The sequence below is a fragment of the Oncorhynchus masou genome, chromosome 3 (assembly GCF_036934945.1).
Source record: "Oncorhynchus masou masou isolate Uvic2021 chromosome 3, UVic_Omas_1.1, whole genome shotgun sequence".
Lineage (NCBI taxonomy): Eukaryota > Metazoa > Chordata > Actinopteri > Salmoniformes > Salmonidae > Oncorhynchus > Oncorhynchus masou.
Window position 1 is genome coordinate 35,788,619 of NC_088214.1, and position 142,570 is coordinate 35,931,188.

At 42.5% G+C, this 142,570-nt stretch overlaps 8 protein-coding genes, 4 non-coding genes and 1 pseudogene across 17 annotated transcripts; 10 read left to right on the forward strand and 3 right to left on the reverse strand.

Annotated features, from left to right (window-relative positions):
* Positions 1-7,015: 7,015 nt before the first annotated feature.
* Positions 7,016-9,015, forward strand: LOC135507167 (protein FAM151A-like; annotated as a pseudogene).
* A 91-nt stretch (positions 9,016-9,106) lies between these two features.
* LOC135515391 (acyl-coenzyme A thioesterase 11-like) lies at positions 9,107-24,064 on the reverse strand. Of its 4 annotated transcripts, none has more exons than XM_064939073.1 (18): positions 23,907-24,064; positions 20,877-21,062; positions 18,849-19,690; positions 17,095-17,267; positions 16,051-16,120; positions 15,869-15,929; positions 15,641-15,742; positions 15,368-15,503; positions 15,067-15,220; positions 14,645-14,764; positions 11,908-12,046; positions 11,704-11,759; positions 11,533-11,599; positions 10,982-11,065; positions 10,620-10,753; positions 10,316-10,480; positions 10,092-10,218; positions 9,107-9,884 (listed from the first exon to the last, which is right to left on the reverse strand). In XM_064939073.1, the coding sequence occupies exons 3-18, from the start codon at positions 18,887-18,889 to the stop codon at positions 9,696-9,698; spliced, it is 1,818 nt and encodes a 605-aa protein (XP_064795145.1). In that variant the 5' UTR covers positions 18,890-19,690; positions 20,877-21,062; positions 23,907-24,064; the 3' UTR covers positions 9,107-9,695. The 4 variants fall into 4 exon arrangements, with proteins under 4 accessions (XP_064795145.1, XP_064795139.1, XP_064795160.1 ...); XM_064939067.1 differs by lacking the exon at positions 23,907-24,064 and adding an exon at positions 23,550-23,814; XM_064939088.1 differs by lacking the exons at positions 18,849-19,690; positions 20,877-21,062; positions 23,907-24,064 and adding an exon at positions 17,847-18,832.
* Positions 24,065-24,996: 932 nt separating this feature from the next.
* LOC135515419 (trichohyalin-like) lies at positions 24,997-27,269 on the forward strand. Its single transcript, XM_064939095.1, has 2 exons — positions 24,997-26,912; positions 27,061-27,269. The coding sequence occupies exons 1-2, from the start codon at positions 25,261-25,263 to the stop codon at positions 27,080-27,082; spliced, it is 1,674 nt and encodes a 557-aa protein (XP_064795167.1). The 5' UTR covers positions 24,997-25,260; the 3' UTR covers positions 27,083-27,269.
* A 4,938-nt stretch (positions 27,270-32,207) lies between these two features.
* On the forward strand, positions 32,208-32,287 carry LOC135519047 (small nucleolar RNA SNORD74). The gene has a single exon (XR_010452255.1). It is a non-coding gene; the product is annotated as a small nucleolar RNA SNORD74 (small nucleolar RNA).
* A 410-nt stretch (positions 32,288-32,697) lies between these two features.
* LOC135519029 (small nucleolar RNA SNORD79) lies at positions 32,698-32,774 on the forward strand. Its single transcript, XR_010452249.1, has one exon. It is a non-coding gene; the product is annotated as a small nucleolar RNA SNORD79 (small nucleolar RNA).
* A 172-nt stretch (positions 32,775-32,946) lies between these two features.
* On the forward strand, positions 32,947-33,030 carry LOC135519054 (small nucleolar RNA snR60/Z15/Z230/Z193/J17). Its single transcript, XR_010452256.1, has one exon. It is a non-coding gene; the product is annotated as a small nucleolar RNA snR60/Z15/Z230/Z193/J17 (small nucleolar RNA).
* Positions 33,031-33,571: 541 nt separating this feature from the next.
* On the forward strand, positions 33,572-33,644 carry LOC135519043 (small nucleolar RNA SNORD47). Its single transcript, XR_010452254.1, has one exon. It is a non-coding gene; the product is annotated as a small nucleolar RNA SNORD47 (small nucleolar RNA).
* A 14,458-nt stretch (positions 33,645-48,102) lies between these two features.
* On the forward strand, positions 48,103-52,008 carry LOC135515449 (calreticulin-like). Its single transcript, XM_064939111.1, has 9 exons — positions 48,103-48,305; positions 48,677-48,778; positions 49,003-49,206; positions 49,336-49,430; positions 49,522-49,731; positions 49,973-50,086; positions 50,270-50,413; positions 50,632-50,724; positions 50,968-52,008. The coding sequence occupies exons 1-9, from the start codon at positions 48,227-48,229 to the stop codon at positions 51,181-51,183; spliced, it is 1,257 nt and encodes a 418-aa protein (XP_064795183.1). The 5' UTR covers positions 48,103-48,226; the 3' UTR covers positions 51,184-52,008.
* Positions 52,009-52,332: 324 nt separating this feature from the next.
* Positions 52,333-61,893, forward strand: LOC135507177 (epidermal growth factor receptor substrate 15-like). Its single transcript, XM_064926767.1, has 5 exons — positions 52,333-52,793; positions 54,358-54,415; positions 56,433-56,594; positions 58,818-59,015; positions 61,681-61,893. Exons 1-5 carry the CDS (start codon positions 52,732-52,734, stop codon positions 61,891-61,893), a joined length of 693 nt encoding a protein of 230 aa, XP_064782839.1. The 5' UTR covers positions 52,333-52,731.
* A 92-nt stretch (positions 61,894-61,985) lies between these two features.
* Positions 61,986-65,452, forward strand: LOC135515494 (uncharacterized). The gene is made up of 5 exons (XM_064939128.1): positions 61,986-62,070; positions 62,190-62,325; positions 62,436-62,483; positions 62,591-64,226; positions 64,455-65,452. Exons 2-4 carry the CDS (start codon positions 62,193-62,195, stop codon positions 63,490-63,492), a joined length of 1,083 nt encoding a protein of 360 aa, XP_064795200.1. The 5' UTR covers positions 61,986-62,070; positions 62,190-62,192; the 3' UTR covers positions 63,493-64,226; positions 64,455-65,452.
* Positions 65,453-65,475: 23 nt separating this feature from the next.
* On the reverse strand, positions 65,476-85,104 carry LOC135515460 (histone deacetylase complex subunit SAP130-like). Its single transcript, XM_064939116.1, has 20 exons — positions 85,037-85,104; positions 84,514-84,587; positions 80,443-80,570; positions 79,253-79,527; positions 78,989-79,156; positions 78,723-78,852; positions 78,285-78,528; positions 77,894-78,132; positions 76,830-76,934; positions 76,391-76,532; positions 76,010-76,128; positions 75,441-75,719; positions 75,012-75,186; positions 72,342-72,434; positions 71,825-72,174; positions 71,376-71,600; positions 71,109-71,234; positions 68,904-69,007; positions 68,436-68,549; positions 65,476-68,020 (listed from the first exon to the last, which is right to left on the reverse strand). Exons 3-20 carry the CDS (start codon positions 80,549-80,551, stop codon positions 67,862-67,864), a joined length of 3,156 nt encoding a protein of 1,051 aa, XP_064795188.1. The 5' UTR covers positions 80,552-80,570; positions 84,514-84,587; positions 85,037-85,104; the 3' UTR covers positions 65,476-67,861.
* On the forward strand, positions 85,043-106,643 carry LOC135515470 (ATP-binding cassette sub-family D member 3-like). 3 transcript variants are annotated; one of them, XM_064939120.1, is made up of 23 exons: positions 85,043-85,194; positions 85,570-85,606; positions 88,697-88,792; positions 88,943-89,031; positions 89,898-89,967; positions 92,029-92,126; positions 92,487-92,610; positions 92,821-92,877; positions 93,414-93,556; positions 93,683-93,752; positions 93,877-93,946; positions 94,072-94,169; positions 94,250-94,341; positions 94,884-94,978; positions 95,112-95,184; positions 95,291-95,354; positions 95,499-95,576; positions 95,671-95,826; positions 96,092-96,211; positions 96,416-96,520; positions 96,785-96,800; positions 100,548-100,604; positions 100,779-100,866. In XM_064939120.1, exons 1-22 carry the CDS (start codon positions 85,085-85,087, stop codon positions 100,601-100,603), a joined length of 1,917 nt encoding a protein of 638 aa, XP_064795192.1. In that variant the 5' UTR covers positions 85,043-85,084; the 3' UTR covers position 100,604; positions 100,779-100,866. The 3 variants fall into 3 exon arrangements, with proteins under 3 accessions (XP_064795192.1, XP_064795189.1, XP_064795190.1); XM_064939117.1 differs by lacking the exon at positions 96,785-96,800 and having other exon boundaries at positions 96,416-96,535; positions 100,779-106,643; XM_064939118.1 differs by lacking the exon at positions 96,785-96,800 and having other exon boundaries at positions 100,779-106,643.
* On the reverse strand, positions 102,262-106,043 carry LOC135515505 (tissue factor-like). Its single transcript, XM_064939131.1, has 6 exons — positions 105,962-106,043; positions 105,628-105,742; positions 104,127-104,320; positions 103,706-103,887; positions 103,169-103,337; positions 102,262-102,928 (listed from the first exon to the last, which is right to left on the reverse strand). Exons 1-6 carry the CDS (start codon positions 106,032-106,034, stop codon positions 102,777-102,779), a joined length of 885 nt encoding a protein of 294 aa, XP_064795203.1. The 5' UTR covers positions 106,035-106,043; the 3' UTR covers positions 102,262-102,776.
* Positions 106,644-142,570: the final 35,927 nt, after the last annotated feature.

Here is a 142,570-nt window from a genome sequence, read left to right on the forward strand (position 1 = left end):
CAGCAGTAGCAATGTTCTTCTCAAACCAGCACCAGTTCGGGGTCCCGATATTTCCATTTGTGAATAAAAGCCCTTTGTTGCGAATCCATGGCTATTGTTTGCTTCAACCACTTGAGCTATCTTTGTTGTGAGAAGTACCGCATAGCAAAAACATCTCTGCAGGCTAGCCCCTTTCTGTCATTGTCTGCTTCAACCATGGGAACATCTGGGTCATCTTCAATGTGAGGATCTGGACAGCCATGCTGTTTGAGGTAATTGTGAAGCAATGAGGGGAGAGGAAGGACACAAAAAAATAGAACTATTGTAAAATGTGGATTGTGTCTGTAAAACGTATATAGTGTGTATAAGCTGGAAGTAGAAGCCTAACTGTTGTTGTTCATTAGTTTACTCCAATTAGTGGAGGGGTGGTAGGGTTAGTGGAAAATAATATAGAGAAATATTTTTAAGATAGCTGTATATCAAATCAATTTTTTTTATATAGCCCTTCTTACATCAGCTGATATCTCAAAGTGCTGTACAGAAACCCAGCCTAAAACCCCAAACAGCAAACAATGCAGGTGTAGAAGCACGGTGGCTAGGAAAAACTCCCTAGAAAGGCCAAAACCTAGGAAGAAACCTAGAGAGGAACCAGGCTATGAGGGGTGGCCAGTCCTCTTCTGGCTGTGCCGGGTGGAGATTATAACAGAACATGGACAAGATGTTCAAATGTTCATAAATGACCAGCATGGTCAAATAATAATAATCACAGTAGTTGTCTAGGGTGCAGCAAATCAGCACCTCAGGAGAAAATGTCAGTTGGCTTTTCATAGCCGATCATTAAGAGTATCTCTACCGCTCCTGCTGTCTCTAGAAAGTTGAAAACAGCAGATCTGGGACAGGTAGCACGTCCGGTGAACAGGTCAGGGTTCCATAGCCGCAGGCAGAACAGTTGAAACTGGAGCAGCAGCACGGCCAGGTGGACTGGGGACAGCAAGGAGTCATCATGCCAGGTAGTCCTGAGGCATGGTCCCAGGGCTCAGGTCCTCCGAGAGAGAGAAAGAAAGAGAGAGAGAGAGAGTATTAGAGAGAGCATTCACACAGGACACCGGATAAGACAGGAGAAGTACTCCAGATATAAAAAACTGACCCTAGCCCCCCGACACATAAACTACTGCAGCATAAATACTGGAGGTTGAGACAGGAGGGGTCAGGAGACACTGTGGCGCCATCCGATGGTACCCCCGGACAGGGCCAAACAGGAAGGATATAACCCAACCCACTTTGCCAAAGCACAGCCCCCACACCACTAGAGGGATATCTTCAACCACCAACTTACCATCCTGAGACAAGGCCGAGTATAGCCCACAAAGATCTCCGCCATGGCACAACACAAGGGAGGGCGCCAACCCAGACAGGATGATCACGTCAGTAACTCAACCCACTCAAGTGACGCACCCCTCTTAGGGACGGCATGGAAGAACACCAGTAAGCCAGTGACTCAGCCCCTGTAATAGGGTTAGAGGCAGAGAATCCCAGTGGAGAGAGGGGAACAGGCCAGGCAGAGACAGCAAGGGCGTTTCGTTGCTCCAGAGCCTTTCCATTCACCTTCACACTCCTGGGCCAAACTACACTCAATCATATGACCCACTGAAGAGATGAGTCTTCAGTAAAGACTTAAAGGTTGAGACCGAGTCTGCGTCTCTCACATGGGTAGGCAGACCATTCCATAAAAATGGAGATCTATAGGAGAAAGCCCTGCCTCCAGCTGTTTTCTTAGAAATTCTAGGGACAATCAGGAGGCCTGCTTCTTGTGACCGTAGCGTACGTGTAGGTATGTACGGCAGGACCAAATCAGAAAGATAGGTAGGAGCAAGCCCATGTAATGCTTTGTAGGTTAGCAGTAAAACCTTGAAATCAGCCCTTGACTTAACAGGAAGCCAGTGTAGGGAGGCTAGCACTGGGGTAATATGATCAAAATGTTTGGTTCTAGTCAGGATTCTAGCAGCAGTATTTAGCACTAACTGAAGTTTATTTAGTACTTTATCCGGGTAGCTGGAAAGTAAAGCATTGCAGTAGTCTAACCTAGAAGTAACAAAAGCATGGATGAATTTTTTTTGCATCATTTTTGAAAGTTTCTGATATTTGCAATGTTACGTAGATGGGGAAAAAAACTGTCCTTGAAACATTCTTGATATGTTCGTCAAAAGAGAGATCAGGGTCCTTCACAGTTTTATTTGAGACGACTGTACATCAAGATTAATTCTCAGATTCAACAGAAGATCTCTTTGTTTCTTGGGACCTAAAACAAGCATCTCTGTTTTGTCCGAGTTTAAAAGTAGAACGTTTGCAGCCATCCACTTCTTTATGTCTGAGAAACAGGCTTCTAGCGAGGGCAATTTTGAGGCTTCACCATGTTTCATTGAAATGTACAGCTGTGTGTCATCCGCATAGCAGTGAAAGTTAACATTATGTTTTCGAATGACATCCCCAAGAGGTAAAATAAAACGGAACCTTGAGGAACACCGACATTTACAGTTGATTTGTCAGAGGACAAACCATTCACAGAGACAAACTGATATCTTTCCGACAGATAAGATCTAAACCAGGCCAGAACTTGTCCGTGTAGACCAATTAATTACTAAATGTTCTACCCCCTAAAAAAATATAAAATAATATTTCTGAAGCACTGCTGTTACAATTATGACAGTGCAGCATCTTCTTGGTTGAAAGCACTATGTGTTTGAGACACTGGAAGTGACTCTTCCATACACCAAACATGCTCTCCACTACACCTCTGCTGCGGATATGAGCTTGGTTGTACCGTTGTTGCTCAGGTCCTATTGCATGAAGATGGAAGTGAACAAGAAGTTGGTCTGTGCATATACCCACTGTCACCAAGTATGATTCCACTATGGTGTCCTCTTTCGAGCGGAGCATACAAAGAGGAGTTTTGGAAAATCCTTGAGTCAGGAGTTGCACCTTTCCATCATGCAACAATGTCGAAGAACTGCAAATTGGGAGTGCACAATTTGTACATTTATTGAGAACCAGGTTTAACAATTCCAGCACTCTTCAGCATCTGCTGTAGAGGGACACTTAATGGGAAAATAACATCCCTCTATACAGCCAATGACTCCAGGGAAGTTCCCATATCTATAAAACTCTACCTTGTAGTTGGCGTGGGCAGCAGAATCAGGGAACTTGATGTAATTCTCTTTCAGTTCACATATAACATTGCAGACTGTGTGGACTATTCTGCATACAGTCTGTTCACTTACACCACGGAAATCTCCTGTTTCTTGATGGAAGTTTCCAGATGCCAAAAACCTCAAGGTGATCAGTACTTGTAGGGAAGGAGGAATGAGCCTTCCTCTAAGAGAGTCAGATGCAAGCCTTGGCTCAAGCAAACAAATGTCAGTTGCATTTTCTTTGTACGTATGGAAACGGTCACAGAAATAGATTTCAACAAAATCATTCAGTGGATTGCTGTCTGTCTATAACCACCCTTCTGTCTGGCCTTGGTGGTGCTCTTTGATCATCATTGATATAATCCAGGTAATCAATTGCCAAGGTCAACCTGGGGGCCAACATCCTGGGGGCCAACATCCGTTAATCTGATGTTAAACCTTCCCTTAGATCAAGATTAACTCTAATCGTCCTTCTGGAAATCAGACTTTTAACATCTAGACTAGGGCATGTCTGAGACTATTTTAAACCATCTCTGAGAAATGCCATTTCAGTTAGTCCCATTAAAAAAGAAAAAGATTAGGCTTAATCTGTGTCTGCGAAACCACCCCTGCATGAGTGGAACAGTGCGATGAAGTTCACTGAAGACCTTGTCTGAATGGTAACCTTGTAATCTCTTAGCCTTGGTTGTGTGTATTATATATATATATTTTTGTCAGTTAAGAACAAATTCTTATTTTACAATAATGGTCTACCCCGGCCAAACCCTGCCCTTACCCGGACAACGCTGGGCCAATTGTGCGCCGCCCTATGGGACTCGCGATCACGGCTGGTTGTGATACAGCCCGGGATCGAACCAGGGTCAGTAGTGACGCCTCTAGCCCTGAGATACAGGGCCTTAGACCGCTGCGCCACTATATAATCCACTATATAATGAATAAGGCAGTCTACCATTGTTACCAGCTTGCACCTGAGCCTAAAACTAATGACAAGAGTCACTTATTCCATTGTTTACTTGGCCCACTAACTTTTTTATTCACATTTACTCATCTCATGTGATCCCCTCATAGGGCTCTGAGGTTTCCAAATACTATGTTAGGCTTTAGCAAGGGCTCAAAGTTTGCATGTTTACCATGGTCAATATCCATAGTCATGAGAGTAAATTGTGCGGTATTGGGACTGTCTGTCCTTCACAGGGTTCAGTAGTGAATCACTGGGTCATGTTCATCAGGTACTAAATGGAAGAAAACATACTGAAACAGTCCACTAAGAAACACACATTTTTGTTTTCCGTTGCAAAATATTTTTTACATTTTCTGTTGTCTGGAGAAAAACAATGTTCAGATTAGCTGATAATGTGACATTAAAATACAAGGTGCTATAAAATAATAGCTCCCCATCACACCTGCAGTTGTTATTGCTATATCTTTAGATAAAAGGGTATAAATAATTAACCCATCATCTATTGGATACATGCATTTGTTCTAAATCATCACTTTCACCTTCTAAGTTTATCCTTGACCCGTGAAAAACCAATAGTTCTCCCTGAAGGGTTGAGTCATTAGAGTGAGATGAGTGGTGATAGGTAGAATACAAAACACTATCTGCTCTGTGAAATCAATGTGATCTCTGGTCCACAGATAACACTGTTTGGCCTGGACTTTTACACAGTAAAACACTCAAACTTTCTCTCACTCCACAACAGTCCTTGTCTGCACCCAATCGTACTGCACTTGCTTTGAAATCTCATAGAACAGAGAAAGAATGTCTGAAGAAGTGAACGATGCATGGTGGAAGAAACCATTTGAAGAAGGAAAGAAGAGGACCAGAGGAGATATATCTGATACTTTACTAAAGAATAGTAGATCATGCTGTGTCAGTGTAGGTCTCCTTGTACTGCTTCTGACCACCACCATCACCTCTGCCGTTGTGACTCAAAATGCAGGTAACTCAAACTTCTTCTTTTGTTTCCCTTTTTCAAGACAGAACAAAAAAGACAAATTCACCAGCATACAGTAATCATATTTACTTGGAATGTATCATCTACAGTATTGATCTTATCTTAATGTCATACAATAATGTTAAAATGACCTTTTGTATTTACTGTAGCCTACTGTATATGACTTCCTTATTTCACTTTATAACTAGAGTTTACATGGTAATGATAGATAACCGGCTGTGACTAGGAGATAACTGTGCCTGTGGATACTGCTCGGGACCTCTGAGACGATCCTACCGTTTGCTACTGATGGACACATGCTAGACTTCCTTGTCCAAACTGGATACATCAGGGAGAGAGACACACTGCATGCCACCTGGTATCACCGTGCCAACAAGTCAGAGATGAACAAAGCAGTGTTTTGGTAAAATATGAATTGTTCTCTGAATTCTATGTAACTTTAGCAGTATAGTACAGAAAGTGTCAACATCAAGTATACATTTGACAGTATACAGAGGGGATTTGCAGTAGTAAAAGCCTGGGTATGTTTTCATTAGGACACACCTTAGCAAAGCGTTTAGCAAAGGGAGGGACTACCTGAATGTGTTTCTTATAGGACACATTCAGGTAGTCCCTCCATGTTTCAGTCTGTTGTTGGCGCCTAATGAATACAACCCTGTTCTATCAACCCCTCTAGGTTCTATCATGGTTCTGGAGAGAGTCAACGTGACCACCAGCCCCATCAACACTCTGGGCCAGTGGCTGGATGCAGTGCTCCAGTCAAAGAAAGGTATCAAATCTATCAATACAACTTTAAATATCAGTTAGGGCCTTAGCTTCTTCTGGTCCTTTAGTAAAATCAATAATGTTGATCAATTACCTAAAAGGATCAGCTGCACAACATAATATAGCACATTTAATCAACTGTTATATGTTACGAAACCAGCTAGCTAGACTAATGATATTGATACACTCGCTAAGGCTAGAGGTTCTAAGCCTAGCTGCAATTGGCCCAGCGTCGTCCGGGTTAGGGGAGGGTTTGGCCGGCCAGGATGTCCTTATCCCATCCCGCTCTAGCGACTCCTTGTGGCGGGCCGGGCTCATGCATGCTGACTTTGCCTCTCCCAAGTCTGTACGGGGGTTGCAGCAATGAGACAAGACTGTAACTACCAATTGGATGTCACGATATTGGGGAGAAAAAGGGGTACAAAAAAAGATGCACTATGCAGAAATCGCTTTGCCATTTTCTGGTTGCTAAAGTTCTAATAATTTGCCTAATTTCAGTTTGTGTCAAAACAAGCAGTCATTGTGTAGAGAATCAGTGCACCATCTAAACCGCTGTGAAATATATTTTCAGCTTTTTAAAGCTGGTGTACTCAATCGAAAGTAAAAGATACAAAAATTAAACTTAAGAACGGGAAGCATAGAAATAGCGCACATAGAATAGATCTACCGCTTCTTAGACTTGCTTTCAATGAAAATGACAGATCTATAACCTAAAATCCTTTGTGAATTTGGTCATTATATTGTTGCTTTAAATTACATGTAGCTTTAACAAGACTCCCTGGCAAAGCACAGCACCTGACTGGGTGCTGCTGCCACCTGGGGATGGAGTGTGGAAGTGGTAGTGTAGTGTCTAAATATGCTCCTAAGAACTAACCTACCTAACGCATACAACAGGTATATGATACTATTGTATTTGGACTCCTTCGGGCATAAAGCTGAACTTCAAAAGCATTCAGGCAGCGACTCCCTCCCTAGACTTCCTGAGCATGACAAACCAGACTAAAGGGATGAATGGACCAGTGTGGCTGAATACTGACATCCTCCCTGGGTTTAATGTCGCAGCCTTCTGACCTGTCATTAACGGATGTGAGTGAGTAGCCAGGAAAGAGCAATCCTATTAGCCAGATGTACGCCATCATCGGCATGTACGCCATCATCGAAAATGCCCCACAGAAAGTCACCTTTCCCGTCCACTCTGTAATGGCCAGAAATAGACGGCCTCACAACAGCTGGCTGCTCAGTCACTCGCCAAGGTAACTGGAACTGCTCCTATATACAGTAATTGATCTAGTTAGGATTTTCAAATCGTTCAATCACACTGGGAGGAGGTTACGAAAATATCTCAGGTTTGACTTGTTCACACTCACTAGTTATCACATTGGACAGCAACAAAGGATCTCCACTTCTGGTTAGACTGTTCTGAACTCGGAGCTTAAAACGTTTCTCGCAAAAAACAATAGTGTGAACGACCTGCTGTTCGTCAGGGACAACACCAACCTTGAACTGGTCTACTACCTGTCCCAGTTCAAAGAAGCTGCCAGTGGACCTCCCAAATCCTTTGTATGAGGTAATCTACAGTAACTAACGTATGTCGTCATACAAATCATCATTAGCCTATTTGTTATTATTACCATTCCCCTTTCCGGTCTTGAAAATGTAATTACTTCACAATAAGGTATTTTCAACAACTAGTAAAACCAAATGGTATTTCCAACCAGTCCATCCTGATGTTAGGACTAAGTTGTATGTGTTTGTGTGATTGCAGAGCAGAGATCAGCCCGAAAAGGTTCTACCCTGGAGGAGACCTGATTTGACTGTTTTCAGCCAAAATATTGAGATTGTCACTACATCCAGTGGAACAGTCACAGACCGAGCCTCACTGCTTTCCCTGCTGTCAGGTAGACCTGGAGGGATTATGATGGGTTGAAACCTAAATGCCACCCATTGACAATTGCAAGATGTGTTATATACAGATGGGGGGGGGGGTTCATCACAATTTGAGTCCGTCCAGTGACATTCATACTTTCTCAAATTGACAATTGAATAGAGGTCAAATCTCCTGATTGCTTCATAACCTTACACAGTGCCAGTGGGATGCTCATCATTCCAGTGGGATCTGGTTCCACCCAGCCTGGAGTCCCAGTGGCGGACAGCCCCCGTCCAGAGTTCCCTCTCCAGGACTGCCTGGACCTGGTTTTGGCCTCCCGAAGCCCTGGGTACCTACCTGAAGATCCAGTCCCAGAGCTAGCTGGAGCCCTCTCTCCACTTCCTCAGCTCAGCCTACCACTGGGACCTCCTGTATGGCCCCGTCTCGGTCAACATGGCCCTGTTCCATGGTGCCTCCCAGACCCAGGGCTACATCTCCGGGAGGGGAGTTCCTCCACAGTCAACCAGGTCTTCTATATCACACTGGCCCCTTGAAGCCCTGGGGGAGGGGTATACCAGGGCCATGGTAGAAGACATGGAGGAGGTACTGAGGGGGCCCTGGCAAGAAGTGTCACTGCAGGTAAGGACCAAGCCACTAGGTAGGTCTGTGAAGGGGCAGAGGAGGCTTCAGGAGGGGCTGCCACGATACTCACTGACAGTGGAGCACGTCATAGAAAGTGGGATCAGTGAGGAGGCTGGACTACAGGCGATCATGGCCAACCTCTGAGAGTGAAGACAGAAGCTTGTTTTGTATATCTCTGAGAACTACCCCACTGGGTAAAAACTGGTTGAATCAACATTGTTTCCACATTATTTCAACCCCCAAAAAAATCAATGTGATGACTGAAAACGGATAGGATTTGCAAAAAGTAATCAACACAAAGTGCATTCTTTTTTTCACCCAACTTTTTACCTAGATCCAATGACATGACCATTTTTGTTGATTTCACATTGAATTCATGTTAGTTGACAACTCAACCAAATGTAAATCAAAACTAGACGTTGAATTGACTTCTGTGCCCAGTGGGACAGGTCTAAGATGTGAAGACATGATCACCTTAAACGGCAGTTTGCTACATTTATTTGTTTTGTTGGATTTGAAGTTGTAAAAAATAAAATCATGTCTTAAATTTCATCGTAAAATATTGATTGTACATTTATTAGCAATTTCTATTCAATATATCCCCCTTTTTTTAATTGCTTTAGTTTAAGATACAATATTGTATGTGTAAAGTGAAACATTTAATAGCCTTGTCATAAAAAACAAATGAATAAATCATATCCGACATATCAAATGCAATTCTGACCCTTTATTGTCAAATAAAGTGCCCTTCTCAGAATAAAAAAGACATCTGGTTAGTATTCTTTCCCTGGAAAAGTTCAAACCCTTTTAAAATGGTTTCAAACATCATATTTTTCACAAGTTATGATTGGGAACATTGCTCAAAAAGAAAAACATATAGTTTTCCACACTAATAATCCTTGCTGTCAACATGGATCAGCTTAGTGTGTGAAAAGGCCAGAGTGCTCTGGGCAGGCTTGAGCCAGGTCACAGGGGGTTGGGTGTCAATCTAATGAACACAGGTGGGGAGTATAGGGAGACTAAGTGCTTTAAGGGACAATCGTAATTACTCACAGCCACAAAAAAACGTTCCTGGTACCAGATCTGTTTTGCTAACTCCTACATTCATGGTCAATGTCAATGACCATAGGAGTTGGCAAGACTGCACAAACAAATCTGGGAATTAGGCTCCTTTCATAAACCATTCTAATAAAATAAACAGTTGAAGATAATCAGATCCTCTAATGGCAGTGTGCTCAATCGATCAGTACAATAGTCATCATGGGTGAGGGGGTCAGGGTGGTGAAGGATAAAGGTTTAGAGTTGTGTACGTTTTAGTGTAGAGGAGGGTGGTTGGGACTGGGGGGTGGAGGCATGGTCAACCCTGTTCTCCTGGAGGAAGGTGTTACAGGTGCAGAAGATGCCGTAGAAGCTGGAGGAGAGCCCGGCAATGTCTGTGGAGATGTAGGGCAGGACCTCGGGAGACGCCTGGTTGAAGTAGGAGATCTAGGAGAGCCAGCACAGGGATAGGAGTTAACATCATCAATAACGGTGCAATCTGTCATGTTCATTTTCCCAGTGGAAATTCAAGGTACTTCAAAGCAAAAGGCAAACAATTACTTCTGCCAAGACCCACTGCTTTGGTTTAAAAACAAGTGCAGGGGGAGAAGTTATGAGCAGACCTACAAAATGACAGTTTACACACTTTGTTACCTTGGAGATATCTTTGGAGACCTCCAGGATGCTGAAGCCGGCACACAGCACCTCTCCCCTGTTGTAGCCCTCTGTAGGAGGGTGTGTGGGTAGAGTGACTGAACGCAGAGCAATAACATAAGGGTCCCTTGGAAGGCGCAGAAAAACATTGTCACTCAATCGCTTTCACTCGCATGGTCCTCTCTTTTTTTCTGCCTGTCTGTGTCTGTCAGTCTGCCACTCACCCACTGTCACACGGTGGTCTCCTGGAGGCCAGGAGGATGAAGTCCTGGACCTTCCCTCCCTGATCGGCTGAAGGGCAGTTACTGGCCCCATCCTGGCCTATGGAAGGAGTCACCACGCGGTACAGAAAGTCATCATCGTTCACCCTAAGAATCAGCTCACACCTCCTGCACAGGGAACGTCATGAAATCAGGAGAAGCCAGTGGGACACATTACACTGTAAATGTGGGGGATGCCGCTGTGTACACTCGAGGCCTTATACGCCACCTGAGAGAGTCCAGAGTGTGCGTGCATACAGATACCTACTCGTAGTTTGGGTCCCACTCCACTCTCTTGCTTAAGTCAGAGAGCAACATAAAGGCCCTCTCAGCTGGGATGTCTATCAACGTCTCGACCTTAAAACTCAACACCTGCTTCTGCTCCAGGGTGTACAGGCTCACCTGGTGGACAGAGGGAGATTACATAAACCAGGATTAGAGCCCTTAGTTTAATATGGGCCCCGAGTTTTTCCTAGTTCGGTCATGTGATCAGGAAAAACTCAGGGCCCCCTTGGCCCTAGACATGACCTTTAAATATGCGATTGAGAAAAATTCAGGGCCCCCTTGGCCATAACCTGTGGTCCACTCTGCCTTGTGGTTAACCTAAAAGAGAGTCTCAAGAAAGCTCACCTTGTTTTTCTCAGAGTTTAACAACCAGTTGTTTCTGGCAGCCAGCATCTTCAGAGCAGACACGTTGTTGTAGCTGAGGTACACCTGCAGCCGTTCACGATAAGGCCAAAGTCAGTTGTTACTACTATCACAGACTACTATCATATTACTACTGTATGTGAATAGGAATTGTTCCACTATTCATATTTTACACTAATTTAGCGTCAAACACAGTAAGTGCAATGTTTTCAGTGGGACAGTTAGACATGACATAGCACTTTTGCAATCACGTTATCACCCCGGCGATATGGGTTATATCTGATTTCACGGCTAACGTAATTGGACAGTCCATAAAACCCGGCACACATATGAACTTTGGTTTTTACTCGTGACTGAGACATGCTTATTATTCTTCATCTTTCTTGACCAGCATTTCAACTCCTGTCGGTACTGTTTACCTCTCACGTCTAAGTTGTATCAACTGTTATGTTAAGAGAGAACCCAAGTGAGAACCAAAGCTTGTAGTCAGTGAGTACATTGAGACATTTGGGGCCCCCCTTCTCCTCCTTTACCTGGTTGCTGAGGTCCCACGGTACAGATAAGGGCACCTCTGTCTGCTTGCAGGATATTATGTACTTCCTGAATAAACACCCAAAAATATATTGGCATCTCCGTTTTGTGCCCTAATTCCAATTATGATCTAGATTTTGCAGTAATGTTAACAAATGGGCTCATCTGTTCACCTGTCAAGTCTGATCTTGTTTCTAGCGATGGCCTCCTGGTAACGTCTCATTCCCTCCTGTCAGTGAGATTCAGATCAGACAACAAGACAATATTGTGAAAATTGTTTAAAATAGGGCCCTTAGTTACTGTTTCTAACATTTTTAGTTAAAATGTGAACATTTATCTAATCTTGATCAGTTGTGAATGAGCATCAGGTGACTGACCAGCGGTTCGGGTCGTATCCTTGGCAACGTGCATGGCTTGCCTTCCTGGTCGCGGATTTCGAAGGTCATGAAGGCGCTGTTGATGTGTCTCAGAGGCTCCTCCCCCTGATAAGCCTCTGCACACACGCCCACCTCCATGCTGCAACATCACGGGGACACTCACGTTACCATCTCAGGTCAGCAGGTCAGATCCAATGAAAGTTAATGAGTGAAACTTGAACTTATTAGAGATTGATCAATCCATTACCGGTAACACTTTAGAATAAGGTTACATTTGTAAAGGGTTTATAAAGGGTTTGTAATTACACTTTTTTTTTTTAATTCCAGGAATTAAGGCCTCATCTGAAGATCTTAAGTCATATTTTTGGTGTGGTTCGGAGAAATCCCTGACTTTGTGAGATCTGCCCATCTGTGAAGTGCGATTGAAATAAAGACGACCTGGAACGTGCACAGAATTCTGTGTTGACACTGACATCATGTGATAGTGCGTCAATTTCTATTCTGACTTGTAATGTTAAAAGGGGATCCCTCAGGAGAATGGCCAGAAGGTTTCCATTTTCTTTTAAGCTATAAATATTGGTATGCCTAACTCAATGCATGATCCGTAGGTTTTCACTTTCCTTAGAAAGGTATCTTTTCAGCAGTTATAAATGTTGGTAATTCATTTGTTAATGGGCAGTGGATTGTCACTTTAAAATAAGGTATACATTTTGCAGTTCTACATGTGGTTAAAACATCTATAGATTATTTGAGAGTTCACTCAGAGCTTAGACATACACGACATGACCAAAAGTATGTGAACACCTGCTCGCCGAACATCTCATTCCAAAATCATGGGCATTAACATGGAGGTCTCCCCTATGTTGCTATAACAGCCTCCACTCTTCTGGGAAGGCGTTCCACTAGATGTTAGAATATTGCGGCGGGGACTTGATTCCATTTAGCCACAAGAGCATTAGTGAGGTCGGGCACTGATGTTGAGTGATTAGGTCTGGCTCACAGTTGGTGTTCCAATTAATCCCAAAGGTGTTTGATAGGGTTGAGGTCAGGACTCTGTGCAGGCCAGTCAAGTTCTTCCACACCAATCTCGACATACCATTTCTATACGTACCTCGTTGGTGCACGGGGGCATTGTCATACTGAAACAGGAAAGGGCCTTCCCCAAACAGGTTGCCACAAAGTTGGAAGCACAGAATCATCTAGAATGTCATTGTATGCTGTAGCGTTAAGAGTTCCCTTCACTGGAACTAAGGGGCCTAGCCTGAACCATGAAAAACAGCCCCAGACCATTATTTCTCCTCCACCAAACTTCACAGTTGGCACTAAGCATTCGGGTAGGTAGCGTTCTCCTGGCATCCACCAAACCCAGATTCGTCTGTCAGACTGCCAGATGGTGAAGCGTGATTCATCACTCCAGGGAACGTATTTCCACTGCTCCAGAGTCCATTGGCAGTGAACATGAGTCACAACTCCAGCCGACGCTTGGCATTCCGCATGGTGATCTTAGGCTCGTGTGTGTCTGCTCGGCCATAAAGCTCCCGACGAACAGTTCTTGTGCTGACACTGCTTTCAGAGGCAGTTTGGAACTCAGTAGTGAGTGTTACAACCGAGGACAGACAATTTTTATGCGCTGTACGCTTCAGCAATCAGCAGTCCCATTCTGTGAGCTTATGTGGCCTACACCTTCGCGGCTGAGCCATTATTTCTCCTAGACGTTTCCACTTCACAATAAAATGACTTAGAGTTGACCGGGGCAGATATAGCAGGGCAGAAATTTGACTAACTGACTTGTTGGAAAGGTGGCATCCTATGACGGTACCACTGAGCTCTGCAGTAAGGCCATTCTCCTGCCATGGAGGGTGCATGGCTGTCTATGGAGATGGCATAGCTGTGTGCTCTATTTTATACACCTTCCCGCAACCGGTGTGGCTGAAATAGCCAAATCCACTCATTTGAAGGGGTGTCCACATACTTTTGTATATATTGTGTACTTATGGGCAGTATTGGGTACTCATCACTACATACATGAGAAGATTCAACACTTTGTTAAACATGTCCAGTCAATGAATGCTGGGTATGAAGACCAAAACTTTCCACTGTTTCACCAACCGACGGTAATACGGTTACCATTTCACACCAGAGCCTTCACCATACTGTCAAAGAGAAGTGGTAAGTGTGTTGACATCATCTGGAAAGGGGTAACATGTTAGGAATGATGATTGAATAATGTCCTGGAAGTAAATTTGGCCAGGGCATCAAGGTTTCAAAGGTGGGTCCAGACACCATGAAAAACAACCTCTTCTGTTTCTGGGACAAAGCACCAATGCATCAATCCCAAAAGTAAGAAAATAAACTATTGTTCAACTGTGCAACTATTGAAAATAAGGTTGCATGATGATACATAAGGGTCTCTTTATAAATGGTTAATAACTGGAGGTAAATACTGGCTCAGTATTTTGCCAACACTGACCTGTTATTGCACTATTTTGACCAATGCGATACAACAATTTATTAATGGTTTATAATGCATTCACAAATTATCAAATAAATTGTTAATAACTTTATTATAACCCCTTTACAAATAGAGCCTTATCGTAAAATGTTCCCCCGATGACTCACCCAATAACATGAGCACAAGTACTCCCCCATTGATTTGAAAGACTCAAATACAACAACAACAATCACTGTCAAACCAATTTATGATTTTGCTTTATACAGTAAATGATCTAAAGCTCACCTGTTCTTGAATGCATTGTTGACTATGGCTTTGAGGACCAGCCGGTCGCCCACGTGTGAGGGACCCCTGAAATGGAACATGTCTATGCTCTGCAGGGTGGGGTGAGCGTTGCACAGACGACTGGAGAGGAGGAGGAGGATGACACAGAGGAGTCAAAAACAAGTCATTTAAATGTCATACGTTTTGTTTTATCTGGAATCAATGTGTAATAACATTACTACACTCAGGCTAGTGTCAAAATACGACCATCGCACTCTCCCAAAAGTTTGGTTGGAGCGTAAAACCCCCCCCCAATTAATCTAGCTATGCAAAAATGTGATAGGTGCCAGTCCAAAAAAGGGTTTATGAGCGCAATCCTATCACATATTTATCACGTATTTAAGAGAATTACAGATGGTGTGCATCTGGTGTGGGTGTTATACCTTGCAGCGATGGTAGCCACGTTCTCCATCCAGGCCATGATCTGTCCTCCGAACGTGTTGACCTGGTGGTTGGCATGAGTGGGAAGAACCAACTCAACACTCTCCACCTGTGTCCTCTCTGCTGGCACTGCCTTCTCAGCCTCCTGGACCTCCACTAAAACACACACACACACACACAGGTTATTACAGAACGTGTCAGCATACACAAATTCAATATTACTCAGCATGACGAGTCATACCCCATTACAGTTCCTGTAGTGGTGTTAGTCCTCCCGCAAAGGTCAATGCCACAGCGACTGACCTTGTTGGAAGGCCCTGTTGGCGAGCAGGTCCTTCATGATATCAGCGTGGACGAGCCTCATCCTCCTCCTCTCAGCTGCTAGACTGTGCTCCACCTGCTCCGCCTGTGTACAGGGGACCAACGGACGCAGCTGCACCTGTAGAGTGGACACCCGCAAAGTCAAGTTAATTGCCGATTACAGCAGAGAGCAGACACACACTCAAAATTACTCAGCAGCAACACTTAAACGTCAACCCAGCATCTTTATAAAGGCACTCTCTCATCCAGTACCACCTTCCCTCCCGTGGTGCGCTGGCTGACAAACGTGGCAACCGCCCGACACACACTCCAGTGGGTATCGCTGAACAGGTCTTCACAGCTCACCACGATGCCAACCTTTAGACACACACAAAGCATCACAGTAGATATCAAAATCACCAGAATTTAACTATTGCGCAGTTGGAAATAAATCTGTTTGGATTTGGACTGGGTATATGTCATAGGGTTTGAATGTGGCCTGACCTCCATGCTGGTGTTGAAAGCTCGATTGACTTTGGCCTTGATGTTGACCACCTGTCCAACCCTGAAGAAACACACACACACACACATCCTTAAGTAAGCCATACTTTATCAGCAGTAGTTGTCAGTAAGAGAGAATTAGTGCACACAACAAAAGAAGGCGACCTAACAACCCAGACACCTACCCAATAGTGTGTTCAAAGTGGATGTCGTCGACCGAGACAGTGACACAGGGACACCCAGCATGCCTTTCAGCTGTGGTGAGTAAATAAATAATGAGGTTGTACTTCCTGTCTAGAGAGTGCAGATTACAGTTAAGAACGGACTACTGTTCAATATACTATACATAGTGTGCCAAGCTTAGGGTTCTCGTGAGTGCAAGAGTCACTTTTGTTTTGTCACAGCAGCACATCAGTAGGAAAAGTGTGACTCTTCAGTCCCGGGGTACTGTCCATTAGCCTAACCTGACTATGTTTTCTCCCCCTAAACAAAAGTTACAAATTGTTATGCCAGAGTCAAAGAGTCTACAAAGTATATTTCATCTGTTGTTATAAGCATAGCCTATTACTCCAGATGGTCAGTAACCGTGGAGGACTCAGACGACAAGTAACAGAGGAGTACTCAGACGACAAGTAACAGTGGAGTACTCAGACGACAAGTAACAGTGGAGTACTCAGACGACAAGTAACAGTGGAGTACTCAGACGACAAGTAACTGTGGAGTACTCAGACGACAAGTAACTGTGGAGTACTCAAGACGACAAGTAACTGTGGAGTACTCAGACGTCCTAGATGTCCTCACCGCTGGTTTTACTTGTGAAGATAACGCTGGTCAGTGTTACAATGTGTTGACATTTCATAGTGAGAAACTATGCCATCATTATATACGCAAAGGGCTTCCTGAGCATGATGTGGACGTGTACTCGATATTATGACTCAACCATGTCTTAGTAAAAGTTTCTCTTAGGTTTCATAGCTATGCAACCTAATCACTAAGGAACTTCAGTCCCATTGCCCTTTAGTGTTCTTAGTTTAAGCTTGTGTTGCTGTTCTTCTCCATTTGTGTTCTGTCTTTTGTCAAGTTCTGAGTTTTGTCTGGACCCCAGGAAGAATAGCATCTGCTTCTCCAACAGCTAATGGTGATCCGAATAAAAATCCTTAAAATTATCATCCAAAAATGGACCAATAAGCCTATTCCCACAAGCCCACTGTGAGCAAGAGAACACACACCTGACAGACAGGCTGTAGAGTCCATCCATTTGAGCAGCTCTCCCACACTGAGCTCCTGGCGGTGGTTGGCATGGCAGGGCATCACTATCTGGCTCTTCTTCACCTCTGTTGGGTTCCTGTACTCCTCCCCATTTTGGTGTCTGCCCATTTTAGGGGTCCCGGAGATGCTTTCTCTAGAAAAATACATATGTTAGTTAATGCGTTTCATTTGGATGACCTCCAACATGTTACCCATAAAAATAGCCAGCAATAGCCAGCAAATACAGAAATACCTACCATCTAAAATGAAATATAGAATATGCTTTATAATTCCTGGGTTTTATAATCCCTGGGTCTTCAAAGGGTTAAATACAAAGATCAGTAGCAAAGTTAACTGTGGCAGTAGAGCTCGCCTGCTCCATGACTCACCTGAACTCAAATATACACAGTAGGTGTGACAGATTCTTGCGCAGTGCCAGTGATTGCAAAATCTTGTTCTGCTATAGGAGCTTCCCTTAACCTAGACAGCTAAGTAGCAGCAATGCTAGTTCATTCTATTCGACAGCTGCAAATACCGTCGTAAAAAAACGTAGCAGCACATTAGCTAAATTAAATCTGAGCTACCAGCATGAATGGACACTGCACTAGTGAGCGCAAGGGTAGCTAACTGCAGAGAAAAGTTCACTCCAAAGTACAAACATGAAATCAAAATGCCCAAGCAGCAGTGGAATCAGGATACGACGACGATAATTTGATTTTGTTTATTCATTTACCTCAAAAGTTATAACACGCACGGAATATTTCGAGATTGGGTTTTTCCAGATCGCGTACACTGCCCAAGTAGTGTCGACAACCTCCGACGCGCTTTAGGTGGTTATGGCATTGTGGTAGGACCGTTTTAGTGACTGTGGGTAGGACGTGACGATAACACCCTCCACATTTTAAGGTGGAATGGATCATTTCACCGGCATATTTCATTGTATCTTGAGTACGACATACAGTCCATTTTAATTGTGTGACATCTATAACCACTCAATAAGTTATGGAAACCCCCCCCAAAAATTTAAATAATGTGTTTATCATAATGACATAGAAATATAGACGCAACATGTGAAGTGTTGGTCCCATGTTTCATGAGCTGAAATAAAAGATCCAAGAAATGTTCTATTTGCACAAAAAGTTTCTCTTAAATTTTGTGCACAAATTTGTTTACTTCCCTTTTAGTGAGTATTTCTCCTTTGCCAAGATTATCCATTTAAAATGACAGGTCTGGCATATCAAGAAGTTGATTAAACAGCAGGATCAGTACACAGGTGCACCTTGTGCTGGGGGACAATAAAAAGCCACTAAAATGTGCAGTTTTGTCACACAACACAATGCCACAGACGTTTCATGTTTTGTGGGAGAATAAAATTGGCATGCTGGTCTGCAGGAATGACCACCAGAGCTGTTGCCAGATCATTTAATGTTAATTTATCTACCATAAGCCACCCCTAACGTCCTTTTAGAGAATGTGGCATTACGTCCAACCGGCCTCACAACCGCAGGCCACGTGTCACCACGCCAGCCCAGAACCTCCACATCCGACTTCTTCACCTACGGAATTGTCTGAGACCAGCCACCCGGACAGCTGATGAAAATGTGGGTTTGCACAACTGAATAATTCCTGCACAAACTATCAGAACCCATCTAATCTGCATGCTCGTTGTCTTCACCGGGGTCTTCACCTGATTTCAGTTTGGCGTCGTAACCGACTTCAGTGGGCAAATGCTCACCTTCGATGGCCACCTGCATGCTGGAGAAGTGTGCTCTTCATGGATGAATCCCTGTTTCAACTGTACAGCGTTGTGTGGGCAAGCAGTTTGCTGATTCCAAAGTTGTGAACAGAGTGCCCCATGGTGGTGGTCTGGTTATGGTATGGGCAGGCATAAGCTACAGACAACAAACACAATTGCATTTTATCAATGGCAATTTAAATGCAAAGATACTGTGACAAGATCACCAGACATGTCACCCATTTAGCATATTTGGGATGTTCTGGATCGACAGCGTGTTCCAGTTCCCACCAATATCCAGCAACTTCGCACTGCCATTGAAGAGGTGTGGGACAACATTCCACAGACCACAATCAACAGCCTGATCAACGCTATGTGAAGGAGACGGGTCACACTACATGAGGCAGATGGTCACACCAGATACTGTTTTCTTTTTTTTAAGGTACAGTATCTGTGACTAACAAATGCGTATCTGTGTTCCCAGTCATGTGAAATCCTTAGATTAGGGCATAATTCATGTATTTCAATTGACTGATTTCCTTATATGAACTGTAATTTAGTAAAAATCTTTGAAATTGTTGGATGTTGCGTTTATTTTTGTTGAGTGTAATTCAAAACCACAACAGTCAGAGGGTAGAGAAACACAATCAAACGTTTGACTATGATGAGATAGATTATCTAGGGTATTTTCAGATATGACAGTATTGACAGTAGAAATGGGAAGGTTATTGTTGTTGTTCAGGCGCTGATTTTTGCAGCTCACACAGCTCCGTTCATATAAAGGGACAGGAACCTCTGAAACGTTTTCGACTTGTACCCCACCCCGACAGACCTGAAGGAATCTGAAGAGGCAAAGCAGAGAGAAGAAGAAAAACCTGGTCATAAGTTTTCAAAGAGCTTTTGTATAAAAATCTAAGTTACTAAGTAAAAATGGATTCACTGTTACTATCCATTTCTGCTTCTAACAAATGTGTGACAATTGTTGGACCAGTAAAACTACACAGCTGTACAGTGTATTTTGTAACTGTTAGATTATGTCCAAAAGGAAATCTAGAATCGGCTTCCTATTTCGCAAACAAAGCATCCTTCACGTGTTGCCAAACATACCGTCGTAAAACTGACTATCCTACCGATCCTTGACTTTGGCGATGTCACATTTACAAAATAGCAACCAACACTCTACTCTGCAAATTGGATGCAGTCTATCACAGTTTTGTCACCAAAGCCCCATATACTACCCACCACTGCGACCTGTATGTGCTCGTTGGCTGGCCCTCGCTTAATATTCGTCGCCAAATCCACTGGCTCCAGGTCATCTACAAGTCTTTGCTAGGTAAAGCCCTCCCTCAGCTCACTGGTCACCATAGCAACACCCACCCGTAGCACACGCTCCAGCAGGTATAGCTCACTGGTCACCCCCAAAGCCAATTCCTCATTTGGCTGCCTTTCCTTCCAGTTCTCTGCTGCCAATGACTGGAACGAACTGCAAAAATCACTGAAGCTGGAGACTCATATCTCCCTCACTAACTTTAAACACCAGCTGTCAGAGCAGCTCACAGATCACTGCACCTGTACATAGCCCATCTGTAAATATTCCATCCAACTACCTCATCCCCCATACTGTTATTTATTTGATTTATTTTGCTCATTTGTACCGCAGTATCTCCACTTGCACTCATCTTCTGCACACCTATCACTCCAGTGTTTAATTGCTATATTGTAATTATTTCACCACTATGGCCTATTTATTGCCTTTACCTCCCTTATCCTACCTCATTTGCACAACCTATATATAGACCTTTTCTATTGTATTATTGACTGCATGTTTGTTTATTCCGTGTGTAACTGTTGCTGTTTGTGTTGTACTGCTTTGCTTTATCTTGGCCAGGTCTCAGTTGTAAATGAGAACTTGTTCTCAACTAGCCTACCTGGTTAAATAAAGGTGAAATAAATCAAAAACGTCAGTCAAATCCTATGTATCTGTAGGTGTATTGACTGGTTTTGCTGAGAGATAAACAGTAGTATTACCTTTATGGTTCTGCTCCTGGTAGACCTGGACACTCTGCAGGTTGATGGTGGGAGAGATGGGATAGAACGTCTCAAGGACGTGGTCGGCTGTGCTTTTGACCTCCTCCTTATCAGCAAGCATTGGGAGAGGGGCCATGCTCTTGAGCAGTAGCCCGTTCTGTTCTCACACCTGGAACAAGTCTTCACCTGGGAGGGAACAGGGGATCAATAACAGGTGCAATATAACGGCTAAGCTATTGATCAATGTCTGTAGTAATTTATGGCTGGCAGTTTACAGACCTTTTTATTTTTATTTTGTGTAAGCATTTACCTACCTTTTGCAGGAAAATGCATTCAAAGTAAAGGGAATGTTTCTTTACTAACAGCGAACGGCGATCAGCGTTTACCCAACTATTTTTTTACCACTACATCACTGATGGCTGGGATTCAATGCAAGTCGCGTTATAGTGCAGCGCACTAAACAGCAAACAACGCGCCTTTAAAAGGGCATTTTCCCCCTGACGTTCGCGGACACTGCATTAATGGTTAGCGCTACACATGTCGGCTGAAGCGTAATTTACTATTAGAAGTTTGTTATATTGTGCTATAACACCTTGTATTGAATCCGGGCCTATACCCCCCTACATATTTATCTGGACAGTTAAGCTAAACTTTAAATTTGTCTTTATACTAAATGTCGCTCTAACTTTAAATACCGGCTCTATACTTATTTGCGGGTATTTTCATACATGTCTTTTTTAACGTTTAGAAAATACTTGATGTCAATGTCAAGTGTTCACATGTGTGTATAAGCACATGTTTATGTGAGAAATGTCATAAGGTGTAACTAAAATAAGCATTCGGAGTCACCAGAAATTCCGGTTACACCATATGCCGGGGGCGGCAGGTAGCCTCACGGTTAGAGCGTTGCTAGATCGAATTCCCGAGCTGACAAGGTAAAAATCTGTTGTTCTGCCCCTGAACAAGGCTGTTAACCCACTGTTCCTATGCCGTCATTGTAAATAACAATTTGTTCTTAACTGATTTGCCTAGATAAATACCCATCGCTCCACAAAAGCCACAGCCCTCGCAGAGCAAGTGAAACCACTACTTCAAGGTCTCAGAGCGAGCGAGCGCGCACCACCACTAACTAGCTAGCCATTTCACATCGGTTACATAGATAGCAGTCTACGATCGGAGGGGAGCCAGTCCTACGCCACCATATCTGACTCGCTTAGACATGATGAGAGAACAGTATGGGCTCACTTGGAGTCTGTCCTAAGAGATGTCAAGAACAAGAATCCACAAATCATGACACTCCACATGATGAGCTACGGTCCCATCACCCAATACAGAAACAAGAAGGACATGTATCTACTTCGCACTCTGCCACATAGTTACGGATTCAAACAAAACACCTGGAACCTTTCTGAAAAAGGCCCACGGGAAGGGGGCATCAGATGGCATGGGTTCACCATACCTTCCCCCTCGGATACTTTGTTGGATCGAACAACAGAAATGGAAGTGAATGAGGACATACAACTCACACTTTCTACCAATCTTCTTTAACAAACCATCTCCCTTTCCCCCCAACATTTTTAAGTCATTCGAAATGAGGGGTCATCCAATGAAAAAAAAGAAGATATTTATTATACTGTAACTTATAATTTCCTTAATGTTGAATATAAGACCACACATTTATTAATGTTTTTAAATTGAAATAATGGTCCGAAAACCTTAATGATTTGTCTATTTCAGGCACACCCGTTGCTGACAGGTGTATAAAATCGAGCACACAGCCATGCAATCTCCAAAGACAAACATTGGCAGTAGAATGGCCTCACTGAAGAGCTCAGTGACTTCCCATGTGGCACCGTCATAGGATGCCACCGTTCCAAAAAGTCAGTTCGTTAAATTTCTGCCCTGGTCAACTGTAAGTGGTTATTGTGAAGTGGAAACATACATCTAAAAGCAACAACGGCTCAACCGCGAATTGGTACAAGCTCACAGAACGGGACTGCCGAGTGCTGAAGCGCGTAAAAAATGGTCTGTCCTGGGTTGCAACACTCACTACCGAGTTCCAAACTGCCTCTGGAAGCAGGCAGAAAGAAGCAAACGCTGCCTTCTCCGATGGGCCCAGAGTGCAAATCAAATGCACTATAGGCCTACTGCTCAGATGACTGTCTGCAGCACAATCTGCAGTTTACACCTTCAGACACATGAAATGGTTCAAAATAGCAAAGAGATGCTGTTTTTATGAGTGAATTCATGTTTCAGTCCCTACTCAGCACTGTCAACACTTTGTATTCGACACTTTTATAAGCCATAAAATGTGAGTTCTTCCTACTTCCACTCAGCGCCTCAACTTGCACAGCAACAGTAATGAATGAGTAGGAAAGTGTTGTATTCGCGAACGTGACAAATAAACTGATTTGATGCGCTCGTTTTGAGATCAGAGCGAGAGCTGCATGTAGCCACGTGTGCACATTTTGTTCATGGACAAACTTTTACTATTTTATCTGTGGATTAATTGTCGGAGTAGAGGACCTTGTATATTTAAGGTAAAATAACCCAATGTTTATATCCCTGGACAAATTAGTTAGCAACAGCAAGCTAGCTAAATTGCCATAAATGTGTAATGATTTCCGACCTGTCCGCAAATCAATATAGTACAATATAAACATCCTCACTCACATCTGCCACGTTTACTGCTTGCGGGGTCTCCACCCGGATCATAAACGCGTTGAAAGTGAGGGGTTTGGCCCACCCGGATCATAAACACGGTGAAATTAACGAAAGGGAGGGGTTTGGCCGAGAGCGACTTCACTTCCTTTACTTCTTCTTCGATGAGGTTTAACGGCGGTTGGCATCCAAACACTTTTGCATTACCGCCACATACTAGACTGGAGTATAAATCAACAAAACTACCTTACACTCAAACGCACCACCCTACTCCACTAGTCCTACCTCAGGCCAACAGCTTGAAAGGACAGGACACCACCACTCAACACATCCTGTAACTCTTCTGACAAGTCTTGTACACCCAAATACCTCTCTGCAGCTGCCACCACAACCTCATTTTTCAGAGACTTGTGTTCCATCCCTCCAGTACACTTGATAACCATTTCTATAAACACTAAAAATCTAATCTTACTCAAGCATATATCACTTGTTGACCTATCTCTCTGTACTCGTACAGATATACTACTCACACCACACCTTTCAGGATCCCTCCCACCCCAACCCATCTTCCTCTACTTTCTTCACTGCCTCAGCATATGACAACTTCTGCACTACTCTAACCCCGGAAACCTCAGCCTGCCTCTCTCGCAACTGACATTTCTGATCCCCAGCCCTATGGGCACCCTTCCAATTAACACATACCATTACTTTCCCCAATGCTACTCATTCCTTTGTCTCATGCCCTTCTGCACACTTCTCACACCTAAGAACCTCCTTCGTACACACTGCTGCCACATGCCCATAAGCTTGACACCTGTGACAACATAATGTATTAGTATCAGAGAACTTCACCACACCTACCCCCTCCGATACTTCGCCCTCGTTCACTTCCATTTCTCTTGTCTTCGATCCGACGTACAGCTCACTCTGCTTACACTTTCTACCAATCTTCTTTAACAAACCATCTCTATTTTCCTGCCATTTTTAAACGATTCAAGCTCACCCTCTTCCTACCCCTCTCTTTCTCTTCAACCTCCTCTGCCTCTCTTTTTCCCTCATTCCTCCTTCATATTTCAAGTATGTCTCCTTATGATAATACTGCACTTCTCCTGACATACATCTTATTCTTGCCCTCTCAAGGGATGCCATTTTCCTTATCTCCAGCGTGTCCAGTCCAGACACAACAACGCGTCCCTCTGCACAATGAATGGACCAAAATGTAATAATTTGTTTCACACTTCGGCAGCAGCAGGCATCAGTAAACCACTAATAATACTACTATTTAAAAACCATATCTGCTAGTAATCAAAAGAGGCCAGTTCTGTAAATCAATGGGCTTCACGTGAGGAAATTCTAATTTCCTTAACACAACAGAAATCACAATTTCACAACACATTCCCCCCAGTGAAATAGGAAGTGACAACTTTGAGAATTTTACTTCTGGGTAAACAAGATAAGTAGTACGCTATTTCATATTGATGAGCCTAGTTTTATACCCTTCACATAGATACAATATCAGTTAATCAGGGAAAGAAATGCTGCTTCAGAATCATCTTTTCAAGACACGATTTAACACTGTCATCACAAAAAGGGTTTGGATTATGACAATGGTATGAATGATAGAATGGAATGACATCATAAATAAGGAGTACCCAAGAAGAGACACAGCTGTGTTGTCTTCTTCAGATCACCTCCATATATCCCTGTTTTGTGCCAACAAGACATGCAGGAGGCAGAGATGGCAAGGAGGCAACAGGAGAAGGAAACAAATGAGAGACAGAAAGAGATAGAGAATTTCAGGGTACAAGAGGATAAGTCAAAGGCAGAAAAATATGAAAGAAAAACAGGACAGAAGACATGGGGGAACACAGATATGGAGAGTGTGCAACAGGACAAAGAGAGGGTCCAGAGAAAGTTGGAGCCTGCTGTCCCTGTGCTAAAAGCAAGGGTCATTGAGTGCAAGCCCAGGCCGAAACCAGACCTGATACCTGAGTATGGACTCGAGCCCAAGGCTGACCCAGCACCCAGGCCCAAGGGTGAGAAGGCAGACATGGAGCTGCTGGACATTGAGGATGAGGAGTGTGAGGATGAAGAGTTGGCTCTCATGGGCAACAAAAATATTATGCGTTCCTCAGATCTGGAGGAAACCCAGCATGAGCTTCAAAAGGAGGCGAAGGAGGCCAGGCGTAGAGGCCAGGCCGAAGCCATCAAGAAATGTTACAGACACAACGGCTCTAGTAATATTAGTAAAGAAGACAGCGCACCACCTATGAATGTTGCCAATAGTAAGACTAATGGAGGAACCTGTTCCTCAAACAGTAATGAGGCAGACGAGAGAACTACCAAAGTGGACAGCGTGACTGGGAAAGTGATTGGCTGGGTGAACAGAAAAGTCAAAGAGAGAAGCGAGAGAAAGATTGCAAGAACATACTGGAGGGAGGAGACTCAAAGTGATCAGTTGTACATAAACGGTGTAGTGGTTTGCAGCCGTGCCCAGCGGGAGAGAGAAAAGAGGGCAAAACTCCTCAAAGGTGAGCAAACCAGACGGAGGCTGGAAAGACGCTGGCAAGAGTGGGAGAAGAGGTACAGAAGAATGAACACGCTGAAGAGGGTACAGAGAAATGGGCTCTGGTACAGGGAGTTGGAGGACAAGAACAGCAGCCAGGGTAGTCATGAGGACAACTCACTGCCTGATGGAGCAGATGAGGCTGACGGTGATGAAGAGGTGGAATACCTTTTAATGTATGGGCCCTGCGACTGTGAACTCTGCAGGGACGGATACACATGTCTCTGGTACAGTTATGACAAGGAGGAGACAGACCCCAAGGAGGCTAGGAGCAAGCGGAGGAGGATAATCAATTGGATCAATACAAGAGTCAAAGAAGATTATCGCAAGAGAATCAACACAACCTTTAACATCCAGAGTTTAGTATGCAATGATTATGCCATTTACGGAAACGCCATCCTTCGCCAATGTGACCTACAGAAGATCATACGGCGGGAACTCGTAAAAAAGGAGGAAAGAAGACAAAGGCTGGAGAAGCGCTGGAAGGAGTGGGAGGAAGCGAGGGCTCAGAAGATAAAAACAATTCTTCAGGAGAAGAAGGCAAAGGAACAGGTCAGGCTCAATAGGCTGATAGACCTGAATCTAGAGGCAGACCAGAAGATCAAGGAGTTCATTGCTGCCAATCCAGGAATCCAGTCCCAGTACCCTGGAGGTCATACCAGTATGGAGATGATGGGACGTTGGGACATGGGCTACCAGAGGGAGGAGACTCAGGGCCAGGAGGGCAGAGTAGGGCCTGCTACTGTACAAAAGTCCACTGCACCTCTGCGGACCAAGAAAATAACCAAATGGCAGAAGTTGCAAAAATGGTAAAGAATAGAGCTAGAGGGGAGCTGAATATGAGCTGTACTACTGGTGACAACAGTAATTTATGTGAATTCCTCAATAGCAAAAAATGTAATGGTGGAATAATGTTCACATTACCAAGAATGCTAATTTATCTCATCATTTTTGCAGGTTTTACACGATCCAACTGTGAAAAGTCCAGCCCCAGAATGATCATATGAAAGTTATTTCCTAATAAATATTTTGGAAGTAAAATGAAAATCCAAACGGAATCAATTATATACGGATCCTATCAGATACTATTCCCTCATAATATGGTACATTGTTATTTCAAAACCAGACACTTAAAAATAAAGACGTAGTTCATTTTGTTGCATCTATTTCAAAATGTAATTTAATGAAACAAAATGAAAAGAATGTTATAGATTTTTTGTGAATTAATACTGGTAACCAAAGCAGGCAAGCTGAGAAGTGCCCAAAATGGCCATCCCAAGGCATATCGGTGAACAATATTTTCAGAATTATGAGAAAAAAGTTAATTTTAAAAGAATTGCAAAATGATTCCGTCAAGGGCAATAGAGTATTCGTCCTAACAAAGATGTCTACATATGTTTCAGGATGTTGTGTATTCCTGGAAATGGTCTTCATGTAAACATTACAGTTTTGAAAACATAGTTTCTTTCTCCCCAAAAAGTAGTATCTTGGCACCAGTTACCATGGGTATTTCTGTACTGACTGAAATATTACCACTACCCTTTTAAAACCATGTCTATCTTTATTTCCCAAACACAATTCAACAATCACTTTGTATTTGAATTATTTTAGGCATATTTTAAACATAGGCTTATTACCTAACAAACACTTAGTACTTAAAAAAAAAAACTTTTAACATAGGCCAGGTCCTGTTGTTACCTCATATCCCAGCAATAATGCCTTGCATTACTACGCCTGGGATGAAAACACTTACATTTGCTCAACTGATCATCCCTACTGCCTCTGATCTGGTGGACTCACTAAACACAAATGCTTTGTTTGTAAATTATGTCTGAGTGCTGGAGTGTGCCCCTGGCTATCCATAAATAAATAAAAATAACAAGAACATTTTGCCATCTGGTCTGCTGAAAATAAGGAAGTTGAAATGATTTATACTTTTACTTTTGATACTTAAATACAATTTAGCAATTCCGTTTACTTTTGATACTTAAGTATGTTTAAAACCAAATACTTTTAGACTTTTACTCAAGTAGTATTTTACTGGTTGACTTTTACTTTTACTTGAGTCATTTTCTATTAAGGTATCTTTACTTTTACTCTAGTATGACAATTTAGAACTTTTTCCACCACTGGTATAATGCAGAGTGCCACCTTGCTGGACTCACACTGCCAAATCGTATTTTTCATGAACAAAAGATAGACCCTCCTGCCCGCACTAACTTTATCCCTTGTCTCAACAGTGATGGGATCATTAGTGAGCACAGGACAGAACCCTTTTCTGCCTCCTCTTCTTCTTCACCCTGCTTTCCCACTCACTGTTTACTCTGTTGTTCATCCTGCTCCTCCCCCCTCTCCTCTTGAATATCCCCTTTCAGTGCAATGTCAGAACATGGTGACTGGTCATATGTCCATCTACTTGGAGAACAGCTCCCCGTCACAAAGCCAGCGGATGGTTCCTCTCTTTGCTCTGGGAGGCATGCTGTTCTCTTGGATGCCAGAGAGGCCCTCACGGTTTTCACATGCTCCCAGTTTCTTCTTGTACAGGTCACTGACGAGAGTTGCGCCGGTGAAATAGTTATCAAAGGTAAATGTGGTACCCCGTGCTCAAGTAAGGGACATTCAACAGGATCATGAAAGCATCATAGCACTCCCCTTTTCCTGAAGCAGATGGGTTCTTGCCCACAAATACATTGAAGTCGCACGTGTAACCATTTCGTGAATCAGCTAAAACACTAGACCTTGAATCCATGCCTGTAGGGCTTGGATTTCATGTATTGTTTGAGGCATTGGTGGGCCTTGGAGCGCACCAAGCGCTCGTCAATGGAAAGGTTCTGGAATTGGGAGACGTCTCTGCATGCATCCAATATCTGGTCTTTGAGAGGTTTGATTCTCATGAGCCGATTGTACCCCGCAGTACCCTTCTTCTTGTCGTTTTCCTCACCCTCTGCTGGGTCTCTCAAGTGCAGTGAATAGGTGATTGGCCCAAAATCTTGTCATGGTCATGACTGTACAGCAAAAAGGATTACCATACAACCTGTTCGGGACCCAGTAGTCTGATACAGTGTGCACATTCAGCAGACCCATATAGATTACAATGCTGAGGTATTTGTACATTTCCTCCATGGATACAGATCTCCATGGTTCTTTAAATCCCTGTTTCTGTCTTCTCTTGGCATTCTTGTTTGTATTTGAGCAGAGAGTATCAACAACGTCATTACTGAAGAACAGCTGGAAGAGCTCAAGTGGGGTGTAGTACTTTGAAATGTTTAGCTGGTGTCCTGGAGTCCTGGCAGGCTTGAGGGGGAACAGTTTAGGCTCTTGGTCTGGTTCATCCTCACTCCTCGTTGCCCCTCTGTTAAGAGATGTGGCTAGATTAGCGTTTTTTTCTGGATTTGGCAGGGCTGGGTGTCCAGGGGGGAGAGGATGGAGAGAGGCATGGCCTTCTTTTGCCACGTTTCTGTGCTGCTTTAGGGCCAGAGATGTTTTTTGTTTCTCTTTTTTGAATCTCTGGTCTCTATGGCTTTTGTCGCAGAGGAAAGTGCATCTTTATCCTCCTCACTTGACTTTAAAACATCAGTGGAGGGAGGGGAGGCACCTCTTACGCTGAGCTGTGATGCATCTGTTCCATTGAACAGGGAGTCATTCATGTCTTCAGTCTCTGACGGTTCTGTCTTCATCTTCCTCTCTAAAATGTATCAAAAAGTGAAATTGGGTTAAGGTGAGCAATATCAGTTCATTGTGACAGCTCTAGTGTATGCAAATACAGTTAAAGTTGGAAGTTTACATACACTTTAGCCAAATACATTTAAAATCAGTTTTTCACAATTCCTGACATTTAATCCTAGTCAAAAGTCCATGTCTTAGGTCAGTTAGGATCACCACTTTATTTTAAGAATGTGAAATGCCAGAATATTGGTAGACAATTATTTATTTCAGCTTTTATTTCTTTCATCACATTCCAAGTGGGTGAGAAGTTTACATACACTCAATTAGTATTTGGCAGCATTGCCTTTAAATTGTTCAACTTGGGTCAAACATTTTGGGTAGCCTTCCACAAGCTTCCCACAATAAGTTGGGTGAATTTTGTCCCATTCCTCCTGACAGAGCTGGTGTAACTGAGTCAGGTTTGTAGGCCTCCTTGCTCGCACATGCTTTTTCAGGTCTGCGCACAAATTTTCTATAGGATTGAGGTCAGGGCTTTGTGATGGCCACTCCAATACCTTGACTTTGTTGTTCTTAAGCCATTTTGCCACAACTTTGGAAGTATGCTTGGGGTCATTGTCCATTTGGAAGACCCATTTGTGACCAAGCTTTAACTTCCTGACTGATGTCTTGAGATGTTGCTTCAATATATCCACATCATTTTCCTTCGTCATGATGCCATCTATTTTGTGAAGTGCACCAGTCCCTCCTGCAGCAAAGCACCCCCACAACATGATGCTGCCACCCCGTGCTTCACGGTTGGGATGGTGTTCTTTAGCTTGCAAGCCCCCCCTCAGACACACACACACGAGGGAAAAACAAAGTAGAATAATTTTATTACACAGTTAATAGTTTTTCTATGTCCGAGTTCATAAATACAGATAGACTTGAAATTGAAATTAAAATAGACTACACACTCATTATATTGGAGTTTAGGAACCAGAAATGCAAGCCCATATTGTTTATCAGAGCTGGCCTGGTAAACTTTAGTATAGTGTCTACTGTCTTGCTTAGTCAGACTATGGCTATCTTGCTTGATCAGGCTAGCTGTTTTACCAGTATGGAAAGAAAAGGCTAAACTATGCCCTCCATGTCTCAGTCAGTGGGAGCCATTCAATAATCCAGTTTTCTATTTGGTTAGCTACTATAGTTGGCTAGCTAGCTAAACACATTCACTGCTTTCTTATCGTACATGTACAAGGTTGAACTATTAAAAGTAAAACCATAATGTTTTCTTTTAGAACAAAACCAATGTTGAACGAAACTGGCGCACAAGTGAGTGTGCGGCTTCGGCAAAACGTGTTATCACGTACTGTACTGTCTTTGACGTTATGGCTATGTATGACATCATGTAATGTGATTCCGATTTTTCCCATAAGGCAGCAGGGTGATAGTATAAATACCAACGTCACCCCTTCATAAAATCCTCTTCCGCGCTTAACTCAACAGTGTATGGTGTACAGGTCATACTGTGCTGGCCACAAAATGGTAACTATTAAATTTTTTATTTGCTTTGGAAGATAATGTAACGTTAAAAAAACTGGACTCTTATGCGTACTACTCAAAATGTGTATTTTGTGTGTCTTACGTAGCTATTTGGCTTTTTGTATTGCATGGTGGTGTATTTTCATGTGTGGCCTCGAACCAGTAACGTTTTCAGTGCGTTGCGGTTTCAAACTCCAGCTCTGCTAATATTTAATGTAAAATTACTTACGTTGAACAGAGTTCCGTTGAGAAATTTTTATTTACATCCGGTATGTACTTCTCGCCGCGAATGTATTGAGCTGTTGATTGCCGAATGCTATTTTCTGTCGCTTGTAAATTAATTTAGAATGTTTTTTGGGGGGAGTGCATACCGGCCGTAACGGGAGTAAATGAAGCGAGTTGCTCAACGCAACTGCATATTTGATCTACGAACATATTTTGACATTTATTTTATTGCAACAATATAATACTACAACAAGAGGGGCACAACGCGTAAATATCAGTTTATTTTGAATTTCCTGGACATTGGAGGTCTAACACACTGGTTCAGTTTGGCCTGAACCGCCACGTGCTAATTGTTAGCACCAGCGCAAATATGCTAACGAGACTAAAGTTGCATTTTTGGATTCATTAGACATTTACATAACCAGTGTTAATTCGAACACGTCTGTCTTTTAGTTTATGACAATTCATTGATGAAACGCCGACTTTACTGACCAGACATGGATTTGCGCTATTCATATTCCACTTAACTTTGCCAGGTATCTTATCATACTCTTCTAACCTTTCAGATTATGGAGTACAACCTAACGTTACTTGATCCTGATGAATGACTCAGCGAAAATGGTTTACGATCAGGTATGGCACGCATTCCCATCAAACATTGATTTTGGGTAGTTTTCTGGTAGAATTTCACCTATGTCTGATATGATGAGAAACATGTTGGTAGGGACATCTGAAATAAATGAAGAAACGCCAACTTTACTGACCAGACATGGATTTGCGCTTTTAACTGGTCGGTTCACTTAAACCGTTGCCCATTATTTTATCACGCTCTTCTAACCTTTCAGATTATGAGGATCAATCTGCTCGATCCTGGATGACAATGGTGTACGATCAGGTATGGCATGGCTTCACATCCAACTCTTTGTACTTAATATCAAACCTACGTGATGAATATTTGAATAAGAGTAGTGGACAGAATTGATTTCTGACACATTTTCAAACTGATGGACATCCATTTGGCAGCATTATATAAGTGTTTTGACTGGGAAAATTGACAGCAACTGTTTCCTTAGGTTAAAACCACCTTTAAGCTGACCTTGTTAAGGAAACCAGACCATCCAGGAGCGTGGGTAAGTGCTTTGCATGGAATCCTTCGTTTTGGACCGTATGCATTGTTGACTATGCCGTTGATGATGTTTAAAGTATCATTGGGAATCTCTCTGAGACTATGTGAAAGAATTTAGATAACTGAAACGGTCTGCAGTATAATTTTAAAAGGACCCTACCTGTCTACGTACAGCTGAAATTAACTAGCTTTATTTGTTCCTCAGTTGTGCCCCAAGTTGTTGTCGGATGGTTGGAACCTCTAGTCGGACTCATCAATACAGTTGCCTGTAAGTTGTTTACTGCAGCTGGAACACTTGACCATTGCCGATACAATGATGACAGCATAGTTCAGCAGATTAACCATGAAGAACACTCAGCATTGTCTTTCGCTCCTATCTGATGTTTCGGCTATTACACGGAAATATAAATTCAACATGTAACAATTTCAATGTTTTTACTGAGTTCATAATTCAAATCAATTGAAATAAACCCATTATGCCCAAATCTATGGATTTCACACAGCTGGGCAGTGGTGCCAGGCCTAGCCAACCAGAATGAGCCCCACCTCCCCCCGAAAGGGCTTTAATTGATAGAAATCCCCCAGTTTAATCAGCTGTCTGTGTGGCATGTCACAATTTTTACCTGGCAACAGCTCTTGTGGGCGGTCCTATAGTCAGCATGCTAATTGTACTCATTGAATGTCTGGCTTTGTGGAAACGGCACTGTTTATACACAGTGTGTATAACAGTTTACATGTTGCATTTATATTTTTGTTCAGTGTGTATATGTGGGACTTTGAAGATGGCTTCCCTCTGCTCTTCTTGACACCATTTTTTTTTTTATCTTTCAGACATGGAAAATTGGCTGATCTTGCTGTTTTAGGGTTACATCGTAAAATGAGCCACAGGCCAAGGTAAGTGTTTGGGCTACGTTGACTTTGCATTTCAGCAGCCTGTGATGAAAAGATTCTGCCATATGAGTACACTGATTATACTCCTACCGTTCCATTTATTTCTGAGGCTAAAGTGAAGCTCATTGACTCATCAGTTCATGCTATGTGCTGCACTAACTTCTTTTCCTTTCCACTTTAGGTTCCTGGAGGCTGTCAGACCAGTTGCGTTTGTAATTAATGTCCTTGACACCTCAATATAAACTGCGCAGGTATGTGTCATGTATTCAGAGGAAGTGGTTTAAGTTTGTCACTGCCATTGTTTCAGTGACCTGGTCCATGTTTTTATATGTGGGGGTGAGCAAATGATGATTCAATTCTTGAACTCTCTCCCTGAGATCTTGACTACAAGAATACTGATCTTGCCCCATTGACATCCTAATGGTTGACTAACTTCATTTGGCTAACTTGTCTTCCTCTTCCCACAGGGTTTGGTCATGAAAGTGCAAGGACAATTACCACTGACCTGCGATGTTCACTATTTTATTGTGCTGTCAAAATATACTTAATTAAACTGTAAATCTAGTGTGTACTATAGATTGGTCAATAAAGAATACTCAAAAGCATTGGTTTCACTTGCTGTTGCTGTCCATAACAATAATGCTATATGTAAAGTGTTGGTCCCAGAGAATGTAATGAAGGAGGTGGAATTAGGGACCTGTGACTACAGGGTTGATGTATTTTGAGGGGTTAGTGGAAAGAGGGATTGGGGGCAAATTGATTTCAGGGAAAGAAATAGGCTGTGTTCTGATACCCAGCATCCAGAAGTGTTCACACTTTCATTTCACCGCATGCATTTAAAAACATTGGATTGGTGCAACCATAATGGAGAGACATTCCACTACAGCACAAGACCACTGAACGACCCCAGGCCAAGTGTTGTCTTTCCCTAACCCTCTGTATTATTAGAATATTTTGAATTAAAGAATAAACAACCCACCACTAAAACACTGCGGATTAGGCAGGATCAGGCAACAGTGTAAAATCATGTTTAATTACAGTACTGTAAACAGTATTTTATCAAGACAGAAGTTATACAGTGTTATGCTTGAATGTTTTTAGTTGAGTTACATTTAACGACAATGCTTTCCTTTCAAATTACAGAACCGGATTGGTAACTATGGGCGTTCACTTAATACCTCCTGCAAGACCCAGTGCCACAAAGCTGCTGGTTATAAGAGCAGTGTGTCTGCCTATAACTTGTTTTGTTCAGAGGTGCTGAAGGGGAAATGTATGTATTCTCAGATGAATGTTTATTCCAACATAAAAAATATTGTCCTGCATTCTGATGTCAAATGTTGAGAGTCACTTTCACCTCTCCATGGTGTGCCCACCAGCTGCATTAAGTACTGCAGTGCATCTCCTTCCCATGAACTGCACCAGATTTGCCAGTTCTTGCTGTGAGATGTTACCCCACTCTTCCACCAAGGCACCTGCAAGTTCCCAGACATTTCTGGGGAGGAATATCCCTATCCCTCACTCTCCGATCCAACAGGCCCCAGACGTGCTCAATGGGATTGAGATACGGGCTCTTCGCTGGCCATGGCGAGGGCCAGTCGGGCCCCAGTCAACCTCCAGCCCCTCCAAGAAGTGGCGAGGGCCAGCCGGGAACCAGTGGACCTCCAGTGCTCCTCAGACGTGGTGAGGAACAGTTTGGCCTCAGCTGACCTCTGGGGCCCCCCAGACCCCATGTTGCATCCTCACCTGATCAGCCGGTGGGTCTACATTCTCCCCAATCATTTTTATGGGCATTTTCAAAAGTCTGCCAAAATATGCTTCTGCAACCACATTGCAACTAGCGAAGACCCTAATGCAACAACAAAAACAGGGTTGTTGAAACCAAAATGTTCAGTTGAGACCAATCATATTTTAGCTACATTAAAGGGGCTGAGCTACAAAGTAGTATCGCCTACCTGTTTGTGAATTCAGGGGAAAGGCTATGGGCCATATAACTGTGATGATGTATAATTAGCAATTTCACTTTATTTGTTTCAGACCTTTGTGGTTTCTTCTGGGTATCCTGCCTTGGAGACATTTCTGGTGGGTCCACTTCTCTTCACTGCAAGGATATATATTTCCTCATCCTTTCTGATTTAGCTATGTTGTCCTTTACGACATCTTTCAGCAGTTTATATTTATTTTACCAGGCAAGTTGACTGGGAACACAAACTGCATTACAACAACAAACTGGGGATAATTTGCATGCATGGGAAGGTGAGGGGTAGAATGGGCCAAAATGAAGTGTACAAAAATCAAGATGTATTCTCTTGTGTTTTATTGTGGGGTAAGGTCTGCCTGTCTTGCCTGGACCCCCCGGGTCCCTAGGTCCTGCGGTTGCTGTGTCAGTGCGACCCATAACAGACACTCTTGCCCACGTCATGCTGGTGTCAGATGTGAGTAATAAGAATGTGGTTGTTTGCTTTGTTTTCAATGGTTGGAATTGAGTCACAAAAATATGTTGAAATTAAGTGTCCAGTATATTGAAATGAAATGCGTCCATCTTATCTGCCTGCTGTTTTTGTGAGACAGAATGAAAGTCAAATGAATAGTTCTGTTTGTGTTATGCGTGAGATAGTATTTTAACTGCATGGCAGTACATTTGTGTTACAGATAATCCCAGACACCCTGGTGATGTTGGACATCTCCCAACTTCAGGAACATTTCAAATAGAACAAATCTTCCTATTTGTATTTTGTTATTTTGGTGGTTAATATAGGGCAGACAGACATGTTCTCTACTTTCTCCCCTTTTCACTTGCCTCCTTTTTTTTGCAGTAATGCTGCATTCACTTGGTTGCGTGTATGTATACATCCTATTGAGAATATTGTTCATATTTTTTTACATTTTCATTACTTGAAGGGCTGTGAAAACAATGAAAATGTCACAATATATTTAGGGATGCAAAACCCAGATTCGAATCATGTGTTGATCTATTGCCATGGACGTAGCATCTTCCTTTCCCAATCCATTGGCAAATGACTTTAAACTGCATGTTTCTCATTTGATGATTTAGGACAGGGTTCCTCAACTGACTGTGGTTTTATTTTGCACCTGTTAAGCCTCATAGTCTACTTGAGCCAGTTAAGTTGTTTTATATAGGCCTAGGCGCAGGAGAAATAGACTCCAATTAAGCCCTCATGTTATTTGTAAAGTCACATTAAAATGAAGATTATTGTTGAAAATAATTACTCGACTGGTGTAGGTTTTCTCCATCTGTTGCTGTGCAACACTTGCATAGCAAGTTAGCTATATGTTCGGCACTATGCAATGGTCACCTCCTATTGATTGCGCTGCGGTTGCAGCTTTACCTTTCAGCACCAAAAAATGGTCCGCTGCCTGCTTTAATAGTCTCCTGCATTCTCTCTCATGAATGAAGTAAAACGTCATTTTTGCATTATTAAGGTAGGGTAACATTGTAGGTACGCTACACCACAATTTTGAATACAGTAGGTATTCTTTCCATTTGTCCTGTTGAAACACACAAACTACAGTATTTAGCCTAAAGCAGCATATGATTTTACAGTAGATTATAGATGTAGGCTACTGTATAGTCACATGGCACGGTGTTAAAATTGTAGAGCAGCATATTGGTCTGAACAACTTATAGCCTCTTAGTGAATGTCTCTTAATGAGAAACAATCATCAAAATGGATGAGAATATTGCATTTTGAAATGCAAATACGATCGAATCTGTAGGCAAATTGAAATAATGATTCCAACATCAGCGGACCTGCGTGAGGGGTGCGTTAGGTGAATTAGGGCGTTTTGAGGGGCTAAATGTGGCACCATCTAGGCCTAGGCTAAAGCTGGGAGCCTCCCGTGGGCCTACTCTCTCCTGTTGAATTTGCATGGGTATGACGGACAGACAGGAAGTCTGAGAAATATACAGTAAGTAAGCAAGCAACGTCAAAACATCCAAAACATGCAGCTTGCTGTCCACCTGCACTGCATCCTCATACACCAGGGCCTGTGGGAGCTGTAAGGACAAACCTTGTATCCTCAGGTTGTAGTCCTTCACATTTTATTTAATGCTACTACCGACCGTGGCAAGCCTTTTGGACAGGCAGTTGGCAATACCTTGACCATTTATTGGTAACAGGTTTTTTTAAAATTGTTCAATGTAATCCAATCTAAACAAATAAACATAAAAAAATGATAATCTGCTATACAATTACTCATACCATCCAACAATAGATCATTAGCAACAGAAACCAAGTTCAGAAAGAGCTAAAAAAGAATTTTTTGCCCACCAAGAAATGTCATCAACAGATATGAATTGACTTGTTCCTATTGTTGAATATACACTGCTCAAAAAAATAAAGGGAACACTAAAATAATACATCCTAGATCTGAATGAATGAAATATTCTTATTAAATACTTTTTTCTTTACATAGTTGAATGTGCTGACAAATAAATCACACAAAAATTATCAATGGAAATCAAATGTATCAACCCATGGAGGTCTGGATTTGGAGTCACACTCAAAATTAAAGTGGAAAACCACACTACAGGCTGATCCAACTTTGATGTAATGTCCTTAAAACAAGTCAAAATGAGGCTCAATAGTGTGTGTGGCCTCCACGTGCCTGTATGACCTCCTTACAAAGCCTGGGCATGCTCCTGATGAGGTGGCGGATGGTCTCCTGAGGGATCTCCTCCCAGACCTGGACTAAAGCATCCGCCAACTCCTGGACAGTCTGTGGTGCAACATTGGTGGATGGAGCGAGACATGATGTCCCAGATGTGCTCAATTGGATTCAGGTCTGGGGAACGGGCGGGCCAGTCCATAGTATCAATGCCTTCCTCTTGCAGGAACTGCTGACACACTCCAGCCACATGAGGTCTAGCATTGTCTTGCATGAGGAGGAATCCAGGGCCAACCGCACCAGCATATGGTCTCACAAGGGGTCTGAGGATCTCACCTCGGTACCTACTGGCAGTCAGGCTACCTCTGGCGAGCACATGGAGGGCTGTGCGGCCCCCCAAAGAAATGCCACCCCACACCATGACTGACCCACCGCCATACCGGTCATGCTGGAGGATATTGCAGGCAGCAGAACGTTCTCCACGGCGTCTCCAGACTCTGTCACGTCTGTCACGTGTGCTGAGTGTGAACCTGCTTTCATCTGTGAAGAACACAGGGCGCCAGTGGTGAATTTGCCAATCTTGGTGTTCTCTGGGAAATGCCAAACGTCCTGCACGGTGTTGGGCTGTAAGCACAACCCCCACCTGTGGACGTCGGGCCCTCATACACCCTCATGGTGTCTGTTTCTGACCGTTTGAGCAGACACATTTGTGGCCTGCTGGAGGTCATTTTGCAAGGCTCTGGCAGTGCTCCTCCTGCTCCTCCTTGCACAAAGGCGGAGGTAGCTGTCCTGCTGCTGGGTTGTTGCCCTCCTACGGCCTCCTCCACGTCTCCTGATGTACTGGCCTGTCTCCTGTTAGCACCTCCATGTTCTGGACACTACGCTGACTGACATAGCAAACCTTCTTGCCACAGCTCACATTGATGTGCCATCCTGGATGAGCTGCACTACCTGAGCCACTTGTGTGGGTTGTAGACTCCGTCTCATGTTACCACTAGAGTGAAAGCACCACCAGCATTCAAAAGTGACCAAAACATCAGACAAGAAGCATAGGAACTGAGAAGTGGTCTGTGGTCACCACCTGCAGAACCACTCCTTTATTGGAGGTGTCTTGCTAATTGCTTATAATTTCCACCTGTTGTCTATTCCATTTGCACAACAGCATGTGACATTTATTGTCATTCAGTGTTGCTTCCTAAGTGGACAGTTTGATTTCACAGAAGTGTGATTGACTTGGAGTTACATTGTGTTGTTTAAGTGTTCCTTTTATTTTTTTGAGCAGTGTATATATCCTGCATATTTTGTCATCAGGCCACAGAGGAACCTCTGTTCTAGCTGCAGACTGAAGGTTTCCTCCAGATTGGTCCTCAATCTGTTTCTCTGCAGTCTGGAGTGCAGTCTGGAAGCGACTGCTGGTGGGAGACCATCAATCTGTTTCTCTGCAGTCTGTGGAGTGCAGTCTGGAAGCGACTGCTGGTGGGGGACCATCAATCTGTTACTCTGCAGTCTGTGGAGTGCAGTCTGGAATCGACTGCTGGTGGGGGACCATCAATCTTTTTCTCTGCAGTCTGTGGAGTGCAGTCTGGAAGCGACTGCTGGTGGGGGACCATCAATTTGTTACTCTGCAGTCTGTGGAGTGCAGTCTGGAAGCGACTGCTGGTGGGGGACCATCAATTTGTTACTCTGCAGTCTGTGGAGTGCAGTCTGGAAGCGACTGCTGGTGGGGGACCATCAATCTGTTACTCTGCAGTCTGGAAGTGACTGTTGGTGGGGGACCATCAATCTGTTACTCTGCTGTCTGGAAGTGACTGTTGGTGGGGGACCATCAATCTGTTACTCTGTAGTCTGTGGATGCAGTCTGGAAGAGACTGCTGGTGGGGGACCATCAATCTGTTACTCTGCAGTCTGGAAGTGACTGTTGGTGGGGGACCATCAATCTGTTACTCTGTAGTCTGTGGAGTGCAGTCTGGAAGAGACTGCTGGTGGGGGACCATCAATTTGTTACTCTGCAGTCTGTGGAGTGCAGTCTGGAAGCGACTGCTGGTGGGGGACCATCAATCTGTTACTCTGCAGTCTGGAAGTGACTGTTGGTGGGGGACCATCAATCAGTTACTCTGTAGTCTGTGGAGTGCAGTCTGGAAGAGACTGCTGGTGGGGGACCATCAATCTGTTACTCTGATGTCTGGAGTGCAGTCTGGAAGCGACTGCTGGTGGGGGACCATCAATCTGTTACTCTGTAGTCTGTGGAGTGCAGTCTGGAAGAGACTGCTGGTGGGGGACCATCAATTTGTTACTCTGCAGTCTGTGGAGTGCAGTCTGGAAGCGACTGCTGGTGGGGGACCATCAATCTGTTACTCTGCAGTCTGGAAGTGACTGTTGGTGGGGGACCATCAATCTGTTACTCTGTAGTCTGTGGAGTGCAGTCTGGAAGAGACTGCTGGTGGGGGACCATCAATTTGTTACTCTGCAGTCTGTGGAGTGCAGTCTGGAAGCGACTGCTGGTGGGGGACCATCAATCTGTTACTCTGCAGTCTGGAAGTGACTGTTGGTGGGGGACCATCAATCTGTTACTCTGTAGTCTGTGGAGTGCAGTCTGGAAGAGACTGCTGGTGGGGGACCATCAATCTGTTACTCTGATGTCTGGAGTGCAGTCTGGAAGCGACTGCTGGTGGGGGACCATCAATCTGTTACTCTGCAGTCTGGAGTGTAGTCTGGAAGCGACTGTTGGTGGGGGACCATCAATCTGTTTCTCTGCAGTCTGTGGAGTGCAGTCTGGAAGCGACTGCTGGTGGGGGACCATCAATCTGTTACTCTGCAGTCTGGAGTGTAGTCTGGAAGCGACTGTTGGTGGGGGACCATCAATCTGTTTCTCTGCAGTCTGTGGAGTGCAGTCTGGAAGCGACTGCTGGTGGGGGACCATCAATGGAGGATGCTGTTCTTCCTCTCTATCATCTTGAGTTTTCTGTAATCAGAAAGGTTCTAAATACTTTGACCAGGGAGATCAATTATAGTCATTGATCTAAAAATGTCACTGTTAAAAACGGAGGAAGTAGCTCTCAATCTGCACAAGTTGAAAAAACAGCTGTTCCATCTTCATTTTCCTGCTGTGCCCTGAAAATTTTTAAAAAATGGATTAGAGAGGGCATCGCATGCCGAAAAATAACTTTGTTTAGTCATTTGAAATTAATTTTATAGATTGAAATTGTATGTTGCTGGAGCATTGCAACATACTGCTCCTCCCAGCACAGAGCAGGTTTTTGCCTCTCAAGGGTGACACTGACATTCCTGCCCCAATCCCTAATGGTGTCCAGTGTTGTTCCTAAAACATAACAACAGTGACAGATGTGACATTTCTAATCAATACTGAAATTATATGCTTAGATTATTGATACAATGATTTACCTGGAAGAGACTGTGCAATTTCTGCCATTTCGCTTTCTGCCCCTGTTGCAACTTCTGTTGCTCGGGAAAACCTCTGTGGCAGAGAGTCCACTAATACAAAAAAAACAGGAAATGTTAGGAACATCACCTAGTGTCAACCAGCATAAAGTCAATTAATAAGAACAATTCCAAGTGTGCCTCTGGCGTATCCTTTTCCCATGGTGGAGAAGTGCACCAGTCAGGTCAATACGATGGGACAGCATTATCTCTTTGGTGACCTTCCCAAAGCACCTCAAATAGGACCACAGCCTCTCCATCTGCTCCCTATCTGCCAGTCCAGCACCTTCGACATATCGGGTGTTGAATTTCATCTGGACATATAAAATCATGTCATACCATGGTAAAAGGGTTATTTGGTTAAACCTTATAAAATATGAATAAATACCTACTGACAATATTAATGATCCTGTTCAAGTACCTGACATGGCAAGTCATGTCCATCAGCATGTATAACTGGCACAACCAATTTGGTCTCATGCTTCAATTCAGAAAAGTTTCTCTAAAAAGTTATGGACAAAATGTTCATGTGAAAACACTTTTTGGAGAAAAGTGCTATTCAAATGTTAAAGTCAATTAAATATTGAATAAAAAATGTTAATTACTTGCACATGTGGCTGCATCTTGCATGCAATGTCACACATGAGATTGATGTTCTTGCCTCTCATCCCCTCCATCTCTCGCAGCAGGTACACTGCATTTGACAAACTACAGGAGATACATCATTATTTGCAAACTAAATTAATCAAATACTACCCAAAAAATACTGAAAAAGAAAATGAAAAAAACAACAACAACTCATTACTGCATCCCACCTTTCACCCTCATTACTGCATCCCACAGGAAACACCCAACACGCCTGTCTCGTCCAATTCTGTTGTTTTGGGTTTGGACCAGATGGCATTTAAAAAAAACATTTAAAAAAAATAATACTAATATAAAGTACAGTACAGGTATAATGGAATGAGTTGTTGCCTGAAGCAGATCACACACAGTGGTGCCAGGTTAATATTACATTCAACATACACAATACAAACATACCGTCTCCTACCATAAGACCACTGAGTCAAACAAATGAAGTGGAGGGACAACTGCATCATTTAAATATGAAAATGGTGGCGAGCTTTGATATCATGAGTTCAAATAATTCTAGATTTTGTTCACATTCCCTTCCAGTGGTGAATAAGGTAACAATGGAAGGTATCCTTAAAATGCAGCGTATATTACATTCAGGCATTACCCCAGTTGGTGATATGGGTTCACAAATTAATCGATCTACATCAGCTTGGTTTGCAAAGTACTTTTCCCCATGTTCTGGTGTCTCATAACTTGATCCAGACTACTTTTTTCTAGGCAAACCAAAAAGGGCATCCGCTGCTACCATTGTCCTGTAAAGAGATGTCAACTATAATTGAATACAACTTTATCGTTTTTGGACCCCAGGAAGAGTAGCTGCTGCTTAAAATTAAATACTAGAAGTCTATTCGTTTTTATTTTACCAGGTAAGTTGTCTGAGAACACATTGTCATTTACAGCAATGACCTGGGGAATAGTTACAGGGGAGATGAATGAGCCAATTGTAAACTGGGGATGATTAGGTGACCGTGATGGTATGAGGGCAAGATTGGGAATTTAGCCAGGACACCAGGGTTAACATCCCTACTCTTACGATAAGTGCCATGGGATCTTTAGTAAACACAGAGTCAGGACACCCGTTTAACATCCCATCCGAAAGACAGCACCCTTCGCAGGGCAATCACTGCCCTGGGGGATTTGGGATATTTTTTTTAGACCAGATGAAAGTGTGCCTTCTACGGGTCCTCCAATACCACTTCCAGCAGCATCAGGTCTCCCATCTAGGGAACGACCAGAACCAACCCTGCTTAACTTCAGAAGCAAATCAGCAGTGGGATGCAGGGTGGTATGCTGCTGTCTTGACAAAAAAAATGGAACAGATGTTTCTAATAGATGATTTATGTTTATAAAAGAGGGCGAGATCACAATTGGTATCTTATGCTCTGATGTGTTTTTTGGGGGTGATAAAACATTGAATAGGCCCAAAATAATACAACAAACCTTGGGACATAGCGGGCACTGGGTTCCATCGGCAGCTTCTGGGGCCAGACGGAACAGTATACAAGTCTCTTCCCTGAAATGAATGAACAGAGTCACTTAGAGGCACTCTGATTCATTACTGCATTCCATCAGAGTAGGCCATCAACACAGACAGCAAAGGCATCTTCACATACAAGTAGCACATGGTCTCTGTGACACATACGTTTATCAAAACAGGAATTTGGTTATGAACTTTTGCAGACAAAGTAGACATGGTAATAGAGTCAGATTATAAAAGAGATTACTTACTGTCCTATGAGGAGAACGTAATGACAGGCATATGGCCCTGAGTGTAACACCACTCTCAAGCTGCAGGCTGGTTATCTGCTTGAGTAGTGAGCAGACCACTGCAGTCTGAGGCTGGCGGGGTGTGCAAGGCCAGAGCATGCACCTGACCAATGAACCTGCTTCTGGCTCATGTACCTGACCAATGAACCTGCTTCTGGCTCATGCACCTGACCAATGAACCTGCTTCTGGCTCATGTACCTGACCAATGAACCTGCTTCTGGCTCATGTACCTGACCAATGACACTGCTTCTGGCTCATGTACCTGACCAATGACACTGCTTCCGGCTCACACTGGCAGATCTCTACTCGCACATCATGCACTCTGCCTGAAAGAAAAACAAGAGTTAGTCATGGAAAGCTCCATTAAAAAGAATGGAGCAAAAACTACACATTTCCAATGCAAATATAAAATTGTTTTCCTTGACATATCTGTGATGCGTAACAGCACGATCCGCATTCAGGAATTCACTTTCACCATCATTCGGGGGTCAACAACGTAGAACACTTTGCATTTCACACAGTAAACACAACCAACAAGCTTAAGAAGTTCAGGTTTGGTGAAAAATGTATGCAAAATAACATTACCTCTGGATGCACTATATTTAGCCTTGTCCCAGAAATGACAGCCGATAGGACAGAAGCGTATCTCCTGTTTCAGTAGTGCGAGGCTACTTGATATACAAGTATACCCCTTGGACAGGATGCTTGTCTATCACAATGCTTTACCCCGAATCCATCTACTTAATGCGGAATGCCAAACAGAGATGCAGTCGGTCACGCTTTTTAGAATCTTATGACTGAACTTGGGTTCGAACCCAACCTCCCAATCTCAGGGCCGACACTAACCCCAAGGCCACTGAGTTGATGGGTGCACTCTGCATTAAAATAAACATCCGCTGCAGATTGTCAGCTGCTGTAACTCAAAACTGAGGTTTTAGGTTCTCCTTCAATGATTTGAGGGCAATAACTTACCGAAACTGTCTTGTTCACTTTTATCTGCACAACCCATGTCCTCCAAGTTGTAAAGGGGTTTAATTAGCTATACATCTCCCATGACAACAACTATCCCATTGGCTATATCCAGTAATAGTTTCTTATTGTTCTATTTATGATATCATAACACATTTACGCTACTACAATTAAGCACAAGCCATAATAAATGGGTATTCACTGAGTAAACCAAACATTAGGAACAAGTGACATCAACAACGGGATCATATATTTCACCGGGATTCACCCGGTCAGTCTATGTCATGGAAAGAGCAGGTATTAATGTTTCATATACTCAGTATATATAATTTGAAAATGCAAACAAAATTGCCTTGACCTACTCGCCTAATAACATTTTCCAAAAAAATTTAAAAAAAGGTTATGTAGAGATGAAGTTGAAAATGTTTTGTTTACTGTATAAGATATTACAACAAAAAAACGCTTTATTACTTACCAAAGTCATGAAATACCTTCAGAAGTTGACTGTGGTAGAGTGAGCACTTATGGCCATCTCTCTGCTTCCAGTGCCATTCAAAAGCAAATGGTGGGTCCTTTTAAATGGACCATCCTTAAGAGGAAGAGTATTGGTTAAGAGTTTGGGCTTGGTTTCAATGATTTGGCCATGGCAGAAAAACATGACCTGGTGAAAATAAGTAAGTTGTGGGTGGAAATATGTATCAGATAGAGACAGAGAGCAAGTACATTTAGTTGATCAATTTAAGTGCCACTGCAAATAGTACAAATGCTTGTTTTTAATGTGATGACTGTGATCCTTCGTGGGATAAACCTCTGTGAAGGCCTCAGACACTGACCATTTCACTTAACTTATGTTTGAGAAATGAGTTTCTTTGTCAATTGGGCACATGAAGAAACATTATCGATGAGAATTACCTGCCAGATCTCCAGGTGGTGCACAATGTTTTTGTCTTTATGGGTGGCCACCACACAGTCAGAGCAAAATATTGTCTCAGCCCCACAGTCAGTGCACCGCCATATTATCTCTGGCTGGATCCCACACATGGACGGCAGGTAGCCTAGTGGTTAGAGCGTTGGACTAGTAACTGAAAGGTTGCAAGATCAAATCCATGAGCTGGCAAGGTAAAAAAATATGTTGTTCCTCGGCTGTCATTGCACATAAGACTTTGTTCTTAACTGACCTGCCTAGGTAAAAGAGCAGATGGATTTTACTGGGGGGGAGGGGCATGATCTCCACAAGCATTTCTCTCCATGCAGCCACTGTTTCCCCTTTCCTCCTCTGAGCACTGGTAGTCTGGGTATTACTTGTAGCTGGACTATGGTCCTCCCGCTGCTCCTCTCTTTGGGCCTGAGGAGCTTCCGAGCCAGAGGTGCAGCACTGAGGGACAATGTGCCTCTTTGGTCTCAGAGCCTTGCCTCTCAATGGAATTTCCTTGCCCAGGATTTTTTTTTTTAAATATCCCAAATTTGGGCATCGTTGCACAATTCTGAAACAAAGACAGTTATGAAGAATCAGATAAAATGCATATAATTGATCACAAACTCAAGGAAGGCAAGAAACCAGTAAATTCCTGTCCACTTTCAAAAGGTATTCACCATATCTCTGATGTTTCACAAATAATTTGACAAGGATTGTGCAACATTTAGGACAAGGATCATCAACTAGATTCAGGAGTGGGCCAATTTTCTCTTGAGCAGACAGTGGGCCAGAACATAATATAAATATTTGTAGATTGCAAATTGACTTCAAGAAGCCTAAACATATAGAATATTTGACAAAAAAAGAATAATTTCAAACCTTGATTACATTTGGGGACAATGCCCTGAATACGGTTACGTCTCTCAGATGGATGTTAAAACAGGTGTCCTGACTCTCTGTGGTCTTTCAAAATCCATGGCAAATTATTGTATGAGTAGGGGTTCACCTGGTGTGATGGATATATTACCAAACTGGCCACATTCAATCATGGCCACCTAATCATCCCCCTCATTCCCAATTGGCATATATCACTCCTCACCTCTCCACCTGATGTACGGTGAGCGTTCTGGCACAAACAAATGGTTGGGTACTACACATTGATGGTGGATGAGGTGAGTTTCCCCTACTATGTAATGCACTTTGAGTGTCTCAGTTGACAGAAAAGTGCTATATAAATCCAGTCAATTATGATTTATTATTTGTACACGATCACGTCTATTATGCTTGGGAATATTTTGGAACAGTTTTCCACAATTAAAATCAATTGGGAGCTGACTTCCTGGTGTTTTTAGTCTTATGTCCAACAAGATTTTTTTTATTATATATATATATTTTTTTTTTCTCAGAAAGCTTGGGGGGCCAAATAAAACCACCTGCCGGCCAAATTGAAGAAGCCTGATTAGGGCAGCAACACACATTTTGGGTTAGAGTCCGCCGTAACACCCCACCAGTACTGTGCAATAGAAACTGTGCAATAGAAACTCTCGTTTTCGTTGCAAAAAATTAACCTATAATAAACACATACCAACCCCTTACCCCATGTCGCCAAGACAGCAAATGGAAGCTTAGTAATGCCAGTTGCTGGGGCAGCTAACACGCTTGCTCTACGCTGCTACTGGTGAGAAAGGACAATTTACCGAACAATTAACAGTCTTAGTTGAAAATGTCCAAAATCACATTTAAAATAGTCGCGTGTCACACAGTTCAATGTGTGGTTCTGAATCACTATTCAAAGGTAACGCGTACCACACATGTGACGTATGGGATACCATATGAATGGTGTGATTGGTAAGATTTTTCCACATTTTAATGGGGTGGTTGGTGGCTTATCGGGTGCACCTCCTTAACTGTGACTCAGTCAAATCTTTGAAATTGTTGCGTTTATATTTTTGTTCAGTGTATAGTTTGCTGATGATCATGATTTGACTCAGGAGCGGTGGGTGCAGAATTTTGTTCTCGATTAGCAGTAACTCTTACCCTATGTGCAATATTTGTTCAGCAATTCTTTAATCGTTGGCAGTAGTTTTCTTGGAATGTAACATCTCCAATGTGGTTCATCCTTTCTGAGGTTTTACGGTAAAAGCGGCCACAGTACCAGATGTACCACAGCATCCAAGGTCGTTTATTTCCCTGTCAGCCAATGAAATAAGGACATTTGTTCCGAGTAGACGGGGATTGGTCGGACAGACTGGGGGAACCTGTGCATGTTTCGGGGAGCAGGGTGGTCAGATCTTTCATTTGATATTGTTTTGCTAAATCCAAATAATTAGCAACCTACAACATGCTAGTGTTGGTGCTATTGATGATTGCACTAGCCAGTGCTGAACCATCGGTGTATTTTCGAGAGCAGTTTGAAGATGGCAAGTTCCATTCATTTCATGCGGGCTGCAGCTATTGCCAACTAACCTAACAGCTAGCTGACCTAACATTTTACAGCTAGCATCTTAATATCAGTGAGCTATCTTACCACGAAACAATAATAGCTAGCTATGCTTTGTGAGACGCGATAATGCATGTATATTTAGCCACACTGACTGCAAAAAAATGATAGCCGGCTAACTATCACGGTAGCCAGTTATCTAGCTAAACAAATTGATAGCTAACGGATCAAGTGAACCCTAAATCTTGTATGAACCGTTCGCTAAATTGGTTTTATTCAACCATGTCAATTTACATGGTTGACTTAGCTGCTAATATTTGCTTCTAACAATGTATTTTTTTCTTCTGTCAGATGCTTGGAATACCCGTTGGGTTGAATCCAGCCATAGGTCGGACTATGGGAAATTTGTCCTGACTGCTGGGAAATTCTATGGAGACGCAGAGAAAGACAAAGGTAGATGTCACGGACCTTAGACTTCATGCAGTAGAATAAAGAACCTTGAATGTATTTTCTCTTACATGCTAGAGGCTTATTTTATCCCTCTGAGGTTATGACTCTCCGTGTGATGAAATATCTGGTTTTATGACCCCAGCATTGTTTTGAGAGTCTGATCTCTGTGGAGCAGGGGACAACTCCGAAGATGGGAAAAAGTCCAAAACATATCTTATCTCCCCCAGGTCTCCAGACCAGCCAGGATGCCCACTTCTACTCTTCTTCTGCTCGCTTTGAGCCCTTCAGCAACCAGGGCAAGACCCTGGTGATCCAGTTCACTGTCAAGCACGAGCAGAACATCGATTGCGGGGGAGGCTACATCAAGCTATTCCCCGCTGACCTCGACCAGGCAGCCATGCATGGAGACTCTAACTACAACATTATGTTCGGTAAAGTTTATCAGGAACAATGAGATTTGATTGAGAACCAGTTCCTCCCTTGTCACACATTCAACATTCAAAGAAATTGTTCAGGTCTTATATTTATTTTGTATTGCTAATCATAGTGTTTTTCTCCAGGTCCAGACATCTGTGGCCCAGCCACAAAGAAAGTTCATGTCATTATCAACTACAAGGGCAAGAATCACCTCATTAGAAAGGATATCAGATGCAAGGTACAGTAAGCCTATATCCCAAATCAGGCTTTTTCAATATTTTATATCTTCACTGGGAGGAATCCAAATCAAATTGTCTTTTGTTTTGCAGGATGATGAGTACACCCATTTGTACACTCTGATCCTGAACCCTGACAACATGTATGAGGTGAAGATTGACAACAAGAAGGTGGAGTCTGGAAGTCTGGAGGAGGACTGGGACATTCTGCCCCCTAAAAAGGTCAAGGACCCCGAGGCTGTGAAACCAGATGACTGGGATGAGAGGGAGAGGATGGAGGACCCAGATGATAAGAAACCAGAGGTGGGTAAGATGGACACCTAGCCCGCCTGGACCCATGGCTGTTTCTGCATTCAACAATGCTACGCTAGCTAGCCACATTATTGTGAGGGCAGGACAACGGCAGAAACAGACTGGCATACCAGGCATCTAGCCAGCTATTCTGATTCAAAAGCAATCCATCTAGTCAATCTTTTATGAGTAATATGTATTTCATGAATGTAGTTTTTATTAATTATTAGTTCATAATTCTGTTATTTGTCAGGACTGGGATAGGCCCGAGAACATTGCTGACCCTGACGCTAAGCAGCCGGAGGATTGGGATGATGAGATGGACGGTGAATGGGAGCCACCCATGGTCTCCAATCCTGACTATAAGGCAAGCAGTCAAACACTTCATAACTGGGGTGTTTTCCTGGCTCTACACAAATGGCAGGAGCACATTTTATTACTCATAATATTAGACAAGGACACAGACAATGTGACAGTAGCTTTCCCTGTGCTTTGGATTACTGCTTCAATTATATGAGCAGCTATTTGATTGATTTGTTTGCTTTCTCAGGGTGAATGGAAACCCCGCAGGATCGATAACCCTGACTACAAGGGCAAATGGTTGCATCCTGAGATTGACAATCCAGACTACAGTGCAGACTCTGAGATCTACAGATTTGACAGCATAGGAGTCATTGGCCTGGATCTGTGGCAGGTACTGTGGAGGCCCTTATTCAGTCTTTTTAATACTTTAGTTATTGATAATGAATAATAAAGAGTGGAATCAAATTGAAAAGGATTCAGTTTGGGAATCATTCTTTTTAAAAGCCCTCTATATTTTAATTTAATTGAAAAGAGAAAAGGAAACGCATCCCTGAGTCTTTTTGCCCTGAAATGTCTGAAGTAATTCAGACTTATTCATTGCCGTCACAGGTGAAATCTGGGACCATCTTCGATAACTTCCTGATCACAGATGATGCTACACTGGCAGAAGAAGTCGGCAATGAGACCTGGGGTCAGACTAAGGTCAATGCCACTTACCTCTCAGGTTCACACTTACATATTCACACTGGTGTCTCTCTCGAGTCCACCCCCAACCTATTCCCTTGTAAATTGTTCCAGGATGCTTTGTCTGAATAAATCCACTAGTTTGCTTTCAGATCCTTACGAAGACATATTTGTAACGTTGCCTACCAGCACACTACAAACTGTAAAAATGCTAATTCCTGCGGTTTGTTAAAAAGGCTGCCTCTGTTTCACGTTCTGTAGGATCCAGAGAAAAAGATGAAGGAGTCCCAGGAGGAGAAGGAGAGGAAGAAACTGGAGGCAGAAGAGATGGCGAGGAAAGAGGAGACCAAAGATGAGCCTGGAGAAGAGGAGGAGGAGGAAGAAGAGGAAGAGTTGGAGCATGAAGAGGAGGAAGAAGAGGAGACTGGAGCACAGGACGAAGAGGAGGCAACAGATTCTATAAAGGATGAACTTTAGAGGACTTTGACTTTCTCATAGGGTGACTTCGTTCTTTGAGCCTGGGGAGAGATTATTCATTTCACTTTACCATCCAGTCAGTCAGTCAGTCCTCAAAGTAATAATGTTGAGAGAAGGGGAGGTGAAGGAGTTATTTACTGCAAAATCTGTGCCATTTTTTTTATTTCATTTTTTAATATTAATTTATTGGATTTTAACTTGCAAGTTTAACTGCCTAATTAATAAAAAACTGACACTTTTTGTTATTCTATCAAATAATAATTCAGATTTGGTAATCTACTGGCAAATGTTTTTACTGTGTTTTTTCTTACAGGCTCGACTTAATATAACCTATTTCTTGTAAGTATGCTTTTATAGTCTGTTGTTCCACCAAATATTACAGATGAAGTCTAATTCAATGGTGCTTGTTTGTTTTGTATACTTAATTCACATTGGGTGGTTGTGTACACAATGTGACTTCTACTTGTTATTCACATGCATAGCGATAGTTTCCCATTCGTTCCATTTGCTTTCTAAATTCAGTCATACACTGGAATACATAATATTAGGTAGAATTTAGAAGTAGCATCTGTAACCTCACATAGACAAATTCAGTCATCAACCTCTTATATTCCACTGGCATTCAGCCAAGGACTACTGTAGCCAAATCATCAAATTTTTGTCTCTCAAACACTAACCTCATACTTCCTAATGTAGCATAGTGCATTTGTTCTCCCCTTAATTGTTTTTGTAGATATTTGTTACCTTATTTGGGAAATTATGATTACAGAGATTGTTGTGCAAAAATACTGTATAGTAATAAATAAGAGAGCTGTTTGCATTTGACATGTGTATTGTGTGCCTTTTAAAAATCACCATCACACTATATTATTCATATTTACGGGCAATTAGAAGTCAAACAAATTAAATAATACCATATGGATGCTACTAGGCATTTTTCTACAGAGCAGAATTAATCATAAACACTGACAGCCTTTCATAACATCTCTAGAAAATATTTGTTCTCTGTGTTGAAGTTATTGTATTGCTATTTAGAGTAGAAAGTGACAAGTACGCAGTTGATTTTCCTATTGCAGCTACGGTCTCTCCAAAGTGAATATTTTTTTTATCACCAGCAGTCAGCATCCTCTGTCTCTTGGTCCAATGTAGCTTTTTGGAGCGTTATCTGCCCTCCTGCACATTTGCGTCAGCAGAATAGCATGTTACAAATAGATAAGGGCTTTATAACTTATGTAACGTAGCACAATGACAATGTAAACAACGCTAATGATGTTTGGACGCCTCTGAACTCGGTTGGTATCAAGGGTCGAACCTCCCACGTGATGAAAGGCTCAAGAATGGAGTCGGAAGAGGCTATGATAAATTGTAAAATTGACCAGAAGCGCCAGTTTACTCCAAACAGAGTGAAGCATGGTTATTTCTAGGTAAATAACCGAACTATCAAAACCTTCTCGGATAATCGCTTTGGGATCCCATCCTGTGCACGGGACCGCAGCCAAGCTCTAGTCCGGTACCTGGCGATGCGATGGGAGAGCGAATACCGCAGAGATGATGCGTTTTCTACTGGATTGCTTGCGGACGCCAAGGCAACGGGCACCGTGCAGTGAGAGGTTGGTACTGGGATAACGATAATGGATAAGGAAATGCTTAGTTGACGATAATCTCCTTTTCTACATTGACCTATCATCCACAATAGAGCGAGGTCATGTTTAAGGTTAACGGTTTACCCCCCTATGCAATTTCAACAATCCTGTTTTGAAGAGATGCTTTTTTTAATGAATGACCAGTATGAGGCACTAAAGCGGGAAATGTTTAATATCTTCTCATTGATCGTAGTAACAGCTGGTCCATGAATGCAATACATTATATTCATGGACATGCACCAACAATAAAATATAGCCTATTTTAGACAGACAGACACCAATTGGTTAATTGGTTCATTTTCAACTGATTGTAATTAATACAATTCTAAAATGGAATTCTTGATCATCTCTCCAAAAATATTTAAGGAAATAATTTCACAAATGTACACCTATGTACAAATGTGGAATAGGCCTATATAGCAGATTGGGCTATTTCCTATTCAGTATAATAAATAGCCTTTTACATTCACCTGTACACTCATTCATTTTCCATTGCTATTTAAAATGATCATTTGTATACTATATGGTAATTATTGAAGAACAAACGGTGCAGTACAACATTTACTGGTGCAAATGTTTATTAAAGTACTGTATTCTACAAAAGTAGGTAGGTAAGAGTCTTCAGGTGAGGCCTCCCTTGACATATAGTGTTGCATTGAAACTGCAGTCATATTGATATTACAGTCATTCTCAAACGAGGCTGTTTTAATTTAGGGCCCTCTGAGCCCTGAGATTTTCTCTGGGTTTAGCCCATTCCTCTGCAGGTTGGAGCAAACAGTAATTTGCATAGAGAGACACCACGGATAATACAATGTAACACAGTACTGTGATATTAACTTAGCTTTGTTAGATACATTCGGAATCATGGACATGGTTAATGAACAAGTGATGCCTCTCATACTGTGGTTTGACAGTATGTTCTTGTGGAATGGCACTTTTGTTAACCCTTCACGGTGCTGAATCAGGTATGGGGGGATAATGGGAGTGTTTTGAGAGGGGAGGTGAAGGGAGGAGAATCATAGTATGAGAGGGGGACGATAGGGGGAGGAGAATGATAGTATGAGAGGAGGAAGATAGCCAGAGGGGGATGTAGTTAATTCCCCTGTCATGGATGGATAACCTTTTTATGGGCTACCCTGGAAATATGACTGCCCATCTCTTTTCCTGTCCTCTCCCTCTTCTCTCAACCCCCCCCCCCCCATCTCTGACTCATTCTCCATCTACATGCAACCCCTCTGCACAAGCTTAGTTGGTACATTCTCACTCCCTGTCTCCCCTTCTCTCCTCCCTCTTTTATTGCCTGGTGCCCATACATACACACAACCCACAAACAGCCTGCCTCGGTTTCCATATGCACCGTCTGTTTGACTGACAGACTAATGAGAATGGATGGAGTGGGGATGGAGGCTGGGGAAGAAGGGAAGGGAGAAGGGGGAGGAGGAGGTGGAGATGGAGGTAAGGGGGGATGGTTAGGTGCAGCATCAGTTTCATCCCTCCTTAAACATTCCTGTCTTCTCTGCTGGTCCCCCAGGGACAAGGACTTTGTGGAACAGGACGAGTGTGTTGCTCAGAAGACTGGAGAAATCAGAGTAAGGCCACACGTTTCCTATTACATTCCTACAGTGTGCGCGTGTGTGTGTGCATGCGTGTGTGTGAGCGCGCGTCTGAGTATGCACGTCTGTGTGCGCATCTGTGTGCGTTCTCATGTTTCACTGCCTACAGTAAGGTGCATGTGTTATGTGCGAGCCTGATCAGAATGTGCAGGGTTTCCAATGGTACCTTACATGAGTATGCAGTACTGTATGGAGCTGGTCTCTTAGCTGAGAGGATTCTGTGTTGTCATGTTGTTCTGTGTGTGAAGATTGAGGAAGGCGTGCACAGATTAAAGTACAGGTATTAGTAATCCTTTAGGGAATTGTTAGGCTTAAATAACCAGATTCCCTTTGACATATCTACAAATGCTTTTCTCTATCGCGCCTTTCTTTTAGAGCAGGCGAGCTCTGCATTTACAGAGGACCATCTGGTCATGAGAACACAGATCGTGTCTACTGGTGTCCTTCAGCGTCATAGGAATGCCCATCCCAGCATCATAGGAAATACTGTCATTATTTCAACTACAGTACACTGTGAACATTTCCCGTGCACCGTTACCTGTCGAGATGTCACTGTGTGAGATTCTATTTTTGTAACCCGGCAACAACCTGGGATGGAGCTCTGTATCCCCCGGCAACAGCATCTCTTTGACTACCGAGAGGTGGCCTCGACATGATCTCACCCAAAACTGATTTCCTGTCTCTCAGCCAGTGGTATTATTAAAAGATTATTGTTGCAAATGTCTATGCTACTGGGCTTGTATTCTAAAGGGAGTGCTGATCTAGGATCAGGTCTTTGGGAATACAGTCCCTGATCCGCTGTGTTTTCATGCTGTCAAATAGCTAAAATGTCACAGTGCAGAATGAACTACTTTGTGCAGAAATGGTAGTAGATGCATGATAGATGCATTGTAGCGTTATGAAGGTTACTCAAGTTAATTATTAAGTGCCCCTCCATCCAAGGTAGCAACTTGACGATGGGAAAACGTCCGATTTGTTTAGCAAGATTGCAAGTTGGCCTAAAATTATCTGTGTCAGCTTGCTATCTGGGATGATTCCCCAAAATATCACAACTTGATCCCCTAGTGACATCTTTTAGGACCTTGAGCAGAAGGGCTGGAATCCTTTCCAGACAATAGCCAACTGTCAGGATGAGCTGTGCATATTGAGCCTGAGTGAAACAGCTCTCTCATGGTTTATGCAGGTCTGAGTCACTACAGCGAGATTTTATTTCTCTCTTTACTTTGCTTCACTTTGCTCACTATAATGCTCTTTAGACATTCCAGCTAAAAACAGAATCCAGCAGTTGAAAGGGTTGAAAGTGCCATTTATCTGCGTTAGTACAGCACATTGTCTGTCATTCATAACACCTCTCGCACTAGTGTACCTCTCTCTCTCTTTCTCCATCTCTCTCTGTTTCTCTCTCTCTCTCTCTCTCTCTCTCTCTCTCTCTCTCTCTCTCTTCTCCTCTCCTTCCCACTTCCCTTTCTATTTCTGCCCATCCCCCTCTTTCTTGGCAGTTTTCCCTACAGTCAGTTAGATTTCTAATCGTTCCTCTTTTTAGAATGGAGATCAGGTTGGATACTGCTGTGTAAAATTAATGGAAAAGCATCACTCCACGTAAGCCTTATTTCTGCAGTGAAAGGGACTTTGAGTAGCTGTCTGTCTCTAGTCTCTATCTCCTCCGATTTTCAGTAACCACTGATCTCTCTCTCTCTCCCTTCCCTGCTCTCTCTGTCACTGCTGCCTCTACTCCATCTGCTCCTACTGTCACTCAATCTTTCCCACCCTTCTCCATCTGCCCCTTGTTTCTTTCTCTCTCTCACACTCTCTCCCCATTCCTTCTCTATCTGGTCCTGCTTTCTTTGAATCTGTTCACGTGTCCTTCCATTCTTTCCACCCCTCCATTCTCGCTCTGCTCCATCCACCCCTGCTGTCCCTCCATCTTTCCCTCTCTTCATCTCTCCACTCATCCATCCCTCCCTCCACCTGCCTATGTGTTCCAACCCACCAGGACCTGCAGGATGCCGTGCAGCAGGAGGACATTGAGCTGGAGGAGCAGCGGGGAGACCGCCGGGAGCTGGAGGAGACCCTGGAGAAGCTGGAGCAGCACAGGATGGAGCTGGAGGACCAGCTCAAACTGACCAGGCTGGAGTGCGTCCAAGAGAGCCAGCAGGTAAGACACACACAGAGATAACAGCTGCTATGGCTGCTGTTAGGGGGGAATTCAGACTTAAGTTGCACACATGTAAATTGACTTTAATTCCATTTTCATGCACTTTTCTCTCTACACGTATTCTGACCTTGAACTTAAACATGCCACCGAGTTATACGTTTGTGTGGCAGAGGTGTGTCAGTAATACCAACATACATAATAACTGTCACTTTAGTGTTAGTTGCCTTCAATTTGTAGCCTACATTTTACATCATCCCATTACATCATTAGTTTACCTTTCTTTCATCTGTCACGTCCATGTGGTTGTTCCCGAGGGTCGCTAGCAACAGTGGATCATATGACGCGAACGTTCTAAGTTGTGCAATAATTTGGGACATGTAGCCTATTTGTATCCTTATGGAACGCAGACCATATGTAGCAGTTTACACGGTTCACGACGACTGGACTGTTGTCATCACAGTTCCATGATTAGCGAAGGTAGATTTGTAGATAGGTATAGATTTATATATGTTCAACCCATATTATACCCTTTTATCACCTTCCAATTTTTCATGGATTGAAAAACGGAGTATTGCCAAATGTCTGCTCTGCTAGAGCTGCCCTGGTCAACTGTAAGCGCTGTTATTGTGAAGTAGAAACGTCTAGGAGCAAGCTCACAGAACGGGACTTCCGAGTGCTGAAGTGTGTAGCACGTAAAAATCGCCTGTCCTCGGTTGCAACACTCACTACAGAGTTCAAAACTCCCTCTGGAAGCCACGTCAGCACAAGAACTGTTCGTCAGGAGCTTCATTAAATGGGTTTCCATGGCTGAGCATCTGCACAGCATTGGCTGAAATGCGTTCTCTGGACTGATGAATCATGCTTCACCATCTGGCAGTCTGACGGACGAATCTGGGTTTGACAGATGTCAGGAGAACTCTACCTTCCCCAAGTGTAAAGTTTGGTGGAGGAGGAATAATGGTCTGGGGCTGTTTTTCATGGTTTGGGCTAGGCCCCTTAGCTGCAGTGCAGGGAAATCTTAACGAATACAATGACAATCTAGACAATTCTGTGCTTACAACTTTGTGGCAAAAGGTTGGGTAAAGCTGGTCCATACAGAAATGGTTTGTTGAGATCGGTGTGGAAGAACTTGACTGGTCTGCACAGAGCCCTGACCTCAACCCCATCGAACACCTTTGAGATTAATTGGAACGTAGACCGCGAGCCCGACCTCACTAATGCTCTTGTGGCTGAATGAAAGAAAGTCCCCTCAGCAATGTTCCAACATCAAGTGAAAAGGCTTCCCAGAAGAGTGGAGGCTGTTGTAGCAGCAAATTGGGAACCAACTCCATATCAATGCCCATGATTTTGGAATAAGATGTTCGACGAGTCATGTAGTGTATTTTTTGTGTAAAGGCTCTCCATCCCGGTTTTTGCATGATTCATAAAGACTTTCCTAACCTGAATAATCTAGAAGATCTTCAATCTACCAATTGGTGCTGAAAGGAGATGAATATGCATATATTTAGATGGTGTCTTTCATTGATCCCTAATATTCTGAACTCGTTCACTCGATTCTAGTGAGTCTGTCGAAAATTCCTATTAAAGGAACACAGTATTTAAAGGGATGGTTTAAGATTCATTTACTGAAAACCCTATTGAATGAAACTCAACAAGAAAATCCGTTGGCCAACAAGTGGGCTGGTTTTCAGTGGTTAAATTTAAAAAAATTCAGTGCGTGCAAGGGAGCCACACCTGTCTGAATCAGCCTCTTACTGAATAAAACATAACAAGTACGTTTTTTATGAGTGAATGGTAATTTGTATCAGTGAAAGTTTATTCCATATATTCATCTGTGCTCTATTGGCAAGGACACTGAACAACAAAGACCTCTACCAACCATAGACAGATTTGGAGCTGGATTCAATGCATAGCGCCGAAGATGAGCTTTGTCGGGCAGTTGAAATGGAAGGTTTCAATTGTTAGTGAATGCAATCTCGGTAAAGGCGTAAACATTGCCTTTAAATTACAATCACATCACAAAGCTTGTCTTCAGCACTACAGATTGAATCCAGTCCTTAGTTGGTTTGTGGTCAGTTCAAACCTATTCTCCAATCTTCAAATGAATAAAGATGATATTCATCCATGTTATTATTGCTACACTTTCGCGGCTCCCACGTCATCTCCCTCTGACTCTGCTGTCTCCTCCTCTCCTCCTCTGTCCCACTTCTTCCCTCCTTACAGATTCTTTCCCTGCAGGCGGAGGAGGTGGCCAGGGAAACGAAGGTGGAGGAGTATGAGCGGGAGCTGGCCCGGGCAAGGAGGAAACTCAAACAGCTGAAAATGGAGGTCAGACGGGCCCAGGGGAAGGTGGAGGAGGCGGGCGAACGCACCATCCCTCTGGAGGAGTCCATCAGCCAATCATATGAGGAGATTTTACAGGTGGATGTGTCTTTAGTTGAAGACCCATCCCTTCCAAATATATCGCACTCTGGTTATGAACTCATTGTCCTTCCAAAAATACCTGCTATGGAAGGATTGGATTGATGACAGCATTACAATAGGGTAGTCTTTCATGAGTTCGTTGATCCAGTCCTGCAGTCATCAAAAGGGTCAGTGGTCACAAAAGACCGCGAACAAGCCCTGGGCTATGGTCACAAGGGAGAGTAGTCGAGCTTGTAAAGCCCATTAAGAGAATTGGACCATGGCCTCTGATTTTTCCTGCCACTCTGTCTCCTGCTATTCTCCTCATGTGGCAACTGGAAACCTTGAAGTAAGATAGCCTCTAGGGTTTCCTAGAATGCCAGGATGCAGAGCGAATATAAGAATATGGTATCAGGCTACAGTATATGTGGGTGTGACCGACTGAGGTTGAAACCCAAGTCTCCTCTGTGTTAGCCCGCTGAGCTAAAGCTTCAGGTCCCAGGTGATGGTACTCCAAACCACCTCTGTTACACGAGAATACTAATATAAAGCAGTTCAGTCAGACCGGCAGGGGGTGGGGATTCATTGTTATTTCAGTCCCCTGCTGACAGGTGATTAATGTGTATGTAGCCTTCATCATGCCCCCCAGTGTATTGATCTGAGTTGTCACAGGACTGGAGAGTGAAGAGGCTGGTCGCATCGATCCGTTGTGCGTGTTATTGATCCTCCATGTTGGTTTTTGTTCCTTTTAATCATTCTGTCTCATGAGAAAAAGCCCTCAAGCTGTGGTAGACCGATATTTAATATCAGCTGGGTTTGTTGTGTTTGCTGATGATACCAGACATAATCTTTAAGTAGATAACAGTCATTGATTCAGGGAGAGTTCAAAAGGTCTATTTTATTGGATAAAGACAAGCGCAAGGTCTTTGAATAGCCATGTGCCTAGCACTCAAGCCCAACCACTTACTTACTTGGTCTTTACCGTGCCAAGTGGAGCATAAGGCCTGCCACCATCTCTTACTGTTCTGGGCAAAGCTAACACATGCATAGTGTAACAAACTTCTTCTTCGTCTGATGAGGAGTAGAAAGGATCGGACTAAAATGCAGCATTGTAAGTGTCCATGATAATTTATTATATCATAACACGAAAAATACAAAATGACAATGTGAGGGAAAGGATTGAAAATCAAAACAGTTCTGTATGGTGAAAACACAGACACAGAAAACAACTACCCACAAACACCTAAGTATGGCTCTCAATCAGAGACAACGATTGACAGCTGCCTCTGATTGGGAACCATACCAGGCCAAACACATAGAACTATAACACACAGAACATAGAATGCCCACCCCAACTCACACCCTGACCAAACTAAAATAGAGACATAAAAAAGTAACTAAGGTCAGGACGTGACACATAGACTTCTCTAAGATGTACAATACCAGTCAAAGTTTGGACACACCTACTCATTCAAGGGTTTTTCTTTATTTTTAGTATTTTCTACATTGTAGAATAATAGTGAAGACATCAAACGAAGCAATAACACATATGGAATCATGTAGAAACCAAAAAAGTGTTAAACAAATAAAATATATTTTATATTTGTGATTCTTCAAAGGAGCCACACTTTGCCTTTATGACAGATTTGCACACGCTTGGCATTATCTCAACCAGCTTCACCTGGAATGCTTTTCCAACAGTCTTGAAGGAGTTCCCACATATGCTGAGCACTTGTTGGCTGCATTTCCTTCAATCTGCGGTCATCCTAAACCATCTTAATTGGGTTGAGCTTGGGTGATTGTGGAGGCCAGGTCATCTGATGCAGCACTCCATCACTCTCCTTCTTGGTCAAATAGCCCTTACACAGCCCGGAGGTGTGTTGGGTCATTGTCCTGTTGAAAAACAAATGATAGTCCCACGAAGCGCAAACCAGATGGGATGGCGTATCGCTGCAGAATGCTGTGGTAGCCATGCTGGTTAAGTATGCCTTGAATTCTAAATAAATCACTGACAGTGTCACCAGTGAAGCACCATCACACCACCTCCTACATGCTTCATGGTGGGAACCACACATGCGGAGATCATCTGTTAACCTACTCTGCGTCTCATAAAGACACGGTGGTTCGAACCAAAGGACAGATTTCCACCGGTCTAATCCATTGCTCATGTTTCTTGGCCCAAGCAAGTCTTCTTATTGGTGTCCTTTAGTAGTGATTTCTTTGCATTAATTTGACCATGAAGGCCTGATTCATGCAGTCTCTTCTGAACACTTTATGTTGATGTTACTTGAACTTTGTGAAACATTTATTTGGGCTCCTCTTCGAGTTAGAGGTAACTCTGGGTCTTCCTTTCCGATGGCGGTGCTCATGAAAGCCCCCCCCCCCCCAGGCATTCCAGGTGACTACCTCATGAAACTGGTTGAGAGAATGCCAAGAGTGTGCAAAGCTGTCATCAAGGAAAAGGGTGGCTACTTTAAAGACTCTCTAATATACTCTTTTGGTTACTACATGATTCCATATGTATTTTTTCATAGTTTTGATGTCTTCACTATTATTCTACAATGTAGGAAATAGTAAAAAATAAAGAAAAACCCTTGAATGAATAGGTGTGTCCAAACTTTTGACTGGTAATCTATATATATATGATAAATAATTGCTTTTGTTGATGACTGCTGTGGACTAGGAGGAGCAGACGCTCAGTATACTTAGTGGGGAGCGGACGGGAGATGCAACACTGCCAGACCACCAGCAGGTGGAGCCAATCGACACATCCCCCATCAGCCTCAGGACAGAGGACAGAAATCTTGACTTCCCTGCTGTACCAGCCAGGTCATGGGGCAGGAGCCAATCACTGCCTGTCTATGCTGAAATAAAAAAGTGTTTAAATCTTACATGATGTCCATCAAACCCATAAAACTTGGGATAGCTTGAATTATGGGTCCTACGTGCTTTGAAATGAGTTGCCTATTCTCTCTTTTCACAGGCAAACCTTGGGTGTGCGGCTCGCGCTAAGAATGGATTGGCTGATACACAAGAAGAGGAGGAGGAAACAACTCTACCAAGCACACCAAAGGTATGGCTACCGTATTACCTCAGTGTAATGTACTGTAACCCAAAAATCATTTGAAGAGACTGGATGTATGAGGAAAACTCCCTTAAACTGTGAGAAATGTTTAACCTATACCTCTCTAGCAGATGGATAAGGGAGAAAAGGAAGAGAAAGTGGAGGACGAAGAAAAGATTTCCCAAACACGATCCACCAGTAGCATAGCAGTCGAAGAGCTCGACTTCTACCACCCCGACCCCTTCATTCACTGTGAATCTGAACGTGAGTATCTATCTGTTCCATATGATTTGATGATGATGATTATGGTGATAATGGTGGTGATGATGATGATGATAATGGTGTTGATGATGATGATTCTTTTCTTTTTACAGATTACCTTTTCAAAGATGATGACCTCTTTGACAAAACGGATCAATCTGGTGAGTGAAGTTCATATCTAAAACTTTGACAATCTGATTGATTATAATTATACGCTATAGCATTATCCAGGCCTCTAATTCTGTTTGCGACTGATCCTTTATCGTAGATGATGACCCGTTCAAAGGCACAGACCCGTTCGCTGCAGACATCCTCTTTCCAGAGGGGACAGAGGAGCCCTATCCCTCCACTGATCCGGATACCCGCCTGGAACTTGGATCTAACGACGAGACAGACAACAGCCTCTCCTGCGCTGAGAACAAAGCCTCCACCGGCACCCAGTGCTTCGAGTCCGAGTTCCCCGACGAGGACGAATCCAGCGACATAGAAATCAGTTACAGCAGGGAGGATCTGGACACTGTTCACACGGACGCTGTTGAACTCTCCTTCGTTGAGCCCCAAACCTTGATCATGACCGAACGCTTGGGTTTCAAGCCCATCTACGCAGCTCAAACTTGTTCCTTTGAGACTGAATTAGATGACACAGAAGAACCCGGCGTAGCTTCTGGGCGCGAACCCTTCAGTCAAGCATCCAGGGCCAACACCTGGGCTGCTGGACCCAACTTCTCCACCGAATCCGACCCCAATGGATACGAGTTTGACATCAACGCAGTATCCCCTCCTTCCGACATAGAAGAGATTGACATCACTCTTGGATCTATTCCAGTTGACTTTGACCTGGTGCCACCTGGGTATGACTCCGTGGAACCCAGCTACCCTGTTGGGATTCAGGCTTGTGACCCAGAACCTGCCGGGACAGGGGATGCGACCTTCCTGAACCCAGCCCTCCTGTACCCACTGGCCCGGTCCGTCCACCTAGACGCCTCAAAGGGGGAGCATCAGCGGACCGTGTGGAAGAGCCAGACACTCCCAAAGCTGAAGGCTGTTATCCAGGTTCTTCCAACCGCTCTGCTGATTCAGAGTTGGACAGTGCCATCGGGATGGACCCTCTTACCAGCTCAGCTGAAAACAACAGTAAATTCAGCTTCGGCAATAACAGTTTTGAGCTGAACTACGAGCCCAACTATGAGCCCAGTAGTCAAACTTCGTACAACTATGGATTTAAACTCAGTCCCGAACACCACAGCGAAGAGATCTTAGATCCTTTTGCCACTGAACTCAGCGATGAAGAAGCTGACAACCAAGCCTCATTTGATCCTTACGAATTTGAGCCGATTGCTCAATCTGAGAACCAAGACATGTTTGACCCTTACGGGTTTGGACATACTTCTCATGCCACTGACCGAGACACATTTGACCCCTATGGTTTCAAACTCTTAAGTTTTGAGACTGACAACCAAGCTATCGTCGACTTACACAGCGGCGATGATACAAACCTTGAAGACAACAATAACACAAACAAAAGGGACTCCTTTAGCTTCGATTTCAGTAACACAGCTTCAATCGACCCCTATAGTTCAGAACCCAGTAATACTGCAACAATGGATCTCCTTGGTCTGGATCTCAGCAGAGCCAACAGTGTTGCTGAGACAGACTGTAACAATCCTACAGCGTCTGACCCATTAGGAACAGTACAAACTATGGCAGCAGGAAGCAATCTACTGGACCTGGACCTTGTGTTTGGAAGAAGTAGTTATAGTGATAACCCTGAAGTCGCCACTGACCTCTACCACTGTGAGCCTAGACAGGGAAACCCTGCTGGTCCAGACAACTTAGAATTCAGAGTGAGAGACACCGCCCACTCCGAGTCTGTAGACACCGTTTCTGACTGGACGACTGTTAAGGTCAGTGGCTCTTCTGTTGTTGGACACTCTATGGGCACGTGTGTTCTTGATATGTGTGTGTTTAATGTATAGTTGTGTATGTGGTGTCCTGTAAGAGGGCGTGTGTAGCTGTGGGTTTGTGTGCAAGCATGGATGTGTGTGTGTGTTAGTGTGTGCATGTGTGAATATTTTACTGTTTACGATCCAGTGACAGTAACTTTAACTATCATTTGTATTCTTGCCTCGCAGACCAACTCCAGGGAATCCTTGTCCTTTGGCCCAGTCAAACACAGCACGCACAGCCTGGACAAATGAACCATTCCCTGGAAAGAAGACACCAGTGTGGCCATGACTCTGCAGTACAGTACAACAATGGGGAAGTAGATGGAAGGATATGAAGCAAAGGCGGGAATGAGTCTCTTTTCTCCAAGCTGGCATGATTCACCTTGACCCCTAGTCAAGGGTTGCAACATTGCATTGATTTGAATGTGATTGATATGTTAATTGAAAATCATAATTTGATGAATCTAATTTGAGTTATTAATTGCTGATGGTTGCTTTGCAGTTATACGGCCTTGGTTTGTTCTACACCCTGTTAAAGTTGCAATACAGTATTGAATCTGGGTCCAGATGCAGTAGGTTCTCGGAGGTGAGAACAAACAATCCCACATCCCTAAGACCTTGAGTTTGAATTGCATGAAAACCAAAGGATTTATTATCCTTGTTTATCTTGAAACTCTTCATCCGATATACAGTATATGAGGTGCCAAGGGATAGGGAAAAGGATGGAGTGAATAGTTTGGAGTTAAGCCGTCTGCAAATACAACGGATTACTTTTGAGGGAAGTGAGAAAACCAGTTTGGTAGAATGCAGGGTCTGAGCAGTTTTGTGTTAAATTGTATTAGTCAACTGATAATAAGAAAAGCCAACTGTGGCCAATACAAATTGTTACATAACAGTTTAAACACCCCTTGGACCTTCCACGACCGGATTTGCCCACTCCTGGTTGACTATATAATATTTTAACTACCAATGTGACATGGCGCGAGCCAAACGTTGAACAACTACACGTATATACATCGGTATGTACTTTCTCAGACCTCCTGGGCCAGTAATACATAGATCAATTTAGGGGATTACAAAGTGAGTGGCTAATCTTTCACACATACTACTGTAAATTAACCGTTCATCCAGTGTGCAAATGCCCATAGCGTTACAAAATTAACTCCCATTTTTGTGTGCTGGTACTGCCAATATAACACACTAAATGCTTAGTACAAAGTGTCTTTATTGCAGTGATGGGGAATGGCAAAACAAACAAACAGAATGTAATAATCTAGACCCACTGCATGTAATACACATTCACCATAAGCTACAACGCATATTAAAATAAATGAAAAATACACTAGCAAACCTGCTTGGTCAAAAAACAAAAACAACAAAAAAAGTCCATATAATCAACTAAATCTACTTATTTTTACACATACAACATTAAAGAATGTATAGATACTGTACATTGTGTGCATATGCACAATATAAGCCTATGGACGCACAATTTCACCTGGTTTCATACAGTTCTTACTCCATATTTTATCAAAACATAGTTGATACTATACAGAATCAACAAGATATGGCATACAAAAAGCACAAAAAACCTTCCTGCCACTGAAAGTTGTTCAGAAGCTACAGATGACCTTGTATTGATGTAATCAACTACCATACACCAAAAGGTGTCAAATAATAGCGTCACTTTTGATGAGTGGGTATACTTGTATATTCACAGTTCATATTGGTAAAAAAAAACATGTCCATTTACATTTAAAAGAACTTGTGTTCTTCAGCAAATAACTCTATAACGAGACACTCCTCATTGACTGTCTAGCAATATTTTGCATGCTTACTTAGAATTAGAACATTAATAGACAATAGACATGTAGCGACTGAGGACAACAGATCTGTCCTTATTCAACTTTGAGGTACTGTAGACTCATGGAGTAACCTCTCTCATGGAAATACATGTTCTCAAAAGATTGAAGGCAGGCAGAACGAGGCGCGATCAGGTGGGACCATTCTAGCCAATGAGGGCAGATGCGTATTTGAACAGCAGGCCATAGAGATGGAGGACTCATCTTTGTATCTGTGCCATTATAGCATCAGGGTTACATCTCCATTTTAAAGTAGTACATTTTCTTCATTAGTTGATTGCTCCCAACTCAGAAATCCCCACCCAGTTGACTACTTTAAAATGGTGGAAGCCCTCAATTGCAATGTCCATGCTAAAACAGGTGATACCCATGATAAGTACTACATCTCTCTCTATAACAGCAGGCACAATTCCGATATAAGCTATTTATTTATATTTTCCGAAGTTGCCGTAATGTCACGAGAATCCACTTACGTCAGTGCATTCGTAAGAACCTTATCATTGCAAAACTTATATTCAATCAAATAAGCCTCACGTAGCTAATTAGTTAAATTTTTTGTTGATCAAATCCAACACTCATTGACATCCATACAAAAATTCCTCACTTTGTGGGCTTATTTTCGTGGAAAGATATTGGGCGGAGTAAAACCTCTCGCTTCGTCTCTTCCGGTCTGATACTGTATGATTGATTAGGGGATGCATCAAAATGGTAGTCATGTCTTCATTTGAAATGTCAGACTGACATGAATAACACTGTTGCAGTTTTAGTGTCTTTCCCTTTGCCCACAAACCAAGAAGAATACTTGTACAACATTCCAAACTAAAGCCCCTTAAAGTACATTGTCCCTATATTTTTACAGACATTGTACACTCAGCTACAGATAGCAGTAGAAAAGGCATCCCTTAAATATTTTGTCCCAAATAGAGTAACACGTACTCAGTGAAAGGTATAGAAGAGATGACAGTTGCACTTTCTTTTACAATCTTTACTTAAGAGATTACTACGTTGAACCTGGGGTCAAATACGTAAGCTGTACTTGATTCAGTTTGCCAGACAGCTAACTCAAAGCTAAAACAAGCACATGACAAAGTACTTGACATATATATATATTTGTGGAATACTGTGATATACAAAACTCTTCTTTTGGACCGTAGAGTGACATTTCCAATGACTGCACTTGGTAGCACACTTCTGATTTGATCCCATTACCAGAGTGAAGTAAGGATAAATACATTGTACAGATTTACACATTTATTACGTAATAAGTACTTGATGATAGTTCAACAACCCATATCAATGCTTTACACCACACAATGTTCAAGGGTATAAATTCAACATAGTGCATCCCCTCTAGACCATCATTCAACCAATCAAATCATAATAATTCTACCCGCCATCCAATCAACAACTGAGGACATACCAACTTCCTGAAGCAGTCTTAATACTTGTACATTCCGGTCCGTTGACAAGCTCCCCACTTGGGACATAGTGGAACTGTATCTGTTCCTTCTGCCGACCACTTGTGTCTCAGTTCTAGGTCACAGTTCTAGGTCAAGAGTGGTTGGACGGTCACGCACAGCTAACAAGTAACCCCAGACACCATACTGCCACAATCTGCCAGTTGTCCATGGTCAAACCATGGTCAGATCAGTGAGGGGTGTAGACTAGTGCGGCCTTCAAAAAGAGAAGGGTACAGGGGGTCAGCCTAGGCTTGGTTTTCCCACCTCTGTTCTAGGCTTTGTCCTTGCGCTTCAGCTTGTTGACTTTCTTGGCTCCACCGTTCTTGTTGATTAGCTTCATGACTTTCTCCTTGTGATCCAGCACCTTCATCATGGTGTCTCTAGCCTCAGTGATCTGGTCCATCACCAGCTTACAGCGCTGCATGTTACCCTGGGGAAAGGGGAGGGAGAGACAATTAAAAATGGCTGACTGACATTCATAACAAAGACTAGGCCCAGGTAGAATTTCCCTTGAGTCCTCAGAAATGGTATAAAGCTGCCTGTGGAATTGATCAAAACCAGACCAAATACTGATACATGGCAGCATTCCTGGTTATAATAGTGTGTAGTAGTAGTAGTGTTTATGGAAATAGAGAGTTCTTAGATATTGTAAACAGTCATATAGTGATGAGATATTGTAAACAGTGATGAGAAAACATATGGGGTTTGTAGGCTATAACTAGGGCCAAGAGTCTTTCCTGGTTAGGTCACGTGGTCTGAGAAAACTGTTTCTACCCATGAGCAGCAGACGTGCATGGATTTTTTGTAGTTGAAAAAGCTGTGTAGTCGCGTGTGTGACCTCTGACCTGTATGAGCTCATTGATACGGTGCAGGTCATCATCCGACCCGGCCTTCTTCTTTGGGATCAGACCCTCTTGGAGGGTCGTGAGGCGGCTGTACACGTCATGCTCCAGATTAGTCTAGTGATAGAGAGGAGAGACGTATAAAGACCAACACTACAACAGACTTATTCAGGAGGACAAGTACCGTGTTCTAAGAAGATCTAGTTTTAGACCCACTTCATTGTCTTCCGACAGCTACGTCATAACGTGATGCATTACCATGAAGCACTATCAGTGCAGACGGTCGTCGCTCTCTCTGACGCGAGACAATGAGATTCACTTGGGTACAATTTAAGTGTCATCTCTTTTCGCTCCACCTCCAACTTCATAACTCTTAAGTTGTCTTTCCATAGTGCTTAAAAGTTGACCGCACTGAGTAACTGTACTCTCTATACAAAGATCATTGTAAAAGGGAAGTAGTGTTTCTCTCACCAGCTGCATGAGCTGTGCAGCACAAAGGTGCATCTTCCAGCCCTGCGCTCTGCACACCACCCCTTTCTGATTGGCTACGTCCTGCAGGGTGCCCTTCTTCTCCTCTGAAACCATGACAACGCACCATTAAAGCCATATTATAATACAGTAATACCTTCAACAACACACACCATTAAGCTATTTAACTATAACTAGGGTCAGGAGTTTCTCCTGGTCAAATTACATGGATTACAGGGATAAACTCTAGGCCCTAGTCATGTAATATGTGTGCTATGAAAGTGACTGGTCATTTGCAGGCAAGGTAAATAGCATTTCCCCGATTAGCATTTTGTGACGTCTCCAAAAACGTAAAGCCAACAAATGACACTCGCTTTCATAGTATACTACACCTTCCAGTTTGGCTTCACAGTGCATAGCACAAGAACAAGTTGTCCTCTTGATGTATGTATGTATGTATGTATGTATGTATGTATGTATGTATGTATGTATGTATGTATGTATGTATGTATGTATGTATGTATGTATGTATGATTTCTAAATGTTTTCCTATGTATGCATCTTAACATCTGGTGAGAATAATAACCTTGTGTGATGTTGTTGTAATAATTGTTGTGTAATTTAGTTGTCCAAACAAAACAATGAATAAACAATTCGAAATCAAAAGCCTCCAGAGCATCACTGCCATTTCAGTCCTCAATAAGTGAATTTCAGAGTCTCGAAAAGCCCATTTTATAATATAAATTTAGTTTTTAGTTAATTTATTTGCAAACTAGAAAGAGTCTTTTTTACTGTGTAAAAACTATGTGCAGGAGGGGGAAAAAAGCCCAAAAGGGTTTGTCGAGAGGCCCCCGGCCCCCCAGTGGTCATAAATCACACAGACTAAGCAGTGTAGACAAATAAACGTAAAAGAGGTCCAATAAAATAAAATCTAAGCAGAAAGTCCAACGACTAGGGTGTAGAGCTGTGATGGACAATAGGTGCCTCAAAACATGTTTTCAGTACAATGACAGGGATCGCTTGGCATATTCAGGCGGGAGTGAGTTCCAGATCATAGGGCCTCTGTGGGTCATTCAGAATTTGTTGTTCTTGAATGTGGGTGACGTAGCGGTTGTCTGTTTCTTGTTAGTAGTTATGGAATTAACGTGGCAGTGAAATCGTTTTTGAAGAAAGCGGGTAATAAGTGATTTAAAAAGAGCCGTAAACAAATTGAACAACTTGAAGATAATTCCTTCAATAAACATTTCTGTCCTCGTAGTTTGAAAAGTGGTGATGAAAGCTCTCGAAAACGAGCAGATATGATTTATAACGAGCGTTACTGCAGGCGATAGATTGATAGTAGTTTGGTATGGTGTGTGCTGGTCCATGTAATGTTACAGTCACTGCTGAATGGGAAGATCATTGTGTAGACAGAGCAGTGCTTCGGTTTATGACATATCGCATTTTGCCAAGTATCCTCGTATTTTTTCTGATCTTAGGAGGTTATTGCCTTTGTGTGATTTTTGTTTTTATTTAAATTGATCCTTTATTTAACTAGCCAAGTCGGTGAAGAACAAATTCTTATTTACAGTTCATCGGGGACAATGCTCTTTGCAAATTATACATAAATGTGGGAAAGAGGTGTGATAATGAAATCAGCCACTTCTTTAGCCAGTTTAACATATAATCTTTTGTGGGTCATTTGGTTGGTGCTTATATTTGTCTTATTTCACACATGTACAAGTGTGTATTAATACACATGTTTGAATTGGAAATGTTCACACACCCTCAGAGAGTGGGGTCACAGCCAGGATCTGCCATTATCAACAGCGACCCTAGAGCAATTAGGGTTAAGTGCACAGGAAGTTGGTGGCATCTTAATTGGGGAGAACGGGCTCGTGGAAATGGCTGGAGTGGAATGGTATCAAGCACATGGTTTCCATTCCGGACATTATTATGAGCCGTTCTCCCCTTAGCAGCCTCCTTTGGTTAAGTGCCATGCTCTAGGGCACATCGACATCGACTTTTCACCTCGTTGGCTTGGGGATTTGAACTAGCGACCTTTCGGTTATGGGCCCAATACTCTAACCGCTAGGCTACCTGTCACATTTTAGTCCCATTAAGTGCATTTCAGTCCCACAACAAGCTCTTAGAACCCAGAATGTATGACAATTCATTATAAATACAGTTATGATTGAATGCTATCAATAATAAAGACATTGGTCTGACCTTTGACCCGGATGTCACTGTATCTCTGGAAGTGGTGATAGGCAGCCTTCCAGGGGTTCCTGTAGTGGCGGAGGAGTGTGACCGGGGGGCGAGCACGGGTGGGGACATAACGCACCCCTTCCTCATCTGCAGGGAAGAGAAACGTACAGTGGTCACTTATACAAGGTCAAATATAGGGAAATTAGCCTACCTTAACTGCAGCAAACTTACCCTTAACCTGGACAAGTGAATCATGAATAAAGAGGTTGAGTATCTACTTTCTCCTACCTATGTACTCCTTGAGGGGCGACTTGCGTTTCTCGGCCCTCATGCTGAGGGGTCTGGCTAGGACCTTCTCCTCGTCCGTGCTGTTGGTCTCCATCATCTCGCTCTCTTCCGTGGAGATGACATGCTGCTGCTTCCGGGGCTTCTTCCTGGGTGAGGCCCCGGGGGTCACATCCCCACTGGGCATCATGGACAACAAGGGGGTACCACAATGGGGCATAGGGGGACCTGGAGGGCGAGGAGAGAGAGGAAGAACTAGGAGATCAATAGCTCAGGGCCCGTATTCACTAAGTGTGTCAGAGTAGGAATGCTGATCAGCCCCCCCTCCCTTTATTTATCTTGATTTAAAAGGAAAACTGATCATAGATCAGCAATAGGACACCAATAAAACAAAAAGTTTACAACATTATTGGTTTTGGTGGTGGCAAATACATTTTTCAATTCAAATGTACCTGGTTTGGAGGTATCCATGGCCTCCACCTCCTGCTTTATCTTGATCTCAGGGAGGGTGGAGCTTATTCCACATGCCGCCGTGCTACTGGTCGCTGACTGGGTAGGCGGAACAACCACGTTGGCCATAGACAAGATTGGTGGAGTGATGGCGGACAGGGCGGGGCCAGGCTGTGAGTGTGGGGGTGCTGACACTGAGAGGAGCGTCTGGATTGGCTGAGAGGGTTGCTGGTGGGGCGGGGCTCCGGGATGCTGCTGGTGTTCATTGGTCTGATGGCTGGGCAGAGCCTCCATGGATGATGACATCACCGGGGGAGCCAGGGACACGTGGAGATCAGGCTTGTGTTTCACACTGGGAGGTCAGAGAAAAGATCATCAACCACCTAATCATTTGAAAGTACATTTTCAACCACAAGATAGTTAATACAGGAGTATGTGGTTGACCAGAGGATTCCAGCGTGTGTACACAGCATAGTCTTTGATCAGGGCCTACTAACAATGTGCAGTGCTACGTCTTACCCTGCTGGGCGTGGAAACCCTGATGCATGCCTGATTCCTCCGTCTATCCTGGGGCTGTTGGCCTCTGGGATCAGGTTCTTCCTCACTGCAGACCTTTATAGGGAAAACAGACACCCGTTAGTGTTGGGATAGAAGAAAAGCCTACTCAAACAGTAGCTGCTCATGACTAGGGCTGTGGTGGTCACGGTGGTCTTCAGCCGGTGATTGTCAAGCAAATAACTGTCAGTCTCACAGGTAATTGACTGGTAATTAACATAAACACATTTAGCATCTCGTGGCTTCCACATATAGCCTACAAGCCACTGATGCAGACCTTTGGAACATCTACATTTTAAAAGGTGTAATATATCCATTTAATATAGCCTACACCTTCACAATAAATCTTATTTATTTTAGACAGGTCTAAAGAAACATGGTCTGAAGAAAATGTAGCCTATTTCAGAAGAACAGAATCGCATACTCAGATGTCCTTATGTTAGGTCCTGATCTGGTTAATGCCATATGGCAGTGGGCTACACTAGTTCATTTAGCAGACAAGATTTGCTTAGAATTCCGTGGCATTATTTTATAGTATGAAGAATATATTGAACAAATCTCCAAATGATGAGGGAGTGCGAGCACATGTGGCTATTCTGTGTTGATTGGTTAACAAAGAAATAGTTATTCCAAATGCTTAATGAGTTATTCATGTAACTTTAGTTGTTCTACAAACTCTGGGCTACATGTTTTGATTTAATACATTGTAAGGCAGCAAGATGCGACTAACGATGATTTGAAAAAAGCTGCTTGAAAAAGGCATGAGCTCTGCTTTGTTATTTGTCCAGGGTGTACAAACTTCATCAGTCTCTCATTCACAATTTGACAAGCCCTTGACAATGCCTTGAATTTCCCGGTGGCATCCCCTTTGTGTGGCCATAATGCATCCTAAAAAAAATCCATGCCCTTTGCAGCCCTTCTCTCTGAGTGCTGTCTGCTCCGAAGCACTACTCACTCACACGGCTTGTCATCACCTGATCTGGTCTTTCTCACAGGCTACAAGTGAAGACAGACACATCGGGGACGCAACTGCACCCATCCTTATCCAATTCTGAGGTGCATATGGAAGATATGGGGCGGCAGGGTAGCCAGGTGGTTAGAGCGTTGGACTTGTAACCGAAAGGTTGCAAGTTCAAATCCCTGAGCTGACAAGGTACAAATCTGTCGTTCTGACCATGAACAGGCAGTTAACCCACTGTTCCTAGGCCGTCATTGAAAATAAGAATTTGTTCTTAACTGACTTGCCTAATAAAATAAAGGTAAATAATAATATTGGAAGAACTGTCCACATTTAATTTTTGTCAGCCAACAAGATGAGTAGGCCTAACAAACAGCAAAATCACTAGCCTATGTCAATCTACTATCCCCCATAGCATACAAGTTGACCTATTATATTCTGTGAGAGAAATAAACATTCCAAACAGTTTGGGAGAGTTGTGGGATGAGATAGATCCCAAATTAATACAACCATTAGCATCAAAAAAACTTTACGCAATGAGGCAGACATTTAACTTAACATTTTTAGAAACTATTAGACTATTTCTTCACATTATAAGCTCAACAATGTGCACACTGCAATAGGCTATAAGTGCAAATGTTCCATTAGGGAAAACACCATTATCAAAACTGACCACAAATGCGATTATGCATGTAATGCTTTTATTATAAAAAGGTGCATTTTTATGGTGAAAACTTTCTTCCCCAAACTCACGTGCAGCGTATGTATGCCAGTTAAGCTCTACACCCCTTGTTAAATGGATTAATGTGCTTAATTTGAAATGTGCTTAGTTATTTGGCCACTTTAGTTGTGATACAAACCTTATTAGAACACATAGGCCTATGGGCTAGGCTACATGAGGTGTGTGACTATGATTCAAAAAAGTAAAAACAAAAAAACACCTATTAAGCTGGGCATCATTCACAAGTGATAAGCTAATATTGTCACCCATCAGACTATTCTTGATTTAATCTTATCTTTTCATATAAAATATATGTGTGAAATTTGTTTTGACTTAGAATGGAGCATTATCATGCACCTGTAACAAAAAAGGGGCAGTGGGAAAAAATGTAATCTATGCACTTAAATAGCGAATTAATCATTTCCTGTGTTTCTTTTTCATGCCAGCCAGGTAGGCTATACACCTGTTGTAAAGACAAGCAATGTGTTTAATATGAGGAAAGTTGAGAAATAAATATAGTAGGCCTAGCCTATAGAAAGCTGGTGGGATCCTCCTCTTTTTAATAGAGGCCATCACTAGGTTTTCTCACGCAATTGCATAGCCTATAGAAATGTTGTGCAACAACATAAGCCCATGGGCTCTCATGAAGTGTTTAATTTGATTTTTTTTTATAAATTTGCATTGACGTCAGAGTGATTAGAGGGACAATAGAGTGCTGAGTACCAGGCAGTTAGCAAGTTTGGTAGGCTGCAAATGACCATCAGCAGCATCAGAGCTTAGAGAAGCCTAATTGCCGTGACTAAACGGGTCACGTGGAATTTGACTGCCTTCATGACTCATGACCGCCGGTTTGGCGGTAATACGGTCACTGTAACAGCCTTACTTATGACAAGAGTTGGTGACCACAACTGCTGTAGTAAGGAAAGGAAAACCGTGAGGGGTTTTCTAAACTCACCCCTCGTTGGCAGGCTTCTTACGTAGGATGCTAGGTCGGGGAGAGGACACCAGGGTGGGGGCACCAGGCCCAGTGTTTTGAGGGTGTGTCTGACCCACAGAGGTGGGAGGCTGGCTGCCGCCGAACGTCTGGCCGATGGGGTTGGTTACCAGAGTGGTGCCGTCTGCTAACACAACTGAGAAGACAGAGCAACGTTGTTAGAATAGTTGTCTGAAAAGAATAGCTGCTAGGATTTTTTTTATTACTGTGATTCAAATCTCCAATAAATAACATTAAAATTAAAAGTAACGAAACAGATGAATAAAGAAGTGAAAATACTTGACTGGAGAAAATGCGTAGAATGATTCTATTCATAATATATTTCAGACCTGACACAAACTCATTTAAAAACTTTCAACGAAACTTAAACTGCTTCGTTCACCAACTCACTTGAGGTCTTGTTCTCATTGGCTGGCTGTTGTGGGTTGATGGGTGCCGGTTGGATGTTTTGTGCGGTGATCTGACCGGTGGCGGAATGCAAGCCCTGGGCGCTGATGGTGGTTGGCTGGATGCCCTGCGTGGCCAAGCCGGCAGGCTGGATGTTCTGCGTGTTGATCTGAGCGATGCGGTCCACCGTCATCAGCTGCATGGGGTTGAGGTGCACTGCCGACGCCACGCCCACACTCGTCTGGGTCTGCATGGCCGTGCCGCTGGGGGCCTGAGGGGTTACTGTGGGGTCGACGGGTTGGGTTTGGATTTGACACACAGGATGAGAGATATATATCTGGTATTATAGATGTAGATTAGACTAGTGTATTATTATGTTGAACATGGTTTAGAAAGTCAGAACTAATTAAAAATGCAATTGATTAACAAAATTATCAATAATCCTTATTAAAGTGAGTGTTCAGAAGTTAACAATCTGGCTCTGTGAAAATGACAAGAGTATTATCTGACTGGTTGAGAGTCACAAAAGAGCCAGATGTAGCATGTTGTTAAGAAGGAGAGGTGAATTGTACCTGGGTACTGTCGGATGGTGGACACAGAGCTGGTGATGGGGGTGTAGGTGTGTGTCAGGGGGAACGGTGAAGAAGGGTAGGTAGGCAGGAAGTACTGGAACTGCACTGGCACCGATTGCCTGTGGGGGAACGTGCATATCAAATGAATGAAATAAAACAACCATATCAAAAACTTTCAACTAACCACCAGGAATTTACTCCAAGTACATCAGAAATAAGGAGGCGCTGACATTTTACACTATTGTAGCCCAGGACCAATGAGGACCACATTGGAAATAAGTGTTTTAATGCTCTATCCTCTGGATCAAATAATCATCTTTTTGATGAATGTATTATCATCAACCCAAAATAAAAATGAATCAATCAGCCCTCGTCTCTAACCTTTTGTCATTGCGGGCCTCCATGGTGATGGGGTTGGGGGAGGAGCGGTGACCAGAGATGGGGATCAGGTTTCCCCTCTCTCCAGGGTACTCCGGCTGGATCCTGGGCGAGGTATGGGCTATCGGCTGGGGAACCACTTTAGCTGAAGAGGGTGGTGGAATGGTGTACAATCAGCTGGGTGAAATGTTCATTTTACAACATACAATCACCCTGTAGAGACTTCTTCTATAACTTCAAAGCAAGCTAAAACATTACAGAATCTGGCGCAATGCATTCAACCGTTGACAACAGGAAGTGTCACTGTTTTTAATAGCCACTCTACTCCTATGAATTACTTACTCTACTCCTATGAATGAACATTCCATGAACTGTGGAGTAGGTTACTCCAGAGAGTAGCTTGGTGCCTTTGCACCCCAACATTAATGATTTAGAAACTTACCCACGGGGATGTTGGACGTGGTGACTGCTGTGGCGTGAGAGGAATGAGAAGTCATTGTCATGGTGACGATGTTACTGTTGGTCATTTGGGGGTGGGGTCCGGAGCCTGGGTGAGGTATGATAATGTGGTTATTACAACATTAAAGCAGAATAAAAGGAAACAGTCAGTCTTGATAGTGTCATTATGATGCGGGAATGGAAATAGATTAGTTAGACCTACATAACAGGTCAAAGGTTTTAGAACACCTACTCATTCAAGGGTTTTTCTTTATTTTTTTTTTACTATTTTCTACATTGTAGAATAATAGTGAAGACATCAAAACTATGAAATAACATATGGAATCATGTAGTAACCAAAAATGTGTTAAACAAATCCAAATTTATTTGAGATTCTACAAATAGTCACCATTTGCCTTGATGAAAGCTTTGCACACTCTGCAGCAGAGGCAACTCTGGGTCTTCCATTCCCGTGGCAGTCCTCCGAGAGCCAGTTTCATCATAGCGCCTGGTTTTTGCAACTGCACTTGAAGAAACCTTAAAAGTCCTTTTCATGTTCCCTATTGACTGACCTTAGTGTTTTAAAGTCATGATGGACTGTCGTTTCTCTTTGCTTATTTGAGCTGTTCTTGCGATAATATGGACTTGGTCTTTTACTAAATAGGGCTACCTTCTGTATACCCCCTACCTTGTCACAATACAACTGATTGCCTCAAACGCATTAAGGAAAGAAATTCCACAAATGTACTTTTGATAAGGCACACCTGTTAATTTAAATTCATTCCAGGTGACTTGATGAAGCCGGTTGAGAGAATGCCAAGAGTGTGCAAAGATGTCATATCAAGGTTATTTGTATGGCTACTTTGAAGAATCTCAAATATAAAATACATTTTGATTTGTTTAACACTTTTTTGGTTACTAGATGATTCCATATGTGATATTTCATAGTTTTGATATCTTCACGATTATTCTACAATGTAGAAAAAAGTAAAAATAAAAACCCTTGAATGAGTAGATGTTCTAAAACTTTGGACCGGTAGTGTATCTCTATCACAACAACAGCATCACCTGTAGTGCTAGGCGATGGAGCAGTATTGGTGGCTAATATGGGGGCAACAGTTGCAGCAGCGACAGGAGTCACATTGCTGAATATGGGCTTCTGTGTCATGGTGTGGGGCAGCTGGGGTTTCTGACCCCCAATGGCAGGGTGGGAGGGCAGGGTGATGCGTGTGGGGTTGTCCCGAGATGGGGGTTGACGCTGAATGCTCAGAGTGGCTGAAGGCGGGTGGATATTTAGTCCTGGACGCCTGAGGGAAGAGAACAAAGGGATAGTCAACATTGGTTTTACGTACACTTGCAATAACTGGAATAGTAAAATTAACTATCTAGATACATTTACAAAATACTGTAAAGAATGGTTAACGCTTTCAGCATGTCATACTGTGTTTATTTTCCTTACCCATGAACCATCTCTGCGGAGTGCGTGGCTGAGCTAACCACTGGGGACTGAGGCCTGGTGGCCGTTAATGGGGCAACCACCGTGGGCATCACAGCTGTGGACGTTGTGACTACAGGGCGGGACTGGATGGGCTGGTGGATGATGTGCTGGACAGTAGGTGGGCCAGTGCCACCACCAGGGCCTGTAGCAGGTCTCAGTACTGTGGGTCCTTTGGAACTGGACATCACAGCAGCTGCAGCAGCTCCTGGAAACACACATGAACAACAGATACCCATGTCTGTTCTTAGGATGGTTCTGCTGAGGACCTACAGTGGGTTAAAATATGAACAAACCACTATGGGGAATTATTTTGGAGTCAAGGTAAGCACCTTGACTATTTTCAGAATGATAAAAGTTTATGTTAGCTATGCTACTATCCTGTCTCAGGGACTGACTGACCTCTGGGTAGATGGGAGGTGAAGGTGTGCTGGGGGGCTCCAGGGGAGCCGAGCTGCAGGGGCGGTGCATGGCTGCGAATGATCTGCACATTGGTCGTCATCAGGTGATGGTGCAGGTTACTGGGGTTGCCCTGGAAACGCCACGCCCATGGACACAAAGCATTATAGATTTGGAACCACATTTTTCAACATGTCATCACATTGGGTAGACCTCAATAGGGTATATTATTGCTGGGGTATATTACAACTACAAACACCAATCCTTACCTGTTGGCCACTGATAGTTGCTACAGGGATGCCAGCGGTCTGAGGCATGGTGCTCTCCATGGTTGCAGTGACGTGGCTTGGCACCTTAGGTGGCAGGGTGATGTGGCCCTGGGTGTTGGCTGGTGCTGGGGCGATCACTCGACTGGCCATGGGCGACTTCAGAGCTGGCTGGAGAGATGAGAGAGGACGAGATAAAGTAGACGAGTCAGCTCAAGACAGCAGGAGAGAGGGCTAATGCAGCAGACAAAGCTCCCTCATCCATACCTTCATGGGTCCTTCAGTGAATGCCAGAGGCAGGCCCTGGGGGATGTGTGGAGGAGGGGCTGACACTGTGACAGGCATGCCCTGCTGGAGTGACAGGTGACCTGCTGGAGTGGGGTGACCCTGGGGGGGTCCATGGACCTGAGCTTGGGGGTAAGGCCGGACCACCACTGTCTCCTGCTTGTCGTCCCTGAAGGTCGAAGCTCCACCACCACTGTTGGGGTGGTCACGAGGACCGTGGTCTGGGTGAGGGTCACGGTTCCTATCATCTGCCCCTCCTGTGGTACAAAGAGTTGGAGTACTTATTTTTATGAAGAAGACTTGCAGTGGTGGGAAAAGTACCCAATTGTCATTTTTGAGTAAAGAGTAAAGATAGCCTTCATTTCTCAGAACAAGAATAGGCTGACGAGTTTCAGAAGAAAGTCCTTTGTTTCTGGCCATTTTGAGCCCGTAATCGAACCCACAAATGCTGATGCTCCAAATACTGAACTAATTTAAAGGCGGACAGTTTTATTGCTTCTTTAAAATCAGAACAGTTTTCAGCTGTGCTAACATAATTGCAAAACGGTTTTCTAATGATCAATTAGCTAATCTAAGTTTATTGTTTTAAAAGGCTAACACAACATGCCATTGGAACACATGAGTGATGGTTGCTGATAATATGCCTCTGTACACCTATGTAGATATTCCATTTAAAAAAATCTGCCTTTTCCAGCTACAATAGTCATTTAAAACATTAACAATGTCTACACTGATTTTCTGTTATTTTAATGGACAAAATATGTGCTTTTCTTTGAAAAATAAGGACATTTCGAAGTGACCCAAAACGTTTGAATGGTAGTGTGTGTGTGTGTGTGTATGTATGTATGTATGTATGTATGTATGTATATATATATTTTATTTTTTTCACCTGTATTTAATTAGGCAAGTCAGTTAAGAACAAATTCTTATTTACAATGACTGCCTGCCCCAGTCAAACCCGGACGGCACTGGGCCAATTGTGCGCCACCCAATGGGGCTCCCAATCACGGCCGGATGAGATAAAGCCTGGATAAAATACTTTGAAGTATTTTTACTTAAGTAGTTAACGCCACTGACCAATGATTTCATCACTGACTGACTAGTGCAAATAGATGTGAAAGCTGTGATGCAAAGTGAGTTCTGCTGTGGGTTAGCAGGCTCCATAATGTTACCTGCCGTGTTTGGTTGACTACCAGACAGCAATGCAGTGTTTCCTCCAGGAGTCTGGTTTTGTCCCATACCAGGAGGTATTCCCGGCCGTGGATATTGTTGAGAACTCATCTTCTGACACACTTGATAGCTATGCAAGGAAGAGAGCAAACATTAAACCTGACAGGTATGTAGATACAAGTTTACACAGATGAATGTTGCCAACATCTAAGCAGGTATTTTCTCCAAACCGTTCATCAACTTGATTCAGACACGTGACGATTTTTTCTTGAGTGGATGGTCATGGAACCGGAACATAATTACAAATAATATGTAAACTGTAAATTGGCTGCAAGACACCCAAACAAATATTTGAATTTATGTGAAACATCACAGCACAGTTGAAAGAAAAATGCCACATTGAAATCACAAGAGGGCGGTTTACAGAGAAGGGTGGGATGAACTAAGAGTAGCTGAGGAGTGGATTTAAAAGATCATGTTCTATAATAGTTATGACCAATGTTCCCTCATTTTTTGGGGGGCACCGCGGAGCACAAACTTGGACATTGCTAAAATTTGGTAAAACTTCAGGCGCACGTTTACTGTGAACACAGAGGCTGTACCTGCTTTAAGTTACAGTTTTAACAGTGGTCAAGTAAGCTATTTGATCATAACTTAGGCCTACCAGAGTGGCCTATCATCAAAAACAATGGAGAAGATGCCTTGCTGACGACAACGGTGGTAGGCTTGATCACCGATAACGATGAGACAGCCCATATGGAGGTGGTCAGAGACCTGGCGGTGTGTGCCAGGACAACAACGTAAGCAAGACAAAAGGAGATGACCGTGGACTACAGGAAAAGGAGGGCCGAACACTCCCCCATTCACATCGATAGGGCTATAATGGAGCGTGTCTAGAGTTTCAAGTTCCTTGGTGTCCACATCACCAACAAACTATCATGGTCCAAACACACCAAGAAAGTTGTACAGAGGGCACGACAACACCTATTCCCCCTCAAGAGACTGAAAAGATTTGGCATGGGTGTCCCCAGATCCTCAAAAAGTTCTACAGTTGCACCATTGAGAGCATCCTGACCGGTTGCACTAGAGGGTAATGCGTACGCCCAAGTACATCCCCAGGGCCAAGCTTCCTGCCATCCAGGACCTATATACTAGGCAGTGTCAGAGGAAGGCCCAAAAAATTCTCAAAGATTCCAGTCACCCAAGTCATAGACTGTTCTCTCTGCTACCGTACGGCAAGCGGTACCAGAGCGCCGAGTCTAGGTCCAAAAGGCTCCTTAATAGCTTCTACCCACAAGACTGCTGAACCCTTAATTAAATGGCTACCCGGACTATTTGCATTGACATCCCCGCTCTGTACACTGCTGCTACTCGCTGTTTATTATCTTCACCCCTACCAAACATGTAGAAATGACCTTGACTAACCTGTTTAAAAAATTAAAAAATGATATATATATATATATATATATTTCACCTTTATTTAACCAGGTAGGCTAGTTGAGAACAAGTTCTCATTTAGAACTACGACCTGGCAAAGATAAAGCAAAGCAGTGCAACACAAACAACAACACAGAGTTACACATGGAATAAACAAGCGTACAGTCAATGACACAATAGAAATAAAGAAAGTCTATATACAGTGTGTGCAAATGGTGTGAGGTGGTAAGGCAATAAATAGGCCATAGTAGCGAAGTAATTACAATTTAGCAAATTAACACAGGAGTGATAAATGAGCAGATGATGACCTGCAAGTAGAAATACTGGTGTGCAAAAGAGCAGAAAAGTAAATAAAAACATTATGGGGATGAGGTAGGTAGATTGGATGGGCTATTTACAGATGGGCTATGTACAGCTGCAGCGATCGGTTAGCTGCTCTCATAGCTGATGTTTAAAGTTAGTGAGGGAAATATAAGTCCCCCCCCTCCACAAAAAAAAATATATATACATGTTATTTCATAGTTTTGATGTAGAAAAAAGTTGAAAAAAAGAAGAAAAAAAGAATGAATCCTTTTAATAAGTAGGCGTGTCCAAACGTTTGACTGGTACTATTTTCTACATCAAAACTAGGAAATAACACATATGGAATCATGTTGTAGCCCCAAAAAAGTGTTACACAAATCCAAATCTATTTTATATTCTTCAAAGTTGCCACCCTTTGCCTTGACAGCTTTGTACACTCATGGCATTCTCTCAACCAGCTTCACCTGGAATGTTTTTCCAACAGTCTTGAAGGAGTTACCACATATGCTGAGCACTTGTTGGCTGCTTTTCCTTCACTCTGCGGTCCAACTTATCTCAATTGGGTTGAGGTTGGGTGATTGTGGAGGCCTGATGCACCACTCCATCACTATCCTTTGTCAAATAGCCCTTACACAGCCTGGAGATGTGTTTTGGGTCACTGTCCTGTCCCACTATGCACAAAGCAGTAGTGCTTTCTTTGTAGCAATTTGACCACGAAGGCCTGATTCACACAGCCTCCTCTGAACAGTTGAGATGTGTCTGTTACTTGAATTCTGTGAAGCATTTTTTGGGGGCTGCAATCTGAGGCGCAGTTAACTCTAATGAACTTATCCTCTACAGCAAAGGTAACTCTGGATCCTCCCTTCCTGTGGAGGTCCTCATGAGAGCCAGTTTCATCATAGCGCTGATGGTTTTTGTGACTACACTTGAAGAAACTTTCAAAGTTCTTGAAAACTTTCAAAGTTCTTGAAACCCTTTTCAATGAGTTGGTGTGTCCAAACTTTTGACTGGTACTGTACATATAACCTCAACAAACCTGTGCCCCCGTAGATTGACTCTGTACACAGCCTCTTTACTGTTATTTTATTGTTGCTCTTTCATTAGTGTTATTTTTTACTTGAGTTTAGTTTTGGGAATACTTTCTGACCACTTATTTTTCTCAAAACAGCATTGTTGGTTAAGGGCTTGTAAGTAAGCATTTCACTGTAAGGTCTGCATCTGTTGTATTCAGGCATTTGACAAATAACATTTGATTTGACTTTTGATAAGTACTATCCAGATGTAATGTATATCAAATTACTTTATTCTTGCTATGTAACTACTGGAGTTAAAAAAAATGCCATGTATGTAAAACTTATGTAAAAATATAGCTAAGTAGATTTTTGTCCTCCGAAAAGGGGGGGGGGGGGGTACAAATATTATTTTTAAATATATAAAACATATTTGACTAAAACATAACATCAAAACCTATTTTTGCATACTCTCACGAACCTCTCTCCATTATGCGTGGGAATACAGATTTCCAAAATGTTAATCACTTGGAGCCGATTTGCTGGTGTGTATACAGTCTTATGTCCAACAATATATAAATAAAAACGACATTTTGTTATTCAGAAAACTTGGTGGGGTCAAATAAAATGTATTCGCTGGCCAAATGTTGAACCCTGTCGTACATGACATTGTCAATTTTTCTGCAAGTTGTAACCATTGCTAGCCACAAACAGCTGCTAACTTGAGTCGGGCCAAGGCTTGGCCATGAACACTCTGCAGTGGACTGGATCCGAGCCAAAGATAACACTGTCTACTCCCGAGTCCTTGACATTAGCTTGCTACAACTTCAATGCAATAACTAGCAAGCGACTGTAGCTGACATTACATCTAGCTAGCTAACTAACTAAGTTAGTCGGCTGGTCAGAGACTTGCTTGTTACTAGTTAACTGGTTGGTTAACGTTACTTCGATGTAACCTGTTTCTACCTAACCAAGTTGAAGACAGATGAACTAACATCTCCGGTTTAGCTGCTTTATATCAAGGAAACAACACAGGTGTGCGGATACTTGACCGAAGTCGTAGTTAGCTATAGTTACCCTGCCAGTTTATTTTACTCCTGCTACGTTAGGTTAGTACACAGCTGCTCGTTAGTAATATAGCTAGCTAGCTATTAATTGAAATCGCGCCCCCACTAACTAAGGTTAGTTAGCTAACTTGCTGCATTATTTATGTCAATGAACCGACGATAATCAAACATGTATATTTGTTAGATTCATCTGGAATGATTATCGGTAGTTACTAAGAAACAGTACGATTATATTGAAATTGCAACAAGAACATACCTTGCTTGTGTGATCAGGAATCCCCATCCGTCTTTCTACTACGCGCGTGTCACATAAGCGGCACTATTTCAAAACTTCCGGTTTTCAGAGTTTGTTTAGCCACATTGCAAAAATAAAAGCCATATGAAAAATAATAATGAGGTTGCTGTAGTATTTTTGGTGTTGTTATTGTTCACAATTAATAATACTTTACAATATCTTCTTCTTTAGTATGTAGTATTTTCGCCAGAGTGCTTACTAAATTAAAAACAATTAAATTAGGGCTTTTAATTTGAAGGGTTGCCTTGGCTTCCGATTTTCTCTTGCTGTTAAATGTCGCTAACGTACTGAGTTAGAAATGAAAACAAGTGAAAAATGCAATCTTGACACATATGGCATGATTTAGTGCAGATAAAGGACATGCTTTTTGTTCAATGTTTAGTCCTTAAACAGTTTATGCATAGAATACTTGCAATGCATATGTCTGATGAAATGAAATTGTGCACCATAGATCATGTTGCTAGCACGCTAGCCAGCTACCTACCCTACCCCAGCATGCATCTCGTTACTCCCTTGGTCGGTAGATGGAAACATGGCGTCGATAAGTAAATACTTGACAGCCAAGAACTCCTCTATAGCAGGTGCCACAATCGTTGCCTTGTATCTTCTCAAGAGGAGAAGACATGCAGCCCAATTAAGTGTGTAAGTTAAGCCTTGACGACTATTTTGTAGCTAAAGTGACGACCATCATAATGCTAATAACTAATGTAGGCAACATTGACTAGCTACTAGCAAGTCAGACAAGAATAAGATTTGCCACCGAGACAAGTTGCAGTCTGACGATGACAAAGAATCAGAGTTTTCTGTTATTTTAACATACTGTTTTAGATACGTAGTAGTTTATGGAGTTGATGTTCTCTACTGACACCCGGTGGTGGGTGCTGTCATTGAATTGAATTGCCTGCCTGCTCGCTGGTTGGTCAGATTTCCAAGGACTAACAATAATCAGTTTCCTTCCATGGCTTCATCTATAGACCCGTACTGTTATGACAGGCTTCATCCCTGTTTTCTGTTTAGGGGGAAAAGATCATCAGAGCTACAGTTGAGCAAAGATGTAAGTACATGTAAACAATCAATGTAACCAATACTCTTACCGCACTCAATGTTTAAATTGCTCTTACATAGGGTTGCAAAGGGTCGGAAACTTTCCAGGAAAGTTTTCAATCGGAAGTTAACCCCGGGAATTTGAGGAATTTTTCTTACATTCATCAAAAAAGTTAGCATATAACAGTGAATTTTTTTGTGGGATACATGTAAGGCAATTATAGGTCTTGTGGCATATTTTGGTTAAGCTATCCCTAATTCAATGGAATTGCAACCTTCTGCATGCACAGTGCATTTCCATGACATGTGCAGTGCACTCTTCCATCACATGTACAGCTGATTCTCAAGATCTTGCACACTAATGAGATGCTATTGAGTCCACACTACAACACTGTCTGAGCCAAGGACTACATGCTCTCTGTTAAGTTTTGATTATAATACTGGTTGTGGTGAATATATTTTATGACATAGATGAGTCATTTCTAACTTTTAATTTCTGCTAGTTAGATTTTGCTACCATGTGGGTTTTCGCTTGCTTGAGCCTGCTAACTGAGGAGTGTTAATTCACCTATTTCCATACATGTTTCATTTAAAAACATTTATTTTACAAAGGAGTTGTTTAATCTAACTGCTTAACTATTTATATATACATGGAATTGTATTTGTTTTATTTTTTACTGTTTTTTTTATGAATCTTTACAGGAAAATGCCACGGGCACTATCTGATGTGTGGAAACGTTTCACTGCATCTAATGTAGAAGGAAAAGCTGTGTACATTTGCAAATACTGTGTCAAATCGTATGTGAAGAATGCAACAAAGATGCAGAATCATCTGGCCAAGTGCCTAGATTTTCCTCAGCGCTCTCAACAAACAATCTCTGAGTAAAATCCCTCTACTTCTATTCGAGGTGAAAAGGATGAATCGGACACCTTATCGATAGCAACAGCTCATGGTCCTTCTGGAAGCAGGAGTTTTTTTTTGACTCATTGGAGGAACGTAGTCAGAGATGCTGATGAATGTCTTGCTCAAGCTGTGTATGCAACTGGTTCACCTCTGATGCTCACAGGCAATGTGGATTGGAAGAGATTTCTGAATGTGATTCACCCAGTATACACCACTCCAACCAGACATGCTTTATCTACTCATTTGCTGGATGCAGAGTTCAACAGATTTCAAGTGAAGGTCAAGCAAATCATAGAGAAAGTAGACTGTATTGCAATCATCTCTGATGAGTGGTCGAATGTTTGTGGGCAAGGCATAATTAACTACATCATCTCCACCCCTCAACCTGTATTCTACAAGAGCGCAGACACAAGGGACAACAGACACACTGTTCTCTACATTGCAGATGAGCTGAAGGCAGTCATCAATGACCTTGGACCATAGAAGCTATTTGCACTGGTGACAGACAATGCTGTGAACATGAAGGCTGCTTGGTCTAAAGTGGAGGAGTCCTACCCTCACACCACACCCATTGGCTGTGCTGCTCATACATTGAATCTGCTCATCAAGGACATCATGGCACTGAAAACAATGGATACACTCTACAAGAGAGCCAAGGAAATTGTTAGGTATGGGAAGGGTCATCAAGTTATAGCAGCAATCTACCTCACCAAGCAAAGTGAGAGGAATAAGAGCACCACATTGAAGCTGTCCAGTAACACCTGTTGGGGTGGTGTTGTCATCATGTTTGACAGTCTCTTGGAAGGGAAGGAGTCTCTCCAAGAAATGTCCATATCAGTCTGCTGATATGGACAGCCCCATCAAGATTATCTTCCTGAATTATGTATTTTGGGAGAAATTGGTAAGCAGCCTGAACTCCTGAAACCTATAGCAGTAGCCATTGCACGGATTGAGGGAGACAATTCCATCCTGTCTGATGTTCAGACTCTGCTTGCAGATGTAAGAGAAGAAATCCATACTGCCCTGCCCACTTCACTGTTGCTCCAAGCAGAGGAAACTGCAGTTCTGAAATACGTAAAAAAGCGTGAAGACTTCTGCCTGAAGCCCATACACGCCGCAGCGTACATGTTGGACCCCAAGTATGCTGGCAAGAGCATCCTGTCTGGTGCAGAGATCAACAAGGCCTATGGTGTCATCACTACCGTGTCTCGCCACCTTGACCTGGATGAGGGCAAGGTTCTTGGCAGTCTGGCGAAGTACACTTCCAAGTAAGGGCTTTGGGATGGAGATGCAATATGGCAGTTGTGCCAACATATCTCATCAGCCACCTGGTGGAAGGGACTTTGTGGATCTGAGGCTCTTTCCCCTGTTGCCTCTATCATCCTCCAAATCCCACCAACATCAGCCAGCTCAGAGCGCAACTGGTCCTTGATTGGGAACACACACCAAAGCACGCAACAGGCCGACCGATACAAGGGTTGAAAAATTGGTGGCCATCTGGGCAAATTTGAGGCTTTTTGAGCCTGACAACGAGCCATCCTCAACATAGTTGGAAAGTGACAGTGAAGATGAGGGCACAGAGTCTGATGTTTAAGAGGTGGAAATTGAGGAGGTCCAGGGAGAAGACATGGAAGCCTGAGCAGAAGACAACAAAAGCTAGCTAGACTATCATTTTACAGATGTATTGTTAAAAACGTTTTTGGGAGATGCGATGGATCTTTGGGATCATTCAATATTCTCTTTCTTTTGTTGTTCATTGAAATCATCCCATGTGAATAGTCTACTCGTTTAATTAAAGTTATTTGTAACTAAATTGTTTTAAAAATGTCTATTGGAAGGATTTAATCATTTGCAATTATGTCTACTTATGATACGGTAAAAGGTTTCTGTCTCCATATGATATGGTAAATATATCCAATGCAAAAAAAAAAATCTACATTTTAAATGATACTAATTTGCATATATTCCTGTTAATTCCCATATATTCCTGTTAATTCCCATGGAAAGTTTCCACCTCTGAATATTCCCCAAAATTGTGCAACCCTACTCTCACCACACCAATGGCCAAAATCTTAGCAATCATGTCAATATTCACAGACTTTAGCCCCTGATTTAACAAGCAGGACTTGAGTTGGTGAGATTTTAAATTTGGATTTATCTGATTTCCTCTAAATGTTTTGGTGTGATGTGTGGCAGGAGGCCAAGCAGGAAAAGACGGTGGTGGACAAGGTGTTCTTTGCACGTGTCCTGAAGATAGTGAAGATCATGGTTCCTGGAGTGTTCTGCAAAGAGGTAGGAGCTTTTTGACAAACGTGTTACTTTGAATGCGCTTTAACACTTTCATCATTTCTCAATTGCTGTATGGACATGTATTGTGTAACATCTCAACACATCTCCCACTCCCTTGTGTTTGCCTATTTCTGGCAATCTATCTGCCTGTAGTCAGGATATTGTCTCCTCATCGCTGCTATGCTGGTGGCCAGAACCTACTGTGATGTGTGGATGATCCAGAATGGAACCATGATCGAGAGGTAGGACTGCATAGGAAACCCTATTGCACACCATCACTTAAGTTCACACCAGCGACACTTTCTGAAGCAACTTCAACATGAAGTACTTGTTTAGCATTATTTTTCTTATTCGACAGCTCGTAATCGTCCTCTCTATTCCTCCACAGTGGAATCATTAGCAGAGATGTCAATATCTTTAAGAAGCACTTTTATTACTATATTGCTGCCATACCAGGGGTAAACTAGTGTCCATGCTACATTTGCATGAACAACTTTGGCCGATCACTAAACCCCTACATAACACTGTGCTGCTTGTGGTGCCTGGTAGCAGAATATGATTAAGTGCTTATGAATTCACTTGTGTATTGTTGTTGCACTTTAATTGCATTTGTGGACATCACTGGTCTTGAAGGGTTGCGTGCCTGTACATATTAGAAATATTTTTCATACCTTCTAATCTTTTACCGTAATCCTGGTACAGTAGGTTATTTTCTAGAGCGGGTTTCATTTTGTGGTTGGGGTGGTCAAGATGAATAAAGAAATGATATCCTCGCAGCCCTACAGGACCAAACTGGCCCAAGTTATGAATTAGATTATTCTTAGTTTCTTTTGTGTCCATTTCATTTTGCAAACCCCATCCTGCTGTGTTGACCTCTCACCAGTGGCTTTTTCCACTGTTCAGTAATTTATCAGGATACTGGTGATAGCCTTTCACAAGATCCAGTATCTCACTCTCGCCCCAACTAGGTGGGTCAGTTTAAGGGGCTGACCATCCACAGAACAAACACCTCTGGTTTTAAATGTAGAAAGTATTACTCTACTTTTGCCCTGTGTGTGACATTGTGTGTGTGTGTGTGTGTGTGTTCACTTTGCATGTTGGTTTGCAGTGCAATCATTGGTCGATCAACAAAAGATTTCAAGAGGTTCTTGTTCAACTTTATAAAAGTCATGCCATTTGTAAGTGCAACTTTCATACAATTTTCTAGCTTATTTGTTTTCTTAATTGTCTTTTACATACCGTGGATATTTAAATTAAATATATAACTTTATATAACATTATAATTTGTAATTCTACACATGGCACTCTCTATACAGTATATTTGATCATGTACAGTTGAAGTTGGAAGTTTACATACACTTAGGTTGGAGTCATTAAAACTAATTTTTCAACCACTACAAATTTCTTGTTAACAAACTATAGTTTTGCCAAGTATGTTAGGACTTCTACTTTGTGCATGACACAAGCAATTTTTCCAACAATTGTTTACAGACAGATTATTTCACTTATGAATCACTGTATCACAATTCCAGTGGGTCAGAAGTTTACATACAAGTTGACTGCCTTTAAACAACGGAAAATGGAAAATTACAGAAAATTATGTCATGGCTTTAGAAGCTTCTGATAGGCTAATTGACATAATTTGAGTCAATTGGCGGTGTACCCGTGGATATATTTCAAGGCCTACCTTCAAATTCAGTGCCTCTTTTCTTGACATCATGGAAAAATCAAAAGAAATCAGTCAAGAATTGTAGACCCCCACAAGTCTGCAATTTCCAAATGCCTGAAGGTACCACGTTCATCTGTACAAACAATAGTACGCAAGTATAAACACCATGGGACCACGCAGCCATCATACTGCTCAGGAAGGACACGTGTTCTGTCTCCTAGAGATTAACGTACTTTGGTGCGAAAAGTGCAAATCAATCTCAGAACAACAGCAAAGGACCTTGTGAAGATGCTGGAGGAAACGGGTACAAAAATATCTATATCCACAGTAAAACTGTATCGACATAACCTGAAAGGCCGCTCAGCAAGATAGAAGTCATTGCTCCAAAACTGCCATAAAGCCTATTGTTTGCCACTGCACATGGGGACAAAGATCGTACTTTTTGGAGAAATGTCCTCTGGTCTGATGGAACTGTTTGGTCATAATGACCATCGTTATGTTTAGATGAAAAAGGGGGATGCTTGCAAGCTGAAGAACGCCATCCCAACTGTGAAGCATGGGGGTGGCAGCATCATGTCGTGGGGGTGCTTTGCTGCAGGAGGGACTAGTGCACTTCACAAAATAGATAGTATCACGAGGAAGGAAAATTACGTGGATATATTAAAGCCACATCTCAAGACATCAGTCAGGCAGGAACTTAAAGCTTGGTCGCAAATGGGTCTTCCAAATGGACAATGACCCCAAGCATACTTCCAAAATTGTGGAAAAATTGCTTAAGGACAACAAAGTCAAGGTATTGGCCATCAGTGGCCATCACAAGGCCCTGACCTCCATCCTATAGAAAATCTGTGGGCAGAACTGAAAAAGAGTGTGTGAGCAAGGAGGCCTACAAACCTGAGTCAGTTACACCAGCTCTGTCAGGAGGAATGGGCCAAAATTCACCCAACTTATTGTGGGAAGCTTGTGGAAGGCTACCTGACACGGTTGACCCAAGTTAAACAATTTAAAGGCAGTGCTTACCAAATACTAATTGAGTGTATGTAAACTTTTGACCCACTGGGAGGGAACGTGATGAAAGAAATAAAAGTTTAAATAAATCACTCTCTACTAGTATTCTGACATTTCACATTCTTAAAAGAAAGTGGTGATCCTAACTGACGTAAACAGGGAATTTTTTTCTGGGATTAAATGTCAGGATTTGGGAAAAACTGAGTTTAAATGTATTTGGCTAAGGTGTATGTAAACCTCCGACTTCAACTGTACTTATGGTCCTACTGTAAAACAGGTAACCTCATGATTTGGGAATAGTGGTTTAGGTAGGGTTTAATATTGTGCCTGTTAGGGAGAGAGTTTGTGGGGGAGTCTGTACTAAAACAAAGATCCTGCCTGATTACTAACAGACTGGTGATCCCCGGCCTATAAGCCTTTGAGTATTTATGAGGTTATCAGGATTCTTCTGATTTATTTACTCTGTGCATAAATACCATTGGTTTGGTATGCTCACACTATAAAATGTCATGCACTTCTTTTTAAATGAGACCACTATCATGGCCATTTTCCCTGTTTTCAGATCTCGCTAGTCAACAACTTCCTGAAGTTGGGCCTGAATGAACTGAAGCTCTGCTGCCGGGTTCGACTCACCAAGCACCTCTATGACGAGTACCTGCAGTAAGTCCTTCTGATACCTGCTTCTTGGAGAGACAATTTGTGTCTTTTAAACAGACTGAACATATGTCTGTCTGCCATTAGCTGGTGTCTTGTGACAGACGCTAAGATTTTAAACGTAACCCAAATCGAGTAGCAGGAGATTTGGTTCTGGATGATGATTAGCCTTTAGCAATAGAGTTTTATATTGGAAGGATTTAGCCGTGATTCTCTGTTTCCTAGCCACAAATCCAATAGCTATTTACTGATGTGAGGAACAATGACTTCAGAAGCTCAAAGTAATAGAAAATACATAACACACTTGCCAAATTCGGGTTTCATGTTTTCACCACACCATCCTCCCATCCCCAATCTCCTCTCCAGAGGTTACACATACTATAAGATTGGTAACCTGGACAACCGCATCGGTAACCCTGACCAGCTGCTGACCCAGGACGTGGAGAGGTTCTGTAACAGTGTGGTGGACCTCTACTCCAACGTCAGCAAGGTAACCTGCACTCTAATTGCCTGGTTATACCAGACTGAATGCTTCAGACTTATGAAACTATGGTGAGTGCACCATTCAGTCGGCTCAACCGGGCTACTAAAACAAATCCTCTGAGGCAACAAATGCTGCTCAAAGCCTGATACAATCTACTGCTATTGACCATACACTGCGCCTGTGATGAGTAGACTTGTTTTTTTCCCCCACCTTCAGCCTTTATTGGACATTGGTCTGTACATCTTCAAGTTGACCTCAGCCATTGGTGCACAGGTGAGTCTTGATCTGTCTAATGTCGTGTTAGGTTCTAAATAAAGAGTAAAAACTCAGATGATTATTAAAGCTGAAACCAAGTTTATTCGCCCAAAGAGTCAGACAGCTGAACAGACAAAGACATCTTCACACAAGCACTAGTACAGTATTTAAACCTTCCTCCGATGCTGAGTCTCCTCCTTACACCTCTGAACAGCCAATACACCTCTGTTGCTAAACAGAACTTTAGTGATATCTGTTCTTCCTCTCTTCATCTGACCTGACCTCGGACCCAAATTCCTCTCTCCTCCCCATAGGATCCCTGATGTCTAACAATAACATATTCTGACAGAATGTAAACGTTCTACATTCCCCTCACTCCCACAGTGACATAAGGATTTTTCATATATTCAAGTTTAGAAGTCATAACCCATCAGTAGCCTTCTATGCCTACATCTAGTTTCAATTGAAACCATGAAAATGATCATCCCCAATGCATCCGCACAGTAGAATAGAGTTTCTAACGCTTCTACTCTACATACATCTATCCCCCACAGGGTCCTGCCTGTATGATAGGATACCTGATGTTCTCTGGGCTCATCCTGACACGTCTGCGGAGGCCCATCGGGAAGATGACGGTCATGGAGCAGAGGTACGAGGGAGAGTACCGATTCGTCAACTCTCGCCTTATCACCAACAGGTCCGTCAGACGCACGCCTCTCCTTTCCACTGTTCCTCCTCTCTTCTGCTTTTTTTGGACAAATCATCGTTCATGTTCTTTTTCCACTGTGAAAATAAAAGGTTGTGAATGTTCTGTTTCCCACAGTGAAGAGATTGCCTTCTACAATGGAAACCTGAGGGAGAAGCAGACCATTCACTCTACCTTCCAGAAACTGGTGAGAGGGTTTAGGACATTCAATGTATCAGTGGCGGTAGTTGACTTACTATGGTGTCAGACAAGACTTATACTGCGGTGGATATACAATGTCTTACGTTACATTCTGCCCCTTTTACCCCTAGGTGGACCATTTACACAATTTCATTGTCTTCCGCTTTTCAACGGGTTTTGTGGACAGCATCATTGCTAAGTGTGAGAATACTTGTCTTGTCATTGATTGGAAGTCTGTGGTATTATCATTTGCGGTATTTCTATAATCTCCACTGATGTGGTTTAGTAGTAGCAGAGATAAATACTTGTTTTTCCCACCTCTGTAGATATTGCCACTGTTGTCGGGTACCTGGTGGTGAGCAGGCCGTTCCTGAACCACACCCACCCACGCCACCTACACAGCACCCACGCTGAGCTGCTCGAGGTGAGGAGAGACAAAGGGAGTGTGTGTGTATGTGTTCTATATGGTTCAGAGCCTAACTTCACCCTCTGTTTCTCATTCAGGACTATTACCAGAGTGGGCGTATGTTGCTGAGCATGTCTCAGGCCCTGGGCAGGATCGTCCTGGCTGGCAGGGAGATGAGCAGGCTCTCGGGGTCAGTCATACACAATGCTCTTATCAAACAACTGGTTTGGCGGTTCACTGGTAGCCTGAATGCCCATCTGTTTGCACTACCATGCTGACTCCCTGTCAGTTATTGCGATAGAGTTCCAATATTTACATAACCCTTGAGATTGGAGGGTCGTTGTGGGGGTTAACGAATCAGGATCCTATCCTCTGTTCTCCTCGACCTCATTAATGATAGAAGGCTCGTTCATATTTGAAGATTGGTGTGAGGCCAGACTGTTTGTCTTGACAATGACAGCGTTTGAGTAAGCAAGAGCACAAACAGATCTGGAAACGATTGAGACGTTGACCCAGTAAACCATTGAACCAATTGGTGTGTATTCAATGGTTAATTGGTTCATTGGGTCAATAGTTAGCTGGTTCTAGGGTTCAGTAAGTCCATGGTTTACTTGTTCAGAGTTTATGGTTCACCAGTCTCTCTCCACTTGTTCTTCTCTCCCTCCGTCTGCTGTGGCCTCCTGAATGACTCCTGCTGTCCCCTCCTCACTGACTCCTGCTGTCCCCCTACAGGTTCACCGCTCGTATCACCGAGATCATGAAGGTCCTGAAAGAGCTGAACTCTGGGAAATACGAGAGGACCATGGTCTCTCAGCAGGGAGGCAGAGGTGACCACTACATGTTCCCTGATAATGTATTGAGGATTGATATTGTTGTTGGATAGTAGTGTCATGCAGGAAAATTAAAACCTATTACTAGTTGAAGTTGCTTTTGGGATTTTCTTTTGTCATACATTTTCAGATGGTGAATCGCTAGATAGAATAACCCTGGTCCCAGGAAGTGGTGAAATCATCAACAAAGACAAGATCATCAAGTAGGTGTCTAACAGATACATGTATTATAGCAGTACAATAAACAAGATGAAATGGTTCATAAAGTAGGCATCACCTGGTTTGACATTTATTTTCTTTGTGTCTCAGGTTTGAGCATACACCTCTTGCAACGCCTAATGGGGACATTCTTATCAAAGACCTCAGCTTTGAGGTGAGTATCTCAAAGGATCAACTCCGTACTGAACCATTTGATACAATTCATGAAATCTAAAGACCTATGATGATGGTTGTGGGACTGTTTCATCTGTAAGTGCAGACAGATGAACTGTGCCTTCCCTTCATCTGCTAACCTAAGGTGACGTCAGGGACAAATGTCTTGGTATGTGGCCCCAATGGCTGTGGGAAGAGCTCACTCTTCAGAGTCCTGGGAGAGGTATGAGAGATCAACAATTTGCCAAAAGGCCTGTTATGCTGCTTTTGTGTTAAAGTTTTCCACTCATGGGTATTAATGGATGTCTGTCTCTTAGCTCTGGCCTCTGTTTGGTGGCCGTCTCACCAAACCTGAGAGAGGGAAGCTCTTCTACGTTCCCCAGAGGCCATACATGACCCTAGGCTCTCTGAGAGATCAGGTGATATACCCAGATACAGTGGAGGACCAGAGGAGGAAGGGGACCTCTGATAAGGTAGTCTACCAAGCCAATCACATCTCTTTACTAGGCCATATCCAATCACAGCAGCCCTTTACTGGACCATATATCCAATCACATCTGCTCTTTACTGTATCAAGATATTGTAAGGCCCCTCAAATAGAACAGTCATACATGGCCTCTGTCAGTAGGGTGTGGTATGTCAGAGCACGCACACACACACACACAGAGACACTCGTTGAGTGTGTATGTGTTTGCATGTCTCTGTGACATGGTGTTTGTGTGTTGTGCTGGGGAACAGGTGCTGAAGGATTACCTGGACAACGTCCAGCTAGGTCACATCCTGGAGCGGGAGGGAGGCTGGAACACGGTCCAGGACTGGATGGACGTCCTCAGTGGAGGAGAGAAACAGAGGATGGCTGTAAGTCCAAAGAAAATAATAGTGAAGATGTCGGTCATTTATTTTTTGTCTCTTCAAAGCGTTTGTCTTGTGATGACTTTTTACAAGCACATTGGGTTATAGAATGTGCGAAGGGAGCTTTTCATTGATCTCTCTCTCTCTCTCTCTCTCTCTCTCTCTCTGTCTCTCTCTCTGTCTCTGTCTCTGTGTGTGTGTGGTATCTAGATGGCCCGTCTGTTCTACCATAAGCCCCAGTTTGCCATCCTGGATGAGTGCACCAGTGCTGTGAGTGTCGATGTGGAGGACTTCATCTACAGCCACTGTAGGACGGTAAGATGCAACACGGTAAACTATTATTCAGATGATAAATGATTAGGTCATTTGTCAATATATTGATGATTATTAAAAATATATATTATTTAAGTAGATATTGTGAGCGGACCGAGTACTATGAGGTTGCTCTAAAGCGGAAAGGTGGAATAAACGAGTCGGGGAGCAGGTTTTCTTACATTGAACAATGTTCTCTATTGAGGTATTTCTTTCTTCTCAAACAATCAAGGATAATCTCACAAGGAAAACACATCTTCTTTACAGGAACAAGGAACACAAGGTGAGTAACTTTTAACTATAACATAAATTACGGGTGTGTCACCGCCTTAACTATCCGTTCGTGGAGAACTCCCTTCAGGTGGTGGTGCGGATCCGTGGTAGTTTGTCCTCTTCTCCCATCCGTCCAGTAAGTCTTCTCCTTTGGAGAAGCAATCACTTTTTTTTTTTTCCTCCAGTCTCCCCCACTGCTGGTTCCCTCCCTGTCTTGTAGGGGGAAGAGAATAGGTCATTAGTATTGTCAGCTGTGCTTAATTGCCTCTGATCACCTTAACTCATATACCAGGCTGGGCTACTATCTGTGGGACCAGCCTGCCCCCTGGTGGTCCTTCCACATACCTCCCCCCTCAGGAATGGATCGGAGGGTCGGGCGCCAGAAGCGCTGTCTTGGTCGCTTCGGGACAGGGCGTCTGCATTCCCGTTCCTTGATCCGGCACTGTGGATGGCATGGAAAGAGATGGTTTCTTGCATTACAAACAATCTGGCTATTCTGTTGTTTCTCTTACCGGTCATCCACATGAGGGGAACATGGTCAGTAACGAGGGCGAACCTACTCCCGAGTAGGTAGTACCGGAGATATGAGGGCCCACTTAATGCTCGGGCCTCTTTCTCTACGGTAGCATATTTCCGTTGCTGATCACTGAGCCTTCTACTTATGAAGAGAATAGGCCTCCCTGCTTTGCCTTTAACCTGAGCTAGGACAGCCCTGAGCCCCGTATCTGAGGTGTCTACCTGCACAGTAAACTCTTGGGAGAAGTCAGGAGCCTGCAGGACGGGATCAGAGCACAAGCTATCTTTTAGCAACTGGAAGGCGTCTGCCGTCTCTTCCTTCCATGCTACGCAGTTTGCCAGGTTTTTCTTGACGAGGTTTGTGAGGGGGGTGGCAATGGTTGCATATCCAGGGATGAAACGGCGATAATATCCCGTTATCCCCAAGAAGGCTCGGACATTCCGCTTCGTATGGGGCCGAAGCCAGTCCCGAATTGCCCTGGTCTTTTGTGCATGTGGGCGTATTTTTCCGTTCAAATGGTGTATACCAGGTATTCCTCTTCGGACTGACCCAGGCAGCATTTTTTGGGATTGGCTGTCAGCCCTGTAACCTCCAGGCTCACGAGCACCGCCCCCAAATCGCAGTCCTCGTTGTGTACGACCTCGTTGTGTACGACCACATCGTCTATGTACGCCGCTGTGTACTCTTTATGGGACCGTAGAATGGCATCCATGAGGCGTTTGAAAGTTGCCGCAGCACCATGCAGTCCGAAGGGCATCCTCACATTCTGAAAAATCCCCTCTGGTGTGGGGAAAACAGTCTTTGGGCGGTCCTCCGGCGCCACGGAGCGAAGCACCCGATACGCGTCGAATGTAGAGATGGCGTTCATGCCCCTAAAGTCGTTGCAGAGCCTCATTCTACAGTCAGGTTGGGGACCAGGACTATGGGACTGGACCACTCGCTCGTAGATGGCTCAATCATCCTAAGCCTCACCCTTACATCGTTCTTAGCGTTTACTCTGCGTGTCTCAGGAATCTGATATCCACACCGAACCTGGCAAGAAGGTGCATATGGTGAAACAGGACATCTGCTTGCCCTGTGAAGGGAGAGAATACCCGGCAGGAGAGTTTGGCCACGGCACACCTGTATCGGGGCCTCCTTTTTCCTTGTCCTCCACTGCCATCAAAGCCACACCCTCTCTTCCATGGTACTTCTTCAGCAGGTTGATTATGAAAGTTGGACCTTCTTCCTCCTGTCAGGTTGCTTGATGCGGTAATTGACCGGTGAGACCCTTTCCGTTACCTCGTAGGGCTCCCCCCACTGTGCCAGCAAGCTGTGTTCGGCAGTGGGCACGAGTAGCATCACTTTCTCTCCCATGGTGATCTCCCTGGGTGTCGCTGACTTATCTTAGGCCCGGCCTTGAGTCTGTTGCGCCTTCTCCATATGCTCCTTTACTATGGGCCAGACTGCCACCTGGCTGTCCCGCATCAGGGTAACATGTTCTATCGTCGACCGGAATGTGCAGGGTTGGGCATACCAGGTTTCCTTGGCTAAATCGAGGATCCCTCGACATGGTCTGCCGTACAGCAATTCGAACAGGAAAAACCCTGTGGACACCTGGGGTACTTCTCGCAGGGCAAACATTAAGTGGGGCAGAAGCATCTCCCAGTTTTTCCCGTCTCTGGACACCACTCTTCTCAACATGCTTTTAATTTGTTTTGTTCAGGCGTTCGCACAAACCGTCTGTCTGTGGGTGGAAAATGCTTGTGCGTATCTGTTGAACCTGGTATAACCGACACAGGTCCTTCATCAACCGGGACATGAACGGGGTTCCTTGGTCGGTTAGGATCATCTTTTGAAGGCCCACCTGGGAGAACAGCACAAACAATTTCTTGGCGTTTCCCTTTGACGACATGTTGTGAAGGGGTATGTCCTCAGGGGAATTTGGTAGCGTAATCTACGACAAACAGGATGTACTCGTGTCCTCTGATGGATTTTGGGAGGGGTCCCACGAGGTCCATAACTATGCGTTCGAAAGGGGTTTCTATAATGGGAAGAGGAATCAAAGGATTACACAGGTGGAGCCGTACGCTGACATTGATCACATGTCCTACAATACCTGGCCACATCTCGGGTGACACGGGGCCAATAGAACCTCTGCATGATTCTGTCGATCGTTTAGTCTCGTGCCAGGTGTCCTCCTAGGAAGTGGGAATGGGCTAGCTGTAGGACAGTATCCCTGTATGGTCTAGGCACCATTAGTAATTCCTGTTTTTCGCTGTACAACCCAATACTAGAGGCCCCGCCTGATTGAATAGTAGGGAAGAGAGGGCTCACCTGATATGTCAACATTTCTCCCATCCTTCACCTTCCTCATGGCATCCCGTAGGTCTGGGTCTCTATGCTGAGCAGTGCCGAACTGTCCCTTTCATTCTTTGGGCAGGTTGACCTCGATAGAGGGGTGTGGAGGTTGTTCCCCATGCCCGTCGGGGGTGCCTGAGGAGAATCCCTTCCAGGTTCCCCCCTCTGACGGGGCTTCAAATATATCCGGTAGCCTCTGGTCGCTCCTGCCTTCCTCCGTCGTGTATAACCCTTCGCAGGTGTCTTCATCGGATATTTCCCTGTTTTCGGAGGCGTTGGGTCTGTATTTCTTCCTCTGCTCCAAAGGACGAGGCTATGTTTCCTTGTAGGGCTACTACCTCGGGCTTGGACTTGGTTTTTGTCTTTCTTTGCTTTCCTGCCCCCCTGCGGTGGCCCGGACCTTGGTGTGTGATAGAGAGACGTGACTAAAGGTGAGTAACTTTTAACTATAACATAAATTACGGGTGTGTCACTGCCTTTACTTTCCGTTCGTGGAGAGCTCCCTTCAGGTGGTGGTGCAGATCCGTGGTTGCCATTCCCAAGAGGTAGTTTGTCCTCTTCTTCTCTCTTGCGTCCGGTAAGTCCGGAGAAGCAATCACACTTTTTTTTTTTTTTTTTTTTACAAATGTATTTTTTTATCCCTCCCCCTCTACAGTCTCCCCCACTGCCGGTTCCCTCCTCTGTCTTGTAGGGGCAAGAAAATAAGTAATTAGTACCGTCAACTGTGCTTAATTAACTCTGATCACCTTGACTCACATGCCGGGCTGAGCTACTATCCATGGGATCCTTCCACATATTGTGAAAGAGGAATGAAAAAGAACCAGGAAACTGATGCATGTTTACAGGATGCTGAGAAAGTGGTTTCTGAGCTTATGGGATGTCATATTTACCTTTCCTTAGGTGGGCATCACGCTGTTCACGGTTTCTCACAGGAAGTCTTTGTGGAAGCACCATGAGGTAAGTTCTTTCACACTGAATGAAGAAACATGAAATTACTGCACATAATACCAATAAAATGGAGGTGAGTACCAGAACCCTGTTATTTTTCTTTTTTTTAAATGCAAATGTATCACCTATTTTCTTAGAGGATACTGTTCAAATTCTAACCAGTGATTTCTGTCTCTTCTCCAGTACTACCTGCACATGGATGGAAGGGGGAGCTATGAGTTCAAACCCATCACCCAGGAAACGGTGGAGTTTGGGTCATAACGATCTTACCATAGCCAAGTATTGCACACAGAGATGGTCCCAAGTAATTCTGCACTTCATGAAGCATAGAGCACAGAGGTCAAGTCCGAACATCTTAAAATGTTACGCTGGAGTATGAAGACTGAGCGCTCTCCCAATGTCAAGAGAGAAATGCCTAAACCTGTAAATTTAAAGGTAGGGTCTACAATATGGCATCATCATACACAGCACGGTACACTTCCTGCTTACAGAAATAATAAACAACAAAATTTAAGTCTGCTGAGACCGACAGTATTGGTTCTTCCTTAGGGCAGATTTTGAATTCTGTTGTTTATGCCTGGAAACAGGAAGTTGCCCCGCTGTGTATGAAGATATCATATTGCAGTCAACCATTTACGGACGTGTGTGTCTGTACGGGTGAGTTTTAATTGTATATGAAGCAAATAATGTACTAAAAAGCTAGCCTTACTGATTTTGTTTCTCCCCTGTTTTATTTATGTTAATGTTGCATTGTTTTTAATTATTTATAGTGTTCAGTTTATGTTAATGAATTGAAATGTCAGAGTTCCATGAAGTGATGTTTTTTTAAATGTTTGTCTAGTGCAGTTAGTTTAAACACTGAAGTGCATTCTTCTTTCATGAAGCCAGTTACTGTAACTGTATTTTACGCATAGCTAGTCTGACTCAGTCAACTACAATACGTGAAAATGTATTGTTTTTTGTCTCCTATAGTAAAATCCCTCAGCTTAGGTTAAGGCACAGTAACTGAACTGTAAGTTGAGCTTTGATTATTTTGTTAAAATGGGATTGAGGACGTGGGAATTTTGTTTTCATAGGATAGTTCAAATGCAATCGATTTGAGCTGAACTATACATGAATATATATTTCTCGAAACAATTTCAAGGTCCTCTGTCTTCTGTTCTACAGACTGCTCCTTGTCGTTCTGTTATATTTCAGAGCATAGTTTGTGCATTCCAATAGTCTAAAATGGCTTCCTCTTCTTGTATCCTGTCATTTTACCACACTGATCTTGAAACAGTTAGGAAATTGAAAGCTAATCCCCCTGAAGGCTTCTGGCAAGGACTAAGTTAGGGGGGCATTTAAGTCCATTTGGATGAAGGAGAGGAGGTCACTTTTTAGAATGAGCTACACCCATGACTTGGACCAGCTCCAGGGCATGTCTCGGAGGTCTCTGGCACTGTTGCCAATGTGATTGTGGTGTCACCCCCTTGCCGGGGTATTCCACATGGCTTACACGCAGACATTAAGCTACAATCAATCACTCTATGAAAAGCCTTTCCTCTTGTCTCAAATCATGTTTGAAACTGATATAAGTATGATAGATCATTTTTAAAGGCAAACCAGATGGCACTGTTAAGTCAAAGTTCCCTCACATGGATATTGTTACATGAAAGACAAATGAGAATTTGAATACATTTGAATTTAATTGTAAAAAGTACTAGAATGCAAAAAAGTCATCACAAGTAATAATTTTCCTACTAACCTTCCTCTCATCCAAAAGTACCAAATCCATGTTTCAACAGCACAGTACATGGATGAATCCTAGTCAACATGAACTACACATCATCAACATATAAGACAATAATTCTTAGACATGCAACAATACACATTTAACATATAAAACATTGATTGAAATAAATACGATTACATTTTTCTTATATACATAGTGGCAAAAATAACATGTATTTCTCAACAATTAATCAAATGTACTTGTTCAACATTGGTATAAAACATATAAATAAGGAATGTAAAAAAAAATATCTAGCCATTTAAAAGAACCAGCTCATAATGACATTTAAAAAGACGACTAATATTTCACATTTTCCAGTGTTTTGACGTATTTGTGCTAGATTATTGGGAGCACAGCTTTCGCCCTCTGAAAGGGTTGGTCAAGTAGCACCATCACACACACACAGACCTTTACACTGGACTCATCTGCAGGTTATCCTTGTCCACCGTTTTGGTCTTTTTGCAGCAGCAGCGTTTACAACACACCACAGTGAGAGTGATGAGGATGATGAATATAGCCAGCATGATGCCAATGGCACCTGAGATCACACCAAAACTGAATTCTGAGGAAAGAAAGAATTTAACATGATCATTTAATTGAAGTTCTTGAAGTTACTAAGCATTGTTGCCGACAGTAAAAAATGACTATTCTAACTTGCCCACATTGCAATTTCTTTATCAACCATATTTGTTGTAGTTACTCAATCCATTACACATTTAATTGAATCCACTGAATTTTACCCTTCTTCAATTCCCTCCACCTCACCCCTAACACATGTGTTTTGCATTGTGGGGTCACTTACCCTCAAAGATGGTCTTGTTCTCTCTGGGTGAGCACTGCGCCTTGCTCCAATCTCCCAGTCTCTTCTGTGCAGAACGAGAGGGGATATAGGCTGCCACTATGACGCAGTAGCTCTGTCCTTTATCCAGATTGGTCAGCTCGACATCTCTCAGGTCTGACATCTTCTCTTTCTGTGGACAGGAGTTTACAGTTTAGTATTATTTCAGGTCACACACTGTTTGGGTTGTCATTGGCGGGAATCGACAGGTATCCGGGATGGACTGGGGACCAAAAATTGGCTTTGGCATTTCTAACATACTGGCCAATTCCTTCCGTCCAGGCCCCCACAACGGCAATTATTTTTTTTCTACAGGCCCCCCATTATTAGCCATATAATTGTAATTTTGGGCAAACCCCTCAATTTAAACCTGCCCACTGGGGTAGAAATGGACCAGCCGATCTGGTATTTGCCGGAACTGCTCTATGGCCAGTCCTCCCTTGACCGGTATAGTCTCAAAAGCATTTACAATAAATGTATGTCCATGACTGTTCAATTCACCTTTCCTGTGCTCCCAGCTTTGTTGTATATGACTCTGTATTTCAGGTCGCTCTTGAAGATGTCTCTGATCGTTAACAGCTGATCATCTTTGTAGAGGGGAGTGAGAGGGTCCTGGATGTGGAGCGTCATCTTGGTCTTGTCTTCACTCTGCACAATCTTGAAAGCGGGTCCTCCTATTTTAGCTGAGAAGAGGATGCAAGTTAGGCACCATAGCCTTAATTTGAATACCATTACTAACACAGCAATGAAGTATTTGATCCAAAAAATATATATAACCAGCATAATTAACCTTTCTACTATAATAATGCTATAATGCCATTATTGTATAACACAATAACAATGTAAATAATGAAGGACCTGGAAGAAATGTTACTATATGACAATGCAATTTAGGGCAGATTAATAATGTGATGACACTCACTGTGTTTGTAAGGGCTGAACCTATCGGCTCGAGTGTAGGGGAACTCCACAAGGTCAGAGGTAACGCCGGGTAGGGGTTCTGATAGGATGTCGGCAGAGTAGGTCTCCTGCAGGTTCCGCAGCTCGTTGGTGAGGTCACACTCTGTCCTCGAGCTCCGGATGCAGTGAGGGTTCCTTTGTCTGTCCTTACCAACCCTGAACAAAACACCGTCCATCAGTCAGAGTCCTTGAACTGTGCTTTTCTGTCATTCACTTCAAATGAACGAAGTGGTAGTGTGTAGTTGGGTGTATAGGTATACAGTTCCCTCTAATTATTGGGACGTTGAAGCATTTTTTTCCTTCTTTTGGCTCTATACTCAAAAGGTTTAGATTTTAAATCAAACAATTACTATGAGGTTAAACTATAGATTATCAGATTTTATTTTAGGGTATTTTTGTAGATATTGGTTTCACCATTTAGAAATTACAAACACTTTTTATACATAGAACCCTCCTTGCCCCATTTTAGGGGACCAAAGTTTTGGGACAAATTCACTTAAAATGGTAAAAAGTTAAGTATTTGGTCCCATATTCATAGCATGCAATAACTACATCAAGCTTGTGACTTGTGTACATATTTGTTGGCTGCATTTGCTGTTTTAGTTTTTTCAGATTATTTTGTGCCCAATAGAAATGAATGTATTGTCATTTTGGGGTCACTTTTATTGTAAATAAGAATAGAATAAGTTTTCTAAACACTTCTACATTATGTGGATGCTACCATTATTATGGATAATCCTGAATGAACCGTGAATAATGATGATTGAGAACGCTAACCTCCCCTGTTATTGTAATGAGAGGTTTGCATGTCTTGGGTGTATGATCTGTGTGTCTAACTTTCTCACTCATTATTCATGATTCATTCAGGATTATCTGTAGAACTGTTTAGAAACATTATTCTTATTTACAATAAGTGACTCCAAAAACGACACAATACATTATTTACCATTAATTTCTACAAACAGCAAATGGATTCAACAAATGTGTAGTCCCAAGCTTGATGTAGTCATTGTGTGCTATGAATATGAGACCAAATACTAAACGTTCTATTACACATAAGTGAATTTCACCCAATACTTTTGGTCCCCTAAAATGGCAGTGACTATGTATAAAGAGTGTTGTCATTTCTAATTGGTGGAACCAATATGTACACACACACCCTCAAATAAAAGCTGAGAATCTATACTTTAACGACATAGTAATTGTTTGATTTCAAATCCAAACTTGGAGTATAGATCCAAAAGAAGAAAAAAATGCTTCATGCCCCAATAACTACGGAGGACACAAGGTTGTACACTCAGTTTTTAGTTGGCATTCTGTTGACATATAGTAAAGTATTCACCCAGAACGTGGTCCATTTGATTGTGCTGGCGGGATGTTTTTGTTGTTGTTGTTGTCGCAATAGTGATGTGATGATGAACAGTGCAGAGTGAGAATGCAGCGATATGATGTTGGCTACTTACCTAGAAAATTCAACAGTGTATGTGTAGTTGGTAGGCTCAGGGCCCCATGTTAGAATAGTCTTGAAGTTATTGGACACCCACTGAACATCCATTGCCTCGGGGAAATAATCTTCACCTGTAACCCAGGAGAAAAAAAGCAAGGATTAGTTAGTTATCTGTTCTGCACAATGTAGATGTACTACAGTACATTGATAAAGCAGAAAACAAATCAAGATATCATCCACGAAGTAGGCTTTAGCCTAAAGATGAAATAGGATCTATAGCCTACAGCTATGGATTTAAATGCACATATTTTACATGTTACATGAGTAATTATCAAAACGGTCAAATTTACCAGCTGCTCCAATTGTGAATAGTACCGATGAGAGTAAAACTCCGAAGTGAAGGAAAGTCCTTACATCCTCCATTATGATAATCCAAATTGTTACGGTAGCCTCTTTACTATCGAATGCGAATTGTGAACATAGATTTTTTTTCCCACCCCCAGGTGAAACGCGTGTAGCTGCTGTTCGTCTAAGAAGTCATCAAAGTTTGTCAGATAACTGCACAGTGCCGCTGGTGCCTCACTTTTATATCGCACTGAATTCTCGAGTGGTATGTAATGTGAATGACTAATTCAACAATAGCTCCACCTCCCTTACAATTTCTGCAAGAGCATTGCGATTTGTAACTGGTTGAGCATGCTGCCCGAATAATCTGTCGAAGCGCTTATTGTCCATATATGGTTAACCGGATGATGGACAAGCAACTATACCTGTGGCTTGCCATGGCAACGTCGTGGCGGCGGCGGGAATGGAGACATTGAAGCTCATGGAAATTTGAGTCAATGTCTGGATTTGTTGGGAGTCATCTTTTGAAGCTGTATTTTGTGTTCTTTAAATAACTAGAATGATTAGTTTCAATGTTATATAAAATGTGAACTATAAATGACCATTATGCATTATATATATATATATATATATATTCTAAATTATTATAAAAATAAATATTTGTTTTCATGGAAAGCCCTTGCAAAATGTGTTGTGAAAAAATGTGTTGAATGGAATGTTATTATTTCTGAGCATACACTCAATCAGAAGCAATTTGGCAGCATAAAAAAAGTCCTGTTCACACTAAATTAATTAATTATTTCTAAATGTTTAACATAAATTAAGGCTTACAAGCTTCAATTAAGTGTACAAGTACCCAACCTGTGACATATTTCTTTGTATGTTGCCATTAGTGGTGATTTAGTGCCAGAGAGAGCGAGTGGATAAGCTCGAAACTCAGCATGGTGAATTAGCTTTAAGTGAAAAGATGGGCTAAGACACTGGTGTACCTGCATTGACACACACCCTACAGACTATGTATAGCTTCTAGCATGGATTTGATTGATAGGGCTATTATTTACCAATCTATGACAAACCACAGCAATTATACATTTAGATATCTTTTTAATTTATGTTTGATTTTTGGACTTAGAGAATATCCAATCGGATTAATCTCTCAAATCATATTGAGAGAATGAATGGTGGGTATATTTACACATACCATAATATTTATAATGGATCATTTATTGTTGATTACTCCCAATTCTGCCATGCCATCATTGTTATTTCACTAATATGCTGAATACAACATTACATCATATATTATCATTTGTGGTACATTTGAAAATACAATATCATTCTCAAACTTTCCCTGGATGGGTTTATGTGGCCCTTTAAGGATGAAAAGTAGCTCCTCAAAGTTTCCATGTCTTTTTTCCATCCATAATTACTTTCCCAGGCAGCCCCTCTCCCCCGACTGAAATATGACATCATAATCTCTTGTGTAAAAACAGTAGGAGTTGAAAAATGATTTTCTGGAAGACCAAGGAAGACATTTCGCTTTACTCCAATTAGACCAGTCTTGATGAGGACCGTTTCGAATAATTCTATTTGGGAAGGTCTAAATGGGATCATTGGGACGTCCCAACTCTGACGACACCCCATTGAAGTTCAAATTTTAAATGGTTAAGGTTAGGTAGGGTTTATGATTGGGGTAAGTGCAGGGGTTAAAGTTAGGGTTTAGGGTAGGGACGTCCCAAGCATACCAGATAGCGCTAACAGATTATACTTACTCCACTTCAATCAGCCATTTCATTGAATGGTTTATATGGTCTGAGCTACTATTGACCTTCAACCTTTGACTAATGACCTTTGAAATAAGAATTGCAATGGTTATATTTAGTGCTTGACTTCCATCAGCATTACTGACCTAACTGTGCAATGTGTCAAATAAATAATTATTTTGTAGCTTTGCAACCCCACCTTGCTTTCTGCGCAGAGGTAATCCAAAATGAATCTCAACAAAACATTGACAGACAGCTTATTTACAATCCTTTTAAATGAAAACTTATTGTGTTAGTCAAGGTGTTATAATGCATTAATAACACTTTAACAATGATAATTAGCTACACATCACTACACTGACATCAACTCATATCTAAAACTGGGATTTCCCATTCTCATCTCCAAATACATGCACAACTCATGGAGGATAGTCCAACCGGTAGTGTGGTTGGCAGGGAACAAACATGTCTCTCTGGCTGGAGACCTTTAGTATTAGCTTTCCTCGGTACAACTTTTTCGCAACCCTCCACCTGTTCGTTAAGGGTGGTTTCCTGTCAAATATAATTATGGACACAAAAGAGTACTGTTTTTAATTTTACTGGATGTCTCCAGTGTGGGTCCATTTCATATTTCCCTCAGGGATTCCTGCATTTGGTTCAATAAAGGATTTGATTTAGGCATAGCAGTTTTAAGACAGTTGACAAGAATGGGATCCAGTATCACGCTTGTTTGAGAGAACAGTTTGATCACTCAGCAATGGACTTTATGCCAAATGATTAGTACTCCACCACACCCTCCTCTCCTTCTGGCTGGCCTGGACTGCTGAGTAATACATCTTCTTGTGGAAATTAATTAGTGGTCATGGTGAGCTAAAACAAGGATCACTCTCAAATGTTGAAGATTCAGAGTATGGAGTATGTGAAAATAATCAAATATTTGCATTGACCATAAGCTAAGACAGTTAATGGTTATGATCAGAATCTGCAGAACAGTTGTCACTGAATGAACCCTCATAACAAATAACTGCAATGAAATGCAATGCAATCAGAGGTGTAGTCTCAGTGGTTTCCAAACTTTTTCATTGGGGATGGGAAGGGGTGCTCGAGTGCCACGTCTATTTTTGTGGGCACAAGTACTGTCGATGACAAAAAACTGACATGGACTAGTTGATCTGGACATTTCTGACAAGTTATAAATAGCTCTCTGAGGTCTGCAATGACAAGAGGAAAATTGATGATGCACTACCCAATTTCAAAATTGCATTCTTCCATTACAACTTTTAAGAGTAGGTTGAAGCCCGACTGAGTTCCTAAAAAAATATATGCATACAGTTTGGGAAGTTTGCGATCGTGGTCAAATAGACAATGATTAAATAAACAGTTTCTATTTTGGATCTATGTGTGGCTCTGCCAATCTCTCTCAGCTTGATAAGGTTTGGGTCTGGTGGCCTACGACTTCTTAAAAGGCAAAAAGTGTGTGGATTAAACATTTTAGCTCCCGGGGTGTAGGCAACATGAATAGTTCAACAGTGCTGTAACATGTCATGTAAGCAGTACCTCCTCTATTAAGCCGTCGAACAAACCATTCAGTGATGACTTCCATAAGCAGGGGAAGAGATGACATCAGTACAGATGTGTTATAGTGAAGAGAGGACTTGGGGGACGTTGACGGCTAATGTTTAGTCAACGTTGATTATTGGTCCGGCTAAAACTTTGGGTAATGTAATCGTTTGTGTATCTAGGGCTAAGAAGTTGTCATTAAATGAAACTTTAATTTCCCCAATATCCGTTGTGCTGACTAGAATCCACTCAGGAAGTAATTTACCCTAGGTTTGTCACTGGCGCAAAACTCATGACATGACTGAGTCCTTTCGTAAAGTAATCAGGTAGATTTCCATTGCACTATTACATGAAAAGTAATATACCCACCACCTGATGTGAGCAACTGAGCTTTATGCTTTAAAACAATTCCCAGCAACCCAACTAGACTGTGATGCAATCATGCCATATGCCAGCCATAGAATGGGCATCCCCTTATGAGTCTGGTTCTTTTCACGGTTGTTCAATCTCTCTAATCCCTTCAACAAGTCTTGCCAACATTGCCCAAGGTTCCTATCTGTCGTCATTTGAAATGTCTATCTCTACAGACAGACAGGAAGGAAGGTTGGTTCAGTTGGTTGAGCATGGCACTTGCAACACCAGGGTTGTGGGTTTGATTCCCCGCGGGGGACCAGTAAGAAAATGCATGCACACGCTACTACTGTAAGTTGCTCTGGACAAGAGCTTCTGCAAAATGACCAAACATTTCAAGTGTAAAATAAGGAAGGAGGTGATCAGAGAAGGGGGAAAAGCCTGCCAAAACCACAACAACCTCTATACTTGCCATATAGAAACTATGCTAATACCACATGAAATATAAACACTGCACAGTACATACATTACACTCATGTTTATTCAATGGGATTAATGTTTCTTTAATAATAAATGTGTACGTTTATTCTAATGTAACAGATGATCATTTTATATGGACCAGTGATAATTCGATTACAGCATATTGTGAATGTCACAGAATTTGTTAAATCCTTCCACAAGCCACAATCTTACCTAATTTCCACCCCAGTTGTCTCTGTGGTCGAATAGAAAAATATCTGATATATATTCTCCCCCAAATTCCACTTCATGTGAAGATTTATTTTCACAGCTGTCCCATGAGCCTTTGGGGGTTTTAAATTCCACATGTGGCATGAGTCCAATTGCCTGTCGCTTGCTTTGTTAATCTCTCTGTTTCTCTATCATTTCGAAATCCTTTCATAACTTCAGTCTCTTTTTCGATAGGCCCAATCATTCTCACTCCGTCCCACTCCTTCTCATCACTGTATTTTCAATGTACTTAAGTTGTTACGGACTGTTGAGTCTACAGACTAACCACACGGGTTGACCTCTTGAACATTAACTGACTCATTCTCTTCAGAGCATAAATGGTTATTAATAGACTGCCTGTGAAACTATTCCTGAGGGCTGAGTAACATGTCTAACGCTTCAGGTCGTCTGTCTCCTACTACCATGACAAACCTAACCTTAATCTGCTCTGTACGCTACAGTAGTTTAATGGCGCCTAGACTTGGCACACAGCCATTCCTCAGGTGACTCACAGACAGATGTGAAGGGCCATGGCACCTCCACCCATGGGCTCAGTGCCCAGATGCTGTTAAAGAGTCAAGCTGGATGACAGATGAACAATATGAATATCGAAGTGAGATGACAGATGAACAATGGAGCTGTCCTTGTCTGTTGTGATCACTGAGTCGGGCTGGGTTAGTTTGGTGGATGGTGGGGCTACATCTTTTTTTTCTACATCAGTTTTTACATTCTTATTTATTGGGCATACTCCTATAGGAACAAGCATAAAGAAACATATGGTGTCCTTTCACAATAGACCATTATCATATAGGAAGCACACTACAGTCCTCAAAGCAACTTACATTTTTTTTTAAATCATGATGACATAAGCACAAAAAGAGGAAGCGAGTGCTTAGAAAAAGAAAGAGACTGGTAACGGAGACCCCCTTTCTCCTTCTGACGTATATGGTACATTTTGTTGCAGAAATGTAATAAAAGCTGTAAACTAGTAAAACATACTGAATGTGAAGAAAACAACTCCTGAGTTTACAGGTTTTAGGGGGTGATTATTCTATATATTGATACGTTAGATTAATGTCTCCATCTCAACTAAAAATCTAAGTTAAAGAATAAGACTAAATCAAATCCAATCAAACTTTAAATGCACTTTAAATAAAGTTTGGTTTGATTTAGTCCTATTCTTTAACTTAGATTTTTAGTTGTGATGGAGACATTAATCCAACATATCAATAATTAATTTGTAGACAAACTGGATTTAAAGCCAGACTAAGTCAGTGTAATAGATGGAACTATCCAACATAAAATACATCTACTTCAAATGTTGATATTTTGTTGATTTGACAACCAAACACAATTCAATGTCACTTTTGAAATACAATAAAAAATAAAAAGTTGGCAAGTTAAAAAATGATATGTTGGATTCATGTCTCCAACTCAACCAAAAAATGTAAATTAAAGAATGGGATTAAACCAGTTGCTCACATGGAATTATCCAAGCAGTAGATACAGTTGAAGTCAGAAGTTCACATACACCTTAGCTAAATACATTTAAACTCAGTTTTTCACAATTCCTGACATTTAATCCTAAATTCTGTCTTAGGTTAGTTAGGATCACCACTTTATTTTAAGAATGTGAAACGTCAGAATAATAGTAGAATATTTCTTTCATCACATTCCCAGTGGGTCAGAATTTTACATACACTCAATTAGTATTTGGCAGCATTGCCTTTAAATGGTTTAGCTTGGGTCAAATGTTTCGGGTAGCCTTCCACAAGCTTCCCACAATAAGTTGGGTGAATTTTGGGCCATTCCTCCTGACAGAGCTGGTGTAACTGAGTCAGGTTTGTAAGGCCTCCATGTTCGCACACTCATTTTCAGTTCTGCCCACACATGTTCTATGGGCTTTGTGATGGTCACTCCAATACCTTGACTTTGTTGTCCTTAAGCCATTTTGCCACAACTTTATAAGTATGCTTGGGGTCGTTGTCCATTTGTAAGACCCATTTGCGAACAAGCTTTAACTTCCTGACTGATGTCTTGAAATGTTGCTTCAATATATCCACATAATTTTCCTACCTCATGATGCCATCTATTTTGTGAAGCACCCCCACAACATGATGCTGCCACCCCTGTGCTTCACGGTTGGGATGGTGTTCTTCGGCTTGCAAGCCTCCCCTTTTCCTCCAAACATAACGATGGCCATTATGGCCAAACAGTTATATTTGTGTTTCATCAGACCAGAGGACATTTCTCCAAAAAGTACGATCTTTGTCCCCATGTGTAGTTGCAAACTGTAGTCTGGCTATTTTATGGCGGTTTTGGAGCAGTGGCTTCTTCCTTGCCGAGCGGCCTTTCAGGTTATGTCGATGTGGCTAACATCTTCACAAGGTCCTTTGCTGTTGTTCTGGGATTGATTTGCACTTTTCATCTCTAGGAGACAGAACGCGTCTCCTTCCTGAGTGGTATGTCAGCTGCGTGGTCCCATGGTGTTTATACTTGCGTACTATTGTTTGTACAGATGAACGTGTTACCTTCAGGCGTTTGGCAATTGCTCCCAAGGATGAACCAGACTTGTGGTCTACAATTTTTTTTCTGAGGTCTTGGCTGATTTCTTTTGATTTTCCCATGATGTCAAGCAAAGAGGCACTGAGTTTGAAGGTAGGCCTTGAAATACAGTGCCTTGAGAAAGTATTCGGCCCCCTTGAACTTTGCGACCTTTTGCCACATTTCAGGCTTCAAACATAAAGATATAAAACTGTATTTTTTGTGAAGAATCAACAACAAGTGGGACACAATTATGAAGTGGAACGACATTTATTGGATATTTAAAACTTTTTTAACAAATCAAAAACTGAAAAATTGGGCGTGCAAAATAATTCAGTCCCTTTACTTTCAGTGCAGCAAACTCTCTCCAGAAGTTCAGTGAGGATCTCTGAATGATCCAATGTTGACCTAAATGACTAATGATGATAAATACAATCCACCTGTGTGTAATCAAGTCTCCGTATAAATGCACCTGCACTGTGATAGTCTCAGAGGTCCGTTAAAAGTGCAGAGAGCATCATGAAGAACAAGGAACACACCAGGCAGGTCCGAGATACTGTTGTGAAGAAGTTTAAAGCCGGATTTGGATACAAAAAGATTTCCCAAGCTTTAAACATCCCAAGGAGCACTGTGCAAGCGATAATATTGAAATGGAAGGAGAATCAGACCACTGCAAATCTACCAAGACCTGGCCGTCCCTCTAAACTTTCAGCTCATACAAGGAGAAGACTGATCAGAGATGTAGCCAAGAGGCCCATTATCACTCTGGATGAACTGCAGAGATCTACAGCTGAGGTGGGAGACTCTGTCCATAGGACAACAATCAGTCGTATATTGCACAAATCTGGCCTTTATGGAAGAGTGGCAAGAAGAAAGCCATTTCTTAAAGATATCCATAAAAAGTGTTGTTTAAAGTTTGCCACAAGCCACCTGGGAGACACACCAAACATGTGGAAGAAGGTGCTCTGGTCAGATGAAACCAAAATTGAACTTTTTGGCAACAATGCAAAACGTTATGTTTGGCGTAAAAGCAACACAGCTCATCACCCTGAACACACCATACCCACTGTCAAACATGGTGGTGGCAGCATCATGGTTTGGGCCTGCTTTTCTTCAGCAGGGACAGTGAAGATGGTTAAAATTGATGGGAAGATGGATGGAGCCAAATACAGGACCATTCTGGAAGAAAACCTGATGGAGTCTGCAAAAGACCTGAGACTGGGACGGAGATTTGTCTTCCAACAAGACAATGATCCAAAACAGAAAGCAAAATCTACAATGGAATGGTTCAAAAATTAACATATCCAGGTGTTAGAATGGCCAAGTCAAAGTCCAGACCTGAATCCAATCGAGAATCTGTGGAAAGAACTGAAAACTGCTGTTCACAAATGCTCTCCATCCAACCTCACTGAGCTCGAGCTGTTTTGCAAGGAGGAATGGGAAAAAAATTCAGTCTCTCGATGTGCAAAACTGATAGAGACATACCCCAAGCGACTTACAGCTGTCATCGCAGCAAAAGGTGGCGCTACAAAGTATTAACTTAAGGGGGCTGAATAATTTTGCACGCCCAATTTTTCAGTTTTTGATGTGTTAAAAAAGTTTGAAATATCCAATAAATGTCGTTCCACTTCATGATTGTGTCCCACTTGTTGTTGATTCTTCACAAAAAAATACAGTTTTATATCTTTATGTTTGAAGCCTGAAATGTGGCAAAAGGTCGCAAAGTTCAAGGGGGCCGAATACTTTCGCAAGGCACTGTACATCCACAGCCACACCTCCAATTGACTCAAATAATGTCAATTAGCCTATCAGAAGCTTCTAAAGCCATGACATAATTTTCTGGAATTTTCCAAGCTGTTTAAAGGCACAGTCAACTTAGTGTGTGTAAACTTCTGACCCAGTGGAATTGTGATACAGCGAATTATAAGTGAAATAATCTGTCTGTAAACAATTTTTGGAAAAATTACTTGTGTCATGCACAAGGTAGATGTCCTAACTGACTTGCCAAAACTATAGTTTGTTAACAAGAAATTTGTGGAGTGGTTGAAAAACGAGTTTTAATGTCTCCAACCAAAGTGTATGTAAACTTCCGACTGAGGTCGCCGGCCTACTAAATCACCAGTCCTGGCAACCCACATTATGCACACCTGTCAACCATCATTGCGCACACCTGCTCCCCATTGTTACGCACACCTTGACTTCATCATCACCCTGATTATTCTCCCTTTATTTAGCCCTCAGTAGTTTGTCATTAGCTAGTATTGTTTTCTCTCATGTTTTAGTATGCGGCTCATATTTGTTCAGCTGTATCAGTTTATTATTACGCTTCCTGATGTATACGCTACAATACATATCCTTGTCAACCAAACACATTTCAAATTTATTTTGTAATACAGTAAAAAAAGTTATCTTACAAACTAATGTAACATTAAAATGAGAAACACATTCATGGTCACATTGAGGTTACTGTAACTACATTATGCATTTCTTCTTATGTAATCATATCGCCTGCATGTTCAAGGTAGCATGCATTGGTCATCGCAGGTCTGTGGAGATCTTCACAATTGCTCTAATAATCTGTGAAGAATCTCGAATGGCACTGTTCACTTGTACCATGTACTTTTAATGTCATCCCAACTGCAATCCAGGCCATTTGGTTCTGCTTTCAGATTAAGCACAGTGATAACATATTCATATTTTCTACTATAAACAAAATACCTGACATTGTATTCACATTTGAACTTTGCTGTGCTTTTAAAGGATTGAAAGAGCAGGGATAGACATTTGGGTGACAGCCAAACCAAAAATCAGACATGGTTTGGTTGTGCTTTTAGAAAGCAAAGTGGTGACACATTGGAAATTCAACAAACTTTAGGCTGTGTTGTTGAGTGGGTGAATATAGGTTGTAATATCATTGATCAACGTCCTAACCAAATACTACACAATTATTCATGTTGAAATGATGTGGTGTGCCTAGTGGGTTGCCTCATCGTCCTAGCGAGCACATTCTGTGAAGGGCCTGGTGCTCATTTTATGGGCATAGACTGAATTCACAACAAGCAGCAAGCAGGGAGGGAAACAAGCAGAAAGGGAAATGTATTACGTTTGAGTCATTTTGCAGACGCTCTGATCCAGAGCGACTTGCCGTGCCTTCGGAAAGTATTCAGACCCCTTCACTTTTCCCACATTCTGTTACGTTACCGCCTTATTCTAAAAATAGATTAATTAAAAACAATTCCTCAGCAACCTACACACAATACCCCATAACTACAAAGCAAAAACAGGTTAAGAATTTTTGCAAATGTCTAAAAAAAAAAAACACAAAAAAACAGAAATACCTAATTTACATAAGTAATTCAGACCCTTTGCTATGAGACTCGGAATTGAGTACAGGTGCATCCTGTTTCCATTGATCATCCTTGAGACGTTTCCACAACTTGATTGGAGTCCACCTGTGGTAAATTCAATTGATTGGACATGATTTGGAAAGGCACACATCTGTCTATATAAGGTCCCACAGTTGACAGTGCATATCAGAGAAAACACAAAGCCATGAGGTCTAAGGAATTGTCCGTAGAGCTCCGAAACAGGACTGTGTCGAGCCATAGATCTGGGGAAGGGTACCAAAACATTTCTGCAATATTGAAGGTCCCCAAGAACACGGTGGCCTCCATCATTCTTAAATGGGAGAAGTTTGGAAGCACCAAAACTCTTCCTAGAGCTGGCCACCCGGCCAAACTGAGCAGTCTGAGTAGAAGGGCCTGGTCAGGGAGGTGAACAAGAACCCAATGGTCACTCTGACAGAGCTCTAGAGTTCCTCCATGGAGATGGGAGAACCTTCCAGAAGGACAACCATCTCTGCAGCACTCCACCAATCAGGCCTTCATGGTAGAGTGACCAGACGGAAGCCACTCAGTAAAAAGGCACATGACAGCCCACTTGGAGTTTGCCCAAAGGCACCTAAAGACTCTCAGACCACGAGAAACAAGATTCTCTGGTCTGATGAAACCAAGATTGAACTATTTGGCCTGAATGCCAAGCGTCACATCTGGAGGAAACCTGACACCCTCCCTACAGTGACTCATGGTGGTGGGGATGTTTTGCAGTGGCAGGGACTGAGAGACCACTCAGAATCGAGGCAAATATGAACGGAGCAAAGTACAAAGATCCTTGATGAAAACCTGCTCCAGAGCGCTCAGGACCTCAGACTGGGGCAAAGGTTCACCTTCAGCACAGCACAGCAATCCTAAGCACACAGCCAAGACAACGCAGGAGTGACTTCGGGAAAAGACTCTGAATGTCCTAGAGTGGCCCAGATGGAGCCCGGACTTGAACCAGATCTAACATCTCTGAAGAGACCTGAAAATAGCTATGCAGCAATGCTTCCCATCCAACCTGACAGAGCTTGAGAGGATCTGCAGAGAAGAATGGGAGAAACTCCCCAAATACTAGTATGGCAAGCTGCTAGGGTCATACCCAAGAAGACGCAAGAGATCACAGCCAAAGGTGTTCAACAAAGTACTAAGTAAAGGGTCTGCATACTTATGTAAATGTGCTATTTCAGTTTTGTATTTTTATAAATTAGCAAGCATTTCTTCATCTGTTTTTGCTTTGTCATTATGGGGTATTGTGTTTAGATGGAGGGGGGGGGGGGCAATTTAATAAATTATAGAATAAGGCCGCAACCTACCAAAATGTGGAAAAAGGCAAGGGATCGGAATACTTTCCGAAGGCACTGTACAGGCGCAATTAAGGTTAAATTTCTTGCTCAAGGGCACAGACAGATTTTTCACCTAGTCGGCTGAGTGATTTGCTCCTAACCGCTAGGCTATCTGCTCCCTGTATACTGGTTTATTTTAATTCAGGCCAATGACCAACCAGGTTGATCATGAAGTTCTGACCAATTATGATTTCTTCAACACGTTTCTAGTCAGAGTGGTTCCATCAGGTTCTTGAAAAAATGTAATCATTTTCTTTGTTATAGAGAAAAATGAGTTGACAATCATTTCACAATGATTTACTTCCCTGTTTCTATAAACAGCAATGGACAACGCATTTATTTTAAATGACCAAACTCGACAAGAAATGATACAGAAATGTCAGGATGAAATTGTTATTTTCAGTCGGACAAAGGTAATGCTCTTTGTAAGAGGATGCTCACTCTAAAAACCCAGTGTCCCCAAGATGACTACAATCCTGCTGAATGCATGTAAACCTGCCAGTTAGTGACCCAATAGCCACCTATACACAACATTTTTTAACATGACATTAGGCCTCTAGGGACAGTTTCCCAGACAGATTAAAGACATTCTAATCCTGGACTAATTTTGTCGTGGAAACCATCCTTTTCTGCATAAACCAGAATACAATAGTGTCTTCAATGAAACCATTCAATTGAGGCCAACCATTCTCACAGCACTGTGAGCATTGAAATGAGTTGAATCAAGCAATGCTGTACAGCTGGATAAACTGTTCACATGAACACATTTCTCAAGGCGTTCTTAGACTCAGAACTCATACTGTCCCATCCCCATTCACCCCACGAGACCTGTCCCCCCAATGCACTCCGTAGTTTTGGTGTACGGTGTGTAACCATAACATCCTATGAGAGGGAAATTACCATCCATGAAAATCCCGGACTCCCTACAGGCGTGTTCGATTTCCATATCCTGATCCAGAGTCAACATTTAGTACTTTATAAGTCCCCCAACTAAACGTCCCCAGAATCCAACAGTTGCATAACTCAGCTCTTCAAATACTGATGAAGACATAAAGCTAATTAATAACTAATATGACATATGTAGACTGAGATTGGGATCAGGATAGTTTTGCCAACATTTGTATAAAACATTTAAAATTAATAAAAGAAAAAGATGTTCAGGCCGTCATTGTAAATAAGAATTTGTTCTTATCTTAATTGACCTGCCTGGTAAAGTAAAATACAAATACTTTAAGATCATTTGTAATGTATTAGGGACATGTGGCTGCTGTATGTCTTCCACTGTTGGAGTTCCCCTTGAGCCATATGCAAAGCGTCAGTGAAACCTAGGAATTTCACTCTCACATACCTTGTAAAAGTCTATTGAAGTGAAACAACAGGAAGTGGCTAGTGTAATTTGGGTTTAAGTCTGTGAGCCTGAGCAGTGTCTCTCTGCTATCTGCCCTGGAGGACACTCGGAATTGGACCTGTCAACAGGGCTGGCTAACCTAACCCTCTGGTATGTAGGAATGTTTCTGCTGAATGGGATATGGAATATAGCCCTGGGATGTTTTAGACTATCTTCAACAGATTGGTTCATTTAGCTCCCTGCCAGACATATGACATGCAGAGACAAAGTTTGCTTTTCCCTGAAATCATGCAGCAAACGTTCTGGCCCCCACTAGCAGAATTGAAGTGACCACAAATTTCTAGTGAGACCATGACTCTTGTATTTCTCACTTATCTAATCAAATATGTATATATTTTTTTAAATTTCCAGTATATATATATATAAAAATGCACAGCACATTCCTGTTCACTCCCTCTGTCCTAACATGGACAGAGTTCATTTTCAACAGTGCTCTAACCTCTTGCCAAGATGAATAGACACCTTACCCACACAGGGGGAGAACATTATTGGTCAAGTGTAAGTTCTTGAGAAATTATTAGATCATTTTTTTATAGACTTTTTGTAATGTATTGTAGTGTAGGTTCATGTTTAGAGATCCCATGCCAAAGTGTTTTCACCTCTACTTTAATAAGTAGGCTTCATGTGTATGATCATAGACATGGTATTTTAAGGTTGAAGTTGAACATACAATAGACACTAAACCATTCCCTTGGCATAGGAACAAACAACGTGATGTCCCTTGCTGTGTACCCCAGATGTCCCTTACGTAATAACAACTGCTCCCCATTATGCCATTCCATAACAAAATGGTAACAGCTGTGAGAGCTGAAACCTCCAGAGTCTACTTGGCAGCAGGCTTTGGGTTGGTCCGATTCAATATGGCCCCTGTAATGAAAACAACAAGACACTTTTTTAAATAAAAATCCATGACAAGACATATTTACAAAATTAGACACCAGTTTGAAAACCCCTGCTCTAGAGAGCATCAGAGGTTCAAGTAATGCTGTATCCTGTGCATTCCGCGCAATCTCGACAGGGTTTGTTCCAAACTTTCATATGGGCTTCCTTCAGGCACATTCTCAAAATCTCTTATTGGCATATGCATAGGAGGACCATAGCCAAATGCTTATTCAGCAATGTTTCTCAAATGGCAAATTATTCTCACAACTACCTGTGTGTGTGTGAGTGTATGTGTGTGTGCACGTGTGTGAGAGAGAGAATATCCTTGTATGGCTATTGAAGCGTGGGCATCAGTGCAGTCTGCTTATCTAAGACACATTTCAGGGCCTTACTCTGTTCTGGTCTGTAAATTCTGTACAGTCTCACTGGGTTGTCTTCATGTTCCCTTGGCAGTGATTTCATCCACAGCTCCCGGCCCAGCTCCGCTTGGTACAACTCCCGCCTTAATCCATCCACAGAATGAGATAAAAACAAACTCACTGCCACTAGCACTTTACTCCACTCCAGTTCGCGTGTTGAAAGATCCTTCAGATAATGCTGAGACCGGTGTTAAGTCATCTCCGAATTACCATTGACGCTACACACTCGAATTATTGCTGCAGTTTCTTTTAAAAGGAAACGAGAGAAAGACGTTGCTGTGGGTATAATACATGCAGACAGTTATCACGTTATTCCCCTTTTCGGAGAGCTTTCGTTCACATTGAAAATGTGTCGTAGGTTGTATAGATCTGCAGGCAAAACCAATCCAATTGAATCTGTTTTTAGATTTAATTTCATGGCAGTAAAATGTGGAGAATGCACAAGGGTATGTAGACTTTCACAAGGCACTGTAATTGTTATTCCCCTTTTTGGAGAATGATTTGTTATAAAATGTTTAGCATTCAGCTGTAATAGTGGCCTCTGGAGATCTGTGGGTTTGGATAGAACATTTTGTCAAAAATCATTGACTCCCTAAATCCCCATCACAATGGACCATCGTAATTAAATCACCATGCATTTTGGGAAAAGTTAACACTAATGTCTGTTGGACTGTATCGATAAAACTGGAATCTCTCTCCCTCCCTCTATCTAGTCTCTCTCTATCCCCCTCTCCCATTCTCTCTATCCCCCCTCCCATTCTCTCTATCCCCCTCTCCCACTCTCCCTCTTTAGCTCTCTCTCCCATTATCTCTCTACTCCATCTTTCCCACCTCTCTCTCTCTGTTACGCCTGTCGTCTGGGGAAGGAGAGGAGGACCAAGATGCAGCGTGGTAAGTGTTCATATTTTAAAATATTTTAATGAACACTGTAAACAAAACAATAAACAACCAACGAACAGTCCTGTAAGGTACAACACTAAACAGAAAATAACCACCCACCAAAATACAATGGAAAACAGACTACCTATAATATGGTTCTCAATCAGGGACAACGATTGACAGCTGCCTCTGATTGAGAACCATACCAGGCCAAACACAGAAATAGAAAATCATAGACAAACTAACATAGACAACCTACCCAACTCACACCCTGACCATACTAAAACAAAAGACAAAACAAAGGAACTAAGGTCAGAACGTGACACTCTCTCTCTCAATATATATGGGATATTGTTTTGTGGGTCTGTGTAATCTAAAGGAAATGTGGTCGTAGAATTTAACTGCTCTAGGCCGAGGAATGTATAGTTATTTGTGTGGTCTAGGGCAACAGTGTCTAGATGGAATTTGTATTCATGGTCCTGGCAACTGGACCTTGTTTGGAACATCATTTTTTTTGTCTTTCTGAGATTTACTGTCAGGGCCCAGGTCTGATAGAATCTGTGCAGAAGATCTAGGTGCTGCTGTAGGCCCTCCTTGGTTAGTGACAGAAGCACCAGATCATCAGTAAACAGTAGACATTTGACTTCAGATTCTAGTAGGGTGAGGCTGGGAGCTGCAGACTGTTTTAGTGCTCTCGCCAATTCGTTAATATATATGTTGAAGAGGGTGGGGCTTAAACTACATCCCTGTCTCAACCCCGGCCTTGTGGAAAGCAATGTGTTTGTCAATTTTAACCACACACTTGTTGTTTTTGTACATGGATTTTATAATGTCATATGTTTTTCCCCCAACACCACTTTCCATCAATTTGTATAACAGGCTGTCAAGCCAAAACCTTTTTTTTTTAAATCAACAAAGCATGAGAATACTTTTTATTTTACTAGGCAAGTCAGTTAACAACAAATTCTTATTTACAATCACGGCCTACCGGGGAACAATGGGTTAACAGGGGCAGAACATCATATTTTTACCTTGTCAGCTCGGGGATTCAATCCAGCAACCTTTCGGTTACTGGCCTAATGCTCTAACCACGAGGCTACCTGCCTAGTTGGTTGAGTGTTTGTAAATTAGGGTGTGCAGGGTCAATACGTGGTCTGTCGTACCGTAATTTGGTAAAAAGACAATTTGACATTTGTTCAGTACATTGTTTTCTCTGAGGAAATGTACGAGTCTGCTGTTATTGATAATGCAGAGGACTTTCCCAAGGTTGCTGTTGACTCATATCCCATTTTAGTTATTGGGGTCAAATTTGTCTCTACTTTTGTGGATTGGGGTGTTTAGTTTTTGGTAACAAATATTGGGGAATATGCCAGAGCTGAGGATGATATTAAAGAGTTTAAGTATAGCCAATTGGAATTCGTGGTCTGTACATTTTCATTTAGGATACCATCATTTAATTTAGGATGCCATCAACCTCACAGGCCTTTTTGGGTTGGAGGCTTTGTATTTTGTCCTGTAGTTCAATGTAATTGGAGAATCCAGTGGGTTCTGGTAGTCTTTAATAGTAGATTCCAAGATTTGTATTTGATCATGTATATATGTTTTTGCTGCTTGTTCTTTGTTATAGAGCCAAAAAGATTGGAGAAGTGGTTTATCCATACACCTTCATTTTGGATAGATAACTCTAAACAAACAGCAAAAAGTTTTCCTATTCTCCCAGAAGTAGTTAGATTCTATGGATTCTTCAATTACATTGAGCTGATTCCTGGTGTGCTGTTCCCCCCCCCGGTAGTGTATTTCTGTATTGTTTTAGTGATTCAACATAGGCGTAGGCTCAGGTTTTCTGGGTCTCAATGTTATTGGATATGTTTCTCAATTTCTTTCTTAGGTTTTAGCATTCTTCATCAAACCATTTGTCGTTGTTGTTAATTTTCTTAGGTTTGTTTTCTTGAATTTTTTTGATTTGATATGGAAGCTGAGAGGTCAAATATACCATTTAGGTTTATTACAGTGAAACATTTTGTCCAGGAAATTGTCTAGAAGGGATTGCATTTGTTGTTGCCTCAGTTTTTTGGTCGATTTCCACACTACTTTCCTTCTATCTATAGCATTTCTTAATATTATTCAGTTCCTTTGGCTTTGATCCCTGGGCCTGGAAATTGTTGATCTCCCCTTCTAGGATGGAGAAGCTGTCATCATTACAGTATGATGATTCTATTGCAGGGATATAATTAGCACACATGAGACATTTCTCTGTTGATCATTTCCTTGTTAGTTTCTAATCAGATGTAAAATGTTCCTGTTTTGACTCATTTAATAGAGTGGGTTAGATCTGCTCTATAGCAAGTTAGCATACCCCCTGAGTCTCTTCCCTGTTTCACACTTGGTAGTTTGGTGAATGGGACTACCAGCTCTTTGTAACCTAGAGGGCAACCAGTGGGTCTGTCTCCATTACACCATGTATCTTGTAGGATTACAATGTCGGTATTTCCATTTTTTTTAATGAAGTCTGGGTTCCTGCTCTTTAGGCCAAAGGCAGATAACCTCAGACCTTGTATATTCCAGGATGAGATAGTAAAATCTTTGTGTTCCATAGTGTCTAGCATTGTTTTTGTGTGGTTTAGGCCCGGACCATCACCGTAGGTGTGAGCAGAGAATGTTGAGCATCTGATACATACCTCTTATGTTGCAGGATGGGGCTTGGGAGGGTGTAATAGTGAGGGTTGGGCCTGCTGCTCTGCTCACATCCCTCTTCATCTCTCCAACAGTAAAACAAATCCATCTGTAGTTCACCTCCCTTCTTCTACCCCCTAACACCCCCTTGTGGCTGACATGGGAATCATCTCTCAAGCTCTGAATTCCTTGAAAAACACGAGACAGAATTTCCTGACTGTTCGACTTGACTATTAAAACATTAACCCCATTGTAATCTGTACTTGCCGTGACCTATAACTAAGGCCAACATGTTTTCCACATTACACATTCTGAGCCTTACTAAGGTCTGTGTACCTTCATAGGACATCAATTGTCCAGGTTCCCAACTCCGGTTCTTGAGTACGTACATCAGCACACATTTTTGTTGTAGCCTGGACAAACGTACCTGATTCAATTCATTGAGGGCCTAATGATTATTGGACAGGTGTGCTTGTCGAGGACAAGACTTGGGAACCACTGTGACCTACATTAAACAGGTCATCATGTCACTGCTCGTTATTCGTTTTCTGTTATTTCAAGTTAGGACAATGTTTCCCAAACTCGGCCCTCAAGGGGTATACGTTTAGTTTTTTGCCCTAACACCACACAGCTGATTTGCATTATTAAAGCTTGATGATTAGATTATTATTGTAATTTGCTGTGTAATGCTTGGGCAAAAACCAAAACGTGCACTGAGTTTGGGAAACCATGAGTTAGAACAAATTGACAAAAATCTACGTTTTTTCGTTATTTCAGAAAATGGGCACTTTCAATGTTGACTGGGAAACGGCTGCCGAACGGGATGCGTTTGATTTGGTTTACATCGAGTGCAGTTAGCTAGCTAACGTTAACGTAGCCTCTTAGGTGAGTGTATTTAGTGTTTGTGGTCAAATGTTCACATCTGTTTGTGGCTTGACAAGTTGACTGGGAAAGTTGAGGGACTTGATCATGGTAATCTGGCCAGCTAAATGAACGTTAATTTAGTGGCTGTGTACATAACTAGATTTATGTAACTAGTAATTAAAGCCAAATTGCTCGCTAACTAGCTACTGTACTGGTAGGCTTGCAACTTGCTATCTAGCCAACGTTAGCAGGACTGAAGTTTGTGTCTCTGTGAAAAAAACAGCTAATAATTTATACATAGCCTATTTACGTCTAGACTACTAGTGATGACGTGTGTATTGTTCCATGGCAGGCTGGCAATAGAGGAGAGCGGCAGGTCCCTGGAAAGAGAGGAGAGAGGGCCTCCAACACACCCAGTGCTGGAGATCACCCTAAGTATGGCCTGCCCATGTGTGGCACTCCTATTGTACATTCTAATCTAGCGCTGTAGTACACTGTAGCCTATTGTACACTGACATCCCTACAATCATAATACTGCAACTTCAACAAACTCTCCTAACAAACCCTGTCCACATCCAGCTCCACATGGCTCTGTGCTATGCGGTGGAGTTACCCAAACTGAGTGTAGCACAGGAGGCTGCTGAGGGGAGGACGGCTCATAAATGGCTGGAATGGACCATGTGTTCGATACATTCCATTAATTCTGTTCCAACCATTACCATGAGCCCGTCCTCCCCAATTAAGGTGCCACCGGCCGCCTGTGGAGAGCAGTTGTCCGTCGAGTGTGCAGGACCACGCCCTCCTGCACCGCCAGGACCCACCGTGAACGCCTCCCTACCATTGTATCCATGACCTGCTGCTCAACACAAGAGGCCGGTCAGTGGTCAAAAACATAGGCATACTGCTACTTCCTACCTGACGGGTAAGAGGACATCACTACTTATATAATCAATCAATCTTGCAAATTGAAATACTGATCAAAAATATAAACGCAACATGTAAGAATTTCAGAGATTTTACGGCATTACAGTTAATTTAAGGAAATCAGTCATTGTGAAAAAAAATCACTAGGCCCTAATCTATGGATTTCACGTTGGTTGGTCACAAGATGCCTTTAAAAGAAAAGGCACCACAACAGCACGTCAATGGGACTCAGGATCTCTGTGCATTCAAATTGACATCGATAAAATGCAATTGTTTGTTGTCCATAGCTAATGCCTGCCCATACCATAATCCCACCGCCACCATCAGCACTCTGTTCACGACAATGACATCAGCAAATCGCTCGCCCACATGACGCCATACACGTGGTCTGCAGTTGTGTGCTCGATTAATACTGCCAAATTCTTTAAAATTATGTTGAACATTCAGTTCTCTGGGAACAGCTCTGGACATTCCTGCAGTCAGCATGCCAATTACACGCTCCCTCGAAACTTGAGACTTATGTGGCCTTGTGCTGTGACAAAACGGAACATTTTAGGGGCCTTTTATTGTCCCCAGCATAAGGTGAACCTGTTTAATGATCATGTTGTTTAATCAGCTTCTTGAATTGCTACACCTGTCAGGTGGATGGATTATCTTGGCAAAGGAGAAATGTTTACTAACAGGGATGTAAACAAATTTGTGCACAACATTTGAGAGAAATAAGCTTTGTGTGTTTTCTTAGCTCATGAAACATGGTACCAACACTTTATATGTTGCATTTATATTTTTGTTCAGTGTATATGGCCTTTTTTTCTTAAATGAGTAGTTGTCAAATAGTGATTTTACAGTAACGCTGCCTACACTAGAGAAACCCGGGACATACAGGGCACCATTGCTCCTGCCATCTCTTTCTCCCTGTGTGATGTCATATCCTGTTTAGGCACCTGGCCAGCCGACTGCAGGTGGGCTCTCCTTGTGAACTTGAGGCTCGTGCTGCTCCCACCCCTAAAACACACACACACACACTATTAGGAGTGTTACCCTACTTACTTGTTTGTGTGTAAGAGGTGATGGATGATAAGCCACTGTTTGAGAAGAGGCCTCTGGTCTGGGAGGAGGACATGCAGATGCACTTGAAGTTCCTGGACAGAAATGTGACATATCAGTCTTAACCCCTGAAATGAACCAACATCAGTCTAGTTCATCCATAGGCTTGGCAACATTTTCTTTAATATAATTCAGTCACCATCAAAGGGCAAATATTTCCTCTCAACAAAAATATACTAGTCGATACCCATAGACTTCCTGTGCTCACAAATTCCTTCATACTCGACACAGACATAGAAAATGGTATCCATAAATTAATCTGATTCTGGGGAATTAGATAAAGGGCCTCTGACAAATCAGAAGTTTTACTTTCCAATATGCTTTATACATTTTTATTTATCTATTCATATGACAACTCTTACAAAATCTTTAAAAAAAATTACAAACTCAATCTGATTATGATGAGCAAGACGAACAGCAAAAGGTATTACTTTTTCATAAGTGTGTGCTTGAGGGGGATTATTTAAGTGGGTATGACCAACATATTGGCTCACCTGCAAAGACCACAGGTGAATGTGAGTGAACTGTGGTCTAATTCCCATAAAACAAGTGAACATCTCAATAGTAAATTTGATCTATGTTCATTAGAAGACAAGTAACCCAATACCGTACATTCAAATGAAAATATGTATGGCACAGTAACTTAACCCTAACTTTACATCCAGTATAAAGTATGCAGTGATATGCTTGTGTGCAACCATGCTACTGTCTCAACCTACACCTGGATTGCTACCTACAGTTGAAGTCGGAAGTTTACATGCACCTTAGCCAAATACATTTAAACTCAGTTTTTCACAATTCCTGACATTTAATCCTAGTAAAAAGTACATGTCTTAGGTCAGTTAGGATCACCACTTTATTTTAAGAATGTGAAATGTCAGAATAATAGTAGAGAATTATTTATTTCAGCTTTTGTATGTAAAATTCGGACCCACTGGGAATGTGATATTTCTTTCATCACATTCCCAGTGGGTCAGAAGTTTACATACAATCAATTAGTATTTGGTAGCATTGCCTTTTAAATTGTTTAACTTGGGTCAAATGTTTTGGGTAGCCTTCCACAAGCTTCCGACAATAAGTTGGGTGAATTTTGGCCCATTCCTCCTGACAGAGCTGGTGTAACTGAGTCAGGTTTGTAGGCCTCCATGTTCGCACACGCTTTTTCAGTTCTGCCCACAAATTTTCTACGGGATTGAGGTCCGGCCTTTGTGATGGTCACTCCAATACCTTGACTTTGTTGTCCTTAAGCCATTTTGCGACAACTTTAGAAGTATGCTTGGGGTCATTGTCCATTTGGAAGACCCATTTGCGACTAAGCTTTAACTTCCTGACTGTCTTGATGCTGCTTCAATATATCAACAATTTTCCTGCCTCATGATGCCATCTTTTTGTGAAGTGCACCAGTCCCTCCTGCAGCAAAGAACCCCCACAACATGATGCTGCCACCCCTGTGCTTCACGGTTGGGATGGTGAACTTTGGCTTGCAAGCCTCCCCCTTTTTCCTCCAAACATAACGATGGTCATTATGGCCAAACAGTTCTATTTTTGTTTCATCAGGCCAGAGGACATTTCTCCAAAAAGTATATTTTGTCCCCATGTGCAGTGGCAAATCATAGTCTGGCTTTTTTATGGCGGTTTTTGAGCGGTGACTTCTTCCTTGCCGAGTGGCCTTTCAGGTTATGTCGATATAGGACTTGTTTTACTGTGGATCTAGATACTTTTGTACCTGTTTCCTCCAGCATCTTCACAAGGTCCTTTGCTGTTGTTCTGGGATTGATTTGCACTTTTCGCAGTAAAGTACCTTAATCTCTAGGAGACAGAATGCTTCAACTTCCTGAGCGGTATGACAGCTGCGTGGTCCCATGGTCTTTATACTTGCGTACTGTTTGTACAGATGAGCATGGTACCGTCAGGCGTTTGGAAATTGCTCCCAAGGATGAATTTGACTTGTGAAGGTCTTGGCTGATTTCTTTGGATTTTTCCCATGATGTCAAGCAAAGAAGCACTGAGTTTGAAGGTAGGCCTTGAAATACATCCACAGGTGCACCTCCAATTGACTCAAATGATGTCAATTATCACTTTCTGGAATTTTCCAAGCTGTTTAAAGGCACAGTCAACTTACTGTATGCAAACTTCTGATCCACTGGAATTGTGATATAATTAATTAAGTGAAATAATCTGTCTAAACAATTGTTGGAAAAATTACTTGTGTCATGCACAAAGTAGATGTCCTAACCGACTTGCCAAAACTATAGTTTGTTAACAAGAAATTTTTGGAGTGGTTGAAAAACTAGTTTTAATGACTCCAACCTAGGTGTATGTAAACTTCCAACTTCAACTGTATGAAATTATTGTATAGTGAACTTGAATATGTTTTCATTGACAAATAAATACAGCAACCAAACCATTTTAGATGATAGGAAACTATGGAGATACCCAAAACATCCTCACCAGTCACGTTTGTCTGCTTTTGTGAGTTGTGTTCTGATGTCTGACCTAGAGCTGATTGATTAAATCTGCTCCCTAATCACATCAACACTCAGTCGGTTTAGGTCCTGGCGGGCTCTGATCTTGAATAGGTTGCGCTGCACTTTGCCCTTCACACTTGTGAGTGAAGAGGAGGAGAAAAGGACGGTGAGGATCAGATTGTTGTAAACACACATTCACAGCCTTTCACCCCCCCCCCATTACTATCAGAGGGAAGGCGGTTAACTAAACGTCCAGCTCAAACACGGCACATCCTTGGGGAGAAACCACCCACAGGGCTGAGCTGTCAGCTGACATAACGTAGAAGAGACAAACAAAAGGTCATTAACCACAGACTACATACTGAACAATCCCAAAGACCATAAAGACAATGAGCAATGTATTCAGCTTCATGTGGCCATGCAATGTGTGCCTTCCAGTTCTTAAATTTGTCCTTTCATTAGAAGAAACATATGTAACAGTATAAAACTTTACACCGTCCCCGCCCATACCCGGGCTCGAACCCCTCTGCACACATCAACAACAGTCACCCACGAAGCATCGTTACCCATCGCTCCACAAAAGCCGCGGCCCTCGCAGAGCAAGGGGAACTACTACTTCAAGGTCTCAGAGCAAGTGACGTCACCGATTGAAACGCTATTTAGCGCTGCACCACCGCTAACTAAGCTAGCCGTTTCACATCCGTTACACATAGATACAGTGCCTTCCGAAAGTGTTCATAACCCTTGACTTATTCCACATTGTTGTTACAGCCTGAATTCAAAATGGTTTAAATATATTTTTTTAGCTCACCAATCTACACACAGTGAAAATATGTTTTTTAGAAAATGAAATACGGAAATCTCATTTGCATAAGGATTTACACCCGAGTCAATATTTTGTAGAAACACCTTTGGCGGTTTGCCATCAAAGATTTGGGTCCATTCATTATTTGTTCTGTCTTCACCAGTCTCCCAGTCCCTTCTGCTGAAAAGCATCCCCATGACATAATGCTGCCGCCACTAGGCTTTGAGGTAGGGATGGCGTTAGATATTTGCTGATCTGTGCCTGTTCTTCTCCAGACATAGCGCTTTGCATTCAGGCCAAAGAGTTACATTTTTGTCTCATCAGACCACAGAATATTTTGCCTTATGAGCTCAGTCGTTCGCATGCCTTTTTGAAAACTCCAGGCATGCGGTCATGTGCCTTTTTATCAGAAGTGGCTTCCGTCTGGCCACTCTCCCATAAAGCCCAGATTGGTTAAGTGCTGTAGAAACTATTCTGGCAGGTTCTCTCATCTCAGCCAAGGAACCCTGTAGTTCTGTCAGTGCTCATTGGGCTCTTGGTCACCTCCCTGACCAAGGTCCTTCTTGCCTGGTTGCTCAGTCAAGGTCGGACGGTCAGCTCTAGGCAGAGTCTGGGTAGTTCCGTATTCTTTTTACATTTCCCAATGATGGAGGCCACTGTGCTCTTAGAAACTTTTAACACTCTAGAGAATGTTTTATATCTTTCCCCATAAACAGTAGCAGTCAAAAGTTTACACACCTACTCATTCAAGAGTTTCTTTATTTGTACTATTTTCTACATTGCAGAATTATAGTGAAGACAACATAATTATGAAATAACACATATGGAATCATGTAGTAACCAAAATGGAATCATGTAGTAACCAAAAAAGTGTTAAACAAGTCAAACTATATTTATATATTTTATATTTGAGATTCTTCAAAGTAGCCACCCGTTGCCTTTGACAGCTATGCACACTCCTGGCATTCTCTCAACCAGCTTCATGAGGTAGTCACCTGTAATGCATTTCAATTAACAGGTGTGCCTTAAAAGTTGATTTGTGGAATTTATTCCCTTAATGCATTTGAGCCAATCAGTTTTGTTGTGACAAGTTAGGGGTGGGGTATACAGCAGATACCTCTTATGGTAAAATACAAGAACAGCTTAAATAAGCAAAGAGAAACAACAGTCCGTCATTACTTTAAGACATGAAGGTCAGTCAATCTGGAAAATTTCAAGAACTTTGAAAGTTTCTTCAAGTGCATTTTCAAAAACTATCAAGCTCCGTTATGAAACTGGCTCTCAAGGCAACCACCACAGGAAAAGATGACCCAGAGGTATCGCTGCTGCAGAGGATGAGTTCCTTTAGAGTTACTAGCCTCAGAAATCGGCAATTAACTGCACCTCAGATTGCAGCCTAAATAAATTCTTCACAGAGTTCAATTAACAGACCCATCTCAACAACTCAGAGGAGACTGAGTGAATCAGGCCTTCATGGTTAAATTGCTGCAAAGAAACCACTACTAAAGGACACAACTAAGAGGAGACTTGCTTGGGCCAATTAACACAAGCAAATGGACATTAGACCGGTGGAAATCTGTCCTTTGGTCTGATGAGTCCAAATTTGAGATTTTTGGTTCCAACCGCCGGGTCTTTGTGAGACGCAGAGTAGATCCAAACTTTTGACTGGCACTGTACATGTCTCATCACAAATCTACGGACAGTTACTTGGACTTCATGGTATTTACACAGGTTGATTTATTTTTAAATCATGTCTAAACATTTGATTTGGCCACATGTGAACTCCATTGAAGTTGTAGTGATGATCAAAGGAAATTGGATGCAGCTGAGCTCAAATTTGGAGTGTTGTAGAAAAGGGGTGTGTATACTTGCATTATTAAATGAAATTTTGTTCTTTCATTTTCAATAAATGTTCAAATATTTCTAAAAGTACGTTTCCACTTTCATTATGGTGTGTTTGTTTTTAAATGGGTGAGAAATCTATTTAATCCATTTTGAATTCAGGCTGTAACATGTGTAAGTCAAGGCGTATGACTACTTTCTGAAGGCACTGTAATTGTGTTAGACATGAATAAACAAGCCGTTTATAATACACTGTAATTACATGGCGACGAGAGCTGACAGTGACATCTCTGCCTCCTGTCACACCCTGAACTGTTTCACCTGTCCTTGTGCTTGTCTCCACCCCCTCCAGGTGTCACCCATCTTCCCCTGTGTATTTAAACCGGTGTTTTGTCTGTCTGTGCCAGTTCGTCTTGTATTTTCCAAGTCAACCAGCATTTTTTCCCCCGTGCGCCTGCCTTTTCTATTCTCTTTCACTAGTCCTCCCGGTTTTGACCCTTGTCTGTTTTCTGGACTCTGTACCTGCCTGCCCTGACCTCAAGCCTGCCTGCCACTCTGTACCTCCTGGACTCTGAACTGGCTTTGACCTTTTGCCTGTCCACGACCGTTCTCTTGTCTGTCCCTTTTGAATTATTAATAAATATCAAAGACTCAAACTATCTGCCTCCTGTGCCTGGGTCTCGCCTTGTGCCCTTACACCTCCACAGACTCCCTCTTCTTGAAGCTCACTGACTGTTCAGGCAAATTAACAGGTTAGAGGACTGAAAGCACTTGCAAATCCCTCAAGCATACAGTATACTTGAGTTAGATGGTAAATGTACATGATCTCCATGGAAACAAGAGCAAATGCTCACCAAGCTGGAGAGAGCGGCGCAGTTACACACGGAAAATGCTCAACGAGCTGCAGACTGCTTGGAGCCCCACTGGGAGTACAAAACCCTCAAGTACTGCAGAAGCCAGGATCACAGCCTCAACACTGGAGAGAGACGGCTCCATAAACACCGGCCAGTTTTCCAGCGCTGAGCCTGCAGAAACTGTCAAAACTTCCTGGGTTATTATATAGGAGCCTATATCTGTAAGCTCAGTAGCATTTTTGGGTGCAAGAGATGTCGCAAGGCTTTGCTACATGTTGAGTAGAAATAGTTCTTGCTGAGTTGTAACATAAGGCTGTCTATTTCTCAGTAGACATGGCTTAGCTATCACTATAGCAACCTGAAAGAGAACATTAATTAAACCTTGGATATAGTAGGTTTTCAGGCCCATGACAGAGATTACGCCATCTCTGTATAAACTGTGTGTGTGGTGGTGGTGGTGGGGATCTCAGAGTTCCCCTCCCCCTACACACAAATCAGATAACTTGTTAAATTCGCTGTAGCAGTAACTGTTTCCTCTCAGATGCCACAACACATCTGGATAGTCCTCAGAGGTACTTTTAATATGAGTTGCTATGGTCTCTGATACTAGCTATTCGTGTGATAATATGACAAAGTCAGTGGTGGGCCGTCAGGGCCAGCAAGGCCTCCTCTGCTGGCCTAAACATCAGAATATATATTTTTTTAAATATATTTTCCCACAAATATGTATTAAATTATTCCCCAGAATAAGAGTTACTCTTCATTTCATAGCTTTCCTCTTGGTTGCACTGCTTCCAGCCCCAGGTTGAGATTTGGAGGGCTAGTCTTTATGTTAGATCTTTTATCCAATCATATTCAGCCATCATGTGTTGCCAGGGGTTTAACCCTTTTATCTGTGGATTAATTGTTGGAGTAGAGGACCTTGTGCATTTCAGGTAAAATAACACTCCAAAGTTTATATCCCAGGACAAATGAGCTAGCAACAGCAAACTAGCTAGCTAAATTACCATAAATGTTTAATCAACATGCGTGCGAGCGGTGTGGTCAGCATGTAAGGCTGTAACGTAACAAAATGTGGAAAAAGTCAAGGGTTGTGAATACTTTCCGAATGCACTGCATATTTAAACTCACTATATGCCATTTTGATCTTTTGAAATGCATTTTCTGAAGTTCATAAGGTTCCTTAAGGAATTAATAATGAATGATTTTTGTGGTGGTGTTTATTTAATGGATTTTAACACTTTTGTAGGCTACATACAGTGACACATTTGTTGTTGTTTTGGCTCTACTCCAGCACGTTGGATTTGAAAGGATGATACAATGACTGAGGTTAAAGTGCAGACTGTTAGTTTTAATTAGAGTTTTTTTTCATCCATATTGTGTGAGCCGCTTAGAAATTACTTCCCTTTTTGTACATAGTGAAATAGTGAACCAAATACACATTTTATACACAAACTCAGCAAAAAAAGAAACGTCCCTTTTTCAGGACCCTGTCTTTCAATGATAATTTGGAAAAATACAAATAACTTCACAGATCTTCATTGTAAAGGGTTTAAACACTGTTTCCTATGCTTGTTCAATGAACCATAAACAATTAATGAGCATGCACCTGTGGATCGGTCGTTAACAAGCTAACAGCTTACAGACGAGGGGCAATTAAGGTCACAGTAATGAAAACTTAGGACACTAAAGAGGCCTTTCTACTGACTCTGAAAAACACCAAAAGAAAGATGCCCAGGGTTCCTGCTTATCTGCGTGAACCTGCCTTAGGCATGCTGCAAGGAGGCATGAGGACTGCAGATGTAGCCAGGGCAATAAATTGCCATGTCCGTACTGTGAGACGCTTAAGAGAGCGCTACAGGGAGACAGGACGGACAGCTGATAGTCCTCGCAGTGGCAGACCACGTGTAAAAACAACACGAACATCACATCTGCTGGACAGGTATGGCAACAACAACTGTCCGAGTTACACCAGGAAAGCACAATCCCTCCTTCAGTGCTCAGACTGTCCGCAATAGGCTGAGAGAGGCTGGACTGAGGGCTTGTAAGCCTTTTGTAAGGCAGGTCCTAACCAGACATCACTGGCAACAATGTGCCAGTCGAGGTTGTGTCTCACCAGGCGTGATGGTCGGATTCGTGTTTTCGTTGAAGGAATGAGCGTTACACCGAGGCCTGTACTCTGGAGCGGGATCAATTTGGAGGTGGAGGGTCCGTCGTGGTCTGGGGCGGTGTGTCACAGCATCATCGGACTGAGCTTGTTGTCATTGCAGGCAATCTCAATGCTGTGCATTACAGGGAAGACATCCTCCTCCCTCATGTACCCCATGTACCCTTCCTGCAGGCTCATCCTGACATGACCCTCCAACATGACAATGCCTCCAGCCATATTGCTCGTCCTGTGTGTGTTTTCCTGCAAGACAGGAATGTCAGTGTTTGGTCATGGCCAGGGAAGATCCCGGATCTCATTCCCATTGAGTACGTCTGGGACCTGTTGGATCGGAGGGTGAGGGCTCGGGCCATTCCCCCCAGAAATGTCCGGGAACTTGCAGGTGCCTTGGTGGAAAGTCGTTTTCATTTCAAGTTAAAGTGCACTGTTAGCTAGCTAGCTAGCTAACGTAAGCTGGCTGACTCACTAGCTAATGTTACGTGTATGATCTTATTATTCATATCTCAGAGCCTTTTGCCTTGCTAGTTATAGCCTTGAACCTGGTTGCTAGCAACCTGCAGATTCATGCAGGGTAGTAATGTCATTAGTTGGGATTATGGTTCATTGTTTACCCAGTTAGCTAGCTACATGTCTTAACAAAAGACTCCACTATGCAAGTAACGCTTTCAATAGAATGTCACAACTATTGATAGATGTAGCTGGTAAATTCTCTCTGGCTATCTTCTCCAATTTCAGAGCACTCTCGTCTGAGTGTGCCAGAGCAGAGTAACTGACGAATTTACAAAACACTCAATACCCATTGAATATGGTCGGTGTCACTAAACGATGGCAAAAAAGTGTAAATTGTTGCCAGCAGCACAGTTGCAGTCACCAATGCTCTGGATAACATAAAAACAACCTAACCAGCTCTGCTAGTGTGAGTAAAATGGTCAGTGAGCTATTCCCTTATGTGTCTGGAAGTAGCTAGCAAGCTAGCCAACACTAGCAAGTTAGCTTGGGTGCTTGACTGCTGTTAGGACAGAACGCTCGGATCAACCCTTAAAGAGATGGGTGGTGCTAAAGCTTAAGAGGGTGTGAACGGTCCTCAATGGTTGTAGACAAAGAAGAGCTCTCCAGTAGGTACCAAAATATTCAAAGGCCATTTTATCAAAGTGAAGTTACAGGTTTATCAACGTTCAAAGCAGAATTTCTTTCCCATTGTTCTTCAAAAATGCAGTGTATGATATACACTTTTGTAGTTCTGTGTCTCTGATTTTACCCAATGTAAAAAACAAATTCAAATTTTGCTACATAAGACTGAATCAAGGCGGTCGGTCACATATTTTTAAACACTCCAAATAGCATACCCAACCTCTTCGGAGGCGTCGCATGGTCTTAAAGCACACCAGTGCCTTGTTTGGTATCACATTCTAATAAAAAAACCTGGGGGGGAATAAAAATGCAATTTCAGAATGTCCCCTCCGTCCCCTGTGAAAGTTGCGTCCCTGGTATTCACACCCCTAGGTCAATACATGTTAGAATCCCCGTTGGCAGCGATTACAGCTGTGAATCGTTCTGGGTAAGTCTCTAAGAACTTTCCACACCTGGACTGTGCAACATTTGCCTATTATTCTTTTCAAAATTCTTCAAGCTCTTTCAAATTGGTTGTTGATAATTGTGAGACAACCATTTTCAGGTCTTGACAAAGATTTACAAAACAGATTTAAGTCAAAACTGTAGCTTGGCCAAAATTTCACTGTCATCTTAAGCAACTCCAGTGTAAATTTGGCCTTGTGTTCTAGGATATTGTCCTGCTGAAAGGTAAGTTCATCTCCCAGTGTATGGTGGAAAGCAGACTGAACCAGGTTTTCCTCTAGAATATTTCCTGCGCTTAGCTCAATTCCATTTATTTTTATCCTTAAAAACTCCCCAGTTCTTAAAGGGTACAAGCATACCCATAACATGATGCAGCCACCGCTATGCAAGAAAATATGGAGAGGTACTCAGTAATGTGTTTTATTGGATTTGCCCCAAACATAACACTATATTCAGGATAAAAAGTAAATTGCTTTGCCACATTTTTTGCAGTATTACTTTAGTGCCTTGTTGCAAACAGGATGCTTGTTTATTATTCTGTCAATTAGGCTAGTATTATGGAGTAACTACAATGTTGTTGATCCATCCTCAGTTTTCTCCTATCACAGCCATTAAACTCTAACTGTTTTAAAGTCACTATTAGCCTCATGGTGAAATCCCTGAGCGGTTTCTTTCCTCTCCGTCAACTGAGTTAGGTAGGATGCCTGTAGCTTTGAAGTGACTGGGGTATTGATACACCATCCAAAGTGTAATTAATACACTATATATACACAAAAGTATGTGGACACTCCTTCAAATTGGTGGATTCGGCTGTTTCAGCCACACCAGTTGCTGACAAGTGTATAAAATTGAGCACACAGCCATGCAATCCCCATAGACAAACATTGGCAGTAGAATGGTCGTACTGAAGAGCTCATTGACTTTCAACGTGGCACCGTCATAGGATGCCACCTTTCCAACAAATCAGTTCGTAAAATTTCTGCCCTGCTAGAGCTGTCCCAGTCAACTGATTCTTTGCTTCCAATTTGTGGCAACAGTTTGGGGAAGGCCCTTTCCTGTTTCAGCATGACAATGCCAGGTGCACAAAGCGAGGTCCATACAGAAATGGTTTGTCGAGATCGGTGTGGAAGAACTTTACTGGTCTGCACAGAGCCCCGACCTCAACCCCATTGAACACCTTTGGGATGAATTGGAACGCAGACTGCGAGCCAAGCCTAATCACCCAACATCAGTGCCGACCTCACCAATGTTCTTGTGGCTGAATGGAAGCAAGTCTCCGCCACAATTTTCCAACAACTAGTGGAAAGCCTTCCCAGAAGAGTGGAGGCTGTTATAGCAGCGAAAACCTCTCTGCTCTTTGTGGTTGAATCGGTGTTTGAAATTCACTGCTCAACTGTGGGATATTACAGATAATTGTATGTGTAGGGTACAGAGATGAGGTCGTCATTACAAAATCATGTTAAACACTATTGTTGCACACAGAGTACATGCAACTTATTATGTGACTTGTTAAGCAGATCTTTACTCCTGAATTTATTTAGGCTTGCCATAAGAGGTTGAATACTTATTGACTCAAGACATTTCAGTTTTTTTAATTAATTTGTAAAAGTGTCTAAAAACATAGCTCCACTTTGATATTATAGGGTATTGTGTGTAGGTCAGTAAAAAAACAGAGGTGAAAATATAATTAATTTCTTCCTGGGAATGGGGCCCCTGCAAGTGTGTGCACCGACATTTGTTATGGGCCTAATAATAGAATTACATATAGAATCCCTATTGAATCAATAGGATCTCTTTGGGCCTAGTTGTAAAAGATTTGTCATTTAACTTTTAAAATGTATGACCTTTTATTGTGGCATAACCACAACAGGTCATGATGTTTTCTGCGGATTGTCAAACAATGACTTCAAAGGACTATATTTCTAGTCTCCAAACAGTGGTGAATGGAAAGATACAGGAATCCAGGCTGTATCACATCTGGCCGTGATTGGGATTCCCATAGGGCGGCGCACTATTGGCCCAGCGTTGTCCGGGTTTGGCCAGGGTAGGCCGTCATTGTAAATAAGATTTTGTTCTTAAATTACTTGCCTAGTTAAATAAAGGTTAAATAAAAAATTAAAAAAATAACTAATACAACAAAAGTCAAGGGGTGTGAATACTTTTTGAAGGCACTGTATGTCACCCTCAGGAACGTGGAGTGCATCTGCATGTCTTCCTCCCACACCAGACGCCTTCTCAAACACAGGCATATCATCAATCACCTCTGACACACAACACACATACACACAAGCATTGAAATAGTGGAACACTCCTAATAGGGTGTGTGTGTGTGTGTATCTGTATGTACCTGTGTGTATTTGAGGCAGGAGCACTCAGCTACATCCGGTTGGCAGGTGCCTTAACAGGAAGAGGATATGACATCACACAGGGAGAAATAAATGGTGCAGGCAGGGTTACTGTAAAAGCACTATGTGATACCTGCCGGTGGAAAAAAGGCCATATAAATTTGATTGATTGGTTGAATAAGTAGAAGCAAAGTCCTCTAACCCGTCAGGTAGGAAGTAGCACTTTAAACACCTCCACTAACGTCTGCACCCCAGGTCCCTCTAACCACAGACCACACAAGATGGTTCATACACGGTCAAATCAAACAACGGAGAACCCAAACTTCATAGACAAGTGAACACAATGTTATCTCTCACAAAAAAAGAGACACTTTTTCTGAGTCGGGCAGACTAAATCAACTGACACGCGAGCACATACAGACACACGTGTGGAGGAAGGGATGTGTGTGTCCTGGTCAAAGAAGAGGAAGGTCATGTTTTGCAGGACATTTTCCTCAGAAAGCATCATGTGAAGCAGCAGGTTTGAGCCTTCACACACTAACCCCTTCAGAGAGGACAGAGGGTACGACCCAGTTGGCCTAAGTAGGACTATACCACCAGTAGTAGGCCTGTGCCAAAGTCACAATAATACTGTTTTGATAATACTGCAGGCCTATTCACCACAACCACAGTAGCTACATGACAGAACCCTTAGTTTCTCTCCCGAGAATTACAGTGTTTGGCCACAACTTATTTCTACACATTATCACAAATAATCATTTTGACCACATACATATTTTTTTTATAACCATGGCCTTATTCATATTAAAGCATATTGGATAACTGTCATTCACCTTCCTATGAATGAATGATGCCTATGAATGAAAGTTTACAACATAGGTGCACAGGTAGAGAAAAAAATTGAGTAATCAAGGTGACAGACATTGACACATTCAGATCTACAGTAGGGTGTAATCATTAGTCCAACAGTTGCAAACAGCTTCTATTGGACAAATTCAGGTTTATCCCCGCTTCATTCTGTTTGCTTCCGTTTAAGAAACAATTTAACAGAATCAGTAGAATGAATACACCCCTGATCACACACAAAAACAGTTCACTTTCATAGCAGCCACATGATCACTTTGCTTGTTGTAATTCCTTCTCACACCTATGCTCTCTCTTCAGCCGATATGATGCAAAATGCCTTATACCTGCTGTATTTATGCATTTTGAAAGATAAAGATCTTGAAAACTTGATTGCTGACATAACATTTTCTAATCAAATTTATTTGTCACATACATATGGTTAGCAGATGTTAATGCGAGTGTAGCGAAATGCTTGTGCTTCTAGTTCCGACCATGCAGTAATATCTAACAAGTAATCTAACAATTTCACAACTATCACCTTATACACACACAAGTGTAAAGGAATGAGTAAGAATATGTTCATAAAAATATATATGGATGAACGATGGCCGAACAGCATCGGCAAGATGCAGTAGATGATATAGAGTACAGTATGTACATATGAGATGAGTAATGTAGGGTATGTAAACATTATATAAAGTGGCATAGTTTAAAGTGACTAGTGATACATTTATTACATCCCATTTGTAATTATTAAAGTGGCTAGAGATTGTCAGTATGTTAGCAGCAGCTACTCAATGATAGTGATGGCTGTTTAAAAGTCTGATGGCCTTGAGATAGAAGCTGTTTTTCAGTCTCTCGGTCCCTGCTTTGATGCAACTGTACTGACCTCGCCTTCTGGATGAGAGTGGGGTGAACAGGCAGTGGCTCGGATGGTTGTTGTCCTTGATGATCTTTTTGGCCTTCCTGTGACATCGGGTGGTGTCGGTGTCCTGGGGAGCAGGTCATTTGCCCCCGGTGATGCGTTGTGCAGACCTCACTACCCTCTGGAGAGCCTTATGGTTGTGGGTGGAGCCGTTGTCGTACCAGGAAGTGATACAGCCCGACAGGATGCTCTCGATTGTGCATCTGTAAAAGTTTGTGAGTGTTTTTGGTGACAAGCTGAATTTCTTCAGCCTCCTGAGGTTGAAGAGGCGCTGTTGCTCCTTCTTCACCACGCTGTCTGTGTGGGTGGACCAATTCAGTTTGTCCTTGATGTGTACGCTGAGGAACTTAAAACGTTCCACCTTCTCCACTAGTGTCCCGTCGATGTGGATAGGGGGGTGGGGGGTACTCCCTCTGCTGTTTCCTGAAGTCCATGATCATCTCCTTTGTTTTGTTGATGTTGAGTGTAAGGTTATTTTCCTGACACCATAACCCGAGGGCCCTCACCTCCTCCCTGTAGGCCGTCTCGTCGTTGTTGGTAATCAAGCCTACCACTGTAGTGTCGTCTGCAAACTTGATGATTGAGTTGGAGGCGTGCGTGGCCACGCAGTCATGGGGGAACAGGGAGTACAGGAGAGGGCTGAGAACGCACCCTTGTGGGGCCCCAGTGTTGAGGATCAGCGGGGTGGAAAAGGGGCTGAGCTGGACCCAAGGAAAGAAACAATAAGTATTCAAAAACACCCCTAAGCTAGACTACTTTAACAACAGCTAACTAACTAACCAAAAATACAGTGGGTGGTTCGCCCAGTTCTAACTAGTGTATTTAACAAAGTCTACCTACGGGTAGTGTATGCCCATGGGCGACTTGTCGTGGTTTCCCCTTTTCCCACCAGCAAACAAACAAACACCATAACCAAAAACAATACTCACAGGTGAGGGCAAAAGGCTATGGAGGTGCTCAAACAAAAGAGAGGTTAATACACAAAGAGAGCATAAACACACCAGCCAGCTGGTCTGCGCATGCTCTGAGGACTCGGCTAGGGATGCCTTCTGGGCCGGCAGCCTTGCGAGGGTTAACACGCTGGGACTATATCAACAAGGACTAATGAAACAAATACCAAAAGATAGTTTTTGGGTGGACTTTTCCTTTAAGAGACCTAATGGGAATGTTGCCGAATGTCCCCAGGACATGCCCTGTTTGCTGGGATGCTGGATTGCATGGAGACAATACTATTTTTCAGTCCAATCAACTGTAGGCTACTAACAACAGCAGCTGCATAGTCTAGCCTACTATGCGCCCTGTCCCTCTGGCCAGATTAAAAGAAGCGGTAACGTTGTGTATTTATAGCCCTTTTCTTTGTGAGAAAATGTGAATGAGATCAAATTTGGTTTATATTCAAACTTGGGCTGAATAGGGTACCTAGAATTTTTCAATCCAAAATGATTAACTGGAATGAATCAATAAACACAATAGCTGACATAGACTGAGTTAATTAGGCCTACAGTTCCATAGGCCAGGACAACAAGATGCAAACCTGCATAAAGCAAGCTCAGCCCTGTTTCATTGTCCAATCATGTTGCTTTCTGTGTCTGTGCATAAGAACCCCCCCCAGTCCTACTTTAACATAGGTACACCCATCTAGTACTGGGTTGGACCCCCTTTTGCCTCCGGAACAGCCTGAATTCGTCAGGGCATTGAAACGTTGCTCAATTGGTATCAAGGAACCTAACATGTGCCAGGAAAACATTCCCCACACCATTACGCCACCAGTCTGGATGGGGCCATGGACTCATGCTGCTTACACCAAATCCTGACTGTGCCATCAGGATGACGCAACAGGAACCAGGATTCGTCGGACAAGGCAAACATTTTCCACTCCTGAATTGTCCAGTGTTGGTGATCCACTGGAGCCACTTCTTGTTTTTAGCAGATAGGATTTGAACCCAGTGTGGTTGTCTGCTGCA

Excerpts from the sequence above, each read along its gene's own strand:
- LOC135515391 (XM_064939073.1), bottom strand. The coding sequence starts at position 18,889 with ATGAAGAGCACACTTCTCCAGCATGCAGGTGGCCATCGAAG. Across the intron at positions 15,221-15,367 it reads CAACAGGGCCTTCCAACAAG|TGGAGGTCCAGGAGGCTGAG; the intron begins GTCAGTCGCTGT and ends TGTGTGTTTTAG. Across the intron at positions 14,765-15,066 it reads GTGGCTACCATCGCTGCAAG|TCGTCTGTGCAACGCTCACC; the intron begins GTATAACACCCA and ends CCTCCTCTCCAG.
- LOC135515419 (XM_064939095.1), top strand. The coding sequence starts at position 25,261 with ATGCAGGAGGCAGAGATGGCAAGGAGGCAACAGGAGAAGGAAACAAAT. Across the intron at positions 26,913-27,060 it reads TGGCAGAAGTTGCAAAAATG|GTTTTACACGATCCAACTGT; the intron begins GTAAAGAATAGA and ends TCATTTTTGCAG.
- LOC135515449 (XM_064939111.1), top strand. The coding sequence starts at position 48,227 with ATGCTAGTGTTGGTGCTATTGATGATTGCACTAGCCAGTGCTGAACCA. Across the intron at positions 49,207-49,335 it reads TAACTACAACATTATGTTCG|GTCCAGACATCTGTGGCCCA; the intron begins GTAAAGTTTATC and ends GTTTTTCTCCAG. Across the intron at positions 50,087-50,269 it reads TCTCCAATCCTGACTATAAG|GGTGAATGGAAACCCCGCAG; the intron begins GCAAGCAGTCAA and ends TTGCTTTCTCAG.
- LOC135507177 (XM_064926767.1), top strand. The coding sequence starts at position 52,732 with ATGATGCGTTTTCTACTGGATTGCTTGCGGACGCCAAGGCAACGGGCA. Across the intron at positions 54,416-56,432 it reads AGAAGACTGGAGAAATCAGA|GACCTGCAGGATGCCGTGCA; the intron begins GTAAGGCCACAC and ends CCAACCCACCAG. Across the intron at positions 56,595-58,817 it reads GCGTCCAAGAGAGCCAGCAG|ATTCTTTCCCTGCAGGCGGA; the intron begins GTAAGACACACA and ends CCCTCCTTACAG.
- LOC135515494 (XM_064939128.1), top strand. The coding sequence starts at position 62,193 with ATGGATAAGGGAGAAAAGGAAGAGAAAGTGGAGGACGAAGAAAAGATT. Across the intron at positions 62,326-62,435 it reads CATTCACTGTGAATCTGAAC|ATTACCTTTTCAAAGATGAT; the intron begins GTGAGTATCTAT and ends TTCTTTTTACAG. Across the intron at positions 62,484-62,590 it reads TGACAAAACGGATCAATCTG|ATGATGACCCGTTCAAAGGC; the intron begins GTGAGTGAAGTT and ends CCTTTATCGTAG.
- LOC135515460 (XM_064939116.1), bottom strand. The coding sequence starts at position 80,551 with ATGAGTTCTCAACAATATCCACGGCCGGGAATACCTCCTGGTATGGGA. Across the intron at positions 78,133-78,284 it reads TCCGCAGAGATGGTTCATGG|GCGTCCAGGACTAAATATCC; the intron begins GTAAGGAAAATA and ends CTCTTCCCTCAG. Across the intron at positions 76,533-76,829 it reads CACGTCCAACATCCCCGTGG|CTAAAGTGGTTCCCCAGCCG; the intron begins GTAAGTTTCTAA and ends CACCCTCTTCAG.
- LOC135515470 (XM_064939117.1), top strand. The coding sequence starts at position 85,085 with ATGGCGTCGATAAGTAAATACTTGACAGCCAAGAACTCCTCTATAGCA. Across the intron at positions 93,753-93,876 it reads ACTCTACCTTCCAGAAACTG|GTGGACCATTTACACAATTT; the intron begins GTGAGAGGGTTT and ends TTTTACCCCTAG. Across the intron at positions 96,212-96,415 it reads GAGAGAAACAGAGGATGGCT|ATGGCCCGTCTGTTCTACCA; the intron begins GTAAGTCCAAAG and ends TGTGGTATCTAG.
- LOC135515505 (XM_064939131.1), bottom strand. The coding sequence starts at position 106,034 with ATGGAGGATGTAAGGACTTTCCTTCACTTCGGAGTTTTACTCTCATCG. Across the intron at positions 105,743-105,961 it reads ATTCACAATTGGAGCAGCTG|GTGAAGATTATTTCCCCGAG; the intron begins GTAAATTTGACC and ends CCTGGGTTACAG. Across the intron at positions 103,338-103,705 it reads AAGCTGGGAGCACAGGAAAG|AAAGAGAAGATGTCAGACCT; the intron begins GTGAATTGAACA and ends TCCTGTCCACAG.